Source organism: Carya illinoinensis, chromosome 2 (genome assembly GCF_018687715.1).
Source record: "Carya illinoinensis cultivar Pawnee chromosome 2, C.illinoinensisPawnee_v1, whole genome shotgun sequence".
In the NCBI taxonomy this organism is placed as follows: Eukaryota; Viridiplantae; Streptophyta; class Magnoliopsida; order Fagales; family Juglandaceae; genus Carya; species Carya illinoinensis.
This window is the reverse complement of record NC_056753.1, coordinates 6,645,714-6,789,892: the sequence shown is the minus strand read 5'-3', so window position 1 is coordinate 6,789,892 and position 144,179 is coordinate 6,645,714. Positions and strand designations below refer to the sequence as shown.

General features: G+C 34.6%; 10 protein-coding genes, 1 long non-coding RNA gene and 2 pseudogenes across 21 annotated transcripts; 3 read left to right on the top strand and 10 right to left on the bottom strand.

The window, feature by feature from the left end:
- Positions 1-20,329: 20,329 nt before the first annotated feature.
- On the bottom strand, positions 20,330-21,553 carry LOC122299289 (annotated as a pseudogene).
- A 139-nt stretch (positions 21,554-21,692) lies between these two features.
- Positions 21,693-23,871, bottom strand: LOC122299295. The gene is made up of 4 exons (XM_043109453.1): positions 23,681-23,871; positions 23,461-23,587; positions 23,267-23,339; positions 21,693-22,129 (listed from the first exon to the last, which is right to left on the bottom strand). Exons 1-4 carry the CDS (start codon positions 23,706-23,708, stop codon positions 21,854-21,856), a joined length of 504 nt encoding a protein of 167 aa, XP_042965387.1. The 5' UTR covers positions 23,709-23,871; the 3' UTR covers positions 21,693-21,853.
- Positions 23,872-34,466: 10,595 nt separating this feature from the next.
- On the bottom strand, positions 34,467-36,964 carry LOC122299281 (reticulon-like protein B5). Its single transcript, XM_043109429.1, has 5 exons — positions 36,708-36,964; positions 35,828-36,008; positions 35,558-35,699; positions 35,147-35,216; positions 34,467-35,061 (listed from the first exon to the last, which is right to left on the bottom strand). Exons 1-5 carry the CDS (start codon positions 36,904-36,906, stop codon positions 34,895-34,897), a joined length of 759 nt encoding a protein of 252 aa, XP_042965363.1. The 5' UTR covers positions 36,907-36,964; the 3' UTR covers positions 34,467-34,894.
- An 18,602-nt stretch (positions 36,965-55,566) lies between these two features.
- Positions 55,567-56,618, bottom strand: LOC122299273 (RING-H2 finger protein ATL67). The gene has a single exon (XM_043109416.1). The coding sequence runs from the start codon at positions 56,455-56,457 to the stop codon at positions 55,870-55,872; it is 588 nt and encodes a 195-aa protein (XP_042965350.1). The 5' UTR covers positions 56,458-56,618; the 3' UTR covers positions 55,567-55,869.
- A 17,700-nt stretch (positions 56,619-74,318) lies between these two features.
- On the bottom strand, positions 74,319-75,293 carry LOC122301978. The gene has a single exon (XM_043113317.1). It carries the CDS (start codon positions 75,212-75,214, stop codon positions 74,486-74,488), a length of 729 nt encoding a protein of 242 aa, XP_042969251.1. The 5' UTR covers positions 75,215-75,293; the 3' UTR covers positions 74,319-74,485.
- Positions 75,294-81,413: 6,120 nt separating this feature from the next.
- On the bottom strand, positions 81,414-82,680 carry LOC122301977 (desiccation protectant protein Lea14 homolog). Its single transcript, XM_043113316.1, has 2 exons — positions 82,371-82,680; positions 81,414-81,829 (listed from the first exon to the last, which is right to left on the bottom strand). Exons 1-2 carry the CDS (start codon positions 82,574-82,576, stop codon positions 81,580-81,582), a joined length of 456 nt encoding a protein of 151 aa, XP_042969250.1. The 5' UTR covers positions 82,577-82,680; the 3' UTR covers positions 81,414-81,579.
- A 15,055-nt stretch (positions 82,681-97,735) lies between these two features.
- LOC122301976 (probable WRKY transcription factor 24) lies at positions 97,736-100,359 on the bottom strand. Its single transcript, XM_043113315.1, has 2 exons — positions 99,709-100,359; positions 97,736-98,115 (listed from the first exon to the last, which is right to left on the bottom strand). Exons 1-2 carry the CDS (start codon positions 100,170-100,172, stop codon positions 97,938-97,940), a joined length of 642 nt encoding a protein of 213 aa, XP_042969249.1. The 5' UTR covers positions 100,173-100,359; the 3' UTR covers positions 97,736-97,937.
- Positions 100,360-108,456: 8,097 nt separating this feature from the next.
- LOC122299264 lies at positions 108,457-118,741 on the bottom strand (annotated as a pseudogene).
- LOC122299268 lies at positions 113,383-116,583 on the top strand. The gene is made up of 2 exons (XR_006239642.1): positions 113,383-115,866; positions 116,208-116,583. It is a non-coding gene; the product is annotated as an uncharacterized LOC122299268 (long non-coding RNA).
- Positions 118,742-120,299: 1,558 nt separating the features above from the next.
- Positions 120,300-124,326, bottom strand: LOC122299214. Of its 7 annotated transcripts, none has more exons than XR_006239630.1 (7): positions 123,950-124,320; positions 123,726-123,845; positions 122,913-123,002; positions 122,565-122,791; positions 121,896-121,943; positions 120,832-121,116; positions 120,300-120,541 (listed from the first exon to the last, which is right to left on the bottom strand). XR_006239630.1 is itself a non-coding variant. In XM_043109314.1 (6 exons), the coding sequence occupies exons 1-6, from the start codon at positions 124,041-124,043 to the stop codon at positions 120,500-120,502; spliced, it is 621 nt and encodes a 206-aa protein (XP_042965248.1). In that variant the 5' UTR covers positions 124,044-124,326; the 3' UTR covers positions 120,300-120,499. The 7 variants fall into 7 exon arrangements, 4 of the variants coding, with proteins under 4 accessions (XP_042965248.1, XP_042965262.1, XP_042965228.1 ...); XR_006239632.1 differs by having other exon boundaries at positions 120,414-120,625; XR_006239629.1 differs by having other exon boundaries at positions 120,414-120,628; positions 123,950-124,319.
- Positions 124,327-124,541: 215 nt separating this feature from the next.
- Positions 124,542-126,501, top strand: LOC122299255. Of its 2 annotated transcripts, XM_043109381.1 has the most exons (5): positions 124,542-124,755; positions 124,944-125,124; positions 125,216-125,608; positions 125,683-125,884; positions 126,005-126,501. In XM_043109381.1, exons 3-5 carry the CDS (start codon positions 125,543-125,545, stop codon positions 126,124-126,126), a joined length of 390 nt encoding a protein of 129 aa, XP_042965315.1. In that variant the 5' UTR covers positions 124,542-124,755; positions 124,944-125,124; positions 125,216-125,542; the 3' UTR covers positions 126,127-126,501. The 2 variants fall into 2 exon arrangements, 1 of the variants encoding a protein (XP_042965315.1); XR_006239640.1 differs by having other exon boundaries at positions 124,545-124,755; positions 125,216-125,884.
- A 21-nt stretch (positions 126,502-126,522) lies between these two features.
- LOC122299236 (sirohydrochlorin ferrochelatase, chloroplastic-like) lies at positions 126,523-133,918 on the bottom strand. 4 transcript variants are annotated; one of them, XM_043109365.1, is made up of 7 exons: positions 133,765-133,918; positions 129,894-130,039; positions 129,554-129,786; positions 129,285-129,346; positions 127,639-127,749; positions 127,415-127,507; positions 126,523-127,064 (listed from the first exon to the last, which is right to left on the bottom strand). In XM_043109365.1, exons 2-7 carry the CDS (start codon positions 129,932-129,934, stop codon positions 127,038-127,040), a joined length of 567 nt encoding a protein of 188 aa, XP_042965299.1. In that variant the 5' UTR covers positions 129,935-130,039; positions 133,765-133,918; the 3' UTR covers positions 126,523-127,037. The 4 variants fall into 4 exon arrangements, with proteins under 4 accessions (XP_042965299.1, XP_042965274.1, XP_042965289.1 ...); XM_043109340.1 differs by having other exon boundaries at positions 126,523-127,051; positions 133,765-133,917; XM_043109355.1 differs by having other exon boundaries at positions 126,523-127,051; positions 129,554-129,780; positions 133,765-133,917.
- Positions 131,082-132,321, top strand: LOC122301663 (sirohydrochlorin ferrochelatase, chloroplastic-like). Its single transcript, XM_043113058.1, has 4 exons — positions 131,082-131,090; positions 131,253-131,363; positions 131,495-131,587; positions 132,007-132,321. The coding sequence occupies exons 1-4, from the start codon at positions 131,082-131,084 to the stop codon at positions 132,106-132,108; spliced, it is 315 nt and encodes a 104-aa protein (XP_042968992.1). The 3' UTR covers positions 132,109-132,321.
- Positions 133,919-144,179: the final 10,261 nt, after the last annotated feature.

Sequence of the window (144,179 nt, the reverse complement as noted above, 5' to 3'; positions counted from 1 at the left end):
AAAATTTAAGAACTCATACTGGAACAATTCACCATCAAAACTGGAAGTAGTTTTGGTCTTGTCCAATTTTTTTCGGTTATATGAATAAACAAAATCATACTCCAACAAAACTTTAGCAAGTGATTCACTCATATTTTTCATTTTATGTTATATCTATTTTATGTTATAAAATTAATATTTCTATGTTATATCATAATCATACGTTATATTAAAAATTAGATTAATTTTATATCATGTCAAATGTTATATTAATTTTATTATTTTATGTTCTATGATTAATAGACATAAATAATCAGATTAAGTTTTTACATTATATTAATTAGCAATTAGCATATAATATATATAATATAATATAAAAATTATATATAATATAAAAATCCTATAAAGAATATTTTATATAATATAAAAAATGAAAAAATATATATCTACCAATACGGTTTGGTTCGAATAGCGGTTCTAAATATCAAAACTAAAACTAGACCGATTTTTAACTAGTTTTGATTATTATGAATCAGAATCTGACCAGACTAGTTTCAAATTGGACTAAACACACCGGTTCAATCGGTTTTACTGGTTCACTAGTTCTTTTTACAACTCTAATTATACTAGGAAGTGGAGTTGTAAATAAACAAAATCACTCAACAAATTGTTTGAGGTCGGCTCATTAAAACTCAAATTGAGCTCAATTTGTTTATTAAATGAGTCGTTTGTGAACACAAAATTATGATTGATTATCAAACAATACAACTCATATAAAATTTAGCTCAACTTGTAGATCTCAAATAACTTTGTATTTATTATTTTTATAGTATTATATCTATATTTATAATGAAGAGATTTTGAATATTTACAAAATAAAAAGAAATCATGTTCCTAATTCTAAACATGGTACTTCAATATTTATGACTATAATCATTTTTTATAATCAAATAATTCCATTTATACAATACTCCAAATTACAGTTGGTGGGATTAAGTTCTACTATATACAGTCACTTTTATATATTCTTTGCGCACTTCACTCATGTGATTGGGCAAAGCAATTTTTTTATATTAAAAAAATATGAGGCAGCCAATCACATTAATGAAGTGCATAAGAAGTATGTAAAAAATAACTGCACATAAATTTTTTATTAAGATATTGAAAGGAGAAACTGGGACTAACAAAGTCTCCTAGGTCCCATGTTCTTTTGACCATAAGTAGGGGTGTTCATCTGGATCCAGATATCCAGCCATAACCGGATCCAGATTTCAAAAATTGGGCAGATAACCAGATTGTAACTGAATATCTAGATTGTTTGCTTCTTTTTTGGGATAAAAACCAAATCTGGGTTATAGCACATTTTTCAATAAAAAAAAAATCTGATATCATGTTCAAATTGCCTAGATTTTTTTTAAAAATAATAATTTAAACAATTTTTTAAAAAAAAATTTTAAATAAATTGAAGAAAATTATTTCATAAGGGCAATCAGTTTTAAAGATTACCATATTCTTTTACTGTGTCTCCTTTGAATGATGTAAACACTGTCTTGATTTATTGAGTGAAATCATTCATGTCAATGCAATCAAGAAGGAAACTTGACAAGTAATGAATTCAACTTTGTGTCTTTTTCCAGATGTGAAAATTGTTATTTATTAATATTAATGTAGATTAAACTAAGATGAATACTTGAGCTCTAGAGAGTAAAAGGGTTGGGTTCCTTGGACACCTCCAACTTGATGAATAATATTAGTTGTTGCCCAGATAATTAACACAAGATAGGGATGAATTGAGTTGTATTTAAAAAAATAAAAATTATAAATCAAATATACAATATAAAATATAAACAAAATACGAAACAACAATAAATATAAAGAGTAAGGGTAAGAGATAAGCAAACTCAGTATGTTAACGAGGTTCGGCCTCACTGCCTACGTCCTCGCTTCAAGCTACCCCTTGACGATCCCCAAATTTACTATTTAACCTCCTTCAGGTGGAGATAGAAATCTATTACTTGAACAATACCACTACAAAACATCCGTGTAGAACATCCTCTACACTTGCAATCACCTTACACGTGGTGATTCAACTATTCCCTATATAGAACACTTTCTACACGCACAAGGGTTATACACACCCTTTTACTAATACAAGAGCTGATAGTGGGTAGGTTATCAGAAAACACTCCTCAATGAGTGAAATAAGAACAATACAACGCAAATTATATATCTCTCTCAAAATGAACAAGGATTAAGACTGAATGCTTAGAGAAGAGAGAATGAAAGGTTTGAATGAATATTGTATGCTCTTAGTGTTGTGAATGTGAAACTTTCAAATGATCTATTTATAGGCTTTTGAGACTTCATATTCAAATTTAAAAAGATTCACATGTCAAATACAACATCATTCACTTTTCAAAAAAATCAAACCTAATCTTTTTATTTTTTGCATATTACAAAAGGAGCACACTTTACTTTTCAAAAAATTCAAATAAAAAACATCTACCTTTTGCATAAGTAAAAAAATAATAATAATCACTTTTGAAAATATTTAAATAAAATATGCACATGTGAAAGATGACAATCAATCATCTTTCAAAATTTTCAAATTTAATTTTCAAAATATTCATGCATATGTGGAAAATGTATTTTAATACTTTATGATAAAATATTAATTTTGAGCCTTAACCCTAATTTTGATTTTTTAAGAGATTTACAACATTACTCTATGACTTTAATATGAAATTGTTCCCTTCTTGCTCATGCTTGATTCATTGATGTGCTTGATTTCATTGTGTTGACAATTTGAACTTGAGATTCCTTTATTCTTTGAATTCATTTGTTATCATTAAAATCTCTGTATAGATATATAATTACACAAAATTTGAAACCTTGAGTTCAACATTAGTGTTGTCCCCAGAAATGCGCTTGAATTCTCCCTGTTGACTCTATTCCTATAATCACGAATTAAGTGAAATTCTCAATTGGAGATGAGAAGATTTAAGATAAATATGAGTATCATTGCTATATATATTATAAATAATACTAAAGGAATTAAGTTGCTTCTAGCTGTTTTCCAACAATAACAACAATCTTGTCCGGGCCTTCTTTGAAAGACAGAGGACCTCACTTGGATTGAAAATAAAATTGACATTGCTCCATGGGAAGGAGGAAGCTCAAAGCATGATCATGATCACCATACGATTTGTCGTTTCTCTGATTATTTGGCAACCGTACTGGAATTGGATTTTGCTCCTCGAGGAGATCATTGTTGTGATGGTGTCTGTACAAGGTAACGACGACGACTTCTTTCTCTTGCATAACCTTCCAAAATTTCTTATCATCCGCATTTTCTGTGAGAACTTGAATCAACTGTTTCACTACTGCATCAAGTTTACTTGCAACATTCTCCATAATTTGGCTACATATAAAAAGGAAACTGAGGAATTTGTACTATTGTGGATCATTCGTGTGTTTAATTTGTCTGTGAGATAATTATTATCTCTTGCTCAGGTTGGTCTATGAGATAAACATGAATGATACACTGGACAATGTTAATGAAAAAATCAAGTAACGAAAGTACTTTACATATATATTTTTGTAAGTGGTGAAGAAAGTACTTTTGTTCCAGCATGCTGTAAGATATTGATCTAGAGATGTATCAAAATCTTCATATTCCAAGTTGTCACCAATAATACTTGAAGAACTTGAAACTTGTGCCATATTTGATCTTCCATTATCTAGCCCATAAAACTTGTGGTATTGCTCAATCAAACAATTCATAAGTAATCTTACATTTGCCTCAATTCTATCTCTCTGCATTCATCCCTTTTGCACCTTTTTAACCAATATGATAAGGCTGTAATCTTATATCGAGGGTCAAGGACAAAAGCCATATAAACAATCATGTTCATCTTATTCATGTTCCCCAAATATTTATCAAACTTAAGTTTCATATTATATATCATCCTCCTCAACATATCATCCCCACTCTGACCCATTTTGTACAAATTGTGCTCAATTGTAGAAAAAAATTTATTGAAATAACATATTAGATGTCACGTAAGATGAGACAAAGATTTTCAAATTTACATCATAAAAAACTTTTAAAAACTTAATAAAAACACGAGCCCTTTTCCAATTTTCAAATGGAGGCACCCCAAGCTGTGACTCCCTCACTCTCATTAGCACAAAATTTTTTTCATATTTTTCAGTAATACTAAGCATTAGGTATGTGAAGTTCCATCTAGTGGGAACATTTAGACACACCATTTTTTCACACACAATATTTAGCTCATTTGCATATTTTTTAAACATATCAAGCCCTACCGGTGATGACCTCACAAATCTTATTGCTTTTCTAATATTATTTATAGCATCATATATAATTTTTAAACCATTACATACAATGAGGTTTAAAATATGTGCAGCACATCACACATGTATAAACTCGCCTTCCAAAATTGTAAACTTCTTATCTCTTATTTTCCTCCTCACATGATCAATAGCGACATCATTAGAGGTAGCATTATCCACAGTGATTGTACAAAGGCGGTTAATCTCTCAATCCATCAAGCAAAACTCTAACATTCAAGCAATGGTCTCACCTCTATGATTATGAATCTTGAAGAACATTATGATTTTCTTGTTAATACCCAACTTTGATCAACATAATGACACGTGATATAAATATAATTCTTGTTTTGCACCGATGTCCATATATCGGTAGTCAAACAAACTCTTTGATTGTACAACAAAGCCTTCAACTTTTACTTCTCCTCCTTGTATAAACCAATACACTCTTTTTGGAAGATGGTTCGGGATGGCAAGTTGTGTCTAGACTCTAAATAACTCAAGAGTTTAACAAATGCCGAATGCTCTATAACCTTGAATAGCAATTCACACTGGATAAACAAATTAGAAATCATCGTTTTTAATTTTTCACGATCATATTGTCCTAACATTTGAGGACTAGATCCTCTAGCATCCATTTTAACTTTACTGTGTGATGATGATTTATCATTCTTAAGATTTTTATCATGTCTAATGGGAGATTCCGGACAAGAATATCCTAAGTGGTGCGACATTGATGAAGTACCATTTTTATAATGTCATCCATAAATTTTGAAACAATAATTGCATTGAGCGTTAGATGCAGTAGAGTCAACATGTTCAATCTTTGTAAAGTGATCCGATACATGAGAGTGATTGGTAGCCTTCTTGGCTCTTTTTGGCTTTGGGAGGAGAGATGGTGCCAACCTAGGGTTTGGGGTATTCATGGAGGAAGGCATTAAAGGACTAATGTCTTCCTCCATGTCTAATGAAATATGAGCTAAACTAGAACCACCAACTCTATCACTAAAACTACCTTCCATCTGTTTTGATCATAAGAAAAAAAAAAAAATATATATATATATATATATATATAATAAATGTTTGTCAATTTAAAGCTTTAATAAATATTATGCAAACTTTGGTTCAGCAAATATATATGAATACAAGAGACATGCAACCACAAAAACCAACATATTATACTGATCATGAGAATGATTAATCTCTTATAATATGCTACAAAATTTAATAAAAGTACTACTCAGCACTAGCATATTATATATAATCTCCTGCCTTAGTTTTCTAATTCAATACGGCCAGACACTATTGTACAATGTTTGAGAGTTAATTAGTTAGTTTTCCTCATATATATTGTTGGGTATAAAAATTAAAATGTATGGGCCAGCTTACTTTCATGTTCTGAATCTTTCATGGATAAGATCCCTAGATGTTGACTTGGGGAGGCTGGAACTAGTCCTCCAATAGAATCTCTATAAGTGTTCCATAAGGGATTTTTGAAATTTAATTACTAGCAGAAGTGGAGTTTTCTTGTAGCCAGCTTTCTAGAAAAGAGAACAATAATAGCACTTAAAAAAAAAAAAAAAAAACTAACGTTTGACCCCTGTATGATTTAATGTGCATTTAGAACTAAGAAATGTAATGAGATTTAACCAATGACAGGTAATGATAAACACACCCCATATATGCATATTATATACATGTATATATATGATATATTGACATTTAGTTCTAGACTTCTAGTATAAATAGAACTTCTCCTTATAAAAGAACCTTCACCCCCAAATCTGATACACGACAATTTAAAAGTCTTTCTCCAATTACAATGAGCTTTTTACTACTCGTCTCTTAACAACAAGTCTAAGGTCTGAAATGGCAATAATGTTCTTCCCAAAATCCTTTCAAAAACAGAGTTGGGATATGCAGATTAATGACTGCCAAATTTGTAAGGCTTTTAAATCATAGTCAGAGTATCAAATCTCATTATTATTCTTATTATTAAATAGTTCAGTCCATCAGATTACACTCCTCGTCTCCATCTACTAACTATCACATTAATACCCAGAATTTTTTGATACCCAGAAGAATATCTATCATGAAATGCAAACAAAAATCCACACATTAATAAGCCAACATTTTAGACAATTTTTTCAGTTGCATGCATACATGAATATTGTTGAAGATGACTCGTATTTGAAAAGAAATCAAACCCAAAATCCATTGTATTCATTGATTACTCGAAAATCTTATTTACCTAAAAGGACTATGAAAAACATTCATGTTATTTAAGTGGGGGAGAGAGAGAGAGAGAGAGAGAGAGAGAGAGAGAGAGAGAGAGAGAGAGAGAGAGAGAGAGAGACCCTAGCACACGCGAAGAGAACTCAAGTTAGGATTAAACGAATGACGGCCCAGTCACTGGTGGCAAAGGATCCAGCTGTGAGCAAGTTAGGGTTTTCGACCGAGAAGGGGGGGGAGGGGAGATGATTGTTGAAGACTCGAGGTCTGTGCGTCCGTAAGCCGTAAGGGATTATGAACTGTGAAGACTTTTCACTTTAGGTTAGGTTTCTTTAGTTTTTAAATTTAAAACCGATTAAGAATATCTGGTTATAAAATCGAATCTGTAACCAGGTCTAGGCGGGTAAGAATTATTTCTTACCCGCCCGGGTGTAATCCGGGCTATTATCAGCTCGGATTCACCCTATTTTCGAGTTTCGGATCCAAATCGAAAAAAAATCCAGTCTAGATGAACACCCCTAACCATAAGGCCAACCATAAAGGTGCCTTTTGTTAGCAGTCCTTGAAGAAGTATGTCCAAGGTTCTCACTACTGACATGAAAAGCATTTATAGATTGGATTGCATTAATTTTGGATCAATTGATGTGCTCGAAGATGGTCTCCATCTACTACTCCACAGACTTGGGTAGGAGACTACATCGACTTGGAGGTTTAGGAAAAGTAATAAGATAGGTAGGAATGGAGAGTAATTGACTTAATCACAGCCTCGCAAGGCTGGGTCCGAGAAGCATGTAGAATTGTACTGAGACGTGTGACTCATGCACCAGATGTAGAGAAATGTAGATGATCAAATCTTGAAAATTTGAGGCCAAAGAATTGGGTGGAGTGGTGCATGTGACTGTTGGAGCTCTGGTAGTGGGTGATGTGAGGCACACTCGCCATGCGACACTGCTTCTTGTTCCTTATAAATAAGCAGCCTGGTGATTCAATATGATGGTCTATTGCGTGTAGCTCAGAGGTGGCTAGAAAATAATAGATCGGCCACTTTTGTCCAAAAGTAGAAAAGAAACACACTCATGGTTAGAAGCCACGAGAGGAAGTGGGAGGGAGAGGTTTACGCTTATGCATATAATTATTTATATATGTGTTGTGACGCCCCCAAATTCCGTTTGGGATCGGATGTACATTTGAAACGTCGAGACATACAACACAAGGTTACCTGCCTCCGTTCATGACATATAAGATGCAATGTTCCTAACATGCATCTAACATTATGCAATATTCATAGTGGATAAATTTTTTTCTTTAGCAATACTATGCACCAAATTGAAAATATACCAAATGCTTAAAACATACTTCATACATAAAGACCCATTGAACAACTAAGATCACCACACTAGTCCAAAATGGTTATAATCTAAAAAGTACTGGAGATGCAACTCCATCGTACAAGTAGTAATTTACGTTAGCTAATATATTAACATTGACGTTGCACCATCGCTCAGTCAACCGTGTCTAATTGGTCAGTTCTTGATTCTCCTTTAAATTCTGTAACAAGATCTACCATTCTGAGGGAATGGTAGTTGGGACTACCACAGTGAGATTTGATTACAAATCTCAATAAGTTAACAAAAAAACCTCCACACAGGCTAATGATGTATGGATGACAGTAAAAGCATGAATGCATAATCAAATTCATAAGTAATCAACATTGCATAACTGACATAACTTAAATTGAAATGTAAACTGAACTTAACTTGACATGAACTTGATCTGAAACTTGACTTAACATGAACTTGCTTTGAAACTTGACTTAACATAAACGTGATCTGAAACTTATTCTTTAACTAATTAAATACATACTCTACAGTTATTGTGGCTCTATGTATTCTAAGTGCCACAATTGTTGTGTCTCACGTAGCGTATGCATCACAATTGTTGTGACCCCATACATAAGTAATCAAAGTATAACTTGACGTACAACATAGCATAACTGACATAACTTCAATTGAAACGTGAACTGAACTTGACTTAATATGAACTTGAACATGAACATAATATGTATGTGAACATAACATGACATAACATAAACTTGATCTGAAACTTATTATTTAACTGTTTAAATACATACTCCACAGTTATTGTGGCTCCATGTATTGTACGTGTTACAATTGTTGTATCTCACGTAGTGTATGCGTCACAATTGCTGTAACCCCATACTTCGTGTGCCATAGTTGTTGTGAACCCCACGAAACTAAATGTAACTCAACTTCTTGGGTGCTACATGGGTCCCCTAGAGCCATGTGTCCCTGCCGATTATCGCATCACAACACAGGTATCTAAACCAGTTGTGAGTGCGTTAATACATACTCCACAGTTGTTGTGGCCCCATGTATTCTACGTATCATAATTGCTATGTCTCACGCAGTGTATGCATCACAATTGCTGCGACCACGTACTTCATATGCCATAGTTGTTGTGAACCCCACGAAACTAAATGTCTCTCCATTGGCGTTAGTGCTTGGTGCGCTCCGGTGACCTGCTAGTTAGGTCCCCGCCCACTACCCGTTGACTGTATTTCGTCAACTCAGGGGATTTCACACCTATTTAAATACTCCAGCATGAACAAAGGAGTTTCACTAGGATATTACCCCATCCTAGTACTTAGGGTCGTGATTGACATGAATAACTTCACTTGACTGTTCTTGAAATACAAATAATGTACTCAAGATGAGACGTGACTGGAATACGAAAAGACATAAGCCCTGACGTAACATAACGTGACTTGAGCATAACTTGAAAGAGATGACTAACTTGATATAGAACAATTCGTAACATGACATAAACAGGTAACACATAATATTTCATAACATGGTATCACAAGTAACAGAAAATACACTTAACATGACATACATATAATAGATGGCATATTTAACATGATGTACTTGCAATATATGGTAATAAATGACAGAATATCTTGTGTAACAGATGAAAACTCATGACAGAATAAATTCTGTGTAACAGACAAATATGTGATAACTTGGCATGACATGACATATATGATAACACACATATATATACTGTAGTTCCTTTACTTAGCACACATATACAGTAAACTGTTAGTAAGTTAAAAACTAACTTACCTCGATCTCCGCATTTCTTATGAAAGCTCAAGCGCGATCACGAGGAACTGTAATTAGTGATTCTAAAAGTTAGAACTAAATCACTAATAATTTGAAATATGAAAAAAACTAACTTAAGAGTAAAATTTCCATTTTACCCTCTACATGTGGGAAAATGATCATTTTACCACTAACTAAAGGGTTTTGCATGCTAACTCCAAAAATCACCAAAATTTACATGTCTCATGTAAATTTTATCCTAAACTTAAATATCAATTTAGAAAATTTTAAAACTAATCACAACTATTAAAATTCCATAGGGCCAAAATTCCCATTTGCTATTTTCATTGATTTTTGTTTCTAACTTGTTTTGATTAACCTTTTGATCTATGACTTATAAAGATGTGATCTTCAAACCAAACCATCACATGATTTAAAAAGATGTCCTAAAATATATCTATAAGTTTCTAATTCAAGATCACATGGTTAAACATTAACCAAAACATAAATTAAGCCAAAAACATTCACACTTTGGCCTATCTGAACATCTTTTTGCATAATATTTCATATATTTGAAACTAACATCAAATATCTTTAAAATAATATTCTAATATGTATATAAGAGGCTTAGGATCCTTCAATAAAATTATCAAAGCCATTGGAATAGGTTTAAACTACCAAAGATTTATGTTTGGCCACTGAGAATTTTCAGATGAGAATTTTAAGTTTTAAGATTAAATGTTAAAATATTATATTTTAATATTATTATTATTTTGGGATTTGAAAAAGTTAAATTATTTATTATATTTTATATGGAGATTTGGGAAAGTTGTAATGATGAGATGAGAATTTTGTATTTGAGATGAAAAATTTTAATGGCTAAACAATACCTAAACTTTCTCAAAACAGAAACTGTTTTTCCTCTTCCAGTTTCTAAGTTTCTAGATTTAAGAAAATCTTTCATCAAAACTTTTAATCATGCAACAAATCCTAAACCAATAATCATAAACACATGTTAACAATAGACCATAAAATTTCAGACTAAGATCTATCCATTAGCTTGGTCAAAAACTCCAAAATACAACATATTCTCCAGTTTATTTTCTAAAATAACCTTTCTAGAGTTTAAACAATATTTGACTGACCAAATGATCTTCAAATCAAACAAATAAGCTATCTACGTAAACTAGACTAAAAAAGGAACAACTTGTATAAATGAGACTTTATGATAAAACACTTACAAAAGTTTCAAAATGGGCGTGCAAAAGAACACCTAAAAGCTATCCGAGAGAGTGTTTGGTGTTCTTTCAATAAAAGGTGTAAAGGAAAATGATTTCGTAGGGAGTAGGCTGGAAATATTTATTCACAAGATATGGAAGAGGATGAGGCTGAAGTGAGGGTTGAGTGTTGGCCTTTCTTACCCAATAATATCCACAAAAATCAGCTCAAGATATTTTTACCCAATAATATTCACAAAAATCAGCTCAATATATTTTTATCCAATAATATTCACAAAAATCAGCTCAAGATATTTTTTAAAGGTGGAGTGTATATTTGAAAGAGTGAGGTGGCTAAGATCTTTCCATATGTCTAATTGAAACTTTTCTAACTTAATTTGGACATTTCACACTGTGATTTTGAAACTACAGTGACAATCGTTTATCAATAATTAGCCTTAAAGTGACCCTAAAAATAAAATCACAGTTTCAAACAGGAGTTTCGTCCGAAAATATGAAAAATAGTTATTACACCATAAGACCTTAAATAATCCACCGAGTCTAATGGCACAAACCATAACACATTCTGATACTTCTAAATATCTCCAATAATTAAAAACACACTTTTGATACCATAATGAGTGATAACACTAACTATGTGGTTAGACTAAAACTTATATGATTAATAGATTCGTGAAAACTTATGAGATCTTCACAAGGTTCCTAAATCTAATATAAATTCCATAATTGGATTTCTAGCAGGCTGTTACATGTGTAAATAAGGTTATAGAGCTTATAAAGATATTTGAAGAGTTAGAATTTATAAGACATGACATGAATAATCTATTTTATTAAAATGATGCAATTCGGGAATAAGATCAAGCTCACTCAAATATTAATGAGTTGTTCACGAACATGGACGAGACCCATGTTCGTGAACAACTTATATTTGAAAAAAATTAAATGTGGAAGAGACAATATTGATTCGGCCCAAGCACTAGGGACCCAAGGCCCATCTTTTGTAAAGAGAGTTATAGACCGTGCCTAGAGTTTAGCTGCCTTGTTTATTAGGGTGAAGAGACCCCTACGTTATGAATACAAATAGAAATAGAGTGATGATCCAAAATCTCCGTGATATTAGGGATAAGTCTTATTATGGCTTTGTATGAAGTTGATCAATTAACAGTACTGACCTAATATTCTCCACACCTATATATAGAGGTAACAAGTAACTCTCTAAAAGTATTCTTAAACTATCACCCATCGTTTATTATTGACTTAGGCATCGAAGATATCTCAATCACATCGTAACTTAACGATTTGCAGGTAAACAGTTACAGCGGTAGTGGGACACGTCCTTTACAAAACGAATAATATTTGATCATTTACTAATAGATCCAACTCAGGTTGTTTAGTATCTTGTAAAACTTGAATATATAAATATATAAAAATATATATATATATATATATATATATATATATATATATATATATATATATAAGAAGTTAGCAGAATAACCACCCAAGTCCTTTGTTTTCATCCTTGTCAATCACTATAAACGTTCCTTTTCTATGCTTGCAACTTGTAAAACCTTCAAAAATGTTTGGGTGTACATTCTCCATGTAAGGAGAAGTCAAAATAATAGAACGATAGGATCCTTTATTTGTATCAGATCAGAGTTTGGCTAACTCCACCCATATCAAGTTTGTAATCTATTTCTTTGTTTGAATTAATGTGGCAAAGGATACCATTGATGAGATCGATTATTATGAAAGATCATCTCCTGTGATTATGTTAACATTCATTTTACAAAGAATGCCTTGGGCTTGATTCGACCCTTTTTGTTGCCTTCTCATCGAATATGAGTTCATTTGCAGAGTCCTTTGAAAGATGATCACTACAATCGGTTATTCATAATTTACTTAAAATCGAAAAACCAGCTTTATCAACAGTCACCTTGCCTCGTAACTTCTCTTGGTAAGCTTATGTAAGCAAGGTAATGTCTGTCGATATTTGCTGCACCTTGTTTTGTTAACGTCCCTGTAAAAACGGCAGCTAAATTGCGTACGTCAAGGTTCACACCACTATAAAATGGCTTCTGTTAGTGCATTTTTCGATCATAGATTTCCAATAGACCCACTCCTTTCTAAGTGGTGATGCTTGGTGGGAGTAGTACTTGAAGATTTCATCCATAGCTTCTTTAATGATAAATGACAAAAATTAAAGGAGGCAAGATTATAAGTGTGGTAATTTGTGTTTGCGAGTTGTATTCGTATTGTGTGAAGTCATGAGTATTAAATTATATGGGTTAATCCGAGCATAACCCATTTAATTAAGTGGGTCAAACCCTAAAATCTTAAAATGACCTATATAAATAAAAGGTGACACGCGATACGACTTGCTTAATCTATTTAATAATTATTTTTTATTGAGTTAACCTTAATACAACCCATTTAATATGTTTCAACCCACTAGCATGTTTCAACCCGTTTTATCCGTATATTTATTTTTCAACCTAATTAATATAATTTCATATATATTATAAAGAAAATAATATAAATCATTAACAATTGTTGCACGATTCATTAAAAAAAAAATTATTATTATCAATATCCAAACCAAAAATACATAAGAAAGTTAATTTTTTTCATAAAATAAAATTACATATCAACAAAAGAAAGTTTAATAGTCTATATATATCAAGTAATTAAATATTAATATTAATATTACATCTCAACAATAAAAAAATGCATATAAAACTAAACATATATAAAATTTGAGAATATAATTTATTCATGTTATACGGGTTGATTGAGTGTTTTGCAAGTTGACCCATTTATTAATAATATATTATCGGGACAACCCATTTGGACCCAAATTCATTTATATCAAATTCAAAGTCACTTATTTCACATTATGTTCATATTAGATTCACAGGTTGTGTCAAAGGCCTCGTTTGGATATTGAGATTGGATAAAAAATTTGTGAATAGTAATTAAATAATTTGAGTTAAGATATTTTCTAGGGTTTGATAAATGAGAGAAAAGTTAAATAAAAATATTATAAAGTTAAAATATTAGTTTTGTACTGGAATTTGAAAAGGCTGAGTTATTTTTTATGTTTTGTTTGAAAATTTGAAAATTTTGTAATGATTAGATAATAATTAGATGAAAAAATTAAAAATTTGAAATTGACAAATGTGTATTTGAATGGTGTTTAAATGTTGATGAAATGGGGCCGAAGTCACCTCCTCTCATACCTCTCCTTAGGCCTCATTTGGATAGACAGTTGAGATTAGGGGTAGACAGCGGGGCCTCGCCCCTGTTGCTACCTCGCTCATCCCCCGTGTGGCGGGGCAAATTACCATGCCCGCATAGCAGGTGGGGGGTCCCCCACCACCTAGTAGTTTGGGTCGTGGGTCGGGGCGAGGGCTATATGGGGTGGTCCCCCACCTCGGAATATCCCACCCTGCCCCAGGAATATATATAATTATATAATATATTTATAAAAAAAAAAAAAATTCCCTCAGGTGACCAAAACGGCTCATTTTGGCACCTGAGGTTTTTTTTTTTTTTTTAGGTCAGTAAACCCAAAACAATGTTGTTTTGGGTTTGCTGATTTTTGCTCTAAGAAATCAACCCCCCCCCCCCCCCACAAAGCCCCAATACCCCTCCCCCCCCCCAAAAAAAATAGAATCTACCCGACCACCTAGTGTGGTAGTGCCCCCATCGCCTCCCCATGCTTCTATCGCCGCCGTCTGTGTTGCCACCGCAGCTACCTCTTGGAGTCTCGCCGAAGGTAAGTCTCTCTCTCTCTCTCTCTCTCTCTCTCTCTCTCTCTCTCTCTCTCTCTCTCTTTCCTTTTTTTTTTTTTAAATTTTAAATTTTTATGAAATTAAATGGAGGATGAGATTAATAGAGATGGAGGGTGGGATTGTGAATTGTGTTCTGTGGAAGATTGAATATGCATGTGTGATGAGTGATCAGTATTTAGTAAGGGATCCGATTGATTTATTTCGATTTTATGTAAATTTATTTTTATAAAATCCTTTTGGTTTGATTTTAATGGTTAGATTTTATGGAATGATCTGATTGTGGCGTGATCCAATTGTTAAAATATTTTAGGATTTTGTGATTTATTTCAATTTTGTGTAAATTACAAAATACACGGTTATTTATTTTTCTTTTTATTGTAATTTGCAATATAAATAAATGATATGGAGTTAACTTTTTAAAAATAAATGTATAAATTTTACATTGCCATTATAATTATAAAAGAGTTGTACATGCATCAATTCCCAATATATCATAATATGAGATTTCAAGGTGTTAAATTTATTCATTCGATCCAACCCTTTTAACCTATTAATGATGATAATGCTTGTCGTATATAATGGAAAAAAGAGTTTCAGTCAAAGTTTGCTATTGGGTTCATTAAGACCACAGGAACTATATCTTCACGTCTACTTTTGCAAACATGCAACGCCAAAATCTGCTAGATTCATAATATACCCAGGCAGATTTTTCCCTGTTCCTTACTTTAGAAGACAATCTAATATTCGGTTAAGAACACAGCATACATCTGATTAGATATTGACAAGACATTATAAAAATTATCCCTTAAGCTAATATATTTGATACATTTGTCCGCCTGCAGAATTGTCATTGAAACTCAAGTAATCTCAGCTAGTAGGCATGGATTAATTTGCCATATATGCAGGTAAATTAGTGGATAGATAAATAAGATTGTGCTATCATATCAAAGATTTCAAATAATAAAATAGTAGTAATAAGTGACAAAATTCTGCAAGCCTACATATCCAAAACAGTACTCACAGACCTAACACCTTAATTTACAAGATAAGGGATTCGAGAGGAGAAAAGTCATATCCCATTGCACGGTTTAATAATATCGCTGCATTAAAACCAAGTTACTTGAAATTTGGTGGAACTGTATCACTTACTAATTTAGACTCTTCTTCCTTGAGAATTAATGAACTCTCGTGTTCATGAAAGTTTCTAGCCTTGTATTATACATACATATATATATAGCAGGGAAACCCCATTTTCTTCAAAATTTGGTGATGCTTTCCTCTTGTCCATAAACTTAGCTAGGTTTTTTATATTTTTGGTGATATATGGGATCTCTCACTCATGAATATGATATGCTCTAAAAAAACCAAACACCTTTCACTTGTTGAATTAAATTGGGTCTATGTGGAAATATTATGCACCGGTGATTTTTATATCGTGTTGTTTTAAATTTTCTTTTAATTTAAAAAATATATAATTTTATTAATAAACATTTTCTTAACTATTAAAAAATAAATTAATAAATAATATGTTTTTATAAAAGTGCCTTGCAAGTTGAACAATAAATATGTTATATAAATTATATAGGGCTCAGTACTTCATAAGTGAGGCATGTTATTAATTTGTATGGGTTGAAATTAATGAGGATTCTTAATTACTATCATAAACCTATTTTGGAATGCATTGCATTTGGTTGGATGTTAATACTTTTCATGTTTGCTATAATTTCAGATTTATTGTTTGCTTGAGTTAATGAAAATGCTAACAAATTCTAATACGAGCTCCCCTATTGAGGGTACCCCTGCCTCTACCTCTATCCCTACCCCTTGCCCTACCCCCAAGCCTAACAAAAAACCTGCTTCCATAGTTTGGTCTCACTTCACCAAACTAGAGGGTGGTGATCCTAATAACCATCAAGCCAAGTGTAACCATTGCGGTAAAATTTATGAATGCCACTATAGAAAACATGATACCTCGCAATTAAATGTGCACTTAGAATAGCAATGTAAAAAAAGTCCAATTCTAAAATCTTTGCAAGAGAAAAGTCAATATAAGCTAGAAATTGGAATTTAAAAAATGGAGGATGGGAGTAGTGAGGGTATTGAGTTGAAGGGATACACGAAGTATGATCCTAAGGAGTGTAAGATACACCTAGCTCTTATGGTCATCATGGATGAGCTACCTTTCCAAATTGTGGATGGGGAAGGGTTCCAAGCGTTTTGTCATTACATGGAACCAAGGTTTCAATTTCCTTCTTGTCACACAGTGGCAAAAGAAGTAAAAAAACACTATCGATCTGAAAAAGAGAAGTTGAGGGATTTTTTGGCGGGTCAGTTTGTTTGCCTCACCACTGATTGTTGGACATCGGTCCAAAATTTTAATTATATATCTTTGACTTGTTATTTTGTTGATAACAATTGGACATTGCATAAGAAAATTATCAAATTTTGTCAAATTACCTATCACAAGGGTGGGACGATTGGGAGGGCCTTGAAGGCCGCTATAAAGGAGTGAGGGTTGACATGCGTTGTGATATGCACAGTTGATAATGCATCGTCTAACGATACCGCATTGGAAAATCTTAAGACCTTTCTTAGAGCATTCACATTGGTTTAGGCATATGCATATGCAAAATCACATCTTTTGGAGATCCAATTTGCCACACAAGCAAAATTTCCACATTGACTTATGCAAATTTGAGACAAAATAATAATAAAATATTATCATTTTATTTGTTTTTTTTTGCTTTTTTTTTAATAGGATTTGATATTCAAATATGTAAAATATTTAAGTAAAATATTTTTTGGGGAGTGAATGAGTAAAATATGTAGTAAAATATTTAAAGGTAAAATATGTAGAAAGAGAGTGGGAGGAGAGAAAAAGAATGAATAAAATATGTTTTGGAGAGTGAATATTAGATCTTTAAACATGTAAAGGTACTGTTCATAGTTATGCAAATATTTGAAGATGCATAATCCAATGCAGATGAATTTAAGCTCATATTATGCAAATATGACTTTGCATATGCATATGCATAGACCAATGTGAATGCTCTTAGAGAGGCAAATAAGACAATCTTGGGTGATAAGTATTTGCATATGAGGTGTGCGGCACATATTCTTAATTTTATTGTTAGTGACGGTATGAAAAAACTTTATGACTTTATTGCTCGGGTCAGGACTGCTGTGAGATGGGTGAAATTTTCTCTTGCGAGAATGGAGAAATTCAAGGTTGCTGTGTGGTCTGCGGGCATAACATCAATAATGGGCTTTGTACTGATTTGACTATCTGATGGAACTCAACATTTTTTATGTTGGAGGCGACTCCAGAGTATAAGTTGGCATTTGCCTTATTGGGTGAGGAAGACATCTAATATATAAAATATTTTGAAGATCAAGCGGGATTGGGGAAGCCTATGATTGAGGACTGAGATGTTATATCTACTTTCGTAGATTTTCTAAGGCTTTTCTATGAGGTTACCACGATTTTATCTGGTTCTTTGTATCCTACATTCCATCATTTTTGTTAACAAATATGTAAGATAAAAGAAGAATTAGATGAGATTATTGCGAGCAGTCATACTAGATTGCGGGAGATGTCATTGTTGATGAGGGCGAAGTACAACAAGTATTGAGGGGGAGATTTCGATAAGGCTAATATGTTGTTATATGTAACTGTTGTCATTGACCCCCGGTTTAAGGTGGATGGCATGGTATATGAATTGGGTATTGCCTACGAGCAAGTATAGGTGGAGCATATTGCACTAAGGGTTAAGGAAACCCATAATAGATTATTTGATGAGTTTACCATCTTACAAGGTGGTAATATTACAGCACCGACCCCTATCCCCCCACCAGTTCCAAATGCCAGGATGGAGAAAAACGTAGAATGGACTGGAGTGACAGGATGGAAGGGAACCCATTCACGAGGAGTACCACAGAGGCTAAGTCAAAGATAGACATATACTTTGGTCTAAATCTTGAACCATATGTACGAGACTTTGATATCTTAGCTTGGTAGAAGATACATGCCCCCAAGTATCTCGTCCTTACACAAATAGTCCACAGTATTTTGGTTATCCCTATTAGTATCGTAGTCTCGGAATCGGCCTTTAGCATCGAAGGGAGCGTATTGGATCCATTCCGGACCTCATTAGATCCTACCACTGTTGAGGTTTTAATTTGCACCTCAAACTGGATCACAATGAGTCCAATTCATGTTTCGGATGTTATTGATTATGATCATGTCAACGCCGAGAAGGAGAGTGATGATGCACCTGAATATGGTAATGTCACCTGAATTCAATTCTCTTATTTTTATTTATTTATTTGAAATTACTTGGTGTTAATTTTAAATTTAATTGTTGTAGTGATACCTGGAATGACATTTACAGCTACCTCCGTTGTGGTATGACTTCTTTTATATTAGACTCTAGACCCACCATTGCTCATGGTTTGCACAATTAATCCCTTAATTTATAAGTTAAAATTTTATATTGATAATTCTAATTCATTTTATTTTTAACTTATTATTATTGCAGAATTTATGATCTTGAATTTGATTCTCACATAACTCAACACAATAGAATGTCTCAGTGAACTCACAGCCACCCAAAATTGATCAAACTTCCCAATGTTATAATTTATAATTAGTTGTAATGTTAATCATTAATGGTATAATTGTAGTATTTATTATTTTTATGTCTTTATAATTTTGTAATTGTTTATTAATTGACACAATTTTGTAATTTCTATCATTGTAAATTTGTAATAGCTTAATGCATGCCTTAGTTACTTAGTAGTTAGTGACTGTTATTACTTAGTAATTAATAGACTAATAGTATTAGATTGACCATTGAAGTTTTTGAACTTGGAATTTAGTAATTAGTATTTGTATTCTTAATTTTTTTTTCAATTTTTTTAATATATAAATATAGTTGTAGTTAAATTTTTAATCCAAAAACAGGCCTGAATTGTGTTCCTAGATCATTCTGAACCCATAAAACTTATTTGGGCTCAAAATAGCCCAAATAATCTAAATGGGCCAACGCCCAATTACACAGAAGTTGGGGACGGACGGGGGAAAGTCCACCACTGCACCCCCACTATCGGACTAGGTAGCCCTCCCCAGTCCATGCAGGGGCGGGGACAAAAATCTTCCCCCGCATGGAAGGGGGGCGGGGTGGGGGTGGCCTCGCCTCAGGGGGCAAGTAGTACCCCTAATTGGGATGAGATGAAAAATCTATAAATAATTATGAGATAATTTGTAAATAATAATAAAATAGTTTGAATTAATATTTTTATTGAGTTTTAAGAAAACAAAGAAAAAATTTGAATAAAATATTATTTTTTATCGGTATAAAAATAAATAAATTAAAATATTATAAAATTAAAATATTGTTAGAATATAATTTTTTAATATTATTTTGTTGTTAAGATTTAAAAAAGTTAAATTTAAATAAAAAAAATTATAATGATTAAATAAAAAAATATGAAAGATGAATTAAAAAATATTTATTTTTGAATAAACCTTATAACCGGTCGGGCTGCTCTTCCCATTATAACAGCCCTCCAATTATGATCGACCACGTGTATAATTCATATTGACCCGGATGCACCTGTCTACACCAAAACATTCCCTAATAGTGTAATTTCAGAACTTCTCCGAACTCCTCTCGCTCAACATCCGAGTTTTATCTTCATCTGAGAACACCGGCCACCTGAGAACACCGGTCACCTGAGAAGTCGCGGGTCACGTCCTCTCTCCATCGAAGTTGTTCACCTTCTCCGGCGCGGGTCATGTCCTCCTCTCCATCAAAGCTGTTCATCTTCTTCGGCTCAGATCTCCTCCTCTACATGAAAGCGGGTCTCCCCCACGGACCATAAACTGTGAAAAATCTCAAACCAGTACGTGAAAGGCCGTATATATGATTGTAAGTATGTGCAAATGCAAATGTAAGTATGTCCGGTCTCTTTCCGAAAAGGGTACCTTAGTATTAAGTCCATAAACTGAACTGGAAGACGCCCACACGATTGCGGGTTGTGGATTCGCAGATTTACAAATCTCTAAAAGACTAACAAGACCAGCAATGTTACTATGCACGTAAGAGCCAGGATTTTCCATGGCATACCTCACTCCAGCTTGAGCAGCCAAATGCATCACATGGGTAAATGCAACGACTTCGAAAAGCTTACTCAATAGCGTTGAATGAATCGTTGATGTCTCCTTCAACAATGAACACGCCGGTGCGCTCCAAAAGCGCTTGGCGGGCTCGTTTCAATAACGGATCGTAGTAGTCGTTGAAATTGTCGAGGCCGAGCACGCCTTCTCCGCGGCGCTTGAGAGCGGTGGATACATGGGTTCTGACGAACCCAGTAGCTCCCGTTACCAGCACCGACATGCCGTTACGTGAGCGAAGTCGGGCGGAGGAGCGGATGCGTTTTTCCCAGGCGGGTCCACCCCAGTTGTAGGTCCCGAGAGAACGTCGAGAAGGATCGAAGGATTGAGGTGAAGAAGATGGGGATCGGAAGAAGAAGAGCAAGATCAAGCCCAAGAACACAAAGGACCAGAAGGTCAGCTTGGCGAGCGATGAGTGCTAGCGGAGTCTGTGAATGTAGGGGGCTTTGTCCATCTTGAATTTTCCTGGAGTTGAGGGAATGTTGTCGAGGTGGGACATTAGCTTCAGCTGGGACATTTTCTCGGGAAAATGTTGGGTTTGGAGTCATAACAGAGCCTGAGTTGTTTCTGAAATCAGCTGGAATGTCCTTAATTTGTTGTGAGCTTGGCTACGTGTCAGTTTATCTGTGGGGGCTTTTTTTATGAGAAAAACAGCCCGACCGGTCCGAAGGGGCTCTGTTTATTTTTTATTAGTATTTGAATGTTAAAGATTAGAGGCTTGACCACGCCTAAAATCCTACCGAAGACTTGAGGGTCCAGACTCCGTGCACCTGTATTTTTTATGAAGCTCACGTACAAGTCACACGGAAATATCTTGCGCTTATTAATTACAAATAACATGAAAATCCCTTGGATCATAATTCGCTGGAAAACCCCCAACTTACAACTGTCATGAAAATAAGAGCAGACCATCACATTTACAAATATAGATAAATGCACTTTAATAAAGGAGTAAATACCCTATGGGAAATGATCCAGACGTGATTGTTGAAACAACACAACTGCAAGAGTCACCAGGGATGCATAAACTGAATTGGGTAACTTCTGTACCACCTTCCCAACTCCCGGGACACCAGCGGTAGCATTCTTGGTAGCCACTGCAATCGTCGGTGCCACGAGCAGAGTGAGGATCAGTCCCTGACTAACAGCAATGAGTGTATCAGTTGTCAACTGCTGAATAAATCTCACAAATTCCTCACGATCAATTTCTCCATCGAGCTGGTTGAAATCGCATTCCTACGGATAAGAAGAAAACAACAACGTCAAGTAGGAGAAAATACAGAAGGATTTTTTTTTTTAATTTAAGAAACAGAATGGTCCTCCTAATTTTATTTAAAACTTTCACTTTTATCAGAAGAATGCCGTGATTACAAACCTTGGGGATACAAAGCTCAAGAAAACCTAACCCAAAATCTCAATTTGCGAATAACTTGATTTTCTCTTGATATAAGAAAGCCACACACAAAAGATAGCACAGCTCCTACGAAGGTCAACAAGTGGAGGCTGTGCCTAGCACAGAAAGAACAGTCCTTAAACTGTCTTCCAAACCACATTTTTTCACCCCTTACCACAATGAATAATAGAGGTTCACACGTGGTAAAGTCATTAGAACCACGTAAGAGTAAAAGACATCACTCATCAAGCTCTAGAAGCCGGGACAATCTTTTATTTTTTTTAGCAAGTAAGAAGGCACATCAAATAATCTGTGAAGTTCTTCCCGTGCTTAATAAGCCATAGAAATGCAACAGTTACCAAGAACAAATAACAATTTTTTTATGACAATATTACATACAAAGTTCAGTCTCACCATAGCTATGGCAAATACAAATTGAATCAGATACACTGTTCTATATAGAGCCTGCTATAATTTTCAAGGGCTATATGCCAAAAATAGGAGTCAGTCTATAGATCTCTTAAAACACTCGTTCAAGTAAAGTTCATGTAAAAGTACTAAAAGATTTAGAGGTCGTGAAATCAACTATTGCCACTCAAATGCTATAGAGAAGACAATGGTCATTATATTTGTCTAACCCATGTACTGTTCACAGTAACCTAATCATTGCTCTCATCTGGTTGGGGAAAGGAACAAAAAGTTGTGGTTGGGAATAGTGCCACACCGTTGCACTTTACTGGGTCAGTGGGTCTATTTAAGCTGAAAGAAAACACTACAGGCCAAGGAGCTAGCGACCACAAAAAAACCCCCTTTTTTAACTCTTTTTTTAACACTTGTAGAATGTGGCAAAAGCAATCCAGATAGAAATGGGCGACAACAGTGAACGAAAACCTAAATAATATGCATTTTTACCAAGCGGGGTCGTATAAAATTTTAAGCATAATCACCGAAGAAACTGATTAGAATACGAGTGAGTGCACCTCAATCATAGCTCTGACTTGCTCTTTGGAGGGTGGATCGAAATGGGGCCCCGGCAAATGCTTATTTATATCACTACAACGTACAGAAAACATAATACAGTGCTTGATATTGAGAGAGAGAGAGAGAGAGAGAGAGAGAGAGAGAGAGAGAGAGAGAGTATTAAGCAATATAAGCCAAAAGCCTCTGCTCTTACTTGTACACGAGCAGAACGGCGATGTATAAATCTTCGAATGTCAGATTAGCCCTTCCCAATTGATTTTGGAAACGATCGAAAACCCTATCGGTTATTTTCCTCACTTGCTCTCGCCTCCACTGCTTCCCTGCGCTCAAGGTTTCATCGAAAATTTCATTTCTTGAATTAAGAAAAGGAGGGAGAGAAGGATGTATTGGATTTGAGCAACAGTGTAGAGTACCTTGAAACCTGGCTAAGACCTGTCCCATGGCGTTGTACGTGTACCAGCAGATTAATATGGCGTCGTGCTTGAGGATTAGATCAGCCTCGGTGCGCTGATGTCTCTCCCACTCGATGTATCGCAGAATACTCTCTGCCGACTATATATCTCGTAGTTTCAATCCTGACGGTGGAACTGAAAACTCCAACGCAAAACAAATAATAAAATCGAGAAATATCAAATAATAGAAAAATCCAATATCAGTCGGTAATCGCCCTAAATTATCAATTTTTAGTTCTTAACCATAATTCCTAAATTATTAAAAACAAATAAATTCCCTCAATCAAAAATATATTCTTTTAAATATTTTAAGTGAAAATAGTATAGATTTTAATTTTACAGTAGTCTCGATTAATTTTGATGTATATAGAATACAGATTTTTTATTAGCTTGATAATTATAAAAAGTTTGAATATGTATTTATTAGATGTGGTTATAAAATATTTATATGGATATCTAAATAATGATATTGTAACGAACCGATCCAATCTAATCTTCTAAGGTCAATATAAAGATATTTTTATTGGGGTTAATTATGTTTGAATGGCTATATTAGAAAGCCCAATTGAAATTTATTAGATAATTTTAAATAGATCACGGACTCAAAATTTATTTTGGTGAATTGTTAAATTTTTATTGATGCTTGATAATTAGGTTGAAGCCCATTTAATATTTATAAACCATGTGGGCCTCCAATTAATTGGTATTAGACCAAGAATTATTTTAAAAACCCAAAAATTTTTACTAGACGAATTGGGTTCATTTTAGAATTTTAATCATACTATTTAGAGTATTTTTGTGATCTAGCTCATAAAATTATAGGCAAGCCCTAGAATGTAGTTGGACCCTTAAAATGGCTCAACCCAAGACCCAAAACCATTGAAAAGACCAAACTCAGTTGCAAAGAAAACCCTACTTGATTGCTATATATACCCACATCGTGATTCCCATCTCGTGCACCTAGAATGTGCATCTTCATCACAAAATAAAGTTTTGCTGCAAGTCCTAATACCTTTCCCAACTAACCCCTTTCATTCACGTTGTCATCTTTCGTAAGAACCTAAGGTTGCCAAACTGCATATACTACTTACTTTCCCAAGCTGCTCAGCCTTCTATTTGGATTCAGCCACTGCACCACCGTGGGACAACCCCACTGCTATAGCCTTACTGAGGCCATGCAGAAAAGGATCAACGTTGTACCACCAGAGCTCCAAGTTGGCAACCATTCACCTCTAACACTCAATGCGCAAGCACAACAGTGCTATAGTCAGTAACCACTAGAAAGCTCTTCATGACACAGCCCAACGGCAACCATGCGTTGTCCATGCTCATTCACCAACAACCATCGAAACTAGCAAGGTTAAGCCACGAAACACCATGCACTACCTAGCTCATAGACCGGCATCGCCCAAAGCAACTGCAAGGGATGCCCAACATACAACTAGTCCGCAATAACCTTGGAGATCAGTCCAAGCCGTCGCACGTGCAACTGCAAAAAGCATGGAAAGTCACCTCCACATGAGCCACCCTAAACCACCCTGCTATAGCCACCATGAAGGAGGCACCACCAACAACCAATTGAGTTCTCGCTACATTGTCACCACCCTTCATTGGAAGAGCCTAACCCATAAGCCCACCCTCCATGTGCCACTACCTTGCACAACCATTATCCATCAACTGTAAATCACTTAGTTAAGACCCCATTTTCCAACCTCAAATTAGAGTAGATTTTTTTGCTCAGCCCTTCACCGTTCACTGCTACAACATCCCATTAGAAAGATCCCACGTTGACATGCGTTTCATTGAGACACAAAGACAAACCAAGCTGCAGCACGTTCACATGAGTGCAACCACATTTGTGTTACAAACCCTAGCTTAACCAAGGCATGGCTTGGGGGAAGTACAAAAGATAGAAGATTCAGGATGAGAATTGCATTGTACTTAGTCTTAAGTGGAGTTATGTGGATGAAGCAAGGACATGCCGAGTATGGGCTAAGATTCAAAGGGCTTGTTACGAGGCTCACTTACGTGATAGTTTTAGTATTGGCTTGGAGTCTGCTCCATTAGGCGGGCCTTAGCTAGTTAATGGATTTTATTAAATTAGATCTGGCCTTAGGCCTTTATCTTGCTTTGTTAATTCGGCCCACAACCTTTTATTTTCATTGGCAATCTCCAGCATATAAGCTGAGGAAATCATCCTGTAGTATTATTCTGAAATGTTCAAGATCTTATTTTCCTTTCATTTTCTCATCTATTTTTCCTGGAAGAGCTCCACTCGAAGAGAGCCATATTTCTATTTTACTATATCTAAAGGTATGTTACAAATGGTATTAGAGACATTGGTCTCTGTGATTTACCTAATACATTAATGGCTGAAGGCACAAGATTGACATAATCACAAGATGGGCTCAATGCCCTAAAGAGATCTACTGACACGCAACATCAAGATTTACAGACTCAATACAACAATTTGGAAACTACAATATTTGCCCTAAAAAGGCAAAATAACACTATTGTCCAGCAGCTTTCTATCATCATGTTGGAGCTGCAGAAAAGAAACCACAACTCTAGCATGGGAGGGTCAACATCAGAAGGTCCATTTGCATAGGGTTAGGCTAGTCCGAGACAAGGGGGAGAAATGCATACCAAAACTGTCAAGCTCGATTTCCCAAGCTTTCATGGAGAGGGCCTACTGGCTGGATCTATAAGGTACAATAATTCTTTACTTTCCACCAAGCCTTACCATAGCATAGACTAAAGTTAGCATCCTTCCAAATGGAGGGAAAAGAATTAACCTAATTCCAAGACCTTGAGGGGTCAGGACAACTGAGAGACTAGGAAGAGTTTGTCAAGGCACTGCTGGTCAAGTTTGGACCAAGTGCCTATGATGACCCCATGGACTCCATTACTCGATTAAGACAAACAACCATAGTGGATGAATATAAAGACAAATTTGAAACTCTATCCAATAGGTTAAGAGGCACCTCTGAACAATATAAATTAAGTTGTCTCCTTAGTGGATTACATGATGAAATCAGACTTCCAATGAGAATGTTCAACCCACTCAACTTAATTTCAACTTTTACCCTAACCAAAATACAAGAGGAGAATCTGAACCAAGCTAGAAAACCAGTAGATCTGGGCTGATTTACTCCCCTTAACACAGGAATCTTAAAAAAACCCAGCTTACCTATAATAGAACCCAACAAAATAGTCCCAAAACCTTACCTCCAAATTCATAAAAAAAACTAATGGCAAATGAAAGATAGGAGAGATAAGGACCTATGTTATTATTGTGATGCCAAGTGGAACCCTGGTCATAAATGTTAGATCCCTAAAATCTACCTATTAGAATAAGTCCTCTTTGACAAATAAGGAAGGGATATGATAAAGGATGAAGTAATCGAATTGGTGGAGGAAGTAGTGGCTATACCTTGTAAGGAAATTCTAAAAATATCACTACATGCATTAACATGGTCACAAAACCCCAAAAATGTGAGGGTGATGGGAAAGGTTGGACTCAATGGGTAACCATATTGATTGGCATTGGGTCTACTCATAATTTTTTGGACCCAACATTGTTGAGAAAGGTGAATCTACCCCTCAATATGGATGAAAATGTCAAAGGAAGGGTAATTGGTGGTGAAGTAATTCCAAGTGAAGGGAAGTGATTGGGGTTTAAAGTCAAAATTCAAGGGGCTCTATTTCTCGTCAAGGTTCATGTGCTAGTTTTGGTAGGTGTGATATGGTTCTTGGAATCTAATGGCTTTAAGATTTGGGGGCTGTGTTGTGGGATTTTAAAAAACTAACAATTAATCTTACTATTGGAGAGAAATCTATAAAATTGCAAGGATTGACTACGTCTAAGCTGATTGAAGAAGGCTCCCTCAACAAGTTTAACAAGCTAGAGAAAATAGGGGTATTGTTACAAATGCTAGAATAAGAAGTAGTGGGACTTGAGGGGAGATGCAAAGAGATAATAGTAGCCATACAAGAAGTTTTGAAGCAATTTCAAGAGATATTTGAAGAACCTAAAGACGTACCACCATCTAGACCCCAAGACCATGCCATAAACCTAATTCTAAATGCTAAACTCATCTCTATGAGGCCTTATAGATACCCATATTTTCAAAAAGACGAGATTGAGAAAATAGTTCGGAAGTTATTAGCTTCAGGGGTTATACAACACAGCCAAAGCCCCTTCTCTTCCTCGATGTTACTAGTAAGAAAAGCCGACGGAATACAGGGATTGGGTGTGTACTATAGGGGGTTGAATGCGGTCACTATTAAAGACAAGTTTCCCATACCGGTGGTGGAGGAGCTAATGGATGAGTTGCATGGAGCAGTATTTTTTTCCAAATTGGACTTGAGGTCCGAATACCACCAAATTCTGGTGAGGCCCGAGGATGTGCACAAAACGGCCTTTAGGACCCATGACGGTCATTATGAATTCTTAGTTATGCACTTTAGGTTAACTAATGTACCCTCTACCTTTCAAAGTTTGATGAACAAGGTGTTGCAACCCTACTTAAGGAAATTCATTTCTGTCTTCTTTGACAACATACTGATATACAGCAAGATTGAAACTGAACATGGTGAGTATTTGAGGGTGACATTGGAAACCTTAAAATAGAACAAGTAATACGCTAAGTAGTCCAAGTGCAAGTTTGGGTGCAAGGAAATCTCTTATTTGGGCTACCTAATTTCAGCTCAAGGGGTGAGGGCTGACTTGAAAAAATCGCAAGCGATGAAAGAGTGGTCCCTACCTGGTTCCCTAAAGGAGTTAAGGGGGTTCTTCGGATTAACAAATTACTATAGATGATTCATTAAGGACTATGGAGAAATTGTTGGGCCTCTAAACCGAATGTTAAGAAAAAATTGTTTTGTGTGAAGTGAAGAAGGAAAAGTGGCCTTTCACAAATTAAAAGAAGTTGTTACCAATCCTCTGATACTTGCCTTACCTGACTTCAGACTCCCATTTGTTATTGATTGTGATGCATCGAGTACAACCGTTAGAGCAATACTAATGCAGCGAGGTAAACCCTTAGCCTTTTTCAGCAAAACCTTGAAGGGGAGATCCCTACTACTATCGACCTATGAAAAGGAACTCTATACTTTGGTTACAGCGGTGGTAAAGTGGAGGCCTTACCTCTTGGGAAGGACCTTTGTGGTCAAAACTGACCATCAAAGTCTTAAGCACTCGATTGACCAAAGAATTGGAAACCCTATGCAGTAAAGATGAGCCTCTAAGTTGATAGGGTAATATTTTATAGTGGAGTACAAAAAGGGAACCAAAAATAAGGTAGCAGACGCACTATCCAAAAAAGGGGCAAGAAATAGAGATGACTCTAATGTTGCTTTCATTCCCTACAGTGGAGTGGGTAGATGACCTCAAAGCTACCTGTGCTAATGACCCCCAGGTACAATCTCTAATCTCACAGTGTTTAGACAAGAAGCTGGGAGCTAAGTACACTATGAGAGATGGTCTTTTGTTATATAAAAATAGATTGTATATTCCCCACGGTGAGGAATTCAAAAGGAAGGTTTTGGAGCTGACTCAGAGTAGTCCAACGAGGGGGCATTCGGGATATGAGAAAACCATACAAAGGGTGTAGAAAGATTTATGTTGGCCAGGGCTCAAGAAGGAGGTCAAACAATTCATTAGGGGCTATGACCTTTGCCAAAGAGTTAAAACTCCAAATACTCTTCCGAGAGGATTACTCTAGCCCCTTGCAATATCATCCCAACCATGGTCCCAAATCACCATAGACTTTGTTGAGAGCCTCCCTAATCCCATGGCTTTAATAGCCTCTGGGTAGTAGTAGACAAACACACTAAACATAACCACATGATTCTACTTAAGCAACCCTATACTGCCAAAGATATAGCCCAACTGTTTTTCCAACTCATATTCAAACTACATGGCCTCCCTAACTCCATCATATCAAATTGAGACAAGACTTTAACAAGTAACTTTTGGCAAGATATTTTTAAATTAAAAGGGGTTCAAATGACACTCAGTTTTGCGTATCACGCTCAAACAGACAAGCAAATAGAGGCGGTAAACAAAACCCTCGAGAATTATCTGAGGTTCTTTTCAAGGGATAGGCCCCAAGATTGGTCTCTCTGGATACCATTGGCAGAGTGGTGATATCATTTCACCCCCCATTTTTCTATTAAAATAACCTCCTTTGAGGCCCTATAGTGCTACCCCCCTCCCCGATGGATGGATTTTATACCTGGCACAGATCATGTGGAAGCTGTGGAGGCCAGCCTTTAAACCTGTGACCAGATCTCAAGCTTGCTTCGCCATAACTTACACAGAACACAAAATAGGATGAAGAAGTACTCAAATTTATGAAGAACGGATCAAGAGTTTTTAGAAGGGGATTGTATGTTTTTATGACTACAATCCTATCGACAAACAACAATGAGTCAACACAGGAACCTTAAACTTGCACCTAAATATTTTGGACCCTTTCAAATTTTACGGAGGATAGGGAAGATGGCTTACCGACTTGATCTGCCATTGGAGTCCAAGCTACACAATACATTTCATGTATCCTAGCTCAAGAAGAAGTTAGGATTTGCTACTAATGCCCTACAGATGCTGCCACTAGTGGATCAACATGTAATTCTAAGGTCGGAACTAGAGGAGATGCTAGTTTGTCACATGACCAAGAAGGAAAATCACACACAGGCACAATTATTGGTTTGTTAGCAGGAACAAGACACTGACAACGCGATCTGGGAGGCTTATTCACAACTGAGAGATAGTTTTCCCCACCTTTAGGCAAGGTGTTCTGAAGGATAGGGAAGTTGTTACAATCCCTAGCTTAACTAGGGCATGGCTTGGGTGAAGCACAGAAGATGGAAAATTTGGGATGGGAGTTGTGTTGTACTTAGTCTGAAGTGGAGTTATGTAAATGAAGCAAGGACATGCCTAGTATGGGCTAAGATTCAAATGGCTTGTTACAGGGCTCACTTATCTTGAGTGATAGTTTTAGTATTAGCCTGGAGTCAGTTATATTGAGCCTTAGTTAATGAGTTGTATTAAATTAGAACTGGCCTTAGGCCTTTATCTTGTTTATCTTGTTTTGTTAGTTCAGCCCATGACCTTTTATTTTCGTTGGCAATATGCAGCATATAAATTGAGGAAATCATCATGTAGTATTATTCTAAAATGTTCAAGACCTTGTTTTCCCTTTATCTTCTCTTTTTTTTTTCTAACCTATTTTTCCCGGATGCGCTCCCATGGCCTTTTATACTTTCAATATTTTAATATTGAATGATTCTATTTATTATATGAAATATTTTGCACCTGACACTTTGTTAAAAATAAAAGATATTTTAAAGTCAAGATTCGTAGCACACATGTTCCCCTAATATATAAAATAAAATCGTTACGAGAGCGGGATGTTACGGATATACATTAAAATTCCTAAAAGATGTAAAATGTATGAAACATATAATTTAAAACCTCATAGTATTTATTCTACTAAGTTACAAGAGTCTTTATATATGTTAGAGTAATTGGATGCATCTAGTACAATCATCTCAATGAATGTTTATATAAAGTAATCTGAAAATAATCAAATATGCCAATGTGTTTTCATTAAAGATCAGATTTTGAATTTCCATTACTATGATATATGTAAATTTTGTTCTTCCATAGATAGATTGCAATCACCATGCAACTAGCTGACATGGCATGGTACCATATCAACATAATTAAAAAAAATGAACAAAATTAAAATGAACTAAAACCCAAGAAGCAGTTCAACAGATTGTGCATTGCAAACATCTAATTATTTAGGGCTCATGTACATCGCAACATTGCAAGATCTATACAACATAGGCTAATCTTTTGTTTTCCTCCCTCTCGAGGAAACCTATAGTGAAAAATCAAGATATCAAATGGATATTGCAAAATTTGTAAAGGATTTGCACATATCTGTGCAAACCAAGATTCTCTCTCTCTCTCTCTCTCTCTCTCTCTCTCTCTCTCTCTCTCTCTCTCTCTCTCTCTCTCTCTCTCTCTCTCTCTCTCTCTCTATGTTCACAAACTCATACTTCGCATATTGTGGAATAGTATGATCCACTCAATATTGTTTTATTGCAAAACATGGTTTTCACACTTAGGGTCAATAATGGAGTCGAACTATGGAAAATTAGAAATATCATCCACAGCTAAATGATCACGATGCCCTCCAATATTTGGCCACAAATTTGGTAGAGTTTTGTGAGCTAAAATAAGCAAGGTTTGGAAAGAGTTGCTCCATTTTGGCTTGTGTGAGCCTGGGTACTTCACTTTGAAATGGAGTACTTGGAGTACTTGATGCTACATGGTGTTGCCCAATGGGTTGCGAGGATTGAAACTGAGTCTCCAACTAGAGTATTGTGAATAGGGGGGACGGGCGATGAAGCAGAGCAGAAGGAAGAAGGGGGTCACGATGCTTCTTGTCAAAACACCAAAAAATTCAAACACAACCCCATGGGCATAATTGTATGCAGACTCCCCCAAGCAATTGCAAAAATACATTTTTCTTGTAAATTATTTAAATCTTATTATGACTCAAGAAAAACTCATGAAAACCCAACTAATTTGAAAATTGAGTTTGAAATGAAAAACATAGAAAAAAATAATTGTCTTAGTTTGCAAATTGAGCATCCTTTAAATTGAATTATAGTTCATAATAAAACCTATACTGTCTTGAAGCAATTTTCTTATAAATAAAATTTATCCTTTGAATCATTATTTGTTCGATTGGGCGTAGGACTGTTCATCCGGTTCCATCTGACCTGATATCCACCATTCCGACCCGACCTGAAATGGCACGTTCCGATTGGGATTCCATTCCAAATTTTTGAGTTCCATAAGCTACCCAATTCGGGTATTCCGTTTCGAATTTCCTCCTCAACTTTCTCACTTCTCAAATAGAAAATATCCGATCGATCTCCAAGCCCATCCAGGTTTCTCTCATCGATCAAGCTAACCAGTGCGGCATCGATCTCGCTAACCAGCGCAGCGTCGATCTCATCCACATCCATCCCACCAAGCCCATCACCGAACAGGACCCTTCGATTGCATCAGCCACAAGATGTACGGACGCAACTGGAATCAGCAGTTGCACTGCAGCACCAGTTCTCAATCGAACACCTAAATGTCATCGTAATCGATCCACCGGAGGCCATCGAGAAGCTCCACAACCGGGTGTCCATGATTGAGATGGTGTACAAGTTGGAAACTCTGTTGGCTTCGAATGCGATTCAAGAGCTGGGACTGAGGTCGCCGATGATAGCGAAGTAGGTGTCGACGGACGGTAATGCAAATTCGCACGAGATGTGCTTGGTTTTAAATCCAAACGGGTTAACAGTTATTAACTGACCCATATCGAAATAATCCGAAAATATTCTGATTCCGTTTGTGTCTGTTTCAGGTCGGTTTATTCGGAACGTCCAGGTTGGGTCAGCTGAGCGGTCCAAATGTACAGCCCTAATTGGGCAATGCTACTCCCACCGCTGGGGCTCCCCTGCTTATGCATTTTTAAGGTTTTTTTTTTTTTTTGTATTTTTTTACACACCTTTTTAATACATTTAAATGTTTTTAAAAAAATAAAAATTTCATAATATTATTAAAAAATACTTACTTAATCATTAAATAAAAAAATAATAAAAATCAAAAATCAAAAAATCAAAACGGTAAAAACCATTCATAAGAGTAGCATTTTCCTTTTTCGATTACTTGATGCAAGGAAAAAAACCCTTTTTACCCTTATGAATATGGTAAAGAAATTATTGTTTCTAAATTATCATATTGTTTAGCACAATAGGTTCTAAAAAACCTATACTGCATATGATCTAATATAGCATTTTTTGTTAATTTACTAGTAACATAAAGTTTTGCACAAATTTGAAAGCATTGAAATGAGATTAAGGTAAGATTATAAAATAAGATAAGTTAAAAGTTGAATATAATATTATTATAATAATATTTTTTAATATTATTATTATTTTAAATTTTGAAAAAACTAAATTATTTATTATATTTTAGATAGAAACTTTAATAAAGTTATAATAATAAAATGAGATGAAATACTTCTTATATCACCTAACAGCTTGTTTAAAGATAAGGAAAGTGGGCAAAATTTATTCTAAAAACCAAAAGACAAAATATTCGCATACTAAAAACAGTTTTCACAAATCAGCAATATCCTACCTAGATGCCAATTATGCAATCAACCCAAGGTTTTGAGCATGACATCATTCAACATAGAAAAACAAACTATACTAATTACCAACCGAGTGTCATGCTTACGCACAATTTTATGCACGATAATATATATATATATATATATATATACCGAATAAAATAACTGAATAATATCTCATCAATATTTTCTTCTTTAGTTTAAACTTCAAATTTCAAATTTTAAGATTTTCAAAATTCTCAATAACACATACTGGTTTTTTTTTTTTAATCTAAATTTCGAATTTTAAGATTTTTATCCTCCTTTCCAATATTTTTATATAAATAACATTTTACTTCCCCATATTTAGAACAGTTACCACATTATTTATGCCCATTTAAAATAATATTAATAAACATTTTAAAAATGATGGGAGATTCCCTCCACCCATCTACAATGAGTCCACATCCTCATCAAAAGGAACGTACTCGAGGAAAATCCTCCAGATTCCTTTCACTTGATACATCGAAACAAAATAATCTTTTAAAAATCATTACTTCCATGAACTCCTGAAGTAGCATATACCTTAACAATTGCAATAATTTACTTGCTCATACCTGATACAACCGATTCCCATCTTTCAAAGGCTGAGTGCATCGAGTTCATGCTCGCAATCAGAAACCAATAAGAAACCATGACTAATCGCTTAGGCACAAGTTCTTCTGAAGTGAATCCAGGTGCACAAGCACGGGGTGAGATCCACTAAGCTAACAAAGTTCGTCACAAAATCACCCATAGACACCTAAATCTTGCAACTAAAGTTCACATGCCAAATCCACCAAATTGAACACCAAAATACCAAAAACAATTGTGTGTAGAAGCAAGGGAAAGGCTCTAGCAAAAAAATAAATGAACGAGCACATTCAAGGCTGACAAAACCCATTGCTAGCCGGGTGTCCAACATCATTAGAACATCTTGGCTTCCCTAAGCCAATTTTCCTTTCAATGAGCCTTTCGGAATCTTGCTCAAGACCTTGGCATCAAACACTGCATACTGCTTTTTAATCTCAATCATCGCCTTCTCTGCAAATGGATCAACCTTGTCCTCATACTTCTCGTACAGAACAGGAAGAGTGTGCAGCAAAACAAAAGCTGTTTCCAAAACGATATTATCAAAATTCAGAATATTGAGTTCGTATCCAATAGCATATATAAACATAAGTTTTGTGGTAATTACATATGTAGAACAAGGTCAAGAAATTGCAACAACTTCCCACAATTGAAAGAACCCAAAAGCCAGCAATGACCTGACATCCAAAACATAATCTTATTAGAAATTAGATAACAGAATAAACTTCCACACTGAATTGCTTGCAGGATCATTTGAAGGATGCAATATTTCCTAGAGCAACCCATATTCTGATACTAGCAATATATGACATTAATGATAATGTTGTGAAGATTCGAAAGTACGAAACAGAGTCTCAAATATAGCAGCAGCGACTTTTATGAAAGGATAGACTATTTACTCATCAAACCAACATGGGCACCAAAATTAATAGACTGGGATGGCTAAGCCAATAAAGAATTTAAGATGCTGCATTAAAATAGAATGTAAAGATTCTTCAAAGAAGAATAAAATACGTACAATGAGAAACTTCTTCAAATCTCTTCCAGTCACAATATCATGCAAGACTACAAAACCTCGGTTAATTTCAATTCTCAGCGCAGCAGCAACTTGCAAAAATGGCTCCTCGGGAAGATGAACTTCTGGGATGCGGGGTGGAGTCCTACAAATAGACATCATAGGCAATAAATTAAATAAAATTAGGAATGAAAACACAGCCTAGGTACCTAACAACTGAGTTTTATATAAATTAACAATTAGGCATGATAATGTAAAAACCACAAGGCTTACTTGTTGATAAAGGTATGAGCATTGGACCACAGGAACAGCATTGCAAGAGTTAGAATCAGAACATGACATACAAGAGTAAGCAGGTGATATTCAAGCAATTCAAAAAAGACCCAGATTGCAGTAGCTCCACCGAGGACACTGGCTGAGATCTTCTTGTTCCTCCATAAGAATACATCAGCAGCTGCACCAAATCGTCACAGAAATTGAGAAGAAAAGAACAACAATGTAAACAGAAAACCAACACTTACATTGAGTTGCAATAACTCGGGGAGGAAAATAATGAATTGTTTCATTTTCAGAATTGCACTCTTTAAGGAAAAGATAAAAAGCCCTAACCAGTGAAGTAGAGATGACCCATAAGAGTGATTCACCAGTGAACTTTAGTTTACTTTCCTATAGAGTCTCTGGAACCACAGTTCAAAGCCTGATTTTTCATACTATTCTCAACATTCTATGAGCAACCAAACAGAATCTATAAGCTTTAAACAAATATTTTTGAAAACGCAACGCGCCAACAAACTTCACCAACAATATTGATCGCTGAAAAATCTGTCATAAAAACGTAGACACAGCTTATACTCACAAACATCCAAACACACCATTTTCGTCTCATTTCGCAACCGCGGAATCATTCCCACCACTTTCTATAAGCAAAAAGCTGAAATCAGATCAGGCATTGCTTTGGCACGCATATCGGGTCACTCTCGCAAAGCAATGCACATCTGATCACTCGTCGCTTCCAAAGATCAAATCCCCATTTTTTTCAAATACTTAAAAAAGGAATTCGAAAATGGGAAAACATGGCCAAACAATGCATATTCAATCAAATAACAGATCTCATATCAATATGTAATCTCAGAAAGAGAGACTGTAACCGTACGCTTTCCTCCACCGAGAACCTTGTGAACCGGTTTCTCCCTCCCGAAAATCCGGTAAATCTTGGCTTTCACTGACGACGGTGAGACCGATTTGTCGTCATCAGAATCCGATGACGACGAATCGTTCGCGTGGATCTTCTCGCTTATCTTCTCTATCATTGACTCCACAGCCGAACCTGCACTCTCGGAATGCTCAGCCATTTTTCGTACACCAAAGCTTCAACCCTACACCGAAAATATGAAAAGTACAGGAGATGGAAATACCTCACCGAGTTGCACATATAAAGCGAGCAATGAGGCGATCGTGACCGTTGGGTGGCGATCAGTCCCAGCCTGAGGTTTGAAAAAACGAACCTAGGGGTTCGGAGTACTGTGACTACAAAATTGACGGCGTTAAGTTTGATGAGTTCGAGGTGAAACGACGTTAGATTCGACGGAGTATTTCGTGCTTCCTGTACGTGCCGGGGGGACTGGGATTAGGGATAGATGGTCGGTGTTGAAGAAATCACCGGCCTGGCGGAGTGAGGAACACGTGGCCGAAGATGAGTGGAGAGGAGCAGGAAATGGACGGCTGGTCCTTTTTGGTTGGTCGATTTGGGGTTAACGGTTACATCAGAGTGGGTACCACGTTAGGGGCGGACCCGCTTTATGGTTACCAGCCGTATAGTCCCAAGCAAAATAATACACCATACACAAAAACATACTTAGAATCAAATTTCTATAATTTTGGAATATTTATAATAAATGAGTAATGGCTCTAACGAGTGCCACAAGATTTAAATAGATAAATTTTATATAAATTATTTGTAAAAAAGTAAGTCTCACTGATAAATAATAATTTTATTATATTTTTTTACGTGGAGTCTACTTTTTTACAAAGACTTGCGCGAGATTTATTTATTTGAAACTTATATAAATCATTTCTCTAATAAAATAGAACTCCAATTAGGGATGCTAAATCATGTTAACGGATCGTATTCGTATTGTGTCAAAGTATATATATTATACCATATGAGTAAACTCGAATCCAACCCGTTAAACTTATCATATCAAAATATCAAATCATAAACCAATTAAAACAAGTCGTGTCGTGTAAACCCATTTATATAAATGTATTGAATAGATCCGAAATTAAATAATTTGACCTGATTAAATTTCGTATAATCTTATATAAATGTTCAAATCACAATATCTATAAAAATTATAAAACTAATTACAAGTCCAAATAATAAAAATATTGAAATTAAAATTCTAAAAATATTACTTTTAGGTATAAGGGTATAATTGTAACTTTAACTTTTTTAACGAATCATAAAGTATCAAAAGGAGTTGACTCATTATCAACCTATTAAACAATCGTGTCTTAATGGGTCAACCCATTTTGATCTAAACCCTTTAAAACTAAACTCAAACTTACTATTATCATGTCATGTTTGTGTTAAATTAACGGGTTGTGTCACATATTTCCAACCCAAATTCCAATCTATTACTAGTTTCCAAATATTTTTTAAGAGAAATTATTGGAAATTGCATGTCTAAACTCTTTATTAAATAATAAAAATGATCATTTTAGGAGGAATATTTTTATAATTTTAAAAACAAACTACCTAGACCTGCATTGCAGTCTCCAAATAGAGATTGTACATAGCATTGCTCGTTTTTTAAAAGTGAGAGATCATTTGAAGAGTGTTGTATCTCGATTGGACGAAATGGTTCCTCCATGAGAGGCCAAAAACCATTTTAGAATAGAATTCCACACTTCATAAATTGTTTCAAAGCCATCTCGTCCACGTGGTAGCTGCGAGCCACCACATGGAACCCTCGCTCCACCTAATGAGATGGCCCACAATTATATTATGTAGGGGATGGATCTCCTCCCTCTCTATAAGGGTGGTATGCAAGTTATCGAGAATTGTAGGAGTATTGGTATTGGACTAGTCAAATGTCAATAAAGTAAAAAAATATGACTCTTTTTTGTTAACTCAGCTGCATTGTACTGGTCAAAATGCCTTCAAATAAGATTATGAGCAACAGTAAATTAATTACAAAAGTCATATTTGAAGAGTTACTATTCCCCAATAAAAATTATATTTTATTAAAAAATAATCTAAGAAAGTGGTCTTTTCTGTGCAAATCGAGGAATTTGATATTCTCCATTGTTTTACATTTATTATATGTAAGTTTTCTCGTGTTTATTATTTGATATATACATATATATATATATATATATATATATATACTACGTTAGGAGCACATGCAAAGCACGTTTACCTAGTTGGGTTAAACAAGTATTTTATAAAAATAGTATAGTTTTTTTTTTGAAAAAAAAAAAAACTTGATTAATGAATAATTTAATGCATAGAGACAAAAAAAATAAACTTTAACAAATATCTTTTGATAATAATAGGTCAGTAAGCATAATAATTACATATCTAGATACATTAGAAAACAAAAAGATTAGTTCAAAATAAAGTCAAGATACATCAGAATACCATAGACAAATAAAAATAGCATTATTGTCATCACAATAAATACTATCACCACACTCAAAGAACGCATAAGATTTGAATTTTTATTTTAGATGTTGAACGATATATCCACATCATATGTTTTGATATATATTTTTTTAAGCCTGACATATTTGAACAGATCTTTTTTAAATATGAGTATTTTTCTTTGTGGGGGGTTTTTTTGTTGTTTTGTACTTGTTTTTTATTGCTCTTTTTTTTACAGATCTGAACATTTATACTCATATTAAGATTTGAATATTTTAGAGAAACGTGTGAGATGTAGATTTGAAGGAGGTAGGTAGAGAGGCAGACATCAAAGAGTGGGAAAGAAGTTTGAGATGAGAGGAGAGAGGGAATTGGGAATGAAAGAGAAACGGGTAGAAAAAAAACAATTGTATTCATAAAATAAGAAACTAACGGACTTAACGAACTTAACGGATAAGAAAAGTTAATGGAAAAACAAGAAAAGTTACTATAGCAGTTAGATAGCCAATTATTATAATATAATAGATATATATTAATTTGACCACATAATCAATTAATAGATATATATATATATATATATATATATATATGGTCAGTATAATTATAAAATTTGAAAAACAATTTCTAAAAATATATTATTATTAAAAATGTAAAATTTTATTATTATTTTGATTGATAGATGGATAATCTAATGTGGAGTTATATATTAAATGACAAAAATAAAAAATAAATTATGTAATTTTAGACAAATTTTAACTCTGACTTTGAGTATACCGTTATCAAACCCTCTAATCCTACATTTCCTTCTTATATTTGACAACCACAACCTAATACAAGGATGTGGCCTTTCCTCCATTTTTTTTTTTTTTGACCTTTTTAAATTTTAGTTTTTCAGTTGTATTACTTTTTTAAAAAGTTTTTAAATTGTTTTATGTTGACATGGCATTATGACTTGGAATTGAAAACTAATCAACACTTTCCATTGTATTTCTATCTAAAAATGAATGAAAGGATCAAAATGCTATGCGGTTATCAACATATGGAGTAAATTTTATAATTTTATACTTGTCATTTTGGCAAAACCCACAATAACTTTTCTCAATTTTTAACCAAAATATGCATTTGGCTTTTTATATATTCAAGAAATTCATTGGAGTAAAAGTTTTTGTTTGTAAACTTAATTTAAGACTTTGAAACTAGAAAACAAACACTCATATCCGAAGGCGAGATCCCATTTTGACTTGCCACAATAGTGTACTTCGGCCTGCAACCCGACTTGACCAAGTCAGGTTCGTAACCAACCCGATCCAAGACCCCATTTTGAGTTGCCACAATAGAGTACTTAGGCCTGCAACCCGACTTGACCAAGTCAGGTTCGTATCCAACTCGATCCAATGCAATGAACATAAACGCGCCAACCCAAACTAAACCGACCTAGACCATTCAGGTCAGGTAAAAAAAAACACAATCGATGCGTTGCAACACAGTGAGTTGGGGCAATTTTGAATCTGCCGAACTGTTTGAAATTGAAAACTAAGAACTCAACTAATCTCGAAGGGCAAAGCTAGAGGCTACTTGACTTCCTTTACAGCGTAACCCAATTTTCGATTTAGACATATATAACAAATACCACACAGTTCTCAGTAAGAGTCCACACAGAGTTGGGGAAAAGCACCACCTATTGGGTTGGGAAAAGAAAAGAGAGAACCCTTTATGCTTCAAGAGAAAGAGAGACAGAGAGACAGAGTCTGTTTCTTAGATGATCGATGTCCAAAATGAAGCATCTACTCAGAAAGCTTCACATTGGTGGTGGACTCAATGAACACCAGAGGTTGGCAGAGACTCAACCCACAACTAACCCAAGCCCCATTCAGAGTCCTAGTCCGAATATGCCTGCTTCATCTTCTTCTTCTTTGGGGCCATCTAGTCCGCCACAATGGGGAGAATCGGGGTCATTGAGTCAATCTTCGATCAGACGACTAGGGATGGTGGTGAGAGAGAGAGAGAGAGAGGTAGGGTTTTTGCTAGAGATAGAAAGTAAAAGTGAAAAATACTTCGGTTTTTTTTGGATGGGCTACGATTTCATTCATTAGCTAGTGGGTTGGACCCGCATCTAATTTCAACTCTAAATTTATCCGATGGGTTGGGCGGGTCTATCGGGCGAGCTGGGACCATCACCTTTTTTGCACAGGTCTGGGTGTACTCCCCACACATCTACAAGCTCTGGTGCTATCTCCTCTACTTTTAACTCCTACATTTTGGTAATGGAGTGTGCTACGTGAGTAAAAGTCATAACAACACCCACAAGATCCACAACCTAAATATTAGAACTAGAGAGAACTATACTTAAAAGATAATTTTTTTCATCCAAATGGGGGAAGGGGCTATATGTAGCCTCTGCAATTGTAACCATTGGCTGGCCATTAAAGGTTAGCCCTTCCTATTGTAATGAAGTGGCCATCTGGCCACTTCAATGTATGTAATGTCCAACCACCATTAGGCTAGACGTGAAAGGGCAATGGGTGCTCCCAGTATGGGTGCACCCTATTCCTACATCTCTCACTCACACCCAATGGGTAAGATCTCATGTCTACATTTTTCAATATTTTTCATACTAGCAAAATTTCTAAAAGTGTCTCGTTATGTCCCAACTCATTTGATCACATCAGACTAAGCATCTCTAACCCATTTTGAGTCCGAATGGCTCACAGCAATACCCAGTTTTCATAAAACATGATATATTCACAGTTATGTTGCAACTTCCAAAAAGCAACACAACGCATGCAATGAGTACATACACGCTATCAACGTGTTACCAAATAGTCTTTCTTTTACTCTAATGTCATTTAGTTTCTATCCAATCACTTTCCCATCAATGCCTCTTTAGACTGCATCATTCATGGTCATAGACAATATGCCAAAATACCAAACGCTACAATATCAATCTCATGACATAGTCAAATGCCTTTAAAGTGTATAAATAAATTAAACTAATCAATTATGACCTACAGGACTCACAAGGTGAATAAGTAGGAATTCATTCACTCATATATACTATTGGTCGCAAAAGCACAAGTTGTATGAAATACATGCTACAGTGGAGTTTTCTTTCTAAAGCAAAAGAGCATATGCCTAATCTCAATGCATCGTACAGATTTTAGTCTAGTCTCTATCTCAGTGCCTAACCCAAATCCTTCCATTCACTCACTATCCAAAACGCTAAAGAGGAACTCGCATTTGGCTAAACTGCAGGTTACATGGATTGTGGGATTCCCATGTATAGCCTAAACCAAAAAAAAAAAAAAAAAAAAAAAAAAAAAACCTCATCTTAAACCAGCTAAGGTGACACACACACACACACACACACACACATATATATATATATATATATATTTGTGTCAACCATCTCTATATGTTACACAAGTATCAAGGGACACAATGTCTTATCTCCACTAGTTATCTAAGTGCCAGAGGATATCTAAGTTTGTCGACATACATTTTTCACCATAACTCCCAAATATATGTTGAATGTATGTGCTCACTAAATGCTCATAGTCAAGCCACATCATCATAGAACACACCAGTATCTTGTGAGTAACAAGCAATACCATGAGGGAAAGAAATCACATGATAAACTTCAAATAATTAAACCACAACTCTCAAATAATGTTTTAAGACCATTGCTCTCTATGCACATTCTCATGTGCCATAATATCAAGATACTTGGTATTACTCTCAAGGGTTGATCCAAAGTTCATATATCTGCAAGAACCTACTTGTCCTCACAAGAAAAAAGACTTGAGCAAAATTTCCAACGCTAATACCACAAAGAGATGCACTGATAATTAACTTTTCAAATGAATGTGCCAATTAAGAATGTTCTCAACACTCTTGCACATTTAAATTTTAATGCCCCCACTAACTAGAGAATATCTACTTATTATTAAGTTAATATAAGTTGCGTCAAGATTATAACGCTCAACTTCAAATATAGGAGTAATAAATCTTTACGTTACAAAAAAGACACTACTTTCATGATTACTCAGAAGATTATCAAAGGCAAAATAGTGATTTAGCTCTATGTGTTACTCAATCCCTTAAACTTCTATGAAAATTGTAGTACATGCGTTCCACATACACTTACAATCTCAATCAAGACTATTTAGAGGTTTTTACAATAGGGATGGTCTAAGGCTATTTGACACGTATAATAATGGTCATTTGTTTACATCTATTGGTTATCTCAGAGTTATTATCTTATGTGCATTTTATTGCATACACATCTAAGCAATTTTCCATGTCAATCTAGTTAAAACAAAACATAACTAACACACATTGCAAGATAAAAAATTTGTTAAACTTCCTAACCATTCCTAACCCCACAATGCCTAATTATTAATTTTTAACTTAATTTTTGTGCAAGTTTATATATTGTATAAAATATTAATTCAAAATCAATCTTTGTTGGAAATATTATGTACTCTCGAAGTTCTTATTGGCCAAAAATGGTAATTTCGTGGGGAAGGGATATCTAAATGAAAGCATGTTCAAACTTGATATTAATAATTAAGTTAATGTTTTCCTTAATTTACGGCATTTTTGTTTAGAACACATGAATGCTAAAAATCTAATTGATATGGTTATTTTAGATTTTATTTATGAATATGCATGCAAACAAATAAAAAAAATGTATGACTTCTATATGATTTTTCTATATATTGTTATGTTTATATAAGGCACTGAAATAATCAAGTTAATTGGATAGTTGTACAAAGCATTTTACGATATTGGAGAAATATCATAAATTATAATATTGAGTACAACAGATTTCTTTTGGTTATAGAATGAGGTTTCCTTCGGTTGTAGAAGGAATATAGATGTTAGTTGGAAACTAAACATGATGATCACAAATCAATAAGTGGGTAGATAGTTACCCTTGGTGGAGGAGTAATCTCTTGAGATTAAAGAAGTAAGTATGCATAACTTACTCAACCATGATGACAGAGTTGATAACATTGACTTCTTGAAGCAAAGAGACAAAGTGGCTAAGATATTATTGATAGAGATGTTGGATTTGGCAAAATTAATACCACTAATATCTTTGCATGGTGACAATTAGGCTATATATTCATGGGCAAGTCTAGGCATATTAAGGCAATTATTCACAGATAGAGTAATTACGACTGATTTACGAGTTATTGCCAGAACTGACATATTCATTAACTAAAGAACTTACAAGAGAATTGATGTAGGACATCAAAAGGATGGGTTTAAAGACAAAACAATAAAATTATCAATAATGGAAACTCAACTCAACTCTTGAACATATCATTACTTAAGTTCAATGAGCAAAGTACATTATAAGTTCGTGGTTTGCAAGCACTATGATATTAAATTACTTTTTCAAACTAATTTATCCCAAGGTTTAAGTGATTGGTACTGTAATGAAAATGCGAGGCTGAGCAATAAGCTCTTAATAAACTTATAACATGGTTATGTTAAAGTATTTACTTACAGGACACTTTCGATAAGTCTACCTATATGAGTGTCAGGGGTAGTGTTGTCTCCTATGTGAATTATACTCTCTCTCTAGAGCACTTATGAAACCAGGATACAGACACAAGGCCAATCCACCTGTAGACTTTTATGAACAATACAAAAAGGAAAAAATTTATATATGAGATATATTTGGCTAATCATATATAATAACTAGTTCAAAGCATGTCTACTATGCCATTCTGATTAGTTTTGATGTATTTTCACTAAAAAAACACATTCATTTATGTATAAGTTTTTCTATTCTAACCAAAATGTATTTTAAAAATGGTGGGGGATTATTGGAAATATTTTCAAAATAATATAATATATTTATTAGTAATAATATTTTGGGGTTGATTTTGGAAGTTGTGAATTATTATGGAGAGAGAGAATTAAGGAAAGTTTATTACTTATGTTTATAATATTTTGGGTCCACATTACAATCAAATTATAGACTTGGCTTGGTGGTATAAAACACTTGAATTGATCAAGTGGGAAAAGTTTAGAAACACAATAAGGTACCCTTTTAAACTTTATTGTGGAAAATTGGCTGGGCACACAATTAGCCCATGCATCCCGGCATGCTGCCTAATAGCGCAAGGTGCAATAATGCACCAACCCAATCTATGCATGCAGCCCAAGGCGTTTGGCACATAGGTGCTTGCAAATAAAATGGCACTACTTGGGACTCAAACTTGGGCAAGCCGGTTGAAGAGAAAGCAACGTGACCATTGGACTAGTCAATTGCGTCACTTGATAACATGCAAGATAAATATACATGTTCAGATCATATTACAGAAAAATGAAAAGTTACAAATTTTCGTTCACATACTTTGGCCCTCTATAAATAGACCCATTGGCCTATAAATTGAAGAATCACAAAATCCCATAATTCAATTTCAAAACTCTCTCTCTCTCTCTCTTTAAAAATATTTCATTTCTTCAAAAACTTGTTATTAGGATCTGTTTATTATGCAAAGAATAGATTTCTAATTTCTTGGTTGAATAGCAAAATCTGAGAGTATTTGGGGTCTAATTTCATGTATGCATAACACAATTAGACAAACAGACTTGTTCTGAATTTCATTGTATTTTAAAGGTAAATTCGCTTATAACCCATATGCATACCATTATTAGGGGGTGAATGTTGTCTTAAAAAAAGTGACATTGTAGCACACCTTGAAGCAAACTTTTTTCTCACTATTTTTTATTTTTCAACCCCTTTTGCACTAACAATCTTAAGACACGAGTAGTGTCGTGTGCAGCTAATGCGCTACAAGCCCTAGGCAATGAGATCTTGCTACGCTCATTTGGTTAATAGGGCATGAGTGCACGTCACACCATGAGCCACCCTTCAAAGTAGCTTTGCTCCTTCCTTGCCAAGGTATAACAGCTAAAGTGCCACCGAGTGAAACAGGAATAGTAATTGCATGGTGCATACTGCTATACTACCTGGTACACATTGCTCCGACTAAGCAAATCTGGTGCACAACTTCTTGTTATGTGTTGTTGTTGTTTGCGGCACCTCTCAAGTGGCCATGGTTATCGATAGAGGAATAATTCTCTCATCACAGAAAAAAGATTTCAGTAAAGAAAATGACTACAAGTACGTCATAATATAAATCAGAAACAACCAATTTGGTTCTGATACCAATATTAGAAAAACTTGATCATAATACATAGCAGAAACGTTTACCCCAAGCGGCAAATCATAGATCAAGATCATCGGTTGCAATTATTCCATAGACTTCTTCATCATTGTTGTTCGTCTGAAATTATCCTCCTCGGTAGTGTAGTGTGCTATGTGGTTAAAAGCCAAAGCAACACCCACACATTTCACAGCCTAAATATCAGGACTATAGAGAACTATACTTGAGAGAGTGACTTTTTTATTTATTTATGAATTTTTTTTTATCCAAAGGGGGAATGAGTTATATGAAGTCTATGCAATTATAACCATTGGCTGGCCTTAATGGCCAACCCTCCTATTGTAATGAAGTGCCCGTTTGGCTAATTTGATGTATGTAATGTCAAGCCACAATTAGGCTAGACATGAAAGGCCAATGGGTGCTTCCACTGTGGGTGCACCCTATTCCTATAGATTGTGTTAAGAATCACCTGAAAATATTAACAATTTCTTGGCACCGCATCAAGAAGCATGGGACACACTTCTTTTAGCCATTTTTGTTTAATTGTTCTTCCTTCTTACTCTGTATTATATGTTTTGGGTATGGTTTATAATCCATGCTCTCCCATTTTTTTCACTATCCTTTAATTTAATCTAATTATTATCTTGCTTTAGGAGAAAAAAAATGGCCATTAGGATGCCCTTTTTGGTCATAGTCCAAAGGGCGGCTAGTAGATGGACAACATTGGGACTTGAGTTCATTGACGAAAGGAACTTACATCGACTAAGAGTAGCAGGTGACCACCAAAGCACCCGACGTATCAATAACCAAGATCCTACGTAGTGAATGTATCAAGCATACCAATATTATTAGAGTGCATCTTTGGTCAAAATATGTTTCGTTCCAATCACAACATACACATAGGGGATGCATATCTTTTTCTTTTTTCTTTTTTCTTTCCCCTTAGAAGATGCACCTCATGTGATTATTTAGACCTAAAATAAAACACTAAATAAAGCATAAACCATAAAATCCCTAAATTTAATTATTTTTAAGACTACCTCAAGCTACCATTTTGACGGCCACCTTGTGAGACAACCGAAGCAATTACCATTAATTTGGCCACCACTTAGGCGTGACGGTCTAAGGTGGTGGCTAAACAATGACTACCTCTATTTCTTTTCAAATTTTTAATGTTAATTGTCTTAACTTTTAATGCATCTAGTCTAATGTGGGTACGTGTATTCTAATGCGTGCTAGTCTTCTATTGGTGGTGTAACCAAAGGATTTACACCACATCCTAATAAGTAAATTCTTAATTTTAACATCAACCATAACTTTAATATTAACATTATTTTTAAAAATAAGTCTTATGAAATGAGCAAATGATTGGATACAAGAAGTCATGTTTCATTTAATCTCATCTTATCTTATATCATCATTAGAATATTTCTAAATTTTGACACAAAATATAATAAACAATTCAATTTTTTCAAATCTCAAAATAATAATAATATTAAAAAATAATATTTTAATAACATTTTATTTTACTTTCATCTCAACTCACTATCCAAATGGTACTTAAGTAGGATTGCATCAGTTGTTAGCCTAAAAGAGATATTGGTATTAAATATCTCGTGCCAAAAATTAAGTTGATAGGAAGAGGTAAATAGGACCTATGTTTTAATGCCATGTAAAATTACTAATTTGGAAAGTCTAAAATGATAGAAAAAGATAAATTTAATATTTTAAACTGCGTTCTAATAATTGGATCATTCATCATGGAGAACACATGAGTGCTACTTGTGGCTAAAAGAGTATGATGGAATAGAGAAAGTGTGAGATATTCTCTCTTTCTTTCTTTTCCTTTTGTCTTTTCACTTATGGTCCCATGTGTCTTACTCTTTGTTATATCTTTATTTGTTGGAGAAGTACTATTCATTATTTTTTTTTGTCACCATTCTTATATCATTTTTAAATGTGACATTAAATGATTAGATAATTATTTATTATTTATCACCCACTCATTTAATGCCACATAAGCAAATGGTAAAATGATGGTGATTAAGAGAGTGGTATAAGTTTCTACTTCTTGTTCTTATTGTAGCTAGCAAGAGAACTAGATAGGATGTAGGTTGGGCCCTTTTCATAGGCTGATATCTAATATGGACTATGAATCTAGTGAAATGTGATATGGGCAGCGAATAATTTGAAAATGTGTAGATAATTTTTTTTTATAGGTAAATGTGTAGATAATTGGATGGAAGTTCCATAGGCTCTTTTTATGGTCTTGGCCCAATTGACAACTTTCATTTGTCAAATAGATTCATTTATGTACCTCAATATTTAGTTTCCAATTAGGGGTGGGCAACGTGGACCCATACCCCCTACCCTGCTCCTGTCCGCCCCGCCCCCGCATGGGCAGGTGGGCTACCCCACTCCGTCCCAGAGGGAGAATGCCTAGCAGGGGTGGGGGGTGAGATGACCCTAGCAGGGCCCCGCCCTGCCTCCCACTACACTCCACATATATAAAAAATTATTTTATATATATATATAAATATATTGTATATAGATACAATTTATTAAAGACTTGAAATTGTATTCAAGTTATTGGACTACTTTAGTCTCTAGGGGTGTAAAAAAAAATTGATGAATGGGTAAACTAGATTGGACCGGACCAAATTGGTGGGATCGGTCAATTTGATCTGGTCCGGTCCCGAGTTTGGTTCAATCTGATATAGGTTTTTTTTTTTTTGTTAAAACCGGTCAAAATCGATCCGGTTTCAATTTTTCTTTTTGTAAAACAGGACCAGACCAGTTCATATATATATATTAAATTTTTTATATTATATAATTTTTATATATAATATATAATTATATATAAAATATTTTTGTATTATATAATAAATTATTAATTAATATAATATTAAATTTTAAAATTTTATATCATTTTGTTTAATGTATTAATAGTTATACTAATACTATATCACTATATATTATAATATACTATAATATATCACTATATTATATATATTATAATATATCACTATAGTCTATAGTACAATTATAATATATATTATAATATACTACAATATATTATCACTATAGTATTACATACTATAATATACTATATTATATAATATATAATATGGTACATTAAAATCGGTAAAACCGGAGTATCAGTTTGGGAGGGTAACTGGTGCATACTAGTTCGGTCCTAAATTTTATCCAAGACCGGATCAAACAAGATCAGTTTCACCCCTATAAGTCTCCTAGGCCAACATTTATGTAAGAGGTCAAGCCAATATAATAATCATACTTAAGTAATGTGAGACTTATTTTGAACTGGCCTAGAAGAGGGACTAGGCGAATTGCTTTTTGGCGTCGCCCACCAGCTACCGGCGTGGGGAGTAGAATTGAAAACCCCTCCCCCACATGGTGCAGGGAAGGGTCTACCCCGCCCTGCACCATGCGGGTAGCACCCCTACCTCCAACCCGAGTGTGACCTGAAAGTGGTTGTTAAGGAGGGTTATGTTGAACCCAAGGTTTCAAGTTTCATGTGATTATAAATCTATACATGAATTTTGATGATAACAAATGAATTCAAAGAATAAAGGAGTTTCAAGTTCAAGTTGTTCACACAATGGAATCAAGCACATCAAAGAACCAAGCATGAGCAAGAAGGAAACAAGTTCACATTAAAATCATAGAGTAATGTTGTAAATCTCTTAAAATTCGAAATTAGGATTAATACTCAAAATTAATATTTTATCATAAAGCATTAAAATACATTTTCCACATGTGCATGAATATTTTTGAAAATTAAATTTGAAAATTTTGAAAGATGATTGATTGTCATCTTTTGCATGTGCATGCCTTGATTAAATGGTTGAATTTTGAAAATATTAAAGATGATTGATTGTCATCTTTCACATGTGCATGTTTTATTTGAGTATTTTCAAAAGTAATTGATGCTTTTTTAGACTTATACAAAATGTAGATGATTTTGTTTGAAATATTTGAAAAGTAAAGTGTGCTCCTTTTGTCATATACAAAAAGTAAAAGATTAGGTTTGAATTTTTTGAAAAAAAAAGTGTGCTCCTTTTGTCATATGCAAAAAGTAAAAGATTAGGTTTGATTTTTTTGAAAAAGTGAATGATGTTGTCTTTGACAATTGAAAAAGAAGAACATTTTATTTGAATTTTTTGAAAAAGTGAATGATGTTGTTTTTGACATGTGAATCTTTTTAAATTTGAATATGAAGTCTCATATGCCTATAAATAGATCATTTGAGAGTTTCACATTCACAACACCAAGAGCATACAACATTTATTCAAAACTTTCATTCTCTCTTCTCTAAGTATTGAGCCTTAATCCTTATTCATTTTGAGAGATATAGTTTGCGCTGTATTGTTCTTATTTCACTTATTGAGGAGTGTTTTCTTATAACCTACCCACTATCAGCTTTTGTATCAGAAAAATGGTGTGTATAACCCTTGTGCGTGTAGAAAGTATTCTATACGGGGAATAGTTGAATCACCACGTGTAAGGTGATTGCAAGTGTAGAGGGTGTTCTACACGGATCCTTTGTAGCGGTGTTGTTCAAAGGTGTAATAGGTTTCTATCTCCACCTGAAGGAGGTTGAATAGTAAATTTGGGAATCCTCAAGGGGTATCTTGAGGCGAGGACGTAGGCAGTGGGGCTGAATCTCGTTAACATACTGAGTTTGCTTCTCTCTTACCCTTACTCTTTATATTTATTGTTGTTTCATATTTTGTTTATATTTTATATTATATATTTGATTTATAATTGTTATTTTTTTAATACAACTCAATTCACCCCCCCTCTTGTGTTAGTCATCTGGGCAACAGGTTACAAGAAGACCAGGTGGTTAGGTTTGATCAGAGGGAGTGGGGGCCGAGTGTACATTAGGTGGAATACTTGAAATGAGAGTTTTCAACAATATCGTAACCAGCAATCCAAACTATGAGGTTGTATTGTTATACAAAGAAATAAATTCTCCCATTTATTGAAAGGTAGCGAGTTGTATGGCAAAGATGATGGACTAGGTTGTTCTATGCACTTTGTATATTATTTTGACTTGATTGACCCAGTTCTAAGACGTTGGGTGTTATTTACTCAAGTTGGATGCAAGCAATCACAAAGAAAACATATAAAATAAAAGAGCAATACATCACCTATTTTTATCATTTAGTATGAGGTATCACAATCGTGACACCTATACTCTAAAATGACTTGTCAATGATATAATTAGAACTTCATTAAACTTATTATAAAGAGCAAGAACTTCTAATTCTTAAAGAATGTAGGATATCATACACTATCTATCCTTATTTTTCAGTCTATGATATTACAAGGATGAAGGCACTTGAGAAATGTTCTTGACTTCATACAAAAAATACTAGGGATACAAAATAATCCCACAAACAAAAGCGGCACAGTACTAGCATGCCACGTGTCCCTTTGTTTATTTTCCTTTACTTCACTTCTCCCATCCCCCCACCTGCTCCTTGAGCCTAGAGAGAGAGAGACCTAGAGAGAGAGAGAGAGAAGTGTACTTGTTGGTGAGGGATGACAATAATGACATCCTCACCTTGCTAAAGAGAGAGAGAGTGAGTGAGAGACGTGTATCTGTCAGCGAGGGACTAGGGGTGTAAGTAATTAAGTCTGGATTGAAAAATCCGACTAGATTGAATTGTTCGGTCTAGACCGGACCAACAACTATATTAGTTCGGTCTATATATACTTTAGAATTTTGGTTTTCGATCCAATCTAGTGGTGTAGTTTTTTTGGACTGGACCAACTGAAATATATATAGTTTTTTAAATAATTTTTATACAGTACTTATATAAGTTAATTATGTAATTTTCATATAACCTAAATCACCATTTACCATATGTATTTGGAATTTGGATGATATTGCATTTTTTAATTTCATTTTCTCTATTTTCTATTTTTAACTTTATTATGATGATTGTTAATTCTCATGGATATGGATAATTTTGATAATTTTCTCAACCATTTTTAAGCTATTTTCAAGTACAAAATATGTAAATAAAGATAAATAGTTGATATTCAAAAGTATAAACATTGTGGCTTTTTTATATTGATGGGCTAAGAATAGTCAAAATACACATTAAAAATGATTTTGGGCCTTCTGTATGGTAGGTCCATTTTACATTGACCTAGATAGAATTGGACCGACCGGAAAGTTGGAGATGTCTATAGGGGTAATCGGTCCGGTCTCAATTCAAAAAAAGGGTTGACCAAAATTTTCGATTCGTAATCCCTCTAACCCGACCAAACCAAACTAATTACACACATACAAAGGATGGCGACATCAATGAAAAAGATGGTTGGGTTGCATGCATGGATAGGAATCTCAAGAATTTGGAAAAGGGAGAAAGGAAGGGGGGAATGGAAATCAAAAACCAACGTAACACATAGTATTGTGCTACATGAGTTTAAAGGATCATTTTATGTCTCTAGCAATCTCCAAAATAAAAATGTTTAATTTTCTAATCTAATCTGTTATTCCAAGACTAGATATGATGATTCTCTTTTTAAGTTCTCTTAGCAGGAAGGACTGCAGCAATATTTTCCAATTCTATAAGGCTCGGAATGCAATGAATTTCGTGGAAATCTCATCTAAAATAGCAAAGCTCAGATAACAAGTTGCTTTCGGCACATGCTTTGGAAAAAGACTTTGAATATGGAATTACCAGTCATATTGAAGAATCATGACGTGCTTAGCTGACTATAACATGTACTAAATTTCGTTCACCGTATTTGTCAAAAGAATTCCGATTCCCTGTAATCTTCAAGATATTTTAGATAAGAACAAGGTGCTTATAAATTCAATTTCAAGATTGGCCAGCCCTGAATATTTTGGCAATTTCTTTAGAAAAGAGAGACAAACGTCCCCACAAGTTTGGACATCAAATTTCAGATCCTCAATGTGAGAGTATATACAGTCATACAACATTTATTGTTAATTTATGCCGACAATAATATATATTGTAATATCTATTTTATGTGTCTATCTTTCTCCCACTTTAAATCCTCGAATTTGAACAATTTGATATAATCTTTTTTATAAAACCTCGACCTCAAGTGGAAAGAGAGAAATAGATACATAAAGTTAACCTATAACATTATTTTCAAAATTTAAGATGTGAATTACTTTGTCGGGTTGTCGCCTCTTTCATCTAAATACTAAATTTTATATTTCAAAACAGAATTTTTCTATTTATCATCTTTACACCACATTCTTGTTAAAGAAAAAAATAAAAAGATAAAAAAAAAATAAAAGTGAATGCATGTTGTAGAAATGATGTATAGAATTTTTTGTCAAACAAACATGTGGATTGCTATTTTTATGATTTTAATTCAACTCTAAGGGCTAGTTTCATTTCATCTCATAGGATCATTACAACTTTTTTAAATTTATACTAAAATATAATAAATAATTTAAATTTTTTAAATCTAAAAAAAAATTAACATTAAAAAATTACATTACAATAATATTTTATTCAATTTTAAACAAAATGTCTTCTCTCATTTCTTTTAAACTGCGCAACCAAATGAGGCCTAAAATTTAAAATGAAAAAAAAAGTAGACCCATAACATCTATTAAATATTCAATAAATGCTATGGACTCAACTTCATATTAATTTATAGAATATAGTTAATAAATTTGTTATTTTAATCCAACTCTAAAACCTAAAATGAAAAATAATAATACAATCTACCCATAATATTTATTAAATATTCAATAAATATGATAAACTCGAATTTGTATAAAAAGCCATGGAATTTATAACCTTACATCCCTATACATAGGATCCAGTGTAGAAAATAAAAATTATATTAATTGAATTCTGTAACATTTAATATTGTACATATTTGATAATAACATTAATAACCAATTAATTGGAAATTTGGAATAAAAGGAAAAAGAATATTGATCATATTTTACATAATTTAATAAAAATTATTTAACGAGAGTTTCCAAGGCCTAGTTTGGATATCTAATATCAAATTATTTCATCTCATCTAATTTAATTATTATAATTTTTTTTTAAATTTATATATAAAATATAATAAATAATTTAATTTTTTTAAATTTTAAAATAAAATTAATATTAAAAATTATATTATAATAATATTTTATTTAACTTATAATAAAATATCTTTATCTCATCTCAACTGTGTTACGAATCAAAACCTAAACGGAAAGAAAATAAAAGCACTATAATTGCCGGTGGAATAATCGACATTTGCTGATACTGTGTGCCGCAGAGGTTACTTGATCGTTTGGCAATTAAGCCAGACTGACCAATTCTTCTTCTTCTTCTGCTTCCACCATTTTTGGACTATTATTCGAGCTACTCTTGAAATTAAGAAATTGACTGCGTTTAGTTATCAAACCTATCTTAACTAATATTATTTAGTCCCGATTTGAATATTAGTTAAGTTGAAATAAGTTAAAGATAAAAATTTAAAATATTATTTTTTAATATTATTATTATTTTAAAATTTGAAAATTTTAAATTAAGATTTAAAAAAATTGAATTGTTTATTATATTTTATGTTAAAAGTTAAGAAAGTTGTAATGATTAGATTATATGAGTTGAGTTGAATTAAACTAGATATGATAACCAAACGCTACCTTAATTATTATCATTTTTATAACTTATAATATAATAATAAATAATTTAATTTTTTTAAATCTTAAAATAATAATAATATTAAAAAATAATATTTTATTCCATTTTTAATCTTTTTTTTAAATCAACTCTCTATCTAAACTCGTGTTTATTTTTTAAGTTTTACTACATATAAGTAAAGTCGCGTACTAATCTGCGTATCGATAAGATTCTTTTATACTTAAAATTTAAATTAATACTATTTTTAATAAAATCTACTTTTTAACTAATTACAATAAATTAATACACAAGTGTGCTTACAACTAGAATTTTCCTTATTTTTTTTAGAAAAACTTAGGACTTAGATCGGTAAGCAAATTCGCCTATACGAAGCGATTTTCCTTTTTCCCCTTTTTTAATGCAATGTTATGGAACCGTTAGAAGTTGACAACACAAAAAACAAACGACTCTTGCCTTCGAACTCGAATCAAGCAGGTGAAGTACGTGAAATTGGATAAGAAAACAAGGAGATGTATATGTAGAAACCTACAATTTGGCAAAATTGATTCAACCCCAGAATTCAATACCTGTGAAACACTTGCAATCCATCTGTTTCATGAGATTGAAAGCTTTAAAAAAAAAATGATATTTTTTGCCCTAAATTCATCAAGCAAGAACAAAGATTGATTCGAGACCCTAAACAAAAAGCTCAACACCTACCTATCCAGACATATACACATTCTCGCAATAAGGAACCCAAAAAGAAGAAAAGCGAAAAGCGAAACTCGAAACCATCCAAAAAGAAAGATTGGAAAAAGAAACCCCAGAAATCTATCACCTCCTCCGCCTCCGATCCGCAGCGTACTGCGAGAGCGGCACGACCTCTGATAGAGGCGTGGACAGCGGGGTCGGAAGCGGCGAGTTCCGGCAGACCGGGCACGACCCGTTCAGTTTCAACCAGGGGTCGATACAGGACAAATGGAAGTAGTGCCGACACTCGGGCATCATTCTGAGCATCTCCGAATCCTTGTACTCGCAGAGGCAGATCGAACATGTCGTGCTACTTGTACCCAGACCACGGTCATCCTTAACGTACGGGAACTTGGGGTACGAGTTGATGACGCACTGGTCGAGCCCGACGGCGACGTTACCATCCCGTGATTGGTCCTCGTCTTCGTCCTCGGCGACGAAGATTATGCGGGGGAGGATGATGCCGTCGTTGGGGTTGAGGTTGTTGTTATCGTTGGTGCTTTGGTTTTGGTGGTGGTGGTTATCATAAGAGGGGTGGGAGCGGCAGCAGAGGTAGGAGGCGAGGAGGAGAGCGGATAGGAGAACGAGGAAACCGAGGGCGATGGCGATGGCGTAGCCGAGGCCAAGGTTAGTTAGGTAGTTGGTGCTGGCGGCTGGGGCGGGGGTGGACATTGGGAGAAGAGGGGAGGAAGAAGAAGAGGAAGAGATGGAGGAGAAAGAGGGGGAGAAGGAAGGGATTTAGCCATTTGTTTGGGGAGAGGGGAGGGAAAGGAAGGGTGGGTGATTCCAGCTGCTGCATTTAATTCTTTTAGGTTTGGTGAAGTGAGAGCTCTTTCATCAGCATTAACTATTTTCTTTTGGGTGGGGAATAAGGGATAGGGATAGAGTTTATGGGCTTGGCCTTTTGGTATTTTTGTCTTATTTTTTGACTGTAAAAAAATATATAAATAGCAATTAAGTTATTATTAATTGAAAATTAATGAAAATATATATTTATCTAAAACTATACATAATATAATTTATATTTTAAAGTTTACTTTTTTTTTTCCAACAAACTGAATTTAGTAAAAGCAACGAGTATGATGATCTAATAACATATAATCTTGTTCTTCAAATAAAAAAATCAGAGTTCGAATTCTTCCATCTGTGTTATATAAATAAAAAAAATATAGAACTTAGTAAAAGAATAGAAAATAAGAGAGAAAGTAGTGATTATCCAACACTAATTTGAAAAATCTTTAAGAGAGGGAAAAAAAGATTTAAATTGGGAAAATTGAGATGGTCCTATAATAATTATTAAATTATTGCTGTTTTTATTTTAATGGCAAGTTGGCCTGGTTGGAAAAGAGCTTGCCAAATAGATGGCTTCATTCATTAAAGCCGGGCCAATTATCTGGGTTCCACCGTTACATAATTAGATGAATATAATTGATACATCCCACACTAAAATATCTTAATGGAGTTAATAACAGTCATTTTGTTTGCAAGTCAATATGAATGATAGACGTTACATTCTTCTGATATGATAGAATTTGATTTATATTTTAAATATCAACGTTACATTTTGAGTTCTGACAAGAAATATCGACAAAAGTTACATTTTGAGTTGTAAATGATACAATTTATAACCATAATAGAGAAGGGAAATGATAAATACACAATATTTCTTACCATATGTTGTTGTGGACAAGAAAGATGCGAATTTGGAGAGTTTTGGTGTCAAAATCAAGGGCTACAGCCTCATATGTTGTTGTGGACAAGAAACACTTGGAACTTTCTATCCAAGTCAATGCCATCGACATTATACTTAACATTCCAATTTGATTATCTAGAATCCTCATTCCCACCCTACCCACTTCTGCTATTGGAAAGGACAGCTAGTTTTCTGTTTGCACAACCCATATTTTTTATTTGGGGTTTAATTTGGCCTAAAGTCTTCTTGGGGACAACTTACGACTTGAAGTCAGTGAATGACCTTATGCCTTTCTGTCTTGTCTTTTTTTGTTTCTTATTTTCGGTTTTTTGTTTCTTTTTGGTTTTCATTTTCTTGACAAATAGATTCTGTTTGTATGTTGAGTTAAAATAAGTTAAATTTTTTTTATAAATAATAGTGAGTTGAAATAGTATAATGAGTTTTATGAGACCCACTTAAGATAAATTTAGATGTATTTTAATATTAAGATAAGTTTATATATATTTATGAGAAATTAAAAAAAAATATAAATCTAATATATAAAGATGTATTGAGTTTAAATAGATAATGAATCTCACATTTAAAGAGATTTTAAATAAGATGAATTTAATAATTTAAAAATTAAATTTAGGTGTTAAAAATATTTTAATACTTCTCAACATATTTTATTATTATTTATTATTTTTTAATTACTATATATTATTATTTAATATTTTATTATTATTATTTATTATTATTATTCATAATATATCTCAAACTTTTCAACACTACCCTCAATTGGGCCACTTTTCAATGGGAACGTCAGAGTCATCTTCCTTACGAGTCAAAAGTACACATGAATCCTCAATTTTATTTTATAAACCAATAATGCTATTGGATTGGACAATTTTCCAGTATCCAATATAATAAACCGGAAATTATCAAAAGTTATAAGCCGCGTGTGAAAGCAAAGTTGGCCTCAGAATAAAATAATAATAATAGCAACAATAATATGCTCACGCCACGCTTACGAAAGCAAGTCATCACACCTCATCCTCCTCCTATTCCCTCGGGCATTTGACAATGCCAAAGTCTAAATTTTAAAATTTAGACTGCTGGTTAAAATTAAAAGAATTTTATTATATATAAATAAAGTCGTGTATTAATCTGTATATCAATATTAATTTTTTTATATTTAAAATTTAAATTAACACTATTTTCAATAAAATTTACTTTTTGACCAATCACAATAAATTAATACTCAAATTAGTGTACAATCGTACTTACAACTAAATTTTTTCAAGTTAAAAATAGTGGAGAGTATATTTAAAAATATATTTTATAAATATATTCTATATTATTAATTAATAATTTAATTTTCACTTAATATTATTATTTCTCAACTATAAAATCAGTCTTAAATTTTTACGCTATTTACATCCAAGTTTTCTTTTACAATCCATAACTTTCTGGAATAATTTCTTTTTGAAAAAATAACATTGAAAGAAAGATCAATAATAACATTTCATAACATCAACCTATAATACAAAAGCCTATAATAACACTCCACTAACATTTCCAGTTCTTCAACCAGCAATTTTTTCACATTCCAATATCAAATCAATACAAATAAGTTCATAAACCAACAAATTTCTACCAAATATTTCCACCTCATAAACCAACAGTAGATTCACACTTAAGTATCAAACTAATACAAACCAATTCATAAACCACAAACCAATATAGTTCAATATCAACATTTTAATAGTAGCAGTACAAACATACAAACAAAACAGCATGAATAGCAGTACCAAAAAAGGTCATTTCAAAGAAAACCAAGTAATTTCAGCAAACCCAAAAAAGCTACAAGTACAGTTATGATGCCTAGTTGCTACCCAGCCAAATGTTTCTTCAAACTACATATGGCTGGGCAGCCACTAAAATTAAAATAAAATTAATCTCTATAGCCAGTTATACACCTCCATAAGGTGTTGATGGAGATGCAGATGAACCTCTGGAATGAAACCTCGATTCCTCAAAAATTCTGAGTTGAATATTACAGAAATATTCTTGCTACATGGCATTCATGCCACTTAGATCTAGTCTCATCATCTTTACCTCGAAATTCTTCTTATTTAGTTCAAATGCTGCTGATCTTTCGTATTTTGCCTTCAACGCAACATTTCTCTGCTCTTCCATGATCATCACTATATCCTCGATAATCTTAGCTAAGGCATTCTTGATTTCACTATCGTTGCCTACTATCAACTTCCGCTTCCTCTCCCCTTCTTTTTCAGCTTTTTTACCTGGAGGTCTCTCAGCAAGAACCTCCATGTTCTCCTCGGCTATGTCAATAGCAATTTCACCAAACAGTTTTTCTTGTGGCCTTTTTCTCTTACCAATGGTGGAGATGTGTTGCTGTCATTTCAGACACTAACAAGGTTCCATTGTGAAATTATATCCTAACATTTCTTTGTACATCTTTGCCTTTTCAATCTACAAAGGTGAAGGAATATTTGTTGGTTCATAAGTAAGTCCATCACAAATTGCATGAAAAAAGAAAAATGGTGCATACCTTGTTTTGCTCTGTTGCACCACTCATGTGTAATGACTACTTTTTCTATATATGCACAAAACTTATTTATCCATTTTTGAATCGTGGACCACTAATTCATCAAAGAGTCTTCAGAATGATTAGTAATATTCGATTTTTTATATTCATGATAAAATGTACATGGTAATTCTTTCTCACATTTGAGTAGACTTTTGATTAGTATCCCTTATCGCATCGTTACTAATGTTAAGCCAAGTTGAGACGAGGAGGTTATCCTCCTCTATATTGAAAGATGCACCTCTTTAAACTTTTTTTGGAGGATGTATCTTTTCACCATTATTGGGAGTTGCTTGGACCACAACATTAGAATGTTGCATTGGGGTGTTATTACAACCTCCTCCTTCGCTTTGTAAGATAGTGGCGAAGATGGAGTCATCATTAAAATATGTGTTCATCCTTAACAAATATTAAATTTTCAAGGAGTTAGAAAATTTACCCAATATTCAAGTCCAATAAAGCAATTGGACGTATATCCAGTATCTCAACATTATATTGCAGTATATCAACAGCATATTACAGTTTCATAGAATGGAGCTACATCATATAAAATTTAAGAAATACAAGGGGAGCATATTAAATGTAAAGAAGTACAAGTGGACCAAAACAATTCTATTTACATTGACTAGCTAGTAAGATCAGCTACTTAAAAACTAAAACCCCAATCTATAAATACCAAATTTTTCTACACAAACTTCAATTCCTAAAACTAGGGGAGAGCACTGTCTGATCCGGGTCATGAACCGAAAGTTTAGGTCCATTATTTTCTTGGACCAGACCGGACCGATTCCTATCGGTCCGGTCGATCCAACCCTTTTTTTTTTTAAATCTATTAATAAAAAAATTATTTAAAATACTAAATTAAAATTAAGTGACTTATTAAATGAGAATTACATAATAAATTATGCAATTATTAATATATACTAATACTATATATTATAGTTATACATTAAAGAATATAATAATATATTGATCGAAATATATATAGTTAGAGACTTAGTATCAATACTATAACGAATAACTATACTAGTAGTATTACTAATATACTATATGTTAGTGATAAATTAGTATAACTATATTAAATAATACACTATATAGTTATAGTGATTTAATACTAACATATTAAGTTAACTATACTAATACTATTATAAATTTATACAGATGCTATAATTTATATTATAACTCTTATAATATATTAATATATTGATATAAACTAGTACTATGTATTATAGTTATACATTAAAGAATATAATACTTATATAATATTGTGATATGTATAATTAATTTATACAATTATTTATATAAATAATAGATATAATTCTTTTTTATAAGTTTTCATTTGATCTGATTCGATCTGGGGTGAAAAATCCCTAGACCATATATCGGACTGAATGAATTCAATCCTCCCATTTTTTGACTGAACCGGACCGAATCAATTCAATCCGATCTAGTTTGATAAAAAAATGGCCAGTTCGGACCGGTTGATGCTCTCACCTACCTAAAAGTCATTGATTTCCTCACTTTCAAAACAAGAAAGGAGAAAAAAAGTCACTCAAAGAAAACAATAGAATGAGACTTCTGCAACACACTTTATCCACCTAAGTATTTATTCTTGAACACCCTTTGCTCACCTAAGCATTGATTGTTGTAGCTCTCAACAAATGGTTAAGACAAAGCAGAAGAATAACCCAGAGCCATCAAAACCAATGCCAACATCAACATCAGCGAGCATAAAAAAGAAATACAAGGGAGTAAGAATGAGGATATGGGGTTCTTGGGTATCTTAGGTAAGGGCATCAAATCAAAAAACACATATGCTATAATATTATCTTATACCTTTGTAACTGTTACTCCAAAGATAATTCCCCAACTGAATTAGGGAACCCCAAATGCTTATAATATTATCTTTGACCTTATGCAGCAAAACATGAAAAGAAAATTGATCACCACTTTTGAAGAACCACCTCACTCTATTCAGCTACTCTCATGTATGAAGAAAAGTAGGTCCTGCTTGTTAGAACTTGAAGTGGATTTGTTCATTACTGCATACTCTTGATGGTAATTGTTTAATTGGTATATATTTGTTTGTTCAACTCATCATCTATTGTCCACAAAGATATCTTGGGATATCCCAATTATATAATTGGGATATCTTACAGAGCATCACAGTGTATAATTGAAATATCTTGGGATGTTCAAGATGAATGAATTGAGGTAGGAAGTTAAAAATATCAAGGTTTATTCTATAGCATAGGCATTAAGAAAACAAAACCAAATCTAGGAGCTCATGAAGAAAAAAGGAAGGAAATAAAGGAGCAATAGAACATAATCACCTAACAGGACAAAGACAGTCCCATTTTTTTTTATATAATATATAGTTAACTATCACTGTCGAGCAAAAAAAAACCAGGTGGAGAAAGGGTTGCAATATCCAGTGTTTGAATCATATGTACTACCTTTTATATGGAACTACATATCACATATCAAATGTAAGGACTATGAGGTGCTCAAAAAATTGGAAGCTCAACATGAAGAACAAAAGATGATGGCTCACTAACTCCAAAATGTGCATGATATATAATTGAGATATCTAACAGAGCATACTGAGAGGCAAATCTGTGAACGAAATTCATACACCATACTCACTAAAAACCCCTTTGTTGGTTCTTACACCATACTTCTAGGATTTACTCCCCTTCACTGGGCGGAGGGGATTTGGAGCTTTAGCTCCGTCCACCTTCTCCCCTAACCAGCCCCAGAGGCTTCTATGGTTTAATACTTTTTTGTTTGTCTATTTCCCTAGTTTTTTCTTCGTAGCGCCGACCCTCGCCAATGTCCTGCTTTCCGACAACATCCGACCAACACGCTCCACCTTTCTAGCTTCTACAATCATTGATCTTCATGTTCATGGAAGAAAATTGCAATTCCCCACAGAGTGTTCGTTGCACGCGTGACCCCTATCGTGCACATTTTCCACACGCAACCATGTCCTGGAGTGGCTTTTGTGTCCACGTGTAGCCCCACTGACTTCAGAGGCCTCAAATATTTCGGATATGCTCTTCCGTTCATCTCCTCAGATGGCGTGTGTCTTGCACGTGCCGCCATCGACTGTGTTGGCCCTTCGCCAGTGACTCAGCTTGGAGTTCGGCTGCTATCTTATGTTACCGCTTTTCCTAAATCGTGATTTTGCAAGAAGGATTGTGGACATCTCCAAAAACCATCTCAAGACAATAAGTGACAATATACCTGCCATCTTCATTGCTTCTAGCAGAGGTTCCACTAGGGGTGGGCAGCGAGGCCCCGGAACTCGCTGCCCCACCCCCGCATAGGGCGGGGCCGGGCATCCGCACCGTTAGGGCCGGGGCAGGGCCCCCCGGCCTATATGGTGTAACCCAGCGGAGGCGGGGGACGGGAACGGACTCCCCCCGGTCCGTTTTTCCCCCGCCCCGCCCCGCCCCGTATGTTATATATATATATATATAATATATAATATATATTATATTATATATATTAATAAGTTATGCTTAAATGAAACGGCGTTGTTTCATCTTAGGGGGGTAAGGGTTTATTAATAACCCACTAAATGAAACGGCACTAAATGAAACGGCGCCGTTTTGTGGTTTTCATTTAGTGGGTTAACACTTAACCCTAAACCCACCCCCCCCCCCCCGGGCGTCCGAAACTCCCAGGCCTCAAGCTTCTCCCGAGTCCCGAGTCCCGACTCCCCTCCGAAACCCCCAATCCACTCCCCTCCAAAACCCCCTAAGTCCCCACACGCAGTGCCGCACGCCGTCCTTCCTCCCTCTCCCTAGCCGGACGCATGGTATGTTAAATTTTCTTGTCCTCTTTTGATTTTCTCCGTTAATTTATATACATATATATATATATATATATATTAGTTTTGATCGGAGATTAGAGGAAGGATGGGGTTGAATCGGAGATGGAGGATGAGATTTGTGAATTATGTGCTGTGGATTCGTTGTTTGTGACATTGTGTGATTGTTTTAGATTTCAAGCATTTTGGATGTTTCGGATTGTTTATTTTTTTTGTAAATTTCATTGAAACCCTAACTCCTAAATTGATTTAGGGGTTTCATGGGTTTCGGATTTGAACCCTAATTAAATTAGGGTTCCAATCCGAAACCCTAATTTTTTTTAGGGGTTTCATTGATTGAAACCCCTAAATCAATATATCTTTAATAAACAATATATCTTTAAAAAAAATCATAAAATTTAAAAAAAAAATCCGGAGAGTAAAATACTAAAATGATCTTCATAGCTTACAAAGAAAGTCCACAACAATATGTATAATTTCTTTTAAAGTACAACTCGAAACAAGATGAGATGAACATCAATCCAAAGTTACTGAAAAATGTAAACAGACCCAGGCTTATAAATAAAAGGACTTACCAAAAATAATAAAATTATTGAGTACATAATATTTCTCTTTACTTCTTACGACTCTAACTTTTGGCATACATATAATATATTTAGAGTAATATTATATACAATCGGTCTAGATTGTGCAAGTCCAGTACATTCTTAAAAAAAGAAGAAGTAAACTTTACTGTTAAAAAAATTAATTTATTTATCAGAGTTTCATATTTATTTATTTTTTTAAAAGAGAGTGCAGATAATCTACATACTGATATAAGACAAGAAGTATCATTTCTCTAATTTTTAATATTTAAATTACCTTTCTTTTTCCAACAAAAAAAAAAAAAACTTGAGACGTCCATGCTTATTAATAACTAGTGATCATAATGTTTAGTGAGTAGGGAGGCTTTATCCTGTTATATAATATTGGATATATTATATATAATATATCATCGAATCAGATAGATTAATTTGCATTATTTTAACCTATTTTTTTTAAACAGATCATCGAAAAAGCTTATAGAAATGAGTCTTATTCAGGTTAATTTATTATGAATGATTTGTTAAATGAATGAATAAAAGTATCATATGTATATATATAGTTTTATACTCATGACTCCACATGATATATATAACGTACACATGATTAACCTAAATTACCATGCACTTGGCCTATATATAAATGACACGAAATTAACCTTTGTGCTTGCCAAAACTTAAAAAAGGGTAAAAAAGAAAAAAGAGAGAAGAAAATAATGCCTATTAAAAAATGCCTATTAAAGTGGTCGAGAAAAAAAAATAATAATAATGAGAAAGGAAAAATGATGAAAGATTATAGGCTTAGGGCGGCTTAAAAAGAAAATATGAAGCATGTTGAAGTGACATGTGGAAACAGACTCATTTTTTCCAGATTTTTTCAATTATATTTTTTAAAAAATTCTCTTCCTAATCAAATTATTTGGAATTGCTTATATGAGGTTTAAAACCTTTCACATAGAATTATTTTTTAGTGGTTAGAAAAAATTAATTTTAACCCTTTGAATGAGGGCAACGGGCCATGACCCTAATCTTCATGTTTTTGTGAAATGATGGAAATTCATGTGTTCTTAACCTATTACAGTGTAGCATTTCAATTATCATCATTATATATAAAAAGTACTTAATACATTAATAATAGTTTTGTATGCAGTTTTTGCTGATTGTGTTGGATTACACTTTGATTTTTTTTTTTTTTTTTTTTTTTTGTTGGAGAATCAGGAATGTCTACGGATTTCAGTGATAGCTCGCCTTCCCCAGCCAACACCCCTACCCCAGAAACTAACCCTACCCCTACCCCTATAACGAGTACACCTTGCCCTGCTCCGAAGCCCACACAGGATAAGAAACCTGTATCTATAGTTTGGCAACACTTTATCAAACTAGAGGGTGGTGACCCCAACAACCTACAAGCTAAATGTAATCACTGTGGGAAAATGTATGGATGTCACTATAGGAAACATGGTACATCCCAGCTGAAGGTTCATCTAGAGGAATAATGCAAGAAGAGTCCAATTTTAAAATCCTTAGTAGAGAAGGGTCAATCTAGACTAGATTTTAAAATGGCGGATGGGAGTAGTGGGGCCGAGGGGCCAACATTGAAGGGGTATACGAAGTATAACCCCGATGAGTGTAGAAGGAAGTTAGCTCGTATGAGTGTATGATTGTCATGGACGAGCTGCCTTTTCAGTTTGTGGAGGGTAAAGGGTTCAAAAAATTTGTCCAAGAGTTGGAACCGAGATTTGTACTTCCTTCTCGTCACACTGTAGCAAAGAATATTAAGAAGATGTACCTCCGTGATAAAGATGTTTTAAGGGGCCAACTCGCGGGTTTGGTAGTTTGCCTCACTACTGATACTTGGACTTCTATCCAAAATATGAATTACATGTCATTGACTGTACATTTTGTTGATGCTGATTGGGTTCTGCACAAAAAGATTATTAAATTTTGTCAAATAACTGATCATAAGGGTGAGACGATTGGGAAGGCATTGGAGGCCGCAATAAAGGAGTGGGGGTTGGGAAAAGTTTTGTCTGTGTCAGTTGATAATGCGTCGTCTAATGATGTCGCATTGGGATATCTAAAGAATTATCTTAAAGATGCAAATAAGACATTCTTGGGTGGTGAATACTTGCATGTTAGATACACATATTTTGAATTTAATTGTGACTGAGGGGTTGAAAGATATTGATGACTTGGTTACACGAGTTAGAATGGCTGTGAAATGGGTGAGGTCTTCTCCTTCTAGATTGGAGAAATTCAAAGTTGCTGTAAAGGCTGTAGGCATAACATCGAAGAATGGTCTTTGTACTGATATTCCTACCAGATGGAACTCAACCTTCTTGATGTTGGAGGCGGCCCAAGAATATAAGGCAGCCTTTCAATTATTGGGTGATGAAGACATCCAATATGTCAAATATTTTGATGAGCACGGGGGATCACGAAAGCCTAATGATGATGATTGGGTGATAGTTTCTACTTTCGTTGATTTTCTTGGATTATTTTATGATGTCACATTGAATATATCTGGTTCTTTGTCAACAAATATGTAGGGTAAAAGAAGAATTAGAAGATATGCGTAGGGGTTTCAATGAAAGGATGAAGGGGATGACAGTGACCATGATGCTAAAATATGACAAGTATTAGGGAGATTTGACTAGAATGAATATTTTCTTATATGTGGCTGTTATTCTTGATCCCCATCTGAAAGTTTCAGACTTGTTATATGGGTTGGGACTTGTTCACGATCAGGTATGGACTGAAAATGTTGGTGAATTGGCCCGAGATACCCTGAAAAAATTGTATGACGAGTTTATGGCAATTAAGGGTGGTACTACATCGAAGACACATACACCGACCCCAACGCCTTCTACAGACACCGTGATCGGGCCTCCTACAAAGAAGCGCAGAATGCCGTGGACTAAGACCCTCGCACAGAATCCTACACTAGTCCATCAATCTACGGAGGTTGTTTCTGAGTTAGACAACTATTTGTCAGCGGATATGGTTCAAGATGATGATGATCATTTTGATATATTAGGATGGTGGAAGAATGCCTCAAAGAAATATCCCATCATTTCTAAGATTGCTCGCTGTATTTTGGCCATCCCTATTAGCACCGTTGCCTCAGAGTCAGCCTTTAGTATCGGAGGTCGTATATTGGATCCTTTTCGTAGTTCATTGTCTCTTACAACTGTAGATGCATTGATATGCACACAGAGTTGGACGATAGGAAAGGATATTCATGTTCCGGATATTTTAGATTTTAAGGAGACTGATGAGGGTGGTGATCAGTCTGGATTTGGACCACCTGGTAATTGTTTTTTATTTTATTATTTTAATTTATTTATATTCATTTCCATTTCATCGTTATTAATTTTAATAATTAATTTTTGTAGTAACACATGAGACGTCTAGCACCTCTGCAACATAAAAATGTGCTCAAGCCCTGGCCGCCCCAACTGTCACACCCCTTGACTCAAAGACAAGCCACAGTTGACAAGCCTCTTTAGAATATTCAATTTTTAATTATTTGTTCAAATTTTATATTCAATAATTGGTAATGTTGATATAATGTCCATTGGACACTTTTATGTTTGTAATTTTGTAATTGTTTAGCCTTTCAATTTTGTAATAGCTTAGTTATTATTATTAGTTTATTATGTATTAAACTCTTAGACTAGTAACTTTTATTAGCCATAAAATCAATTACCTTTCATAACATTTTTTTTTTTAATCTGGGTTTTAATTTTTTTTTCCTTTTTACTTATAATTTTATGGGCTGAAAAATGAAAATGGCCTACAAGCTTTTTTTGGACAAAAAATACATGCTTGTGGGCCATTTTGGGCCCAGAAACCTTAGTAATGGGCCAAAATGGCCCAGAAATTGCTTCTGGGCCATTTTTAGCCCAGAAAATGCTCCTGGGGCCCAAGGCCCAGAAGGGGGATTGGGGGGGGGGGGGGGGGGGTGGACGGATTGCCCCCCCCTCACTCTGTATCCCGTAATGCGGGATAGGGTACCCCGCCCCCACACATCGGGGGCGGGGGATGGGGGAGATTTTCCCCATCCGCCCCATGCGGGGGCCAAGGGGTGGGGGTCTACCCCGCATGGTATGTGCGGGTAGCACCCCTAGGTTCCACCGCCACTAGCAGTGGTTCCACTGTTTGCATTTATACGAACACCTTAATTTTGTCTTTTTATAAGATAGCGTCCTATTGTAGGACATGGGTAGGGATCAAGAATTTGGTCCCAAATAAACCCGTTTGTTTTTTTCCTTTTTCCACCACTTGACACTGTTATTTATTACTTTGGGGCATTTGTTGGGAACCCCGTCCCCTCCTCATGTATCATCTTTTTAGTTTAATGAATTTAAGCTTGCTTTAAAAAAAAAATCTAAATGTAAATGTTGGATAGAAGAAATATTAACATGTTTGTATATGTGATTGTTGGGTGAATGGTTGGCAAAATATATTTGTTGAATAATTAGGTTGAGAGAAAAAATAGTTGAAAAATAATAATTTTATTTTTTAATAAAATTATTAATTAATATATGAAGTGTATTTGTAAAATATTAAAAAAAAATTATCAAATATTATTAAAATATATAATATTATATTATTATTTCAACTTTAAGATGGGTAGTCCATTGTGGATTCATCTAGCTAAACGTTGATGAGTTATGGCCAAAATGTAAGATTTTAGCTAAACTTTGGACTTGGCAATGGCTAATGCTCTTAGGGCTTAGAGTTCTCATTTTGTTTGTTTCTTCTTTCTTCAGCTGCATTGTGCCGGCGGTGTAAATTAGTTCTATTCAGGAATGATGAATGGAAACTTTTGGTTAATTATTTTTTCGGATCAACCGGAATGATCACTTTTAGTGGATCAGATTGGACGTTAGTTATTAGTTCGGTACGGTTAGTTATTTTGTTTATTTTATTTCATCTTTTTTTAAAAAACAATAAATTAATAAAAAATTCATTTAAATTAATAAAATTAAAATTAAGTGAATTATTAATGTGGATTATGTAACTCACTCATTAAAACAAATATTTAACTATAATTAGATTTATGATGTTGATAATTACTATTTACTAACTTTTTCTTTTTAGAAGAACAAGTAAGAGCCAAAAGGCCCCTACATATTTCTTTAACAATCAATCAATCATTACAATATTTTTCCTTCAACACAGAATTTTTTATCTGTGGAGGACCTTCCTCAATCTATGCATTTTCATCACTACAATCAAGAGCCAATTTGGCTAGTATATGAGTTACATTGTTAGCTTCCCTATGAGTAAACTTTACAGACCACCTCCCATTGTTGTTAAGCATTTTCCTAGTATCTTCAATGATAACACTATAATCTGTACTCATTTCACCTTCACTATTAGTAGCATTAACCACTACCATAGAATCGCCTTCAAAAACTGCACTTGGACAACCCAACTCTAAGCAAAAGAACATGGCCCTTCTCAAAGCATATGCCTCAGCACAAGCAGGTTTCAACAAGTTATTCACTCTTAAGCACGGGCAAGCAAGAATTTGCCCCTCCGAAACTCTCACTATAATCCCAATTCCCACCCTCTTATTAATAGCATCAATGGCAGCATCCCAATTAAATTTACAGACCAACACATCGGGCTTCTCTCATCTAGCCATAATTCTATTAGACTGAGCAGACATGGGACCGGAATTTGCTTTACTGAATTCAGCAAAATTCTGTTGAGCAACACTAGTTAAAACTTTCGGACATTCAAACTTCTTTTCAAAGATAACAACATTTCTTCTCAACTTACCATTTACTTTTTTTTTTTTTTGAAAATGGAATTCAATTAGATTAGCAAATGTTGGATACAAGAGGGGATTCCCTCCAAACTGATGCTCTCCTCAGAGAGTTTAAGTGCATCCTTAGCTAAACAATGGGCAACACTATTACATATCCTAGACACATGCAACACAGACCAACTTTTCATAGACTTAAGCAAGGATCTGGTGTCGAATAAACATTCCTGCGTAGCTCCAATTCAGCTCTTCACCCCTGATCTGTTGAACCACACCAAGTGAGTCCCCCTCGAGTAGAACATCCTGCATATTCAGTTGGTTACACAGGATGACAGCTTTCAAGGCAGCAAAAGATTCAGCTAGCAACGGGTCAGGGGGCAGGTCCCTTTGTGATCTAAGGGTGGCAACTACACACCCATTCCAGTCTCTGATCACCACCCCTATCCCAACCTTGCACTGAGCTTTATCTACCGATGCATCCCAATTTGCCTTGAAAGCATGCAGAGGAGGAGCTGACCAACTTCGGACAGATGGTGTAGTTGGTTTGTCCCTACTCACTTGGATGTTGTTTGCTTCCTTGTAGTCGAGTACTAGCTTGGTGGCAGTACTTACCACTGTCTCAGGGGCATCATACCTACCCTCAAATACATATAGATTCCTTCTCTTCCATAATTGGTGAACTATGGATGCGAAGATGGGCATATCATTTTCGTCCAGTACTGAGAACATGTGGTCCACTATGCTGGAGAATGGAGACTCAACCACCCTCTCCTTTTGAAGTTTTCTCGAGCTAAGTCCCCATGCATCTTGAGCTGAGGGACATGACCATAAGGCATGTGTAGTCGACTCTAGATCCCTGGTACATATGGGACACAATGCTGACTCCCTTATCCTTCTCTTGTATAGGTTCTGGTTTGTGGGCAGTGACTCATGACAAGCTCTCCAGAGTAGCATTTTGGTAGCATTTGGCACACCCAATTTCCACAGCCTGTGCCAGAAAACAGTACTCTTTGTTCTGCTAGAAGCTTGCCCCTTTGAGCACACCTCCATCTCCCCTAGAAGATGATAAGCACTCTTAACTGTGAAGAGTCCATTCTTTGTGAGTCTCCATATAAGTTGGTCAGGGCTCCTTCTCAAGCTTAAAGGGATCTTGCTGACCACATCGGCTTCCTCCACCGATAGGACCTCCCTCAATAATGACCTGTTCCACGACATCTGCTGCTTGTCAATCAATTCACTCACTTGCCATCTAGAGTGCCTATCACTTAGAGGGGATTGGACCCGATATGAAGAGGGTTGGGGTATCCACCTATCTCTCCCTATGTAGACTGAGTCCCCATTCCCTATTCTCCAGAAGAGACCTTCTTCCAGTACTGGTTTAGCCTCGATGAAACTCTTCCACAGATATGAGGCATTACTGCCTAGTTTGCTGCCCATGAAGTCACTTCTTGAGAAGTATTTTGCTTTTAGCACCCTGGCTGCAAGGGAGTGAGGTTGCTGGATAATTCTCCAGCCCTACTTGGCTAGAAGGGCCACATTGAAGTCATTAAAGTCCCTATAGCCCAGTCCCCTTGTGCTCTTTGTCTGTCCAAGCTTTTTCCATGGGATCCACTGGGTTTTAATTTTCTCATCTCTGCTTCCCCACCAGAACTGTTGCACCAGCTTGTTTATTTTCTTGAGAATGGCCTTTGGGAGCTTAAACATGCTCATACAATAGGTTGGGATTGCTTGAACTATCGATTTTAGCAGAACTTCTCTCCCTGCCTGAGACATGAACTTAACCTTCCAATTCTGGATCCTGTTTCTAATAGAGTCCAAGATAGGCCTGAAAGCTGCCAGTTTATGCCTTCCCACATACGAGGGTAGGCCCAAGTACTTCTCAAAACACCTTGCTTCCTTAACTCCAGCTGCATTAAGGATGGTTTCTTTGTTTTGTGCACTGGTGTTCTTGCTAAAGAAGATTGCTGTTTTGTCCATGTTTAACCTCTGACCAGATGCATGTTCATAAATGGTGAGGATCTTGTTTAACCTCAACTTACCATTTACTAACTTAGACTTTAGTATACATAGTTATTAATAATGTCCTATATTAAAAAAAAAATTCTAACATATTATATATAGTTAATAAATATCAAATAATTTCATTATACATAGATTATTCATATTTGCTTGCAACTTATGTATTTAAAAAAAATTACTTAATTATTTTAATTAAGTGTAAATAGTAAAATATGTATGAATGTATTATGAATTATTATCATATGATTTATGATACATTATTAATTGATAGCATATATTAGTTAACATTTTATATAATTAATAGTAATAGATTAGATAAAAATTACATAATTAATTTATACAACTACTATATATAAATAATATAATATATATAAAAAATATTTTAAAAATATATATACTAATTTGGTCTGATCCAAAAACCATAAATCCCAATACCAGACCGAATCTTATTCGATCCACAATATGTGAAACTGAAACCAACCACTTACAATTTCAATCCGGTCTCCAAAACTTCTTTACCCCTAGAGCCTGGATGCATGGCTACCCGGTAGGCATATTACTTGGTTGCAAGCTTGAAGCAAGGGGCAGTAAATGGGTAAACTCATGACCTATGTAGTGTCCACGTGGTAGGAAAGTTACCATTAATTAAATAACTGTTCTCCATTGCTCTGGCCAATTATGTATCCAATTGATGAGATTCTTTAAAGAGAGTTGTACCTACCTTAATTTAATAAGACACTGAAAGTGCAAACAAAATGCCTCTCTCTCTCTCTCTCTCTCTCTCTCTCTCTGTCTCTCTCTCTCTCTCTTTCTACAATTTAGAATTGAAAAATGTTTTAAGGAAAGTATTTAAATAAAATGATAAAAATAATAAATTACATATTAAATATAATTATATATTATAAGATTTTTTTTTATAACATTTTTCTTTTGAATTAATTCTATCTAATAAGGTTTTTAATTTTTTAAGACTAGCGCCTGCCTGTAGCGCCCTATAGAGAGACGGCGAGGGTTTTCATTAGTTTCTTAATAGAGGAAATGTCTACAGATCTTGATCGGTCATACCAAGCTTACCGAATCAGTAAGTCCTGCTCGACTAATTAGTCATTACTGTCTTCCTCACCATGATCCAATTGTCGAAACATATTAAAGTTACGTTTAAATGTTGAATTATTTTGTATGATTTGAGTTAATCTGTAAATAATAATATTTTATAAATTTTATTAAAATATATTTAAATGTATGAAATTAATAAGTTGATGTGTTTTACTTTTTATGAAAAATTAAAAATTAAAATATTGAGTCTCATTAATTAATTTAAGATAAATTAAAATAATTTGATGATCTCGACATCTAAACATTGCCTAAAACTTTCATATACTTGTGGTCGTCAGCCGGCTGTAAATAATCTAGGCTATACCTATAATTGTCATCTTACACTCGACAAAAAATAGAAAAATAAAATTAATTTTTGGCCCATCTAGGTGCACAGGTGGGGAAAGGGCCGACTTGAGGAGTCGAGGACCAACCCGTCTTGGAATCTAGGGGAGGGTAAGGTGGGGGTAGCACCCTACATATAGGGATAGAGCCATACTACTCAACCTCTCTAACCTATTAATGATATATATATATACTCACACAAACGCGGAGAGAGGAAAAATACAGTACAATACACAGGTTAATAATGAAATTAACTTATATGGATATTTTTAGTTAGTTGTAATTTGTGTACTTAAACTATTTGATGACAGTACCTAATATTAACGATGCATAAAGAATTATTATAAGAAAACTGTTCAGTTGTGGATAATTATTTTTCGTGAAAATGATTATTTTTTATTAAATGAATTTATTTTAATTATAAATAATTATTTTCATCTCATATAATTTGTCACAAATAATTATTTTACTTGTAGTGAATAATTAGAAATAATATGAATAGTCTGCATGGGTAAACACATTATTAAGTGTACAAAGAGCACTAATATCCAAAATATAATTACCCAATATATATGTGTAATGCTACGTACAGTATTCATAAGGTGTATAAATTTTGTACACTTTATTTAATTTTTTTTATATAAATCTCATATTTGTATAATTTATTAAAATACGCAGGACTTTTACATCCTAAATTTGCACAAATGATCTTATCACTATATAAATTTATATAATAAACTTTTAGTGGATTTGTGTATATATCCTAAAGGCTAACCTTCCGCTTGCAATCCAGATCTTGAATCGTCAGGCTCGAAATATTGACGGTCACGGTGCAATTCAATCTCAGAACAACATGCTTACTGATAATGCTCAACATTTTCACTCTCCCTGGTATTATCGAATAGGTTCCTACAGTCAAAAGCCCTGATCTCACATCTGCTAGCAAATCTGGAACATTGGACTGGGACATAAGGCGGTCGACGACAATATCCGCTGTTACATTCAAATGCATGGTTCGCCTTGCCTTTGCCTTCCCTGGTGGTGTTTGTACCTCGCCCACAACCATGTCTCGGTAAAACAACGTTGTGGTCGTGTTCTTATATTTGAAGGACGCCACGTTCGGATTTTTGACCGACACATCTGCTGCCAGCGACATGTTGACGCCGAACACAAGTGTCATTCGGTTGATCAGCTCCAACCTGGTGACAGAGATCCTGTTCATTTTGACGGTCGGGTCCTTAACCCGGAAAACGGTGAATATCAGAATCAAGATCACCGCAACTAGAATTAGCACAGACGCTACGATACAGCCGCAACATTTAATCATACACCTTTTACGCCTTGTTTTTTGTTTGCGTAGGGTGGCCTCCACGTCGCCGTCACCGCTGCTAAGGCGGTCCGTGGCTTGGGCCAGTGGTCTGGCCTCGTCACCGCTGCTAAGGCGGTCTGTGGCTTGGGCCAGCGGTCTGGCCTGCTCCTTCTTCTCCGCCATGGCTAGCTAGAAGTTGGGAGGGGAGCTAGTAGTGGTGGTGCAGACTTGCAGTTGTTGTGGAGTGGTTTTTTTTATGTGTGTTGTAGTGCTTTTATAATTAATGATGCAGGCCGGTGATCATGTGAATCTGTGCGGATGAATGACGGTTGACTCGTAATTCGTGTTTTGGGTTGTGTCAAGTTACGAGCGTTTGATTATATTTGTAAGTTAAATTCAATTAATTAAATTTTTAAATGTGTCAAATTTTAAAATTTTAATTCAATTCATTTAAATAATGAATTCGTGTCATATCATTCGTTCAAAAATTAATTAAAATCATGTCAACAAAACTAAACTCATTTAAGCCCTTTTTATTTAAATGTGTTGAACTAATATGTGTATATAATTCATTTGATTTGATTAATATAATTTCATGTAAATGTTAAAATTTATATTTATTAGTAATCACAATATTTTAAAAAAATAAAACTATTTATTAACAAAAAAAATATTAATATTTATTAAATTTAACCGGTTTAACATATTAATAATATACTTTTCTAAAAATATCCGTTAATTTTATATCAATATATTCTTGCTAAATTTAAAGATCATGTCACGTATTGCCAATCCGTGGATGATTAGCGAGAGTCGTCGCGTGCATAGGCTTAATTCCTACATACTTTGGACATTAGTAGAACGGCGGAGACTGCGCAAGAAAATTTGAAGCTGTTTGAATATTTGACTTCCGGGTCATATTTCTCAGCTTACAATCGCCGGAACGGTGTATAAAAGTGACTTTTACAATGACTCGTTCTATAAAGAATTGTGAACTTGATAGTGTAAAAGTAATTTTAATATGGTAAAAATGATATTTGTTGCCTTATAATTTGAAAATCTCACGTATTATTTAAAAAATAAAAATAAAAAAATACGAGATTTACATAAAAAAAAAATTATTTTTTAATATTAGATTCCATTTTTTTTAAAAGGACCGTTACTCGTTATTTTAATTTTCATTATCTTCTTATCATCTTATGATATATTATTTGATGATTGAAAACTATTTATTATAATGAACCTATTATCTAATACTACATCATGAGATGATTAGAGGTTAATGAGAATTAAAATGATGAATAGATTTTTTTTTTCTTTTTTTAAAAGGGAATAGAAAAAATTTATACATCCTAAAATTACTATATGTAACATTACTAAATACTAATCACCGTATATTTAATAGGCGATAACTTTTAATTTAATTGAAATGCGCCTTTTTCATAAAATTAGTTAAATTTTCTTCGCATGACCCTATTAATTAAAGTAATAGAATCTTCAAATCTCTTGTTTGTAATGTCAATTGTGGTGTGTCTACCTTTTCTGGGATTTAGATTAATTTTAATATCAAGAGTGCTCATAATGATGTTTTCGCGACTTACATATATATATTATATAATATGACAAAACATTCCACCTTGCACCAACCACACTGCTGCATGCCTGCCTGCCCTCCTATCTTCTTTATTTACCGGGATAACCTTCCTTTCCTGGCCGGCATCTCTGGAGAAACCTATTTATATAGTTTTTTTTTTATCTTTCAACGGTAAAAAACTTCGTACGAACGTGTTTTTTTATTTGACCAACGGAGGAAAAAAATGCGAAAGATGATGCTATTGTGGGGAAAAGAAAGCGCGGCTGCGGGTGATCAGACTTTTCAAGTTTTCAAGCTTTGATCAAGTCAATAGACATGAATATCATGGAACTACGTGTGGATTGGAAAATCCATGTCCTGGTTGAAAATAATAAGTTGGAAATTCGTCATGGAGGATTCTAATTTGAATTTCCAATCACATACTATTCCACGTACGTGGTGGTCGGGAAAAGTTTGAATATGAGTAATGATATATCATACTCTCATTTCACTTTCATCCTACTAAATAAGAAGTGATATATTTATTATTATATTGGATAATATAAAAGCTTTCAATAAATTATCATTTAACGATAATAAATGTGTTACGTAAGTCATAATGGAATGAAAGTATGATGATAATATGACGTATAGAATTTTTAAAAATATTGGTGTTGATCTTTTCTATATCGCTAATATTTTTGTCAAAAAGTAATGTGTTTTGATATTAAATTAGTTCAAATAGTATTTTCAATGAAGTATTTTCCCTTTTGATAGTGGTGGCACCCCTTAGTACTCTTCATGTGAAGTGGGTTAAATGGCTGGACATTTAAGCCCAACTAGGATTTACAAATTTCATAGACTATATATAGCCCCTCTCCCCTTATAACATTGGTATTGGTTTAGTCAAATGTCACTTTATCTTTAAAATTTAAAGAAATGTAGATGAAATCATTTGCATTGGAGTAATCAAATAGTAGAAACTTGAGATATGAGCTACAATAAATGTAAATGTTTCTTCTTATTTGAAGATCCACTATTCGTCTTTAAAGGTGATATTTTATTCAAAACAATTAGTTGAAAAACAATAATTTAAGTATCAAATTAAATTATTAATTAACATATGGTTAGTCTAATTACAAAATATGAAAAAAAATATTAAAAATATTATTATTAAAATAATGATATTATATTATTATTTTAACTAATCCAAGGTGGGGTTATGACTATGGAGATTTTGGATTTATGAAAAACATGTACTTTTTATTAAATTTTATATATGGCTTTGATGAACCATTGTCAATGCTCTTAGTGTGATAGTAAATGGACAGATTTTTAACACTATAAGTCTCTCTTTAAAAATTGTGTCTCTATAGTCCTGATATTTAGATTGTGGAGTATGTGAGTAATGTTCTAGTTTTTATCACAAGGCATACTCCTCCACTGAAAAGAATTTAGATGAACAACAATGTGAAAAAGTCTCTGAAACAATCACACCTGATCTAAAATTTATTGTTAGAGATACTATCGCTTCTAATGTACTCTGATTTAGATTTTCCAAAAGTAATAAAACTCCTCCCGCAACCGACTAAAATATTCGTGAGACCCAAAAAAGAATACACAAGATCTCCAAAGTTTGGTAACTAATGTCATGGCCATAAAATAAAAATCTTAGAAATGATAAATGTGATCAACAAAATCTCCTAAATCTCAACCAATCACCCAGCCACGGTGTTATTGGTTATATATACCGTCTTCTAAACAATATCAGTTTCATGATTTTTGACCAAGTCATCCATAAGAAGCTAGCTTAGCTCGTTCATTCATACATACATGTAAATATCTAAACATTCATTCATTCATACATACATACATACACCTACACGCATATATGGTATTAACAAAAGGAAAAATATAGTTGCAAGTATAATTGTGCACTAATGTGATGTGATTGGTCAAAAAGTAGATTTTATTGAAAATAATGTTAATTTAAATTTTAAGTATGAATGAATCAATATTGGTACACAGATCAGTATGCGACTGTGCTTGTATATAACAAAACTCTTAACAAAAACCATATTGCATTAATGCATTATAATATTGCTTGCTGTCAGTGAACTTGTGTGTGCTTACTCAACTCCATATTTTTTTTTTTTTGGTTGGAAAATAACCATGTTTTGTATATTCATCAAGAATCAACCAACATAGAGTTTGTCATGTAATACAAAGCTATGAAACCCCTATGGGCCACTTTCTATCCAAACCTGCTTCTTATTTACAATAAGAGTAAATTTAACAAGATTATGAGCTACTTTATTACTTTCCCTATATGTATGTTGAACGGTCCATTCTTGACTATTCTATAGAACTCCTTTAATGTCTTCTACTAGCTGTCCATGTCACTCCCAGTTTCTTTCTGAACTATTTACAGTTTTTATAACAACCAATGCGTGCATCCCCTTCGAAGATGACCTTTGCAAAGTTCAATTTAGCACACAACTTCAAAGCCCTCCATAATGCTTGGATCTCAGCTAAAATGGGGTTAGTAACAAATTCCTTAGGTTTGCATGAAGATACCAATACTTCACCCTCTGCATCTCTAATGACAACTCCAATTCCCATCGTTTTTTTTTTTTTTTTTCAAGTCAACAGCAGCATCCCAATTAGCTTTCACAAACCTATACACTAGAGCCTTCCATCTAGCACCCCTCCTTACTACATTGACAGTTTGCTCCCTCCCAAGGTTACCATGTGCTTGTTTGAACTCATCTAGACTTTCTTTGGCCGGTTTAAAGACCACATCAAGACCAATAAATCTTTTCTCAAAGACAAAAACATTTCTTCGCAGCCATGTCTTTCTCATGATTGTAGCAACTAGCTCTAACTATTCACATGGTAAATTCAGAACCATCTTCTCCTAAACAGTAAACATCTCCTCCTCATTATCAGTCCACTTCTGTAAGGGGCTAGAATCCTCTGCCCAAACATCCAAAGCTGCACTGCAACTCCAAACCGCATGGCAAATGGATTACTCTTCCTTTTCATATATCGGGCAATTAGGACTTTCCACAACCTTCTTTTTGGCCAAGTTTCTCTTCGTTGGCAGACTATGGTTAATAAGTTTCCACATAAAGATTTTCACCACACCTGGAACATTCAAGTTCCATAACAGCTTCCATCCTTCCTTTCCTTCCTTTAATCCATAGGAGCCCCCTTTAGCTTTTCTTTTCCTGCTCATGTCCATATGGTATGTACTTTTCACACTATAAATCCCATCTTTTGTGGAAGCCCAAGTCATCTTGTCTTGTAAACCAGTTTGACTAAAAGGAAGGCCACAAATAATCTCAGCCTCATCTTCATGTGTTCCCCTTATCAAACCTTCATTCCATTTACCACAATCTGCATCTTCAACTCCTTTACTCTTGCATCAGCATGGAAGTTCTTCACTGGAGATTGTATATAGAAGGATGAGGGTTTTGGAATCCACTTATCACCACATATTTTTATGCTCTCACCATTTCCAACCCTCCATACGAGTCCCTCCTTCAATAACTCTAGAGAGCCCCATAGACTTCTCCAAATCCTTAAGAGACCTCTACCAAGCTTAGCATTTAAAAGTTCAGTATGCTTGAAATATTTATCTTTCAAAACCTTGGCTACAATGGAGTTTGGGGTGATCATGACTCTCCAACACTACTTAGCTAGCAATGCTTGATTAAAACTCTCTAGCTCTCTAAATCTCAACCCCCCATCAACTTTTGAGATCCCCAACTTACTCGAACTTCACCAGTGAATCATCTTCTTGTCATTTTGTTTGAAGTCCCACCAAAACGTGGCCATCATAACTACTATCTCCTTACATAATTTCTTAGGTAACTTGAAAACATTCATATGGTAAGTAGGCACAGCTTGAATGACTACTTTCAGCAAAAGTTCCTTGCCTGAGGGAGAGGTAAATTGGTTTTTCCAGCTATTAATCTTTTACCAAACTCTATCTTTAATGCCTCAGCCCTTCAGTACATAGAAGAAATAAGTAAGGAGATAAAGGATCTCTCTGTCTTAAGCCTCTTGTAGGTAAAATTACACCACTAGGTTTCCCATTTACCATGACAGCATAAGATACAGAAGTGACACATTCCATAATCAACTTCACCCATCTACCTCTAAAACCCAACTTATTCATCACTGCCTCTAAGTATGACCATTCAACTTTATCATAAGCTTTTGACATATTTAATTTTAAGGCCATACTTCTTACTCTATCCCTCTGCCTCGTTTTCATAGAGTAAAGAGCTTCATAAGCTGTCATTATGATATCAATAATAAGTCTCGTAGGGATAAATGCACTCTGATTCTTGGAAATAATATCATTGAGCACCAATTTAAGTCTATCGACAAGGGTCTTGGCAATAATTTTGTAAAGAATATTGCATAAGCTTATTGGTTTATAGTCACAAACTTGGCCCAAGAGTTGTTCAACCCATAGGCTCAATTCTCTATATTTGAAATGGAAACATGACTTTCGTAAGAAGACGAGCTATTTATATTTACAATCTCTTATCATGGATATAATAGTTTAGTTCATAAATGAGTTGATATTTGATACACCCAAGTGAAAGTTCGAGATCAGCCATCATTCTAACATCGTATATGAGTTCTTTTTCTTAGATAAGAGCTATCATTTATAACTAGTGAGGTTTTTTATGCTAAAAAATCCTCTTCATTTCATTTGAAATGGATGATATCTATTTAATGTAAACCATATGAGATTTTGGTCATGATTATATCTCCAAACATAAAAATGAGACAAAATTGAAAAGGAATTCATGGATTACTATAGTTCATTAGGATATTCAACTGAAATATAGGGAAAAAAAAAACATTAGACTGAAGTTTTGTATTCCACAACCATCACATCCAGAGGATAGAGCAAAGCCAAGGTGAGAAAAATACAAATGAAACTTAAAAGAGAGACTTAGAAGATGTCAGAGATGGTGGGGAGCTTGATCTCTCCCTTGGTGGAGAGAGGAATGGTGAAGTTTCCAATGATGGGAAGATCAATGGTGAGACCCAATTCCAACTCATAGTCTATGTCCCAATCTGCACCAACGTCCTTTGCCAAGCTCACCAATATGCTGTGCGGCACCTTCACTGGCACCTCCAGCAATGTCGTGTCGCTCGCCTTCAGTGATCCTGGGTCCGGCATCGTCCCCGATGCAATCACCCTGGTCCGCCATCACAAACACGCAAAAAGATGCCAAGAATAGTTCATTTAAGTGTGAGTCTTGCAGCAAAGTTTTGTTCATGAGTTTGCTTTTATATATATATATATAAAATATCGAAGTTGGGTTGACGTAAAAATGATCACGTGAAACATTATGTGAAATTCAAGCAAATGAAAAACAAGCCAAAAAATTCCTCTCAAAACAGGACTCGATCGTTTCAGATCTAAACTGAACCATGGCATGAGCACCCTCGCAGGTGGCACGGAAAGTTCATCTGCATATGAGTTTTGCAGTAAGATTTCGTTCACTTTGATTAATATTAAATCCATTAGACTAAATCTATCTATAATCAACCCAAAAGAACTCTACTCAAAACAGACCAAAACTCAAATGGCATGAGCTCGCTCGCTGGAGTTAATGTTTGATCTCTTGAAAAACACCATTAATGCTAAATCTTACCTAGAAACTAATTAAAAAGAAAACGAATATATCAAGGGATTAAAAAGGGATGATGATGATGAGGAGGAGGAGATAATCAAACCTGCCAGCACTCTTGAGGGTGTAAGAGATCTCGCAGATGGGGAGGTCATGGCCGTAGGGGTTGTCGACGGAGACCTTAGCAAGGTACTCGACAGAATCAAGGCTAAGGCGCTTGAAATCAACGTCGGTGATGCTGGCCTCTGGCTTCTTGAAGTTAGCCAACTTCTCTGCCACGAAGTTCTTGGCCTTGTCCACCAGGTCCGCCATTTGGTAATGAGATACGTAGAGATCGCGGAAGGGATGGAGAAAATGAGATAGTTTGACCCACTTTAGATCGATCTAGCTTCTTGCACAGAATTTTCAGAGGGAGATAAACATATATGCGTGTACGTAGATATATATATATATATATATATATAATATATTATGTATATGCGACAAAACTGTGGATTCGTAACACGTAAGACCTGCGGCTCCAACGCGTTGGTGCAGGCGACACGTTTTTGCTTTTGTTTTTTAAATCTGTTCAAATTGGATCGGAATAGTGATATCGTGCGAATGTAACGTAAATTTATAAATTGATGTGATTTAATATATTATATTATATTATTAAATTATTTTTTATTATAAAAGTAGATTTAATTAATTCTTTGAAATTAAGTTAATTTACAAATTTATTTTTATATAATCTCTTTGTCTATATAACAGTTCTCTTATCTGACATGTGGTGTCCGTACACCCTATCGTACACTGTTGATCGATTCTTTGGGTTCATCAAAATATCAAACTAGACCGGACAGTTTAACTGGAAATGATATGTAGATAATTGTCACTATAAAAGATTGGTTATTCTACTTTTGAGATAAAAGATATCGATGAAGTAAATTATGTATTAGGAGTTAAAATCTCAAGAGATCAATCTAAGAAGTTTATTGGTTTGTCTCAAAAGACTTACTTTCATTAAGAAAATTAACGATTTAGTATGCACAATTTCAAACCTATAGACACTCCAATTGAGAAATGTTATACTTTGACCTGAGAACATTGCCCTAGAATGATGAGAAAAAGAAAGAAATAACTAAAGCTCTTTATGCAAATGGAATTGAAAGTCTGATGTATACTATGTTGTGTACACGACTTAATATTTGTTTCGCAGTTAAATTGGTTAGTCGTTATCATAGTAACCCAAGGCTTGCTCATTGGCAAGTAGTTTAGAGGATTTTTCGATACCTTCATGGGACAACAAACCTTGTTCTTTGCTATTAGGTTGGAAATATGAGACTAAAGGGTTCTAGTGATGCTGATTGGGTTAGTGACAAAGATGAGTGAAAATCCATGATGGGTTAATACGCTTAGTGGGGGAGCTATTTCTTGGTGTAGTAAGAAGCAATCATACATTGCTTTGTCCACAATGGTATCGGAGTACATTGCTTGTTCAACAGTTGTACAAGAGGCTGTTTTGTTGAGGATATGTTTTTAGCACCTAGAGGCTACAACTCTTGCAGATGAAGTCGTTAAGATATACAGTAATAGTATGGTAGTTTTTGCATATGCTAAGGATATCAAATACCATGACAGAACCAAATACATAGATATTCATTTTCACTATATTAGAGATGTTGTTGCGCTAGGTCAAGTGATCCTACAATATATCTCTACTAGTAAGATGGTAGCTAATCCTCTTACTAAGGCTACTAGTATAAATGTTTTCTAAACTCATGTTAAGAGGTTGGGACTTCATTGAATTTGATATATATTGTATTGAGGATACCTTGGTCCTGTTTGAATAGTAAAAGTGTTTCTTCTCATCTTTAGGTGTGTAACAGGTCTGGTTTGGTCCGATTTTGGATAAAATTTGGTACCGAACTGGTATGAACTGGTTTTGCATTTTTAAGAACCAATTCCGTACCAGTTATCTCCTTAAACTAGTTCTTCTAGTTTTACTAGTTTCGGTCTGGTTCGGTCCTGTTTTCTGATTTTAATATACTATATTATATAATATATAATATAGTATATTATACTATAGTTATAATATATTGTAGTATATTATAATATATAGTGGTATAGTATTAGTATAACTATTAATATGCACTATATAATATTAGTATAATTATTAATACAATAAACTGTAGTGATATAAGATTTTAAAATTTAATAATATATTAATTACTAATTTATCATATAATACAAAACTATTTTATATATTATATATAAAAATTTTATACAATATAAAAAATTAAAAAATATATACATAAACTAGTCTGGTCGGTCCAATTTTAGAAAAAGAAAAACCAGAACTGGACATGTTTTGACTGGTTTTAAGGAAAATAAAACATGTACTGGATCGATCTAAACTCAGTAGTAGACCAAACCCACAGGTTCAGTTTGGTCCAGTCTAGTTTACCATTTTTTTTACACCCCTAATTGTCTCATCTCATGTTTACAACTTTCTCAAATTCTCACACAAAATATAATAAACAATTCAACCTTTTCAAATCTCAAAATAATAATAATATTAAAAAATAATATTCTAACAATATTTTATTCAACATTCAACTTTCATCTCAACTCACTATCTAAATGACACTTTAGACTTTATTGTACATTTGATACTATTAGCATATATTGCAGTGAGATTATTGTGTTTATCTCATCTTATGAATTAATTGATACTAAGTGAAAATCACACATTATAAATATGTCACCAAGAAAAGATTAGTCCACTCACATGAATGATCACCTTGGCACTTGAATAGCAAGTAAGATGAGACAAATTAATTACTTTGGCGCTTGGAAAGTGAGCAAGTAAAAAAACCTTGATGATTTGAGCATTCAAGATAAATTTAAAAAATGTTGGCTTAGCTTGGCTAAGATGGGATTTACAAGATTCGTATATAAAGTATTTCTACAACTTCATGAAACCCGATTAAAGTGGAATCTGAGATCTTAGGTAGGCGTTAGATAAGTGACTTTGTTAAGAAACTCAAGTTAGAGTGTCTTAATGACGACTAGACTAAGGGCCTGTTTGGGATTGCATTCAAAGTCTTAAAAGGTGCTTAAATAGCTTTAAAAGCTCTTTAACTAAAAAAGATTGTTTGGGTGTTACATATTAAAGTATTTTTTAATCTGATCAAATCAGCTAAAAAGTATGTTTGAGGAAAAGTATCATTTTGGTGCTTTTCTTTAAATGCATTTTTCCTAATAACCCGGAATATAGTTTAAATTTTAAAAAGACTGTCAATGTGTGAAAATACCGGTATAATTTTTAGATAATTACCAATTTTTAAACTTTTAAGGATATGATCATAATTTTTAAAAACTCAAAGTATCGTCATTTCTACCTCAAACAATATTTTTTTAATTTGTTTCCAACCATATGTGATATGTTTGAAAGTGTTTTAAACATATGGTTACCAAACAATAAATAAACTTTTAATAGTAGTACTTGTTACTTAAGTTATAAGTTATAAGTCCTAAAGTTATAAGTTATATTTTCTACTGCAATCCCAAACATGCACTAAAATTCCTAAGGTGTTTGAATGTGACAAGCCCAAATAAGTGAAAGTTCTACTGTAACATATATTTCATATTGTATGTGCTATAGATAACCATATTAGGGAGTGATTGGATAGTCCCTTGCTCCATTACTATGCGAGCCCTAATAGATCAATAAATGATATATTCCTATGCTCTTGAACCTGGAACTATGTCATGAAATGAAAACTTGATGTTACTACTTTAACATGTTTTCTTAGGACCATGAATGATGCAGTCTTGCGGAATATGTCTAGGAAAACAGTCAAGTCTAATTGAATTGACATTAGTGTCTAAGGAAGATGGTTTTTACTCTTACTTGCTATTTTCTGTCTCATAACCAGCGCGATTATGTTGTTTTGACTCGATATAATTATGAGTATATTCTATAATATGAGGTCAATAATTGCTTTGAGTTATAAATTCATGAGGGATTAAGGACCCTTGACCTATTAAGATCAAATAGTCTAGTACATAGATGAGATATTATGAATTATGTATTATGTTAGTATGATGGTGACTTAATGTAGTACTCCTATCCTTTGTCTTCTCATCAGGTTGCACACTTCATTTTTTGTATGAGAGATAATTGATTAAGAGATCAAGAGGAGATTGTTAATGGGCATAGTACTTATTGTAGACAAGTGGGAGATGTTGGTAGTGGGTAGCCCATGGTCCATGTTGTGTCCACATGGGTGGGGAGGTTATTAATTAACTCCCCACCATTACTACTTAATTTCAAGGAATTAAACTTAATTTCAAGGAAGTTAATTAACCTCCCATGAGAAAACTCTTTAAATAAAAGTTTTATATACATTAAATGAAATAAGAGTGAAAAAGTGAACGTACAAAAGAAAAAATCTCATCTCTTTACAATTTCCTAAAGAAACCATCTAGATTTATTGATTTTGAAGCGTAGAGACTTTTGGAAGGCTTTAGTAGCCTCCTAAGTAACTGAGATGTGCAAATAACAAAATGACGTAGACTGTAAGACGAGCAAATATATATTAAGATTTATGGGAATTCCTTTTTTTGAAATAATTTGAATTAATTTTATTTAACATTGGTAAGTTTGTTCATAGATATTTATAATATTTTCACTCAAATAAATTCAATAGTACAAGAAGAAAAGTTAGTAAGTTTCCTCGCAGAGATCGATTTTTCTTGATGTCAGGTACAACCACTACAACAAAAAATTGATTTTGGGACGATTTTGGTTTGGGACGAAATGAAAATCATCCCAAAAAGGTTAGATTTTGGAATGAAATATGAATTTCATTCCCAAAAAATGATGGATAGTCCAGACCGTTCGAACGGTCTAGTTAGGGACGAAATATTTTGTCCCAAATTAGTTAAATGTTCAAACACTAAATGTATACCATTCGAACGTATAAATTTTATCGTTTGAACGTAATTTTGGCGCGTTAAGTAAAATTTTTTTAGAGGGAAACTGATTTTATCATTCGAACGTTAATTTTTTATTTTTTATCGTTCGAACGGTGACCAGGGGTAACCAATTTTTTATTTTTTTACAGAATTATATTTATATTAACTAGTAAATATAAGAAATTGGTTAATTAAATAATAGGAATAATATAAATTAATAATTAGTTTAGAAAATATAAAATAATACTATTTCATAGTTAAATACTGAATTTACAAAATACAAAATATTGTCCATACTTAAAACAAAAACTAAATAAAAGAAACAACAATAGAAGGTACTAATTAAGACTCAAGTCTTTGCACACTTCCTCGACTGCAGCTATACGTTCCTCTATTTGTGTCAGTTGAGTACAGATGGTGACCTGAGTCACAGACATGGCATCAATATGTGTACGAAGCACAGACACAGCAGAATGGACCGTACATACTGCATCAATCACCGCTGATGTCTGTTCGCTGATCGCTGCACGCACAATCTCGTTCATCTCCTCACGAGTAACATTATTTACTGATGCTTCGACCTGTGTGGATGTCCCAACAGCTGATACTCCATGATCTCCCGGCTCTGCATCTCTCTGAGGATCAACCTGATCTGCAACATGTCCATGAAGACACAGTCTCGAGTGTCCTGTGCTGCATGAGAGGGTGGTGCTGTTTATCGATCCCATTGGCTCTCGTTTACGCTCGGCAACATCAGGCACAACACAAGCAAACAGTTGAAATCGGGTGATCAGGATCCCAAACGGCAGTATATCCATCAAAATGTATCGAGACTCTGATCGAATCCTATCGAATATATACCCCCACCAAGTCGATAGGAATGCCACGAGCAACCCGTATCATAAATTTCGTCCGATCAATGCCAACCTCTGTCTTATGCTACCGAGGGTCAATGTTGTTGGCAATTATCAAATTCAAAATCTTGAAGAAAGAGGATAAATCTGCCTGTTTGATGCTTTTCATCCCGTCATACGGTGGAGCATCTGGACCAACAACCAAATCCCTCACCTCATGATCAGCAAGGGTATCGACCTCATCAGTATAAACTGATGCCTCCTCCTCAGCTGTCTCCGCCTCAGCTGAAGGATCAGACTCTCTAAGCACCACATTCGGATATGCATCTGGCAACATAGGAATACTGATATGCTCAGCAAGTAGTACCTGTGAAAATACAACAGGTACTCCTCAGACGGATATCCTGTAGGCCACTCCGTCATCAGAGCTGGCACTACCGAGCTTTCTATAGAATTCAGCAACAATATCAATATAGGAGACTGGCTCCCATGCTTCCTCTCATGCGTCTAGGATAGGTCCCCAACCACGATTGCTGAAAACTGTTGGCAGTGAATGACCCTCCCAGACAAGACTCTAGAAATCAGAAATCTTCACTGGTCGCTCCAGTGAAACAGTCCTTTCCCTGACTGGACCACTACTAGTCTCACCAACATTGCATCGCTTACGTCCCGCCCTAGAAGAAGACATTATAATCAACTTGAAATTTACAATTAAAAATTAGATACACAATATTAACAATAAAAATACATTAAATAACTATTCACATTATACATCAAGGAATATCAATTTAATAAAGTGAGACATTGTGAACAAAATAACTTTTAATAAATAATATCACTTTATTTAATATTAATATGATTAATATTAATAGAAATATTAATATTACATTTTATATTTTTAAATTATGATATTAATTGTATTATAATATAGAAATTATTTTTAATTAAAATTGATTGGAACTATAATATGGAAAAAAAACAATTAACAAATATTACTAAAATGAGTTTATACCGTTCGAACTTCTAGAATAATGATCGAACGGTAAAACTATACCTTTGAACATGTAAAACAACGTTCGAATGTTTAACGTTTACCGTTTGAACACCCAACGTATAGGTCGAACGGTCAATCTAATGTTCAAACGTCTAAATGAACGGTCAAACAGGTTATTACTTGGCCCAAACGTTTGAACGTCTCAAACAATGTTCAAACATTGAAACACCGTTCAAACGGTTTTGATTAACGGTTGAATGGTTGGATGAACGTTTGAACGTTCAACCGGTTAGTGAATATCATTCGAATGCTTTCTGTAGCGTTCGAACTATATTCGAATCGATTCAGATTCCAGGTCGAGTCGATTCAGCCATTGAAATCCATGGAATCCTTTGATTCCATGGATTTTTCACCCAAATAAATCAAATGCAAAGCTAAATAAACATTCATACAAAGGATTAAAGCAAATCTACGGTGAGTATTGATGAAAAAATGAGTTTATCCTAATTCAAACAAATAATCCATCAAAACCTAAATCTAAACGGTAAAATGCTTTGAAAAAGAAGAATACTGGTGCCTAGATTGATTGGTTTCAAGTGGGTACTATTTACGTCAGAGAAGACGGCGTTGAACGGTGGAGATCGACGGTTAACGGCGGAGAACCACGTAATGCACACGTTTGGCTTCCATGAAAATGACGTCCGGGGTACTTTATATATGCAATATCGTTCGAACGGTAAGTTAATACCGTTCGAACGTATTAACTGTAATTTATAGCCAATTACGGTTATTATTAAAATATTTGTTTATTATAGTAATAATTTTTCATTATTACTATATTTATTATTTATAATATAGTATATAGTATATTTTCATTTAGGTAATAATATTATATTATATTATATTAACTTATATATAGTATTGGAAATATGTTGTAGTATAATATAGTATACTATATAGAGTTCTCTATATAATAATATTAGGTAACATATAATAGTGTTATATGTTATATGCATGTTATGAGTTGTTTAGTATATTAAGCTAATTATATTTTAATTATAAGCTAACTAACTAACACTCTCTATTCTAGCACTATAGATGACATTATATTATATGATAGTATATATGTTATATATATTAGGATATATTAACATATTAACATATATAGTAATATTTGATTATAATATATAATCAAGCATATATATTATAGCTATTGATGTCAAGTTGTTCATTAAATTAAACTAAACAATCGTATAGCAAAGAGACTCTGCAGTGAATAAGATATGCATTTTTTAAAAATAATTCTTAAAAAATATTAACATATTAACATATATAGTAATAAAGATATGCAAATCCAATTTTTAATCGAATAAAAATTTGAGTTTGAGTATCGTTCGAACGCGTACTATTATGCGTTCAAACGTTTTTTACCCGGGATATTAACGTTCAAACTAAATATTTCACGTTCGAACGTTAAAATCATGGAGGAAAACTTTCCCACAAAATAATTTCATGTTCGAACGGTTAGTAAGTTACTGTTCAAACGCAAATGTTCTATATTTAGACTACAAAACCTTACAATCTCGCGCTCGTCTCACTGCTCCCAAAATCACTCCCAGTTCATTTCCCATATAACCAGTGTCATTCTCTCTCAATCCAGCCCCCAAATATTTTTTGCATTCATCCATTTTGTATATTTTCAGATTAAGGGGTTATTTGTACTGTTTTTTGAAGAGCTTTTTCAAGGTTTTGGGCATTACGTATACTCTTGCAATTTCATCTATCAAAATCAGGTATTTATGCTATCTTTGACTCATTTTGATTTGAATATAAGTGTTTTCGTTTGCTACACTGAATTTGTGATATTGTGCTTTCGTTTGATGTAATGAGTTTAATATATGTTGGGGTTTTCGAAGGTTGAACAAGACTGAAATCTGTTCCAGACCCGTTCGAATGGTACACATTTACCGTTTGAACATGCGTCATATGTTCGAACGGTCAAGTTAACCGTTTGAACATTATGTTGGTCAGTGTTAAAATGTTAAGTATATGAATTTAGTTTAATTGTCAAATAATTAAGAGTTTATAATTGAACATATACTTAAAATTTAAATTAATCAACTGAATTTTAAAAAAATACAAATAATTAAGATTTAATATTACTTAAATACTTAATATTCTCCATTAATGAATTGAAGGTTAATTAAAATACAAATAGTTAAGAATTAATAATACTTAAATACAAATAGTTAATTCCAATAATATTTAAATAGTGACTATTTAAATTAATAAAATTAAAGTCATGAATTAAAATACAAATAGTTAAGATTTAATAATATTTAAATAGTAACTATTTAAATTAATAAAATTAAAGTTTGGAATTACAATACAAATAGTTAAGATTTAATAATATTTAAATAGTAACTATTTAAATTAATAAAATTAAAGTTTGGAATTACAATACAAATATTCTAGATTTAATAATACTTAAATACTAACTATTTAAATTAATAAATTTAAGGTTTGGAATTAAAATACAAGTAGTTAAGATTTAATAATATTTGTTTACTAACTATTTAATTTAATCAATTGACTTTTAATTAGCATTTCTTGCATTGTTTGTAGGATACATGTTAGCATATCTTGTATTGCTTGTTCATCAAAATAAACCTTAGACCCGTTCGAGAGTTATCAATCTGGATGAATTGAAAGATTGATAACTCTTGAATTTTCCAGAGTGGACAGTTTGGAATTATAAGATCATTTTCACAAAGTATCGATCTATATCTGTTATACGTCCAACATTAAGATTTTGGTAGATTCATTCATCCATTGTTCTCCGAATATGCATGATGGTGATGGTGTATGGACGTGTTAAATGTTGGTGCACACAATCAGACGAGCATATTTGGAGAACTATGGGGAGATGCTGCCGAAATTTTGTTGGACGTGACAGATTATAAAGGATAGGTTTGCGACTATGATCTTACAATTTCGAATAGGATAGGACCAACTACCTGGTGTAAGGTGGCATACTCCTTGATTGATACATGATACATGCTTGTTTGTTGATGCACACGTGATTGTTTATAATGAAGATAGTCAACATGGATAAGAGTTGGATGCGAGTTAGCGATCGATTGGGTCAGAATTACAACGTATATACTGAAGGTGTTAAGAAATTTTTAGAGTTTGCATTGGGTACATGTGATAGTGATGGCCGTATTAGATTCTCATGTAAATAATGCATAAATTTGCGCTCTCATAAGATAGACTTGGTGAGAGCATCTGTTTGTGAAAGGTATTGACAAGGGTTATACTGATTGGGTCTTACACGGCGAACCATATCCAACTTCATTCGATATTCCACATGAAGAAGAAGAGATCGATGAAAATGTACAACCAAATGTTGTTGGAGATGAATATGATGAGGATATGGAAGAAATGTTAAGTGACATTGGTGCGGGAATGTTTATGAATGAAGGTGGTACGGACACATCAAGTTCAAATGATGGGGGTCATAATACTTTTGCATGATTGTGGAATGAGTCACAACGTGAGCTATATCCAGGATGCAAAAGACACAGTAAGTTGTCATTTACCGTAAGACTGCTTCACATAAAATCAATGTGTCGATTATCAATTAAGACTGTCAATATGTTACTCAAGTTGTTTAAGGAGGCAGTGCCATAAGATAATACACTTACAGCCATTGATTGCAGAATTGAAAGATTTGTGGGAGAATGGGGTTGTCACATTTGATTCATCAACAGGCAGGTCGTTCAAGATGCATGATGCCGTTTTATGGACAATAAATGATTTTTCAGCTTATGGAAACTTGTCAGGTTGGAGTATTAAGGGAAAAATGGCATGTCCAACTTGTAACAAACATACTAAATCTGAATGGCTCACTTACGGGAGGAAATTATGTTTCATGGGTCATCGTCGATTTTTACCTGGTGATCATAGATGGTGGGGAAATTCACAAATGTTTGATGGTACTGTTGAATGGGGCCAACCTCCACCATATTTGTCTAGTGAAGATTTACTTGCACAATTTGTAGATGTTGGTTGTAATAAATTTGGTAAAAAGCATCGAAAGAAAAAACGAGCTACATCTAAGTTGAATTGGACTAAGAAGAGTATATTTTTTGATCTTCCATATTGGTCAAAATTAAAATTACGGCATAGTCTTGATGTTATGCATATTAAAAATATATATGCGAATCCATATTGGGAACATTGATGTCAATTGAAGGAAAAAAGAAGGATACATTAAACTCAAGGAAGGATTTGAAGCGGTTGGGAATAAGACCGGAAATGCAATTGCAAGAAAATGGTTCGTCCATTTACATGCCGATTGGGTGATATACATTGTCAAGGAATAAAAGGGCTACTTTTTGTAAGTGGATAATGAAAATTAAATTACCGGATGGTTATGCCTCGAATTTGACAAGGTGTATGCGAACAAATGACTGGAAAATAACTGGGTTAAAAAGTCATGATTGTCATGTCCTTTTGCAGCGTATCTTGCCTATTGGTACCCGTGGGTACTTGACTAGAGACGTGCGCATGGCTTTGACTGAGTTAGGTTTATTTTTCAAAGACTTATGTGCACGGACATTAAATGTAGAAGCTTTGGATCGAATGGAACGGAAAATTCTCATAATATTGTGTAAGCTAGAAAGTATTTACCCACCGTCATTTTTCGATGTCATGGTTCACCTAATCGTTCATTTGCCACGTGAGGCTCGACTTGTAAGATCAGTTCAGTATAGATGGATGTATCCCATTGAACGATTTATTGGGAAGTTGAAACGAACAATTGGTAACAAGGCTCGCCCAGAAGGATCAATTGCAGAAGCATATATTGATGATGAGTGGCATACCTTATGTTCCAAATATTTCCACGGAGTTGACACTAGGTTTGATCGGCCAGAAAAAAACTTTGATGTTGACAGAGCAAGACAACGAAATGTGTTTTCCGTGTTTTCCCAACAAGTACGTTCACTTGGTGCAGTGCGTGGTTATGACTTATGTGGAAGAGAGTTTGAGAAAACTCAGTGGTATGTGCTGAACAATTGCCCTGAGATAGAGAATTACTTAAAGTAAGTATTAAGCTTTTCTTAATTTAATATTCGCTCATTTACTTTCGCAAAATTCTATGAATATAAAATACATGTGGTACTCATTAATTTCAGTGATCATATTAACATGCTCAAAGAATTAGGAGTAAATGATATAGACCAAAGGAATTAAGAGAAGTTCCCAAGATGATTTGAACAATGGGTAATGACATTACATATGCGACACTCATTCAATACATCAAAAAATATTGATTGTTTTTTTTATTGATATAATAGAAGCTTTACTTAATATGTAGGTTGTACAAATGCATGCCAATAATCCAAACGATATATTATGTTTTCACATTACGCGATGATGAGCACTATTTTACTTAATGAATATTGTATCAGTTTTTTGAAATTATGCCTCCGAAGAGAAAAGAAGTTCGCAACCCATATCTACCTGTTCCTAGCTCTCCTTCAGACTCACCATTAGAGATTGACTCTACAGAACAAGGTAAAATTTTAATAGTCATAAAAGTTATTAATTAATATTATAATAGAAAATTGATTACAATGTTATATATCATGATGACTTCATAGTACAATCTCGTCAAGGTCGAGGCACTACGAGAGGCGTGACGTTGGAAAAATATCGTAAGGTGGGTAAAATCAAGGTTAACATTCTTGACGAACATACCGGAGGCGAAGGACAACCAGTAGCTTGGCTTACATCGCATGTGGGTGCTCTTACACGAACTTATGCACCTTTGGCAACAAGTTCATGGAAGAAAGTTCCTCAAGATGTTAAAGAGCTTATCAAGAAGCGTTGTTTGGTAATGTTAAAAACAGATAGTAAGTTGGTAAATTTTTTTATTTTACTTAGAGTTAGAATATTATAAATGATAATATGTTTGTCTAAATTTTTTTTTACAGGATGATTTCGAATTAAATTTTGGTCAGAAAGAGGAGCGTAAGATTGTGGAAGAGCTTATGAGTAATGCATTCCGCAAATATAAGGCGAGGTGTCATGAGCACTATAATAAATTCGAGAATATGGAAGATGCACGCCAACATCCTTTTCAAGATGTCAAACCTTCTGATTGGGAAAAACTTTGTGACATGTTTGATGATCCATCATATAAGGTATAATTATATTAATTATTTTAGTCATCCTATTTTTAATTTCACTTTCTAATATTTTTAATTCCTATTTAGGAGCAAAGTTCTATAAACAAAACAAATAGATCGAAACTGAAGATTACTCGTCATGCAGGCTCAAGATCTTTCCACCGCCTCTCTAAGAAATTGCTATTGCTATTTTTTTTATTTGTATATAGTTAACTGAATATATGAATCCTAATGACTTTATATCTTAACAAATATTTATTATAGTAAGATTCAGATGCCAATTATGATCTGACAAAATTATATGCTGCATCACATACTAATCGTAATGGAGAGTGGAGTCATCCTGATACCCATGAGAATTATGTAAGTATTATAAATTGTTCTAAATAAATATATTAGAATATTTATAATGATATTAATTATTTATCTTATGTGTAGGATAAAATGGTTGTAATACGTGCTGAATCTGCGTCAGATCAAAACTCCTCAACAAATGAAGTTGAGATTTTCACACAAATTCTGGGTCAACGTTCAGGATATTTGAGGGGTTTGGATCACTGTGTCAAACCTTCCCCCTCTTCCTCTTCTTTCGGGTCTACTTCTGCGGCCTCTATAGCGCAAGAGAATTCGAATCACAAAATCGAAGAATTGGTTGCGAGGCAGCATGAGTTAGAGGCTTAATTGGCAAAATAAGGAGAGATGGAGGCGCGCCTCAGACAACAAGAAGAACAACAAGAACAGTTCAGGAGAGAAATGCAACTCCAAATGCAGTAACTTTGCAACAGTACAGGCCTCCAAGAAACTGATTGTTTTTTACGTATAAATTATGACATTATCTAATTATGTATGAACAATGTCAGTCTTGTGGTTATTTATTAGTTCGCACTTATTATAAAACTTTCGTGAGTATTAAATTGTTTCTAATGTATGTTTTTCAAATCTTATGAATATCAAATTAGTTTTTTATTATTACTGAATTTTAATAAAATAGTTTTCGTTCGAATGACCATGTAACGTTCGAACATTATTGACATAGCCGTTCGAACGAAACCAGATTGGTCAAAAAATATTCAAACGCAATTCATTAACGTACCGTTCGAACATAACTCAACACCGTTCGATCCATTTACCGTTCGATCTCTTCTTTTAACTTTCGAACGTAAATCTATTTGTACCGTTCGAACGTTAAAAAAATTTGGGATCGTTTGAACGTGTTTTCATAACTGTCCAACCAATGTAATTTCGTTCGAACACACAATGTATTGCCATTCGAATGTCATTCAGGAATGAAATTGAACCGTGACAAATAACTAGCCCGTTCGAACAGTATCGAACGGTCAATTTCAAAATCGTCCCTAAATATATTTTCTGGGACGAAATGGTGATTTTCGTCCCAAAATACCTTCTGGGACAGTGATGTTGGGACGACCTTGGGACAATATCTTTTTCATCCCAAAATATTTTTTGGGACAAAAAAGTTACAATTTGGGATGAAATTTTTCGTCCCAAAATAACGTTTCTGTTGTAGTGAACCAAATAATTATTAAGATTTAACTTGCCATGAGATGTTTTTATGGCAGTATGACAGATGTGAGAAATGGGGCAGCTGTGATCCATCAACAACCATAACAAGCATGGTCATGATTATCGGTACTGTATGGTTGGAGAATCATGGAGCATTGGCCCCAATGTCAGTACTATTTATAACATTGATCAGTGTCTGATTCCTAAGGCTTGGAAATTGTGATCGATAGATGTAAGAGCTTAAACCTCTTACATACTTTCAGCTTTCTCATTATTTTTGTAGGAATAATCATACCTATACCAACATTTAACAGTTATATCAATCATGTCCGGTTCGATCACAAACTTGACATTGTTTTTATCAAATTCATTTCAACCATATAAGGTTGCTGACACTTTTACTAGGGCCTATCTTTCACTTGCGTTTCACTGCTAAGAATCAAGATCCAAGCTTTTAGTGTGCCCTTCCCCAGTCACCTTGCGAAGAGTTTTACTCATGATCGATCAAGATCATATCGCTTTCGACAATGCTAGCCATGCTAATTTTTCAAGAACGGGAAAAGCTAAAGCTCAAGTACTTGTTGTTCAAGATCATAAAGTCACACGTGATTTGTAGATGATCGCGATAACATATATCCAGTTGTTATAAGAGATAATGTGTACATTTTTTTATGGGACAACAGCTTGTTCAAGATAGCAGTACTAATCCTTTAATTTGTGTGTTGTTGTTAGCTTATAATATTTACTCTATATTGTGGTAGTTATCTTGTAATTATCATTCTTTTTTTATAATTATCATGCATCTAATCATAATTAATCACTTGATCTTTGTACGTAAACTATTTTTTAAGTGACATGATCAATATATATATATATATATATATATATATATATATATATGTACATACGCGTTTTGGCTAAGTACTTGGCCAAAACATTTTTCTCACTAAACCTTTCACATACATATATTTGCTTCATGATGATCATATATAAAACGAAATTCTTATACAAACTGAAGTACTAGCTACTGATAGAATTAGAATGCATGTGTAACGTTTTGGGTTATAACTAGGAAATGCTGAGAATAAAGATGATCATAATTCTACATGTTGCATTGTTATATTGTAGTCATCATCAGCTTAAAACCTAGAGAGGAACTGTATTTGCTTCAAAAGAGGAGTTAGGGTTTCCATCAGCTTCACACAGGGATGATTGTGAATGCCCTCATACGTTGTCACGACAATGCTCGTGTCCTTGCATAGCCTTTGGACTTGTTTCTTCACATTGCATGTATGGTGTGTGCATCGATAATAGCTCCTTGTTCAAGGTTAGCAGCAAATTAAAAGTCAGATGTATTTTCTTCAAAATTGGCTAGCACATGTATTAAAACAAAAAACACCATGCAACATTAATTTCATATATGTAAGCCGTAACTCGACATTAATTGGTTCAAGACTCGCCGTGTAATGTCTAGTTATACTTAGTCTTCACTCTTCAGTAGAAAAGTTCAATGACATAATTATATATATAGCTGATTTGCCACATTATTATATAAACAATCTCTTATATCATTTTATTAATTTGTCACTTTAGTATATTGAGTTGCATTGATCAGACCATATATATATATAGTGTATATATATAGTTCAACATACAACATAATAAGGTAATGTTAAACATGCATGTATAAGATTAATTCTAACAATCTTAAGATACAAGGAATTAATTAGGAAAACTAGCTAGTCCTTATATAATAAATAAGTTAAAACCAAAACTAAGTAGATCTTATTCTTATGATAATAAAATATTTGGGGTTGTATCATATTCATCTAATGCTACTTGAAAAACTACTTGAAAAATTCATATAATTAGTAATAAATTATGTACGATCCACTCAAAGCCCTATAAAATAGTTGCACATACTTGCAGCAAAAGATCTCTCTCTCTCTCTCTCTCTCTCTCTCTCTCTCTCTCTCTCTCTCTCTCTCTCTCTCTCTCTCTCTCCATGAACTCAAAAAATCCCGACCTCTCAAGCAGAAGAGGAATGAAATGATCCCTAACTCAACAAACCCAAAGGAGATGAAGAATGACTACTTGAGACATTGCTTCTTCCAAAGCTCCTATCATTTCAATTAAGTTGAGGGGAAGGGGGGTGGGATACAGAGGGAAGCAAAGATCATATATCTCATCTCCAATGAAAGGCTTCGGCTAGCACGATTGTCCAATGCTCAACAGTCATAAGAAAAAAATTTACTTGATGGTTTTCCCATACCATGATCATGTCTAGAATCAAAGAGCATGTGCATAAGATATAGCAAAATATGGAGAGGAAAATCCTAGTACATACTAAGAGTAGTAATATATGATACGACCTACAAACCGAATGTGAGCAAGATGCGAATCAAAATAAACATATTTGAATTTAATATAATAGAGTTCGAATTAAAATGAGTTGAATCGATAAGATAAAATTAAAAAAAAAATCGATTTTGGGTCAGACCACGAAATCTACAATCAACCTATATAGTCCGAATAAATCCAATTTTCAATATCAAAGATGAGATGATACTGAACTTCTGTTTTCAAATTCTATAAATGTTTAGTTTTTTATCTTCATTATTGTAAGGGTGTTATTGATATGAACATATGATTAGTTAATATTTCAAAATTATATTAACCTTTTTCGTTAATATGTAATCTAATTTTTTGTAGATATTAATTTTCATATATGTTATTTGTTTGATATTGATTATATATATAGAATGTGATAATACAAAGAAACATGAAAAATTAACAAAGTTAATTAGAAGCGGTAGTTATATATAGATTTTATTAATAATTCAGCCATGCATATTGCATGCATGCATGCAACGTAAAAAAAAGTATGAGAATGATCTTTAATTAGCAGACCTGGGATAAATGCTATTCTTCACAGCTTTCTGTCCATATTTTCTCCACCGGTACCCATCATCGAGAATATCTTCCGTACTCCGAGTCTGAAACGCGAACTTAGGTCGTGTTGCAGTTTTTTTCATCCTACCAACTTTTCTCTTATCCTTGTAATCACCCTTTTCTTCCACAGCCCCTTTTGCAGCCATTATTGAGGAAGCACTTTCCCTCATTGGCTTGATATTTTCAGTGAACCCAGCTTGATCTTGATCAACTCCAGAGAGAAGCTGCTGGCTGACCCAGTCAAGTATTTCTGGATCCAGAACTTGGTCATGATGAGGGTCTAAAGGAGGGTGCATTAATGAGGATGAGAAAGAGGAAGGGATGGGTGAGGGTGTAGTACTGAAGAGGAACGGATGACTTTGGGTTGGAAACAGTACTGGCGTTGGTCGTGGAGGGGATGATGGTTGATCTTGGCCTTCCATTGATGAAGTTTCAGATAGAGAATATGGCGATGGTGGCAATGGAAAGGTTGGAGAAAGGAAGTAATTTATAAAGAGAAATTATAGATATTGGATGGTGAGAAGGGAGTTGGACTGCCCCACAAGGTCACAGAGAGAGAGAGAGAGAGAGTCGTACGTTTAACGTTGGAAGCTGGAGGGTTCTGATCGATCTCGGTGTGTATAATTGATGATTTCTAGCGACCAGCAGCTAGCTAGCTATATCTTCAATTAATCGAGGTTAACCCAACAACATTTCAACTACTTCAGTTCACCTGCCCCTACGCCTACAAGTGAAAGTTGGAGACGTGCCCTTTCATGCATATCGTTATCACCGATGCCATGCATTTCACTCCCCCCCCCCCCCCCCCCCCCCCCCCCCCCCTCCTTCTTTTCCTTTCCTTCTCTGTGTGTGTGTGTGTGTGGATAAGATGATAAGATGAATTAGGAGAACGTACATGATGACATTAAGCTATGTATTTAGGACACTTTTTATATTCATAAATGTCTAAAGTCTAATTAATATGCTAATTGTGGAATAATGTATAGGAGTACGCACGATTATGTTCATAAAGGCACACAAGTTTGCTTGATTAGGTAGTTGTAGTATTGGATGTTTTCCTCTGTTTGAAGATCGACTACCTTTCGACCTCCTCAGACCATCTAAAGTACCTTAATTTCTCCGGTCTTTTTCTCTCTATTTTTTTTTCAAACCACGTGCATCGGCCATTTGTTGACATGATCATGCAACAAGTGAAATCTTATTAATCATTGTCCTTTTATTTATCAAACAAAAGTCAGGTATAATCAGGCCGATGGATTCTAGAATTTTCTTTTGGGAGAGAGTTAGCATTTAAGCAACTTTTCAAATTCTTATATATTTTTCATAACTATATTTTATACTATATATATAATATTTAATGTAAATGTATTATAAAATGATTCCAGATACAAAATTCTATTAATATATTTATTGATTATAGGGATAGATAGCTAGCACTCATTTATAATAACCAAATATAGAGGAGCTTTCCTTCTTGAACAAAAAAAACTATATAGTTAACACATATTTCTACAAAGAAAGACTTTTAAATTAAGAAGTTTAAGAAAAATAATATCATGCATAGTAAAGATAAAATATAATAACAAAGAAAAATCTTAAAAGGTACCAGTCCAAGAAGAATCAAAAGGCTATACTCTGAGTTTTTAAGATATACGTTTTGACTTTTCAAAAAGTTTTAGAACCAAGATTTTAAAATTTTAAGAAAAATTCTGAATTTTTGTTGCATTTAGATGGTAACAAAAACCTAAATGTGCATATTTTTAACATTTTTCTCAATTTAGAAACTATTTTCAAATGGATAATAAGGGAATTATTTTAGAATTTTGAAGAAAAGTATTTTTTTTTTTGTAAAATTTTAAAAATACAAAAAAAATGATTTTCTCAATAAGATTTTATTTATAAGATTTCACTTTTTAAATTTATTTTATAAATCAAATTATGACATGTAAATAATGCATAGTATATAAAGCTTAAAATAGCAGTACTCTTCCCCGCCCCACTGTACAAATCATTTTCCTAATAGGAATTGTTGATAGACCAAGAGGCTAATAGACAAGCGCCATGATGAAACCACATGTTTCAATAAAAAATAAATCTATCCAACCTTTGGTTTTGCAAACGCATGCCGCACTCCTGACGTGGTGAACGCGGTCCAAAGCCATATCACGGTTTAACTAATTTCAAATCGCACCCCTTCTGAATCGAGCTTCATTCTCCCTCTTCACAGTCGACACTCTTCTCCCTCAGACCTCCTCCCTCCTCCCTCTCACAACGCCCTCCTTCTTCCCCGTCTGTCCTCTCCTTTTTTCAACTCCTCCCTCTCACTTGACTCTCCTTCTTCTTCTCTCTCACCCAGACGCAGTCCCGAACCCTAGAAAAACTCATCTCCATCTTTAACCACTAAATCGAACCAGATCTCTCACCTTCTCTTCTCTCTCACCCCTTCACTCTCTCTCACCCCTTATCTCTTTCAGCCCTAAGCCGCTGGACCGAGTTAGTCTTGAAGGTACGTTTTTTTTTTTTCAATTTGTTTTAAATGTCTCCACCGTACGTTGACATAGGATCCCATATCTTATGTAAAAATTGTCTGGTTTGAATCATTGAAATGGCTATGCTTGCGATTTTGTTTGCTTTTGTAGTTCGAGGTTGACTTGATGAAGGGAAAAAATGTTTTAATTTTTTTTTTCCCATTTTGTGTTTTTTTTTTTTTGGAAATTCATTTTGGTATTGAAATTCATGTTGATTTATTTTCCTGTAATTTTTATGTTTCTTGGGTATTGTGTTAATATGAGTTCAATTCGGTGGCTTCAACCGAAAACATTGTCTTCACTTTGTACATATATAAGATTATGGGGGAAAAGGGACCTAAAAAAAAAAAGGGAACTGCTATGCTTATGGAAAGTCATAAACTTTATTTGAATTGTAATGTACTTGTATTGTGTGGTATCCTAATTGAGACAAATCATATTGTTCAGAGTACACTAATTATCTTAACTTGGGAATGCTTTTGAGAATCTCTTTCCAATTGTTTGTTTAACCCATTTCTTGCTATCTTTTCAAAATATGATTTGTCATTAATTAAGCACAAGAATAGCTATGACTTGAGCTGGTAATAGATCAATTACTTTGCATGGCATCGAGTTGGATTTAAAATTATTGCCATTTTTTTTATAAGCTTGATTATCCTCATCATGTAATAATAGAATCATAAAAGTTTATGAAATTTTTCTAGGACTTGATGCTTACATGATATGTGATGAAATGATTCGGCTTCAGTCAAAACTACAATTTTTATTTTTTTACTATTGAAAAAACTGTATTAGGTTCATATTTCAATCATTCTAATATGGAGCATGATACTACTTGATAACATCTTGACTCTAGAAATGGAAAACTTACCTACCTCACTAACCAATTATCAAATGTTTTACACAAATGAAACCAACAAGACACTACATGTTTTTCTAGAAATCACGCAACTTCTGTAGATTTTGTGTCAGTAGAAACTCCAATTAATCCAGAATTGTTGTACCGTACACTTAAAAAGGCTTATTATCTTTTCAACTCATAACTATTAACTTGTATCCTTTTGGCAATTATTGTAATTCGGCAGCTTCTTATCACACACAAGTGGTACTATATGTGAAATTTAGAATTCGAAACTGTATGCACAATCCATTTCGTCTAGCTGGGTTAAAAATTACCTTGATCAAGTACCACTCTCCCAATGAATTGTAGAGGTCTCACACTTCTATAACAATGACACTAGGGGCAAAACCATAGTAGGTTTAGATTGGGTAATAAGAGTTTAATAATTCGTTTTAAATGTCTACCTTTCTACTGCATTTGACCTGAATTGGAAATGGGAATACAAGCTGTCATGATTTAATCCCAGCTTGACATCATATCCTGTCTATAATAAACTGTGCGATTCTGTCCAGTTATATGGAATTCGGTTAAAATGTGCGTTTTTCTTTTGCTCCCAATGGCTGAGATGGGGTTCCCCACATTACAATCGTTTTCATATATATTTATTTAATTATTTTTCTCTTGTTGTCATCTCAGGTGGATCAAAATTCCTTATCCAGTCGGAGAGCCTACCATGAACTTTTTGTGCTTTGTTTTGGTTAATTTTGGTGGTTGAGTGTTTATCTTTTTCTTCATGTCCCCTAAAACAATAAAATATTACACTGCTACCCCATTCTGTATTGCTTTATATTTCTATTGCTAAAATAGGAAACATCATCTATATTTTATCTGAATTTTATATGATGCTGTTGCCATTCAATTCTATATAACATAATTATTTTTTTTGGTATGCTAAAGTAGGAATGGAAGTATCGTAGACTCAATACTTATTTATGATAAGTCATGCTTTGATTCCCAGAATGCAATACAATTAACTTGTTGGTAGCATTTTAACTGCTTTTGCTTCTTAGCATTTTAACATGCATCTACAACTACTTTTAATAGGAATCGGGAGATTGGATAGATTTTTACTTTTTTTTAAAAAAAAAATAATGTCAAACTTATGCGAACAATAGATGCACCAAGATTTTTTCTTCACATACCCCTAGTCAGTCTGCAAATTGTTATTTACTTGTTTCATGGTTTAAATGATGTTTTATATTCTATTTTATATTCTGCCCCTACCTTGTAATAATTCTGGAAATGAATCGTGCACTTAATAATTCAATTTTGCACTTAAAGTAGTCATTGCATTCGATATTGCTTAATATTTTCCGGGGATCATTTGTCAATCATCATGTAGATCAACTATGGCAACAAGTCAATCATCATCTTCTGTAGTTAATAATCTTGAAATTGAGTCACTGAATTGTTGGTGTGTTTTGAAATCTCCATTAAAGATCTCCCACACCCACAAAAAATCCTGGAATGAAATTTTATGCTTGTCCAAATTATTACACGGTAATTAACCTCCCCCTTTTTTGGATTGCTTTTGAATGCATGTACAAAAATGACCTGTAACGGAGTTTGAAATTCTTGATTTGTCCACAGGGAGAACCAAGATGTTAATTCTTCATTTGGGAAGATATATTTCAATTAGTAGTACGTGAGAATGTAAACAAGATAAGAGAGAATGAACTTCGGAAGAGGGAGGATGCTTTATTGTTGAGTGAATATGAAACTCAAAAAGAAAAGGACAAACTAGTAGAGAGAGAGCATATGCTTAACAAGCAAGAGGGCAAATTGGGAAGAGGATAGTAGAGAATAGGATTGGTCGCATTTTGTTGTGTGTACTTTGGATTGTCTCTCTTATAATAGGTTGGTTCTAAATGTAGATGTATCATGTTAGTTTTAGATGTAAATAACTTTATCTTATAAATGTAGATGTATCATGTTAGTTTTAGATGTAAATAACTTTATTTTATCCTAACATGTATAATTATGACACCGGATTGTGGATATTAATTTTGTATTTCTGGAAGTAAGGTTGGCAAGATTTTTGGACTATTTTACCGCCTTGCCAAGATTTTGGTTGTGAATATCATTTGGCTTTTGTAAGGACTGCTTTTGAGTGTTTTTAGTAGAAAAGCCTATTTATGCATTTCTCTTGTAAAAGCATATTCACTTTGACAGTCTATGCCATTTTTGTTTAATGTCGTCTGTCTATTCAGTGGGGGCTAGAGTGCTTCGGATGTGAAATTACTACACTACTATCATAAAAGAAAGAGTTATATTACTCATATGCCGCTCCTTATACAAGCATGTTCTACACCACTTAAATTCACATGTACTCTAATTTGTTGCTTTGCCTTTTCTGGATTTTGGTTGCCAACGAGCATGTTCTACAAACCCATTTTTTGCACGTATTAAAGAAATGAAGTTCATATGTCAGCATATTTCTCCAAAATTTACATTAACTCATATATAAGATTTCTGAAAAAAAATTCCATTATATTCTGGTTACCAACACCAAGGAAGTTTCTGGATGTGCTAGAGATAACTTGGATTATATATATACACTATTTGAGGAATTAAAATAGACATTAACAATCTGAACTATGTAATATCAGTGTATTGTAGAAAATTAAAAAACAAATACAACATTCTCGGCGTTTCTCCCGCTTACCATAGTTGACAATGACAAATGCCCAATGTCTATCTTCCACCACAGTTCACAAAATGCTGAGATATCCAAAATACACATACACTATCCAATGCTAAGTTTCATGGGGCAAGCTTGGTGTAGCGTAAACATATGCAAAATTTGTAAATTACTATAATATACATTAAAAATGGAAAATTACTGGAAAATATATAAATGCGACAAGGTGGAAATAACCTCACACCTAATCATTGGCTAGAGGAGTTACATGCATTAGATTACTACACTGGGTTGGGATAACAACCTCATCAACAGTAGCACCAACTTCTGACACCGGATGGTCGACATTTTGTGATTCGTCGTCAAATATTTTCCTCTTTATCTAAATTGGAAATTAGCAAATAACATCTATTAAGAACTCATATGTATGCAATTCAATAACCTCAGAACTGACGAACCAAAATGTAATACATGTTTCTTCTTTCTCTTCCCTGCAGTCTTCTCGACCATTGAGACCTTTCTTCGCGTTGGTGGCCTCCCTTTCCCCCGAACAACGTGCGGACTTAATATTTTCTTACCCTTGTCGGCATCCACATTCTCTTTCACATTTGTTGAACAGGACTCAGGCTTTACTCCTACCAACTTTTGCTCAAACTCATCCAAAAAATGAAAGAATGCTTTCACATGCTCATCATTTTGAGATACACATGTCGCAAATCTTATACATCTTTTAACAACAAGGTCATACCGACGTGCATCCGCATTGACCCAACAAGGTCATATCTTCTCATTGTATCTTTCCTCCATCCATCCAATACATATTTTTCTGGCAAAACATGAATGTATTCATCTGACATACTTTAAATACATGCCTACAAATAATCCCCCTCATCTTAAACAGGACACAAGTGCATTTCTTGTCAATGCTTTCAAGGGGGGTAGTGTTTCTCTCATTTCTTTTACCGACAAATTAATGCCCCTAACATTGCAGGCTTGCAGGTGCAGAGATGTCCTTGATGATTTTTATTTTTTACTTGCAAACTTGTCAATACCAGCTGCCAATAGTACTATTTTCAAAGTAGTCTCAATTTCACAAGTAAAACACAATCATGACCATCTTTATCACATCCATTTGTTGCCTTTTCTGTAATAGTGGGGAACACCTTTCATGTTTTGTAGGCCAACAAAAAAGATAACTAGCATGATCTTGTTGCCTTAAGTAAAGCTATGTTGGTCATGAAATATTGGGTGCATAGCAATCAAGTGTTTCAAATGATCTTATAACGTCAGAAATATTGGGTGCATAGTAGTCAAGTGTTTCAAATATATATATATATATAAAACAAAAGAATAGACAAAGTTAGATTGAAGTAAACTCGAAGAGTAGCATGTGATCAATTGGGACCAAACCTCATGAAGTGGATGTCACCGATTTAGCCGAGGAAAAATAAAAAGGATGGCACTGATCTGAATGCTGCCTTTAGGGACAAACTCATTACTCCAGAAAAAATAGAGGAAAAAAATCAGAGAAGTAAAAAAGTAAGGTTGTCTCAACAGTAGCATCGTGTCTATTAAATTGTTGGTGAAGACACCAAGGCTTTCAGTTTTAGGAGTTCTAAGAATGTTGTATCAATTGAGGAGATCAATACCATCAAGTTTGAAAAATTTTTAATAGACAATGATAGTGTCAAATTTCAAATACTTCAAAAGTAGTAAATTTTAATGAATGGAAATGTCTAGATGACAAACTTGATTGTCTCTATCGTCTATGGCGTCTTTTTTCAAACAGTCTGTGTGTGTGTTCTTTCCTTAAGCTTTCAACATGAACCGTATACCATGTTGTATATCAAGCCTCTCTGTGTTTTCCCCTTACAGCCAGTCCCAGACAATAGATTTCACTCATTTCATATGTTATAAACAACCACAAAATCGGTGGCATAAATACAACATCAACAACCTAAAAACACCACAAACACAGATCAAACAAACATAAAATCGCAGATCCACAAACGCAAAAAATACACAAATATGAGTAATGCTAGAAATGGAAAGATGAAACCAAAAGAGAAAAATAAAAACCCTAGCCATTAACTTTTTACCCTTGCAAGATGACAGAAGGTAGGTATGGGAAGCTACAATACCACTGGAGGACAAAAATCATGCTGAAAAGGGGAAGCTGGAAATGTCGTACGGAAATGCTGCACCCAGAGAGGAAGCCAGACAGTTTCAGAGTGAAAGCCACACAGAGCGAAGTGATGAAGCCACACAGGGCGGAGTGATGCAGCCACACAAGGGGGGGAGAGGGTCAGGCCGACGAAGGACACGAGGGGAGAGCGTGGAGGAGAGAACACGAGGTAAGATTTCTTACGTCAGAAGTGAAGAAGGCAGGGGGAGGGAGGGGTAATTGAAATGATGCTTCTGGACCAAAATACAAACGTTTTAAAAATAATAATAATAATAATAAATAAATAAATAAGCCATGTAAACTAGAGTACAGAAGTTAAGTAAACAGTGAACGGTTGTTTAGTATAACTCTTCAATAAAAGTCTTACTTACAAGTCTGGGAAAGAAGCATTTTTACATGGTGAAACTGTGGAATTTGATTTATAAGATAAGTTTAAAATTAAACCCTGATCTTTTGCAATGCCAATCAAAATTATCCTGTCATGTTAACATTGTATAGGGTGTCTCCCCATCAATTTGAAACCATAATTTTTCTTAAGCAAGACCAAAACCGGTGAGGATTTCCCTTTATTACAATAGTGTTCCTGCGTCCAACTTGAATCAATAAAGGATCCAAGATATTAATTGCCGAACCCATTTGTTGGGTTAGCAAATCTCAAACTGCATCCTGCAGCCTAATCCTATGTGAGCCTGTATTGCAAAAAAGAATTTTAATGTTAAAACATATTCATATTCACCATCAATATTGTCTAAAGACAGCCTATGTGTGGATTGGAAAATTAAACAATATTGTTGCATCAGCCGATAATCATCTTGTTGAGGAATTCAGCTTGCTCGGGAAAATACTCCAACAGTTCATCCTTGGTCACCCAAACAAAATCCTCTGAGTCCCCAATGTCGAACTTGTTTGCTGGAACCACTTGGGACTTGAAGAAGAATCGCTGACAAAGGGAAAATGCGAGGGCTTAAGATCTAAACCGATGTCGCCATTACTATTATTCAGTAATCCACGTGACTTGCCAATTTATGCCATCATTGGGAGACGACAGAGCAAACCAAAACTAATTATCAGTTTAATGTACCTTGTAAGATGAAGCGTCAGACTCATGCTCTGTTGGCTGGATAACCATATGACCCATTGGAGCATTTCCAACAAAATATGTGCGGGAAAGGTCTCCAATTACAGATGCTAATGCAGACTCTGCACACTGCAAAACTCCAAGAGTTAACACGGTAAGAAGAAGAAGGAGCGGTCAAAAAAATCTCAACTCACCTTGCGTAATGTTTTCTCAGAGTCGTGAACTTTTTCAGGAAAATGCCAGACAGGCTTCCCACTAGGAGCTCCAACTGCTTTGCCATAGAGAAGGAGATAAAAGTCTTTTGTCAAGTGCTCTTTGTAATGACCTAAAGCACAAAAAGAGTTAATTACGTTTCTCGAAGAAGTTTGCATTAGCCACATTGAATTTCACTACTAGATAATTTAGCAATATAAATGGCCTTTAGAAATTCCTTCAGTAGTAGTAGGGGGAGGGGGAATTGGACAATGCCCAAGTATTGTCGAATTTCAGAGATCTATCTTATACCTTTATGTCATCCTCCCTAGATCAATAGTACTTCTAACAGGAAATTCCATAAGTTTATATACCCTCAAGTACAATCATACTAATAAACAGATTTATCCAGTATTAACCTAAAAGAAAGGGAGTGAGGTAGAATAAAAGGCCAATTCGAATCATACAAAATATTAACCACAATCACTTCTGAAAACTGAAAACTACTAGATATTAGCAGACAAGATTCAACCATATATCCAGTAACTTCCAAGAAAAAACGGGAGGAAAAAAACCATGTTATCTTAAAAGTGAATATAAAGAGTCATAAAACTTCAGAGCAGATCAATTGTTTCAACTGCAATAAATTCTTTTTCTATTCTACTCAGAAAAAATGGAATGAAAAAATACAGAGAAATCTGCGTCATACTTTCTATCATTCGTTTTATCAGCTTCCGTGATCCGTGGAGCTGGTTCATAATCCATTTGATAGTCGTCTCTTCCCCTGATCATGGATTCATTGTCACGCATAAAGTTGTTAAAGAAAGAAATCCTTTCCACATCCATATGTGTTTGGGTGAGAAAGAAGAGTGGAGGGATGGGGTGATGTACAGAGAGTCCAGGTATAATTACGACTTACTAAAAAATCTTAGATGAGTTCTTACCAAGACAAAGTAACAGGCTAAATATTTTGAGCCACACTCACATGCTTTCTAATGTTAACAAAGCAAGTAAAAAATGTACTTAATTCATACTTTCCACTTAACACAAGATATTAATGCTTTCCCTATTGGAAAAACAAATGAAAAACCATGAAAAATATGTGAAACCAAAAACAACTTAATAAATCACTATCTCTGGATATCTTACCTAGAATTAGACTTATCTAATAGTTCATCTGGATATCTGCGTCGATATTGCTGTCGCCACCGAAACCTAAACTCAAGAGAAGCAAAAGCAAATCCCAATATAAGCTACCGTAGCATGATTTTTTTTTTTTTTTTTTCATAAGTAAAAGAAGATTTATTCAGCGAATGTAATATGCGAAGCCCGTGTACACAAGAAGTATACAAAAGAAGCACCTAAATGCATTCTAAGAGAGGGAGAGAAGATAGAAAAATATGAGCAGAAGCTCCATCAAGACCTAAAGCAGAAAACCATCGCAGTAAAGAAAATACAAAGAATTTCCAGATTTCCTCCAAAGAGCGCTCCTTATTATTAAAGTATCACTCGTTCCTTTCTCACCAAATACACCACATGAGACACAAAGGAACCATCTTCCACACTGCAGCCCCTTGTTTAGAGCTACAAAGCCCCATCCAGCACAAAAGCAAATCCACTACTTTCATTGGCATAACCCAAACCAGCCCAACTCTACCGAACACACCATCCCACAATGCCTTTGCCACCACACAAGCAAAAGTAAATGATCCACAGATTCTCCATGTTGCTTACACATGAAGCACCACTCCATAATAATGTTCTTTGGGCCTCCCTTTAAACGAGACAGCCATAATATTACAATCTAACGTTCCTCCTATGCTTAGCACTAACCCAATTAACTAGCATCTCATCTAACCTTTACAAGAACAACATAATTAATACTAAAGCATGTTATCTGTCCATGAAAGGGCCACTTGGGTATTTTATATGGAAAGGTAGTTGAAGACTCATGGGCTTAACAAGGTTTATTGGATTTAAGCTTACTTTGAAATCAATGGAGATAAAGGGCTCAAATCTGAAAAATTTCTAAAAAAGATGCTTGGGGTAGTTTTGACATCTCGGATAGGTTATAAAATTTTAAGAACGTGCCTCTTTTAAAATAGTTAATTATGTCCCTTATTAGAAAGGGCTACCTTGCAAATAAATGGGCTTTTGGGTTGGTAGGGAAATAAATTGAGAAAGAGCAAAGCCAGGGACTGCTTTAGGCATCAACATAGGGCATTTTATAAAATTTTCTGCTTATTGGACAGCTTACACACCATAGTACTTTTGCAACTTTAAGCACCTCCTCATAACACCAACCCACTTTACAATCTAGTGACACCAATATTAAAGTAGATTTTTTTGCAAAGGAACATGGTTATTGAGATAAACATAACATAAAAACAGCTACGTTAAGTCCATTAAGTGAACTTGAAAACTTTAAACACCCAAGATCATAATTTACTCATTTAATACCCTTTTTCAAGCAAGCTGTAAAATTACAAGGAACCAAGTCAAACCTTTAAACCGACCCTCTAGCATCCTAAAAACGAGTCACCAACCCGACCTCATGCAAAACACATGGCATCAACGTGTATATATATATATCAAAAGATCAACAAGCATCACTTACAACTAACCAAGTTAAATAGCAAAAAATATCATTTTCGGATGATAGGAAAATACATAGCAAGATAGGCTTCAACACACTCAGTTTGGGCCAAAAACAGAGCATACATATTTGTTTATAACATAGACAATAACTATACTTAAAATACAAGCTAAAACAACTTATTTGGCCTCCAAAAATCAAAACCAAAACCAAATGGGTCAAGTTAGGGTTTTTACCTTAATCTCTTAACCTCTTTCAAGAGGTAAAATGGAGGGAACATTAGGAGTATGGCCGTATAGATGAAGAGCGCGATGGTACTGATTTTAAACCCTAAAAACCGAAACATCATAGGTGAGTCTAGTGATAAAAATCAAAACCCATAAGAAAATCATAATGAAAAGTGAATCAAGAGGGTCTAACCTTCAAAGTTTTCCATTTGGAAAGATGAAAACAAGGATCTAAACTCAAGCTTGGAAGCAAACCGAAAATGGGTATAGAGAGTGGGTATCACACAGCTTGGGGAAGAAGGAAACCGTTCCTCTCTTCCTTGTGGGTCGCTCGGCTTGGAGATGAGAAGGAAAATTTCTTGATCTCTTGAGCTTGAAGATGAAAGGAAGAAGAAGAGAAAAGAAATGGAGAGATGGAGGACATCAGCTTGGAGAAGAAGGAAGAGGACTTGTTCTTTTATTTATTTATTTTTTGTGTTGAAGAATTTGACTGTTTTGAAGAGAAATAAGGACTTAAGTTTCTTTAGTCAAAACTTACCTCATAAGCTAGGGAAAATTAAAGATTAAATGTAGGGAGATTTTTCCTTTACCTACTCATCCAAGGGTGGAGAATACTTGAGTTATTTCTTAAATAATTAAAGATAAAGGGCTTAAGAAAAAAATATATTGTGAGATCTTAAAATCATACACTTAGTTTATTTTAATAACCCACATAAAAATAAAAAATAAAAAATAAAAACACCCATTTTAAAATAAAATAATAACATAATAAAATAATAAAAATCTTTATCTTAAAAATACTTAATTTAAAGAATAAAATGACATGACGTAAGAACCTACGTAATAAGACTCTTACATAATACCCAAGTCTTACTACGTAGGTCCTTACGTCATTTCATTTTTTTTATTAATTGTTTTAAGTTAAATATTTTAAGATAAATATTTTTATTATTTTATTATTTTATTTTAAGATAGGTGTATTTTTATTTTTATGTAGGTTATTAAAATAAATTAAGGGCATGATTTTAAGACCTTGTAATATTTTTCTCTTAATCCCTCTAATTTTCATTATTTAAGAAATGACTCAATTATTCTCTACCATTGGATTGGTAGGTGAAAAGTATTTTTGAGGTGGTTGATCTCCACCATCCATTTGCTTCCTTGTAATGGAAGGAGAGGACAAAGACCAAAAAGCCCTTGCCCCTTCCTCCAAGTCTATGACTAAGGTAACAAAAAGGGGGAAAAGACAAAAGCAAATCCCCTAAGTCCCTTGAATCTGTTGGTCACTTTCCAAACTTATGAAACAAGCTTTGACTAAAAGCAACTAAGTTTTTACTTTTTGTTGAAACCATCGGCCACTTTCTAGCTTATGAGATAAGCTTTGACTAAAGCAACTTAATCCTTATTTTCTCCTCAAAACCGTTGGCTTCTTCAACACAAAAAGGAACAAGTCTTTTTCTCTTCTTCTCCTCTCCTCCTCTTCAAGAAAACAAGCTTCTCTCGTCTTCTTCAAGCTTTGTGACTCCAGAGCAAGGGAAGAAGAAAGACATTTTTCTCTCATCCTCTTCAAGCCGTACTAGAACACTCTCTCCATCCTCATTTTGGGTTTTGACTCAAAGCTTGGAACCAAAGCTTGATTTCATCTTCCAAATGGTGAAATCTTGCAAGTAATAGACTTTTGGTTTATTCCCTAGTATGATTTACATGTAGGTTTTGAGCTTCACCATTTTTCTTACCTATGATGTTTCGGTTTTGGGAGTAACACAGTGCCATCATTTTGTTCTTCATCTACATGGGTTTACCACTATTTGGTCCTCTATCTTGCCTCTTGAAAGAAGCTAAGAGCTTGAGGTAAAAACCCTAACTTGACTCTTTTGATTTTAATGTGATTTTGGAAGCCAACTAAGTTGTTTAAGCTTATATTTTGGTGTACTTAAATTCTTATGTTGCATATAAATATGAGTGCTCTGTTTTGGCCCAAACCAAATATGTTGAAGTAGTTTTGCTATGTATTTTCCTATGTTTCGAAAATGCTATGTTGCTATTAAACTTGATTTAATCATAGGTGATGATTAGTGTATTTTTAGTATATATATGTTGGTACCATGTGTATTGTGTTGAGGTTCGGTTTAGAGGTTTTGCTTGAGTTTTATAATTTTATATCTTGCTTTTAAAAGGGGTATTAAATGGGTAAAGCATAAGCTTGATTGTTTAAAGGTTTTAATGTTGCTTAATGGATAATTTTGCTGTACTTTATGCTACTCTAATTTTAATGGGATATATTGTCTAAACTATTTAAATATTGCTTGTGTGATTAGATTATAGCATAATTGGTTTAAGGTTCTGCTTAGCCACTGAGAATTCTCAGATGAGAATTTTGAGTTTTAAAATTAAATATTAAAATATTATATTTTAATATTATTATTATTTTGGGATTTGAAAAAGTTAAGAAAAAGTTGAATTGTTTATTATATTTTGTATGGAGATTTGGGAAAGTTGTAATGATGAGATGAGAATTTTGTGTTTAAGATGAAAAATTCAAATGGCCAAACAGTACCTAAGTATAGGAGATTACTTGTGCATAATATATTATGATATTTAAAGCTATCCAATAAGCAGAAAAATTTTATAAAATGCCTTATGTTGATGCCTAAAGTAGTCCTTGGCTTTACTCTTTCTCAATTTATTTCCCTACCAACCCAAAAGCCCATTTGTTTGCAAGGTAGCCCTTTCAAATAAGGGACACAATTAACTATTTTAAAAGAGGCATGTTCCTAAAATTTTATAGCCTATATAAGATGTCAAAACTACCCCAAGCATCTTTTTTAGAAATTTTTCAGATTTGAGCCCTTTATCTCCATTGATTTCAAAGTAAGCTTAAATCCAATAAACCTTATTAAGCTCATGAGTCTTCAACTACCTTTCCATATAAAATACCCAAGTGGCCCTTTCATGAACAGCTAACATGCTCTAGTATTAATTATGTTGTTCTTGTAAAGATTAGATGAGAGGCTAGTTAATTGGGTTAGTGCTAAGCATAGGAGGAAAGTTAGATTGTAGTTAGATTGTAATATTATGGCTTTCTCGTTTAAAGGGAGGCCCAAAGAACATTGTATGAGTATTAACATGCTTATACTATTTATTGGAATAAGACCTATATTAACGTTGGAAGTACCAAGGCACCTTGAGGTAAGTAGCTATGACCATGATCTTACACAAAGTTTTCTCATGAAAGAATGTCTCTCTCTCTCTCTCTCTCTCATTACAAATGTTCTTCTAAAGAAAGGATAAATGACTCTATATTAAGTATAAACCTTTCTTGGTAGCCCCTATTAAGCACCCTATCAATTATAATTGTCTATATGTGTATATGGTAATGCATGCACATAGGTTTTAGGTCATGAGATTTTTATACATGCTCTCTCAAATAACTAATGCCTTACTTAAACGTAAACATGACATGAAACGCTCTTTTTCCAAAATAAACGCATATGCATCGAACTAAGAAAAGATAATGAAAACGTTTGACTGCAAAGAAATGAAATGAAGGTTAAGGTATGAACATACATAACGGCCATATGAAATGAAAGGGAACCAAAGGACTGAGCAGATTGCAATGTTGGATAAGTAATACTGGTAGTGCACCAATGCTGCCCTTAACTGAAAGGGATTCCTAATCTGTGGCCACAAGCGGAGTCTAAGTCCAAAAGACCGCTAACCCCAACACACAGGGCGTAATAGTGTGCCGGCCAAAAGAAAGTGAAACATGTAAGTAAATGTTATGCATGAAAGTATTGCTTAAACATTTATGCATGAAAGTATGACTTATTTCTTAAACTGTTTATGCATGAAAGTATCGTCAGAATCAACAAATATTTATGTTTTCTTTCTTTTCTTCTTTTTTTTTTTTTATAAATAAACAAATTATATTGATCAATGGCAAACCCAGTATTACAACTCTTAATGCCCTAACTAGGTAGGCACATTAAAGACAATGTTTATATATGCATGTTTTCAAAAGAAAAGATTAGATGCTTAGTAAGTTAACAACATTGTGTACTGCTTACTGAGTATTAGACTCACTTTGTGTTTATGATTTAAACGTCCAGGTAATGATGGAGAAGCTGAGGAGCTGGGCACTACCAAGAAGGGAGGGACCGATGCTTAGTAGTCCCTTGTTGGTTCGGTTCTTTTGATGATGGCTTATGGTTTATATGTTTTGAGGAAGGAGCCCATGTGGGGACGTTTATTTGAATTAACCTTTAGACAATGTACCTTCGGGTACGATATAAATTTTATGATGGGATGATGGTAATAGTGTAATTTCTATGATGGGGTGATGGTAACTCCTCGTACTTTAACTTAATTTCCTTTTTGTATAAACTGTAGGGACTGAGTTCCTTTTTACTTGAAATTGGCTATGTTAGATGAATGACTGATAGACGCTAAGAGTCCTTTATGAATGAATGTTAAATCGGATGTCTATCAGGTATTCCCCTTTTATTAGCTTAGAAATTCAAAGCACATGCATCATGCGTTTGAGCTCGTCACGTATTATTTTACTTTATTAGAAAAAAAATTAAGCATAAAATAATAATATACAGATATAATAGGGAAAGAACGGGTATGGGGTCATGGACTCGCCCATGGTAGGGCGGGATTGTGACAAATCTTTATCGATAGTCAAAATGTTACCAAGTCAAGCAGTCATATGAAGAACGCTACTTTGGAAGGCACATGAGACCTCCAAATTGTCTTTCATGGAAAAGAAGAATAGTGCTTGACAGTCAGCACCTTTTGTAATAAGACCGAACCGAGAACTTTTTACATCCCGTAAGCTTCCAAGTCAATTTATCCCTCTCAATACCCCCAATACGCAAGGAATAAAGGAAGCTGAAAAAATCAGTCATCTCATCGAGTTCCCAGTCCTAAGCAGCTCTAGTAAAACCAACATCCCGATGCAAGAATCCATTGGAATGGACTAACACATCAGAAATAGAAGCATACTGGTGAGCAGCCAAGCGAAAGATAACCGGAAACACACTAAAAAGAGCCCGATCACCACACCAAGTATCAAACCAAAAACGGATCCTTGAACCCTCACCCACAACAAAGTTCGTATGGTTAACAAAATTCTCCCATCCCTTCCTAATAAATTTCCAAATACTACACCGCAAGTCCCCCTAACCTCCTTAGGACCAATCTCGGTCACCACCTCGTTTTTCCTCGACATTGTCTCCTCGTTCAGGGCCTCAATCTCCTCTCCAACCTCCAAAGCATGCAACTCCTCCAAGAGAGATTTTTTCTGAATGTCAACATTCCCAAAAGCTTCAACATTCCACTTCTTTAAATCATTCTTCAAGGCCTTAAGTTTACTAGCAAGGATGAAGCTAGGAGTACCCATGAACTGAGAAGAAATCCAACAACGCCTAACCCTATCCACAAACCCATCAGCGCCAAGCCACATATTTTCAAACTTGAAATACTATCAAACCCCATGTATACCTCCGCAGTCTAGCAAAATTGGAAAGTGATTTGAACAAACCCGAAACATTCTCTTCTGATATAACTCAAGAAAATGAAGCGCCCAAGATGGAGAAACAATGAATCTATCCAATCTTGACCAGCTCCTACTATTAGACCAAGTGAATGTTCCACCAACAAGGGGAAGATCCAAAAGATCCAAGACAAAAATAAACTCTGAAAACTCCTCCATATCCGACGACGTACTAGTGTCTCCTAAACACTCACTAGTGAAACGAGTTATGTTGAAATCCCCACACATGCATCCAGGCAAATCCCACAAATAATCAAACCCGACAATCCCTCCCACAAGAAGCATCTATCCCTATCCAAATTTGGCCCATAAACTCCCGCCAAGGCCCAATTCCGCCTGTCTTCAATTTTTTTTCTTTTTTTCCTTTTCTTTTAATGTCAAGAAACCTCTCCAAGGCAGGAACCAAGCGTAAACCCCAGTCCCATGCACCTTACCCTCAGAGTCTTAAAAAGTTTTAAAAGAACATGCCATTGTAAAACGCCCAATACACTCCTCCAACAACTCCACCACTCTACTATCCCGTAGCATGAACTTTTTTCAATAAGAGGTGCTTAAAAGAATGTCTCTGGTCATCTAATTTGTCAGATACACTCAAGCATTTATCCCCCATTTTTCTGCCCTAAACCTCTATTTGTTAGCTCAGAAACGGAATAAACGAAGCAAAACAAGCCGAACTTATGGCAATGTAGTGGTATAAATTTCTCATTAGAGTTTATTAATTACCCTTCAAAAGAAATTTAGTTTCTCATTACACTAAACGCTCGGTTCAAATCGTCCGAAGATGAATATCTTTTAGCTCAAAGACTAAGAAAGTGAGATGAAAATAACAAAAAATAAAAGGACATACGAGAACTCCTGAAATGCGTAAACGACAGGGTCGATCTTTGGGATAACGACGGGCAAGCGCTCGAATAGTACGGAAGCTAAGATTTTCTCGGGTTTCATGCAGAACCCACGCGCTTTCACGAGCGGCCGAGCCAACGGCGTCGAAGATCTCTGCATTCCCGATCGAAGCTGTTTGAATGCCCTAAATGCCCTAAAACCAGCTCAATAAAGTTATTAACAATATAGCCAAGGAGGAAGAGGAGGTGTAGGTTTTAGCAGTGACCCGGCCGGGCTGTTCATCCGGGTTTCGGACCGGATATCCGGATTTTGGATTTTAAATCTGAGCCAGTTTTCAGCCCAGTTTACACGGGTTACGATCTCGGGTGAATTCGAATTTTTTAAAATCCAGAATCCGGGTTTCGGATGTATTCGGGTTTTTTTTTTTAACAAAAACCTATATTATTTATTTTCTTTCAAGAAGCATTTAAAAAAAAAAAAAAAATTTAAGAGCCTATATTCTATTATGAATTTTTCAAGAAAAAATGTTACAAATCATATTCTTTCATATAAAAAAACTTATTACCTTTTTAACTAAATGCATCTAAAAAAACATAATACAATCACTACATATTTCATTATTTGGTATTTATACATTACAAAACGCAAATTATAATATATAAAATTATATATCAAAAGTGAACTACATAGATATTAAGAGTCATTCTATCAGTTGAGGGATTCAACCAGCAAATTAAACTAAACTTTTTCAATTTAGTCTTCAGCAATGGAATTCTCAAGTAACTTAAAATAGAAACATCATCCAATCTTTTTATGCCCCTTGATGGTTTAATCTTCAGATTTAATTCATGCAACCATTTCATAATTTTCCAAATAATGCAAGAAGCGGACTTGATTATACCTTCATATTTGGCTGAGTTTCTTGGACCACCAAAAATGTACTAAATTGATTTTTACATGAAATTAGTACTCTGTATCGTGCATACTCTCTAAGAATATTAACGCACGACAACATACTAAACCGCACATTTAAGCATCATTTGCCCAGCTAGCAGTGGCGGACCCACGTTATAGTTAGAAGGGGGTGCTCTTGATGAGATGGGGAAGAGGTTTGGAATGAGAGGTAGGCACTGGGGGTTGTGGGTGGTGCAGACATTGGCTGGGTTGCTGTGTGTGTCACTCGGATGAGTCGAGTCTCTGTGGGGTTCTGTAATTGTGATGTTCCAACGTACGATTAAAGAAAAATGCTTGGATTCTGAAACGTAGCATTGTCAATTTATAAATTGGGTGGCTAAATGTGATACATTAAACGATAACAAATCATCTCTGTTTGTTTACGCGCGTTTGGTACGATTGAGGAGCTTTGACGTTTTTGTATTAATTATTTCAAGCGTCTGTCTTTCTCGGTAAAAATTACTTCGGTTTCAACACTGCTAGTTTTATTACACTAGAGTTTGATAAGATGATAGATCCATGTGGGTTTTGCAGGTCATTACGAGTACTATCAGGAATGACGGAGTGGAGGGACTGTGGGGCCAGTCGTGACTGAGTTGTTGTTTTCAGAATCTAGATTCTGAAGCAAACAAGCATCAATCTCCCTCATGGGTGTTATGATGATCATATGTACCCTCCCAATCACCCTCATCTACTTCCCTCAATGGGGAGGCATGCTCTGTGGCCCTGCCTCTGATTTTCCCAACAAAGCCGATGTAGATTATCACATGCTCGAATGAGGTTTTAGAAGATGGTGGAATTATGGGTTTCATTTGTTTAAGCCGTAAGTTCCTTGAAATCGACAGTGTTTCAAGCTAATGACTATTTTTACTAGAAGGTAAAGAAGGCACTCAAATTGGTTCTATCAGGAATAAAGAAAAATCTTAGATGCTCAAAAACAAAATCTAGGAATCATACAGAGTAGAAAGTTCATGTGACTGGATTAACTGCCAATGACCCATGCTGCATAAATGAGTTTTAGTAATCTATAGAGCGACTTTATTTCATTTATGGTACATTTCTTTGCCAAGTAGCCTGAAGAGAGCTCGCCTGAAGAAGAAGAAGAACTGACTTACAGTTGTGGAATTCGAACTTTTGGTTCTTTTTTGTAATGAATCAGGAAGAAATAAATGCCTACTGCAAAGTAAGAAAGAACAAACAAAGGTATAACAATTATAATGATGATGATGATCCACAAACAGTCGTTCATAAAGAAGTGCAAAGGATATCGTTGATCCCAAGCCAAGGACCTTACTCATATTAAAATTTAAAAATGTTTCTATTCACGTATAGAGCGATCGCGGTTTAGCTTCTTTCATCAAAAGTTGCCTAGAAGATACCTGCTGGCCTTCGTAGGATGGGACTATGCCGAAACTAAGCATTAGCACTTCAGCCGAGAAGCAGCTAAAGTTAACTACAGTTGATTAGCCTCTGCAGTTGTTTTTCCAATAATAGTTAAAAGCTCCATTCCTAACCACAGAAAAAGCATCCTGAGAAAATGGTCTCGGCAAAGTCCACCAACCACCTAGAATTCCAACCAAAGTGAATTTTTCTTCTTTCAGTTCAACTCTAGCAATGCAGAGGAACTTATAGTCTTGGACTTCAACTTTTTTTGCGTACAATGACTGCAAAGCAAAAGATACTAGTGGTTACAGTGGGTAAATGCAACCCAAATTAATGAAATATTCAAGACACTTGGAGGAGGGTTCAAGTTGAACCGCCCCCCACACCTTTCCCCCCCACCCCCCCAAAAATTTGTATTCTGAGTCAATAAGGTGACCCAACAAGTCCCTCCATCCTCTCCTCAACTATCAATCCTAAATTGTTATGAACCGTGCATGTGACTGACTAAGATGCCAGGAAGAAGAAGAGCCATTGAATAATTGCCGAGGACAAACTGGCACATGATCAGATATTGTGCCAATTGTCTCAGCTGAGGTATATATAGGTATCCAAATTCAGAAATGAATACACAAGTGCCTGTCAGAAACTGCTGCATGATAAGCACGCAAAATACAAAATTGGGAAACAAATAATGAACTGGTCTCTTTTCTGTTCTCTTTTCCTTTCTTTCCTTGTATGTATCACGTGGTAATCTGTATGGCCACAAGACAATATGCTATCACTACATGGGCATACAAATCGGTGGTCTTGATGACCATTTTTAATATCTATTGGTGGAACCAACTTGCCTCAATGAGAAAAGTACTTGAACATCCCACGTGTCCAAAAAAACTGAAACTAGGAGATGTATACTGAACATAGTTACATATATATATATATATAGCATTTTTGGATACCATAAAAACTGGAGTAGACATCTTTGAGATTTGTATTGCAACAGGTATAAGAAAATATATGTATTTATATATATATATATATATGAAGGCAGATAGGCACACACCTTTGCTTTGTAAAAGTGAGGTGCTTGGCGCATAGATTGATGACATAACTGCAGCATGTAAAGTTTGAAGTCAAGAGCTCATCAAAAAATAGTTGTGCATAATCGTGTTTCTCTTTTAACAGCAATTTTTATCTTCGTTTTATATGCATATAGGCCCACATGAACAAAGAGTCAACTCCTGAGATTTCATCCTCATAGCTCAAATAGGACAATATTGTGATCTGTAGCCCCCTCACCCAGCAAAGCCTTAATTCTCAGTTAAATTCAAAGCAGCTGCCCAAATCTAATAGACCATCGGTCTACTCCCAAGTATGTATTACTATATCAACCACTAAATTGTCATAATAGTACTGGTGATGATGATAATACTCATAATAGCAAGGATTATGCATAAGAATTTATCAACAACAATGAAAGTATATATCCTATTAGATAACCACGTACTAATTGAAAGTTAAGTTTTCACATTATGTTCAACACAATTCAATAGATGTTCATCTTTCAAAAATTCCCCTAGTTCTTCAACTCACCAACCAAACACCAAGGGAAGGGTTGCCACCCAATAAACCCCTTTGTGCATTCCATAATCGATTAGAGTTTACAAAGTTCCTTATTAGACTTTCTGTTAATGCATAAATAAAACAAGGTGAAAATGGAAGGCATCCTAACCTGATCAACAGAAACGTAGACTGAAAGAGGACTGGGATTTGTGCTGAGGAGTAATAAAATGATTTTAATTGCAATTAATGCAATAGGATGATCCAAGTTTGTCAACACAAAAAGAAAGAAAAAAACAGGTAGCCAGAATTTCCGGGCAAACGTCCAGAAGGCCAGCGGATCTTCTTCCTCATCTGAAGTATCCAGCAAGCGGTGATCATCCATCAAGATATCGAGACCTATATTAATGAAAATATGAAATTCAAAGCATGAAAGTTAACTATGGATACAAGATAAGAGTATTGATACTCAAAAAAAGGAACATAAAACCCATAATACTAGCTGAGGTGTTCTGCTCACCATCCATAGCATAAGCAACATGAGGCCAACAGATTTTTGACCCTAGCACAACTGACGCACCAAATAGGCCTCCAAGACTTGGTTTACATCCTACAAGAATGTCATCACAACAACCCAATTACTGATAGAACAACTGAACAACTTACATATATAAAAAAAAATTAACATAATGAGGCATATACTGTTTACTGCATTAGTGAGGACCTCGGTCCATTTCACCAGAAAAAGAAAAAAGTTAATAAGCAAAGTAGAAGTTAGTAGGGTAACTGCTGTTAAACTCGAAAAAAAAAAAGTACACCACGTGACGCATCTCATGATGAAAATCGTTCGAGTTAAAAGGCACTCCCTTCCCAAACAATGATTAGCCCACTAGATTGAAACAGGATATTCTTGCCTAAGAAATGAGTTCTACCATCACGGTGCCAGCACGAACATCATCAGAACACCCCAAGAAAGTTACACAATATAGAAACCACATCATTCCCACCACTTACATAAACAGATTCTAAAATCTTAACATATTAAGTTCAAAATGTGAAACTTGGATTGGGGACACGGCGACACGCCACTTTCAAGTTTGGATTAAAAAAGATACAAAACGTGAGAAATTATTGCAACCTTCACAATTGAACCCAAGACTATACCACCGGATTTTTCATTTATATAGCAATTTCTAAGCTTAAATAAAAGTGAAAAAATATATAATCACCCTATAAGCAACAAACTCCTGACGTTCACGCTGTAACACAAAGATTGAATTAAAGTGATGAAAAAACCTGATTTAGACTAAATATTAGAATTAGATCGACTCACCTGAAAACCAAAAATATCTTCTCTGTGTAATTAATTTATGCTGAAATGCTGAGGCACGGTTGCGGAGAACAGGTTCAAGGCCCTTTATCAATGTCTTTAAAGGTTCAAACCTGGCATAGTCTACGTGAAAGTAATGAAATGCAAAAAAAATCAAGAAAAGTGGTCAATGGTGGTTTGGGGAGACAAATTTTGCCAGTGAAATACAGCGAGAGAAAGAGACTCACAGAATTTTCTCCACTGAGAGATTGGTGGACAAGACGAGGTCATAAGAGTGAGAGATTGTCTAATTGGACTGAGAAACTTGGCTGCGTGCGCCATTTTCACAGTACCATTTCAGGTTCTGAAAACCTTTTTCCTTCTAAGACCCGAATGGATCTCCCGGACCAACGAAGCGAATCTACTACCCATGAGATAGCTTATGTTTTTTCCCACACCTATGACGTTTATTTTGAAAGGAAAACGGGGTAAGCGTCGTCGTTTTGCTTTCCACGTAGTCGCGTGATTTCTCATGGATATTGTCACGGAGATTTTAAGGTCGTTAGGGGGATGCCATCGACGCTACAAAGTTTTGGGACAACGATTATGTGTAAATGCCCATTAAGGCGGTTCTCTAGCTGCTTCTGAAAAAAAGAGTAGGCGATACGCTAGTTGTTATAGCGACATATGTCATATGAGGCCACCATATGGATAGATGAAACTATATATAAAACAAAAAAATCTGAAAGTGGGTCCGGGACGTTTTGTCTTCTGCTGACATGGGAAGATGTAATTGGTTACTGGACCTTAAAGTGGAAAAGGCGTCTAGAAATTATCTTGCTTTGAAATGGAAATATCAAATATCCAGGAAGAGGTTCGTTCTTCGTAAGGGCTCCCTGAAAAAAGCTTCCGAGGACTACACGTTTGGCAACTGAAAGAACACAAAAGATCAGTAAAGAAGTATGCCGCTCTCTGTTGTCTCGATTTTCCAAATCTCGATGCCAATAGTTTTCCAAGTGCATGGCCGTTTTGATGCAAACCAGTCCATGTCGAGGTAATCTAACAATCTTAGTAAAAGCTTGGAGTTTTGAGCCTGAATTTGGCAAAGAGCTGTTTGATTTTAAATTGGGTACCATCTCTCTCATAGAAGTAAAACCCCAGTTGTATAGATCTTGGTTTTCTGTATGTGATTGCACTAATGCTTCTCCTGTCCTGTCCTGTCCTGTCCTATGGTTTTCAAAGGTGGAGGCAGAGATGCTCTGTAACCAGATGTTGCTATAACAGAAGAGCAGAGGGAAGAGCAAGAGCGGGAAAGAACTACTATGAATTGCTTGGAGTTTCTGTTGATTCAAACGCCCAGGAAATCAAAGAAGCTTACAGAAAGTTGCAAAAGAAGTATCACCCAGATATTGCAGGCCAAAAGGTCATAACCTTTCAATTGGTTTCATGCAAGGCTACTTAATTGATATATTCTTTCTGACTGCTAATTTGAAGGGTGTTCTATCTTTGTTTAGGGTCACGAGCATACTCTACTGCTCAATGAAGCCTATAAGGTGCTAATGAGAGATGATCTGAGGAGGGATTATGATGCTTTTGTTGGTCACCAAGAGTACGATATGAAACAAATTAATCTGGCTTAAGTTATAGTTCATGGAAAGGACCCTTGAGACCCCACGCTCTATTTGTCGATGAAAATGCTTGCATAGATAATTTCCCTACTCAAAATTCGGATATTTTTTCTGTCATTATTGTCCAATCAGGGACCTTTTTTCTCTGAACGTGGAATTGAACTGTTGGCAGGGTGCAGAGAATGCACCCACTATGCAAGTAACACATTTGAAATGAATGAAGCTCTTGGGTGTGCCAGAGTCAAAGTACAATATGGCGATGATGACCAAAATATAGAGGTAAAGCAAGTCATATCATGGTCTGAATCCTGCTATAAAGGTTCTGCACCTGGGGATGACTCCAAAACTTGCAGGTATCTGTTGATTCATGCCCTGTCAACTACATCCATTGGGTGGATAGAGAAGAATTGGCAGTATTGGAGTTCCTGATTCAGCCTCAGCCGAAAGAAGGGTATGGTGTATTTGGAGGAGGTTGGGAAAGACCGGCAAATGTTTTCATGGCAGCCAACTCCTTCAGCAAGCAGTTGAAACAGCAGGCTGGCACTCCAAGAAATGGTAAGAACTTTAATCTCAATACGATCTTATTAGATACACTGTAACTCATACAACAGGGTACAGATGCTTATAACATGCAGCATTGTGCTGTGTTCTCAAGTAATTGAGCTCTAATTTCAGCACAGGCGACTGCTGATGAAGAAACTCCTGCTCAAGCTGAGGCCCGAGCAAACGCCAGCATGAAAATAAAGATGGAGAGAATTTCAAGGCTTTGGAACTGGGTGAACGAAATTCTTGGATAAGACATGTTGGAACAGAGTGAACCATGGATAGGACATGTTGAACAGAGTGAACCATGCAATGCGAAGCAAAACGTCATTTGATGAGATATTATCCGGGAGAAGCATAGAGGCAGCACTTACAGACAACTCTTCGATAATGCATACCAACTTAATAATTCACGTCGGATGTGCCAGAAGAAAAGAGGAAGAGGTGCGCTGATAGCAGCTTGCGTCTATTTGAAAATAGAACTTAGGGTAAGATCGCTGGTTACAGATCGTGTATATATGAAAACATAACCAAGTATAGGAAGAAGTGGCTGATTACCACTTTCGTGTATGTACCATGGCTGTGCCATTGCTATTTAATAATGATTAGAAGACCAACACTTAATAACATGACGAAAGTACCAGGTACAATTACGAATCAAACAGTCAATGTTATTTCACTATTGCATCTAACACAACCACATCAAGAAATTCACAGTCGCTGCAACTCCATTAGAGCACTTTCTCCAGTCAGTCTCGCAGCAACATGGCAAACTCAGGTGATACGAAGCAATCAGATAACATTTAATGGAAGAACATAAAATCAGCAAAGATAAGTAGCAACATCCCATAACTCTTCACTTTAACGACATTCATCAGAAACAACCCTCCATATGGGCTTGACAAGAGCTTCCATTTCACCCGATTTCCTCCAGATAATAGCACACCTAATCACAGCCAAAACACAATTGCTTGACTCCTACGTATGTAATAACCAGATTCTTCTATCATATTTCATGCTGAAATGGCCCCCCACCATAAGAGAGCCCCGTACAATACGGTTTTGTAATTTATACATTTAATAGAGCCTGCATTTGCTTGTACCAACACAAACAGCACACTCGTCTGCATCTCCTGCTACATGGCTTAAACAGTGTTGAATCCTGTCATCCACGACATCCTGCAATCACAAACTTTTTAAATTTAGAATGAAATACTTGCTGCACATGCATAAACATAACCAGCAAGAACAGTACAAGCAGGAATTCCTCTAGAGTGCCCACACAATGGTGCTAATTCTCGTCAAAAAAAATTTTTAAGTTAGGTCATAGGATTTACTATTTAGAGGGGGGAAAAGTCAATGAACATTTGCAGAAGATACCTTCTGTGTGACCGATCTAAAAAGACCATCAACAGCTATAAAACTAGAGCAAGTGGCCTAATCATAAAGTTGAGCCCGTTTGAAGTTTGAACTTTTGGCAGAGCTTAAGAAAAAAATTATCTGACATCACCCCTATAGAAAGGGCAGGAAGAGAATTAATACCACAAGAAGATCATGAAGACCAAGAGGTGCAGTTATAATATATGAAACACGGGGGTGTTCTTTGGCAGCTTCAGCAGTCAAGGAAGGAATATCCTGCAAAATTACATAAAGCAGAAAGCAATTAATCAGGGCTCCTTAATCTATCTTTTATGATATTGAACATTCTAGAAATCAATCCTAATTGAAATCCACAATCAAGTTATCCAAGAGGTAAGCTGAGGTACCTGGTGCCAATGTCGTCCAGGGAAGAGAAAAAATGGGCTTACAATCACTTGATTTGCACCTTGTTGAACACAAGAACCAAAGGCATCCCTTATAGATGGTTCTGCCAACTCCTAGTCATATTGGAAATAGCTGAACAAATGAGGAACCAGCTTTGAAGACTGAAAAATAAAAGCACCATGCAAAGCAAGAAAGCACTGTGTTTGCCTCAAAAGTCAAAAGAGCACCAAGAAATGTTGCTACATGCACGAAAACCTAACAAAAATAATGAATACATCAACCATTTACAAAAGGGAAACTAATATGAAGTTTTATTATGGTTTTCAAAATAAATCAATATGACTCACTTAGAATCCATTTACATCACAAGTGTACACTAAACAATCTGTATGTCGAGCTCACAAAGACCTACGGGCCATCAATGAAAATTTTGGAAAATCCAAATTGTACTCATAATGGGAAAATCTTTGGGCACAGAAGCATAGCTGAAACTGAAATATTTCTGTTTTCCTCGATTTTCATCAATTAGAAACAAGAATGGACATAAGAGAAACAGTTGCTCCGTGTTTGGAAAGAGACGATGAGAGAACCTAGAAATCTCCCAGAAATCTCATGTTAGAAACCCAAAAGAAAAGTTCTGTAAATCTCCAAATGGTACAGGATGACTTCTTTTAAGCTGGCCGTAATGTAGTTCATCTAGCAGTGAGCTTCACTGCAATCATAATAGCCACCTTTGCAAAATTACCTCTATCAGCAAACAAGGGATGTGCACATTTTATCGAATCTTATGTTCTATAACAAGAAATGGATTCCTAAAGTGTTGGACTGTCAAAAGAGTTACGAAAATACTAGTTTGTGCTGCTATATGATCCTTTAACTGTATTGCAGACAACATGAGTTCCCACCAAGGTTGCATGGCATTTTTAAGCAACCTGCACATTTGAGTATGGAAATAATGCTGCCTGGTTGAAACAAGTATAAAGAACAATGGATTTATGAGCAAACTCCTCATAATTCCCATTTGATTATGGAGGCACTGAAAAAAGGAAGGTAAAGGGCTACCATTTCCTTTTCCATGGAAATAGATGTGCACTAAATGCACCAAACAAGCTAAATACTTCTATATTGTACCAACATAAAATTTGATAAATAAGTTGTGACACCTCATATAATAAGGATAAGGGTAGGTATTGTATGGGATCCCGCATTACTTCTGAATGAGAAGTTGTTGCTCTTTATAAGATTCCAAGAGGCCTCAAATTGTATCATTTATTGGTCATTTTAAAGTATAGGTCATGTAGTTTGGACCTTCTATTAGGACATTACATAAGTATATCGCTTGAGCTGGTAAATTCAAGCAAGAGAATGCCGTGGTAATTGGAGTGAGAGATTATTAAAAAGCGCACTAACAAAAACACGAAATACTGTACAAGGATAGTCTCAAAGTGAGAAAGGCCCACCAAAAATTTAATGCAACTTCATAAAACTCATAAAGTAATGCTAATGAAATAAAACAGCCTGCCTCTGCAACTTCTCCCTTTTAATAAAATTTGTATTTCTTCCTAAAAGAAAACAAGACCCATTGTCTTAAATTATTTTCCTTCTCCAAAAAAAAAAAAAAAAGAACGAATAAATAAATAGATAATACCATATGAGCTGGTTCTACAATTGGGTAACCAGTTTTGTCTCTGAACATGGTCACGAACTGATCTGAAAATTCATATATAAGAGTAAATAATGAGCTCAATACCAAAAAACTAAAAGCCAAACCCAGATTCACTGTTCTCTAGATGAATAAGTTAAGCCAACAATTAGACTTGTTCCGAATTAAAACTTGAAAAAGAAAATTCCAAAACTATGACTGTGATGGGCAAAAATCAAGACTTATAGACAGGAGGAACTAAGTTTAGAACTTACTTAGCATGAGATTCGATTCCTTGCGCCGCGAACCATGGTCAACAATGATCACGCCGTCTCTCTCACCAACCTTATGTGGCTTTCGTTTAATCCCACCATTTGTATTGCTCAAACACGTCCTTCTCGACAAGTATTTGATTTTCACGGGGCCCCTTGTATATTCTAGGAACTTGGGTGGTCTCCAGGAGAGGTGCGCTCTAGTTGTTTCGCTTAATGAGGGCCTACGACTGCATCCAGACGAAAGATAAGTTCGTGAATTTCAACAGAGAGATTAGCAGGAAGGAAAGAATGGGAATAGAAATTTTGCAACAAATGTTAATAAAAGCAAGTTTCTCAATACCTCGTAACTGTAAGATGAGGATGGATGGGCAAAGACTCCATGGGAGAAATCTCAAAACCTACTAGCAGATTTTGTGCTTTATTGGTCCCTCTGCTTGGCTCGAGTTTATGCCTGTGTTCTCTTCTGGAGCACTGAAACGGCACCGTCTACACAAAACTCGTCTGTTACAATGGGCGGTGAAAATTGAATTGAAAATAAATAAACTTCCTTTTTATTTACAATTTGTATACAATTATGTAGAAAAATAATATTATTTTAAATTTTATTGATGATTTGATGTATTTAAATATAATAATATAAAAATATTATTATATTTAAAATTATCATGAGTTGTAAAAAAGTTGGTGGTGTACCATTACCCAAATTGAATACCGATCACCGTCGTTCTTAACATCTTTCTATTCAAAACGGGGGAAATGATTATGTGATATAGGCCCATTGGGTAAAAGTTTTTAGCTTTTAAACACAATACATGTTTAATTGTTTAGCGAAAACAAACTTCTTATAAATTCATTTGTTGCTATTATTTTCCTGATTTGTTATGCATATAGTTTATAGAAAGTACTGTTTAAGAAAATATGTTTCATGTAAATGATAGCGGATTAACCCAAGTACTGTTTAAGAAAATATGTTTCATCTTTTGACAGTGCAACGCTTTAGGAATCCATTTCTTGTTATAGAACATAAGATTCGATAAAATGTGCACATCCCTTGTTTGCTGATAGAGGTAATTTTGCAAAGGTGGCTATTATCATTGCAGTGAAGCCCACTGCTAAATGAACTACATTACGGCCAGCTTAAAAGAAGTCATCCTGTACCATTTGGAGATTTACAGAACTTTTCTTTTGGGTTTCTAACATGAGATTTCTGGGAGATTTCTAGGTTCTCTCATCGTCTCTTTCCAAACACGGAGCAACTGTTTCTCTTATGTCCATTCTTGTTTCTACTTGATGAAAATCGAGGAAAACAGAAATATTTCAGTTTCAGCTATGCTTCTGTGCCCAAAGATTTGCCCATTATGAGTACAATTTGGATTTTCCAAAATTTTCATTGATGGCCCGTAGGTCTTTGTGAGCTCGACATACAGATTGTTTAGTGTACACTTGTGATGCAAATGGATTCTAAGTGAACCATTTTGCTTTATTTTGAAAACCATAATAAAACTTCATATTAGTTTCCCTTTTGTAAATGGTTGATGTATTCATTATTGTTGTTAGGTTTTCGTGCATGTAGCAACATTTCTTGGTGCTCTTTTGACTTTTGAGGCAAACACAGTGCTTTCTTGCTTTGCATGGTGCTTTTATTTTTCAGTCTTCAAACCTGGTTCCTCAATTATTCAGCTATTTCCAATATGACTAGGAGTTGGCAGAACCATCTATAAGGGATGCCTTTGGTTCTTGTGTTCAACAAGGTGCAAATCGAGTGATTGTAAGCCCATTTTTTCTCTTCCCTAGACGACATTGGCACCAGGTACCTCAGTTTACCTCTTGGGTAACTTGATTGTGGATTTCAATTAGGATTGATTTCTAGAATGTTCAATATCATAAAAGATAGATTAAGGAGCCCTGATTAATTGCTTTCTGCTTTATGTAATTTTGCAGGATATTCCTTCCTTGACTGCTGAAGCTGCCAAAGAACACCCCCGTGTTTCATATATTATAACTGCACCTCTTGGTCTTCATGATCTTCTTGTGGTATTAATTCTCCTCCTGCCCCTTTCTATAGGGGTGATGTCAGATAATTTTTTTCTTAAGCTCTGCCAAAAGTTCAAACTTCAAACGGGCTCAACTTTATGATTAGGCCACTTGCTCTAGTTTTATAGCTATTGATGATCTTTTTAGATCGGTCACACAGAAAGTATCTTCTGCAAATGTTCATTGACTTCCCCCCCCCCCCCCCCCCCCCCCCCCTCTCTAAATAGTAAATCCTATGACCTAACTTAAAAAAAAAAAAAAAAAAAAAAAAAAAAAAAAAAAAAAAAACTTTTTTGACGAGAATTAGCACCCTTGTGTGGGCACTCTAGAGGAATTCCTGCTTGTACTGTTCTTGCAGGTAATGTTTATGTATGGGCAGCAAGTATTTCATTCTAAATTTAAAAAGTTTGTGATTGCAGGATGTCGTGGATGACAGGATTCAACACTGTTTAAGCCATGTAGCAGGAGATGCAGACGAGTGTGCTGTTTGTGTTGGTACAAGCAAATGCAGGCTCTATTAAATGTATAAATTACAAAACCGTATTGTACGGGGCTCTCTTATGGTGGGGGGCCATTTTAGCATGAAATATGATAGAAGAATCTGGCTATTACATACGTAGGATTCAAGCAATTGTGTTTTGGCTGTGATTAGGTGTGCTATTATCTGGAGGAAATCGGGTGATTAGTTGTACCGACATTACAACTCACAGAATCTTCTTCCATCTGTTATTGAGTAACAAACACAGCAAACAAATAACCGAACATTATATAAACAAATCTAAGGGGCAATCTGTACTGTTCTAAATTTTGTTCTTTCTTTTGTATCACTGGCTGAAACATATCCATTTCAAAACCCAAAAAAAAAAAAGGTTTCTTGTCTTGTGTAATACATATTTCTGCATGTGCAATAAATGTGAAGGGGGACCTAGTCCTAATCTTTTTTCAAAGAACCAAACTGCATTTTTCCTCAGGTTTTGGACATTTTCTATCACAGTAAGTTCTAAGGAATAATAGCAAATACTCTTGTGGTTGTATACCAAATGAAGGTAGGTACGTAGGTATGCTGTATGTGAGAGAAGGACAAGGAATTTTAAGATATAGATTCTTCACTCATGAATTTGTAAACTCATTTATTTCTTAAGAAATATTTTGCAGGATTTGAAAAGCTTTCAAGCTTAAGGAATCTGGAAATTTTAAACTTTGGTTATAACTTGTTTGATGAGAATAGCATTCTACAATCTTTGGTGCTATCACTTTACTCAAGACTTTAAATCTTACTAAGAATAATTTGGAAAGATACTTTCCAGCACAAGGTAATTACTAAAGTCTCTTCTATCTAATTATTTTAAACCTGAGCATTCACATAAGTGTCTAATCTTACTTTATCTTCTTCAACTTGGATTATTAATGTAAAATTAGTTACGTTGAGAAATTTGAACATGCTAGATATAAGTGAAAATCTGTACTTATTACGAGTTCAATTAATTGTTTGTTTTTGACTTAGCCCATCAGGTTGAACTTTAACCAAAACAAATATATGCAATGCATCCCAGGTGACTTAAGAGCTACCAAAGCCATTAAGGATGGCCCAAGAACATGCAATGCAATGCTATGTAGCCCACCATAGCTTTTCAGCTCCCAAAAAATACCCACTTCGAATTCTCACAAATCCTCAAAACCAGCAGAATTACACTTATTTAAGCGGGTCATTGTCCCTTTCATTTTCTGTTCTTAAACAACAATGGTGACAAATTATAGTTCTTGGCATCATTGAACTCACCTCTATTTCTAGAAAACCCAAACAGAGGGAAAAAAAAATCATATGTATATATATAGCAGTTCATATATATATATATGTGATCAGATAAGAGTTTGCTCGATTTTTCTTAAATAAATAAATATATAATTAAATAATGAACCCAGATTAATTGTGATCGATTTCCAACAAACAGAGAAGAAAAAAAAAACAGAGAAGAAAACAAACAGAGAAGAAAGAAAATAAACCCTAATGCTATCGGCAGTCTAAGCTAAACAAACCCATTTAACTTTTCAGAATGGGCAACCATAGACGAGAAACTATAGGCACGAAATGATCAAAACAAGATAAAATATAATCAACCAACAAAAGCATCTAGGAATCGGATGAAGACGGTAGCATTACAGAAGCATCTACTTACATATATCGGCACGAGGATGACGACGAGCCACGATGATGAAGACGACGGCTAGAGTTTCGGAGAGAATCAGAGAGGGACGATGGCTATGGTTTCGGGGAGACTCAGAGAGGGTTCGGCGAGAGAGGTAGGAGACGGGTTCCAGAGTGCTAGGGTTTTATTTTTCACCTTATATACACCAGGGTATAACCGGGTCCGTATTATAACCCGGATATCATACCCGGATCCGGACCCGATATAGCGGTTATATAAATGCGGGTTTCTTCCCGGATCAAATCCGGTCCGAAACCCATTTCCGGTAACCCGGTTATCCGGGTTCCAGTCCGGGCCGGATTGATGAACAGTCCTACAGTGACCGGCCACGGCGACGGCCCACGGGTGAGGGTGAGGGTTTATTCCTCTGGATAATTCGAAACTGGGCTTTCTTTGTTATACTCCGTCTAATGGGCTTGGCCCTTTACAGGTGATCTATTAACACTAAGGATATTTGTCATCTAAGGATGTCCACAATTTCATGATTTTTCTTTACGATTCGTTTCTTAAGCTCTTCTGAGTTTTAAGACCTGTTTTTTCTTTTTTCTTTTAAAAATAAAATAAAATAAATAAAAAGAAAAAGAAGAGGAAGAAGAAGAAGAAGAAAGGTAAGGGTTGAATTCAAGATTTTAAAAAACCGGACTATATGCCATTAGCTGCTTTTGGCGATTTTTAAGATTTTTATTATTTAAGTTTAAGATTTATATAATTTACTCCAGTTCTCATTAGATTCACTAAGGGCATTAGTAATGGTTTATGCATCTTCATCTTCAAAATCACATCTTTTGAAGACTGATTTTAAAGATGAAGAAAAATTCCTACATTGAATTATATATTTTTTGACCAAATAATAATTAAATATTATTATATTTTTTTCTCCCTAAAATCTGGATAGTCCAATAAATTCAAGTCAAATTCAATATCCAAGTCCAATAAATTCAATCTACCATATATATATTTAGCAACATAGAAAAATCCACACATACTCTATGTGTGGTCTAATTTCATACAAATTCATAATTTGGAAAAGGAAAAATAATAAAAATAATATTTGAAGAAGGAAAATGACATCTTCAAAGATAAATAATGACTGTTCATAGTTATTCAAAATTATAGATATAGATAAGCTAATATAGATGATTTTAAGGGAAGTTTATTTAAATTTGAGAATAAAAATGAAGATAGATAAGTCATTGCTAGTGCTCTAACTTGTCAACCAACTAGAACTCGACACATGACTTGAAAATACGATCATCTGATTAAAATATATATATATATATATATATATAAAGACATTTTAGAGATTTATGGTATTATTTCAAAAGGCCAAAACAATCTAAAGGGAGAAAAAGAAAATATTTTAAACAATATAAAAATAAACATTATAGAACTAAAAAATATCAAAAAATTAAAAAAAAAAATTATCTTTTATTTTATTTTCTTGGGATTAAATGAGCCACGTCAAACCTAATTATGAAAAATAAAAAAAAGAGAGAGATGATCATATTAGTCTTGAATTTGCAACTTCGACATTGAGTCTGTTGGGAGACTCTTAAAAAACACTTAAATAGCTTTAAAAGTTCTTAAATGAAAAAATTAGAGTGTTTAGGTATTACATATTAAAGTATTTTTTAATTTCAAATAAGTTAAAAAGTACGTGTCAGAAAAATGTATTTTCTAAATAATATAGAATTCAATTTGAATTTTAAAAAGATTATCAATAGACTAAAATACTAATACAACTTTCAAATAATTCCAACTTTTAAACTTTTAAGGATATGATTATGAGTCTCAAATAGACAAGAATATTCCAAACCCTTGTAAAAAAATAGACCCCACTTTAAAAAACTAAAAAAGTGTTAAAAAAAGTTATTATTTATTAGTGAGACCCAAGTTTTTACAATGACTTGTACGAGATTTATCTATATGAAACTTCTACCTAACTTTACTCAATTTTTAATAGTAAAACCTATTACTTAAAATATAAGTTATAAGCATTAAAATTATAAGTTATATTTCTCATATACATACCATTTGACTACATAACTTCACCAAATAAATAAAAATTATTATTTTTAATATTTTAAGCATTTCAAATTTTCCTCTTTAATATTCAACTCATAGGAATTATAATTGTAGACAAAATTATATTTCACCATATTAAAAATATAACTTTTTACTATTCTTAAAAATATTGAAATATTCTCCTTTTTAAATACTTTTAGATGAAGAATCCACATTTCCTCCCACTCCTAAAATATATGGATTCCCATTACCTTAAGAAAATTGTTTTTATTTTAAGTGGACAACAAGAACCTTTTAATTGATTATTTATTTAATTACATAGGTTGTATTTTAATGTTATTTTAAGTTATTATTCTAGCAAAACTTTTGTGACTTGATTCCTTGTATTTGAGTCCTTATAGATGAATAATTCCAATAAGAAAAGTGATATTCGAATCTTTCACAATAATATAAAGAGGCATGCGTCTTACATATAGCAAGCAAGCATGGTAATAGGAAAAGTGCGTGTCCTTACAAGCATAAGAAAATAAAAAATGCTTTAATCATAAATAAAAAAAATCATAAAAATAAATTCATAAATTAGCATGACTTGATATAATAAGTTATATTGTAAAACTAATTATATTATAAAGTAGATCTAATAAAGCATATAAAGTTACGTTAACTTGTAGGTTTATTTTTGTACGATATTTTTGTGTATGTAGAACTTCTTGAAAAATTTAGTAACTATATAGTCTACTAAAAAGGACAAACAATTCCAAAATAAACAAAAGAGTAGGCAACAAGTAACATTATAGTAAGGTGTAGTTTGGATATATAATGAGATGAGATGAGATGAGATAGTTTTAGCTAGATAAAAGTTGAATAAAATATTGTTAGAATATTATTTTTTAATAGTAATCTTGTTTTGAGATTTGAAAAAAATTAAATTGTTTATTATATTTTATGTAGGAATTTGATAAAATTATAATGATAAGATAAAATGAAACCGTTTCTGTAACTAAACTAAGCCTAACAAAATAATCATCCTTGAATTTCAAGAAGATGGACCTTCAAATGTACAATGAATATTAGGAAAGCAAAAATGTCATTCCTATGTTAGTTAATAAATGGACACCCAAGCTTATTATACTTTGTATGCTTTATACCTTGGTTGCCTCCATCATAGGCTTTATTGCCTCCATCATAGGCTTCATTGCCGTGCAATCCAAAACCTTCTCCTTCCCCAAATAAAGATGCCACTAGCTTGTTGATCTCATGATCACCCTGTTCGACCTTGACCCGAAAACTAGAGCGAATCATGAAAATGAAATTATTGATAATACATAGCATATATATAGCTAACCCAATGGAATGCATATAAAAGCACCAAATAACTCTCAAGACGAAAGTTATCCTATAAACATTGTATTCATGCATGTTTGAAATGCAAACCCTAGTATTCATTCTTATGTAAACGGGAATGAAAAATAAGAGATGTTTTTTCTCAAAATATGGACAAATGGAAGTTTAACTCTTAAAGAAGCACTTCATGAAGCCTTACATTATTTGATTGAGTTATTACAGTTGATGCATGCTATTGAAGCAACGACAAACTCTACAGCCACAACACATGGTAATGCGCATGGCAAGGCTCACACCCAAACTACTATACCAGACAGCACATACCATGTCTAGAAGCAAACAATAGACTCATGCATAATGGCTACAAAAGAGCATTTGTCAAAAGCATCTTCAAGAGAACCAATGAAAGAGCTTCAAGTGTCCTAGGTCTAGAATATCATTTACAAACATTTCTGTAAATCTGAACCGTTGATGTAATCCGATTCTTTGGAAAGTTTTTGATATAAATAGCACATAGATGTAATGAACAATAGGTTGGAGAATACGAAAATACAAAAGAAAATTTTCCACTCTGGTTGTGTCATTTTCTCGAGCACCTTGAGTGCATTGCACTTTATTATGTACATGTTCGTGCACATGCAAGTCTTTCATTATACTTGTTGCATGTTCCCTAGAAAACTGGTCCTGGAGTTTCCATACTGCAACTAACACCTTGAAGGGTGCATTCACTATTAGTTCTACTTCAAACTGTCTTGTCTCTATAACTTGTCATATGAATTTCAAGTCCAGTTATTGAATGAGCAGTGTTGTTTCCTAATTGCATAGTATGTATAGTACTAAATCAGCATATACCATATGGTGTTGAAAAAAAGCCTAATTTTGTTGCAAACTGTGTGGGAGATGTGCGAATTAAAAGCATATGGTGGATAAACAAAGCAGGAAAAAGCTATTGTCTTTTATAATGACTCATTCCAATGTAAATTTTTACCTACCTTTTCAATTCTGTTTGCCAACTTTGAACATAATGTTTTGTTCTTAAAGATACTTGGATATTTTGTTTTTGTTTAATTTCATGATGCAATTCCCCTCTCAATCATCTCACATACCCATGCACGTTGCAACTTTTATTAAAAAAACAAAAAACAAAAAAAGCACTAGATTATAAAATAAATAGACCCAAATATTGTGTTGAAGGAAGAGAAAACAATGTCGATATTAAATCTACATAGAAGAGAGTTGATGCATAGAGGTTTGGACAAATGGTGAACGCTTGATCTATTTTCTCCTTCCCCATGTCCATACCACATCTAGTATTTATTTGTTTTAGTTTTTTATGCATTTTTGTCCAATGTTGGCCTGATCTATTACCTTCTAATGTCTAGAATACTACACGTGCTACCCCCATGCCAAAGTCACGTTGTGACATTTGGTATTTCAACATGTGCAGCTCGAGAAGGCTCTGCAAAGCTGGATCTTCCCAAATCGAACCCCCAATACACCCATGTTCCCTGCACATGGTTCCTACGCATTGACGACATAGTCTCCCACGAGTGTTCTTGGCCACCAACGACTTGAACTATCTCTAGCATCCTATTTATTCATGTTTTCACTTCTCCTAATCAATATCATCAAGATAAGAAAGTGGAGTTCTCAATCAATTAACTCAAACACAACAAGATGCATAACAGCCTCACCAGTCATGGCTTATGGCCGTAACATCATAGTCCACAAGTTGGACTACTAAAAAGTCATAAATGGTCACTTCCTCTTAATGGGAATTGGCAGGGATTGTTTGAACAATCTTATATCCCCTTTTTATTTTATTTCTCTTTTGTGGTTAACTTCTGCCTAGTGTCTATATGTAATTTGCATTATTTGTGATGAGGGTTTTGACAAAGTTCCTTTCCCTTAGCTATTTCCATATATATAACCTATGTTTAATACATGACCAATGATATTTTTCATCTTACACAAGTTTATTCTAACATCTACTTATATAACAAACATTAAACATGTGTCAGATCTACTGCATGACAATGGTGCCGCAAGGAAAATAAAAAGGCTCCTCTCTATTTTCTCTCCCTGAGAGAATAGAGGAGGTGTGAGTGTGTCCTTTGAGGTTTTTGGAGGGTTTAGTGATTCATTCCAAGGAAAGAAGCAGGTTAAAGAATGGAAGGGAAAAAAGAACGTTGGAATCAATTAAGGTTAACAGAGGAAGAAAATCTCTTGATTGAATTAGATGGAGGGACCATTAAGGAGGTAAAAGGAAAGAAGAATGATGTTTGGCCAACAAAATTATATTTCAAATGTGGTCGAGTTTTACACAATTCATAGGGTTGTCCGCTAAGGGACAATTAGAGAGCAATGGTGGTAGAGCATGCAAATCGGTTTGGTTCATGGCTTTGAGCAGAGCTTGTAGGGAGACAAAGTTATTATGCTTACTTCACAAATCTAGCCACAAAAGAACTAAGAGGAGACGTGAATGACAATCATTAGAAGGCTAGGGAAGGTGGTGGCTGCTATAGTGCAGGGCTGAGTCCAATAACGAAGATGGGCAGTGAACCAAAATTCCATTTTGGAAGGAACAAGAAACCAAGAGAAAATTTCAGTGGTAAGGTGAATAGGAAGGAAACAATAGTGATGGAGGAGGAATTGAAGGGAGAATTTCAAAATGAAGATTTGGCTGATTCAATGGAAGATTTGCTAGCGAATATAAGGGAGGGGATTAGAGGCGAATTTGTAATAGGTGATGGAAAGAAGTATGGTTTGACGAGGGGAAATAACAAGAAGTTGGGCCTAGAGCATGAAGGGCCCATGACCTTGAGGCATTTTTGTAGATGGGCCAACCAATCCTAGTTTTAACCATCAAGAATTAGAAGACAAAGCAGAGAAGGATAGGGTTGGAACTCACGATTCACAAACGCAGTCAAAGATGAGTTTTGATCAGACATGAGGAAATTGGAAGAGAATGGCACAATTAACAGGTACGGGTTCTGACCCTCTAAATAGTAGTGTTGCCAAAAAAATGACCTTGGTAGATGAGGAAATTACAGGTTCTCTGATGATTGTGTCTAAAAAGATAAAATTGGGTAAAAATGAAGAAATTGGAAAAAATTTAATTGTATTGGCGAAGGGTATTAGGCAACCCCACCGAGCCTAATGAAAATGCAGGAACTCCCGGGGACTTGAGAACCTTAGATAGTTCAAGACCATTGCATGGCTGTAAAGGAAAAGAAACCCAACTTAGTGTTCTTGATGGAGAATAAGTTAAAGGTAGGTAGGGAAACTGTCTTGAAACACAACTTGAAGTTTGAAGGGTGTTTTAGAGTTGATCCAATTGGTAGAAGTGGGGTTCTGGTACTATTATGGCAACAGGAGATGAGGATTGAGATTATTCTCAGAGAAATATTAACTCTTGGTGTCTGTTGAGGATGAAGAATTAACATGGTTGCTTTCTAGGCACTATGGACATCCAAAAGCCAGTAAAAGGAATGAGGCATGAGATCTGCTGGTTTCTCTCAGGCCAACTGAAAATAAAGGATGGTGTGTGATATGGGACTTTAATGAGAACTTAAACCGAAAAGAAAGACAAGAGGGAGTTTGAGAAGTGAAGTGTTGATGGAGAACTTTTGGGTGGCATTGGAAAGAGGAAATTTACTTGATTTAGGGTAGAGTGAAGACATGTTCACATGGTATAAGAATCATAGTAATGAAACTTTCACTAAGGAAATGTTGGATAGGGATGTGGCTAACACTAAGTGGACTAAGATGTTCAGAGAGTTTTGGGTGGAAAGACTAACTGCTAAAAGTTTTGACCATACTCAACTCATTTTATATTTTAATAAGGAGGAAACAAGAGGGGTATTTCCAAAGAAGACATTCAAGTATGACATTAGTTGGGCTTTAGAGGAAGAGCATGGAAAGCTAGTAGATGAACAATGGAAGAATGTTATTTGATGCAACGATTCATTGATAAAAGTATCAAACAGATTGAGGTATTGTAGTGATGCACTAAGCAAATGGAGCAAAATGGTGTTTAGAATGTGAGATGAGGAAATTCAAGAGAAAATTGAACTTTTGAAGCATCTAGATGCTTGACAATATATAAGAAGTGAAGAGTTTTAAAAATGAATTATGCATAATGTTAGAACAAGAAGGTCTGAAGTGAAGGCATGGGGCAAAGAGACACTGGTATTAGCATGGAGGTGGAAATACAAAATACTTTCATACATGTGCCAATCAAAGAAGGAAGAAAAGCATTATCGAGCAAATCAGGGATTCTCAAAACAAATTACTAACAAAGACAACCGAGATTAAAAGGGCTTTCAAAACACACTTTAAGGATATTTTCACTTCATCTGATCCTTCTATAGAAAATATGACAACTTGCCTGAATGCAAGGAAGCCAGAATTACAAGTGAAATGAATGCTCTTTTACAAGAGTTGACTAGAGAAAAAACAAAGACAAATCTATGATTGAGCTATAATATTGTGATTATTTTGCTCTTAAATTCGAGTCAATCACACTTTTCTTACTAGTAATTGATTAAGTCGGGCCTCAATAAATCAATTCTAAATCAATTAATTTTATGATCTTAATCTTTAACTTATTACATGAAATTAAGGAACTTAATTGTTGTACATATATGCAGGTGGCTATGCGGAAATTTCAAAACTCACACTGAAAATTTCAAAAACTTCTTGAAGGTGGACCCTGCATGCACCCCACCATGCGACCCCTACGTCAACTTACAGAGAAAAGGATTGCTTGCTTAAAAATCTTCCATTTCACACCTCGTGGTCTGATATATTTCACAGAACAGCAATTTATAGAAGGCAGTTACGGAAAGGGAAAGGCACTTATGGAAAAGCACACTTACAGAATGCCCATATGCTCCATACAGAATTTAATCACACCATTCACGCCTCGGCAAACTTCAATTTATGAAAAACCTCAAGGCTTACTCTTCAACGTAAATACAGAAGAAGCATTAGCTGAGAATCCGGCTTTTTGAACGTGGACCCCGCAGCATGTTGAAGTAGCATATCTCTTCATTCTGGGTGTATAAAGTTTAAACATGTTTTATCATATGAGTAAAGAGTCATTGACCAAACATTGACCAATTCTCTCAAACATGCGGACAACAAGCTTTCTATATGGACAGCTTTGGACAAACGTGAGAAAGGACGCATGCTTATCTTCAAAGGACCCCGCTTTGACTCTTCTTCAACTTAAAGCACAACATGTAAATCACACGGAAAAGGGCATGCTTATCTTCAAAGTGGACCCCATCTTGACTCTTCTTCAACTTAAAGCACAACATGTAAATCACACAGAAAAGGGACGCATGCAGGAGACTCTTTTGACTCTACAAGCTGGCTTGTCTTCAAGTCGACCCCACAACCTTGACTCTTCAACTCAAACAGAACTCCCCTGCATCATTTTCATTTCAAAAACTCCATGCCTGTGTCAAGAGTAAATTATGGAAATCACAGTGCACCTCACAGAGCTTCAGTTCATTTACGTTACAGCCTTTGCACTTTCAAAGTTTACGGAAAGCACTCCACAATCCAGTAAATTATGGAAATCACAGTGCACCTCACAGAGCTTCAGTTCATTTACGTTACAGCCTTTGCACTTTCAAAGTTTACGGAAAGCACTCCACAATCCAGTCATGCCTTTCACTTCATGCGTTTCACTCCACGCTGTAGCAGAGCACATTTTTGTTTTTCCAAGACATATGATTACTGAAGGTAGAAAAACCCTCAACACAGTTGCTGATAGAGGGAATTTTACACAGCAGGAAAAATCACGCTTTCTCCATTTTGGGGGGCTCTTGGTTTGTGTGCATAGAAAGGAAACTTTTTTGTTACCTCAAAGATGGGAGAAAATAAAAGGGGGTGGGAGAAAACCAATCGGTTTTGGCTGGAGAGTTCACGAGGACTTCTGAAGACCCATTTTTCTTTTCTGTGTTTTCAATTTTTACAATTCCTTGCTTTGTGTTTAATTCAAGCCTTTGTTTACATTGCACTTACATTTAAATTATTTTCACTTAGATTGTTTTCAATTTCAGTCGAATACTTTTAGCAGTTATTGTGTTTGGGTTCATTTTCGGTAGTATGCAATTTTTCTTCCAGTAATTATCAGTTACCTTCATGCATATTCTTGCTTGATTTACGTTGGTTGTTTGGACGTGAGTTGGATTATTTTCATTGGTGTTAATTAGTCTAAGTATTGTAATTTTTTTTGGGTTAGATTGAACTCTATTGAATGAAAAATAGTGGCTTCTTGATTTGCACACATGGTGTTTGATGAAATGTCCCTTAGAACATAAGGTTCGTGAACTTTCTTTTATTGTTTGAAAACATTGGATTAGATGACATTGATAAATATGGTTTAGCTTCTTAAGCGAGGATAATCATAATTTAATCAAGGCACGTTCACGAATCCACTTAATGCATGAAAGCAATTGAAGTAGCGTCAATGTGTATTAGAGCAGAAATTTCTTACATGTTAGCTAAATATTTCTCATTCCCCACTCATGTTTAACACATCATTTTGTTTACTTTTCTTGCATATTTTTAGCACTCATTCACCATCTTATGTAAAAGGAAATGAGATTTTTATTGTGAATATCATTGTAGATAACCTTAGTTAATAATTTTATTTTATTTTTGATAGTGAATGATTTTGCACTTTAAACTAATCGTTCCTCAAGGAAATGACTTAAGTACTTTCCTATAATTACTTGACAACTCTTATACTTGGGAGTAACTCTTAAAACAATTTTTAAGGCGAGTCACTCTACAACAAATGTCTCCTATAAAGTCTACTAGACTTGGTAGCTTTGGTGCAGGTCTTTATCAGAATCATTGGAGCATTGTGGGGGATGAGATTTGCACTGTTGTTCTTATTTTTTTTCAATAACAAGAGTATGTCCCCATCTTCGAACTGTACATACGTTACTTTGATTCCTAAAGTTAAAAAACCTATGTCTGTTAATGACTTTAGACCA

Excerpts from the sequence above, each read along its gene's own strand:
- LOC122299295 (XM_043109453.1), bottom strand. The coding sequence starts at position 23,708 with ATGGGACAGGTCTTAGCCAGGTTTCAAG. Across the intron at positions 23,588-23,680 it reads GGTCTTAGCCAGGTTTCAAG|GGAAGCAGTGGAGGCGAGAG; the intron begins GTACTCTACACT and ends CCTTGAGCGCAG. Across the intron at positions 22,130-23,266 it reads AAGTCAGAGCTATGATTGAG|GAATGCGATTTCAACCAGCT; the intron begins GTGCACTCACTC and ends TCTTATCCGTAG.
- LOC122299281 (XM_043109429.1), bottom strand. The coding sequence starts at position 36,906 with ATGGCTGAGCATTCCGAGAGTGCAGGTTCGGCTGTGGAGTCAATGATA. Across the intron at positions 35,700-35,827 it reads GCTCATACCTTTATCAACAA|GACTCCACCCCGCATCCCAG; the intron begins GTAAGCCTTGTG and ends GTCTATTTGTAG. Across the intron at positions 35,062-35,146 it reads CTTGACCTTGTTCTACATAT|CTTTTGTTTTGCTGCACACT; the intron begins GTAATTACCACA and ends TTTTGGAAACAG.
- LOC122299273 (XM_043109416.1), bottom strand. The coding sequence starts at position 56,457 with ATGTCCACCCCCGCCCCAGCCGCCAGCACCAACTACCTAACTAACCTT.
- LOC122301978 (XM_043113317.1), bottom strand. The coding sequence starts at position 75,214 with ATGGCGGAGAAGAAGGAGCAGGCCAGACCGCTGGCCCAAGCCACAGAC.
- LOC122301977 (XM_043113316.1), bottom strand. The coding sequence starts at position 82,576 with ATGGCGGACCTGGTGGACAAGGCCAAGAACTTCGTGGCAGAGAAGTTG. Across the intron at positions 81,830-82,370 it reads ACCCTCAAGAGTGCTGGCAG|GGTGATTGCATCGGGGACGA; the intron begins GTTTGATTATCT and ends ATGGCGGACCAG.
- LOC122301976 (XM_043113315.1), bottom strand. The coding sequence starts at position 100,172 with ATGGAAGGCCAAGATCAACCATCATCCCCTCCACGACCAACGCCAGTA. Across the intron at positions 98,116-99,708 it reads AAGAATAGCATTTATCCCAG|GAGCTATTATCGATGCACAC; the intron begins GTCTGCTAATTA and ends ACCTTGAACAAG.
- LOC122299214 (XM_043109294.1), bottom strand. The coding sequence starts at position 124,043 with ATGGCGCACGCAGCCAAGTTTCTCAGTCCAATTAGACAATCTCTCACT. Across the intron at positions 123,003-123,725 it reads AAGATATTTTTGGTTTTCAG|GATGTAAACCAAGTCTTGGA; the intron begins GTGAGTCGATCT and ends ACATTCTTGTAG. Across the intron at positions 121,117-121,895 it reads CTCACTTTTACAAAGCAAAG|TCATTGTACGCAAAAAAAGT; the intron begins GTGTGTGCCTAT and ends TTTGCTTTGCAG.
- LOC122299255 (XM_043109381.1), top strand. The coding sequence starts at position 125,543 with ATGAATGAAGCTCTTGGGTGTGCCAGAGTCAAAGTACAATATGGCGAT. Across the intron at positions 125,609-125,682 it reads ATGATGACCAAAATATAGAG|GTATCTGTTGATTCATGCCC; the intron begins GTAAAGCAAGTC and ends CAAAACTTGCAG. Across the intron at positions 125,885-126,004 it reads GGCTGGCACTCCAAGAAATG|CACAGGCGACTGCTGATGAA; the intron begins GTAAGAACTTTA and ends CTCTAATTTCAG.
- LOC122299236 (XM_043109340.1), bottom strand. The coding sequence starts at position 129,934 with ATGGAGTCTTTGCCCATCCATCCTCATCTTACAGTTACGAG. Across the intron at positions 129,347-129,553 it reads GGAATCGAATCTCATGCTAA|ATCAGTTCGTGACCATGTTC; the intron begins GTAAGTTCTAAA and ends ATGAATTTTCAG. Across the intron at positions 127,508-127,638 it reads CTGGACGACATTGGCACCAG|GATATTCCTTCCTTGACTGC; the intron begins GTACCTCAGCTT and ends GTAATTTTGCAG.
- LOC122301663 (XM_043113058.1), top strand. Across the intron at positions 131,364-131,494 it reads CTAGACGACATTGGCACCAG|GATATTCCTTCCTTGACTGC; the intron begins GTACCTCAGTTT and ends GTAATTTTGCAG. Across the intron at positions 131,588-132,006 it reads GTCTTCATGATCTTCTTGTG|GATGTCGTGGATGACAGGAT; the intron begins GTATTAATTCTC and ends TTGTGATTGCAG.